This window comes from Megascapheus bottae, chromosome 18, assembly GCF_031878675.1.
Source record: "Megascapheus bottae isolate mThoBot1 chromosome 18, mThoBot2.hap1, whole genome shotgun sequence".
NCBI lineage: Eukaryota > Metazoa > Chordata > Mammalia > Rodentia > Geomyidae > Megascapheus > Megascapheus bottae.
In genome coordinates, this window is record NC_143526.1 from 39,025,591 (window position 1) to 39,146,196 (window position 120,606).

Consider the following 120,606-nt stretch of genomic DNA (forward strand, 5'->3'; position numbering starts at 1 on the left):
CTCATGTACATGTGTGACAGTATCATTGTCACGCAGACAATATAATTGTCTGTTGAAGCTGTCATAAGTGATTTGGAGTTATTATAGTGTTTTCCTTACTTCTGTATGTTTTGACTATTCCCATAATAAAAGATATAGAAGTGATATAACAAAGACCTTACAAAGATCTGTTTCTTTATTTTTCTACAGGTATTTCTAATGCTTAGAGGTTAAAATAATTAGCGAAACTAGTGAAAGCAGAGACAGATATGCTTTAAAGGAGTCTGTTATTTTAGTTTTCCTCCTTTAGACATTTTTTTTTGCCAGTCCTGGGCTTGAGCTCAGGGCCTGAGCACTGTCCTTGGACTTTCTCAAGGCTAGAGCTCTATCACTTGAGCCTCAGCACCACTTCTGGCTTTTTTCTATGTATGTGGTACCGAGGAATTGAACCTGGTCTTCATGCATGCTAGGCAAGCACTTTACCACTAGACCAAACTCCCGGCCCCTCCTTTAGACTTTTAAAGATATTTTTACTGTCTTTAAATAGTTGCACAAAGGAGTTACAATACATCAGTTTATAAGTACAGTGCCTCTTTTTTTTTTTGGCAAGTTGTGGCTTGAACTCAGGGCCTGTCCTTGGGCATTGTCCTTGGGCTTTCTCAAGGCTAGAGCCCTACCACTTGAGCCACAACACCACTTCCAGCTTTTTTTTTTAAAGGTGGTACTGAGGATTCAAACCCGAGTCTTTGTGCATGCTAGGCAAGCACTCTACTAGTAGGCCAAACTCCAAGCCAAGAACAGTGCTTCTTGACTGCTGTCACCACTGTAATCACTCTCCATGTTCACTTTTAATGTCCCCAAGGGATTTTTTTTAATTAAAAGACCTGACTCCATTGAGACCTGTTCCGCACAGTGTGGCAGCCCTTCCTTCTGCCAGTACTAAAGCCAATAGGGCTGAACAGGGCTGTGTTCATGGATCTAGCTACTTTCCCTTAAAATCACGCATGAAGTATGCACCCTGGCTATTTCCATTCCATAGATGGAGACAGAAGGGAGAATTGGTAGCCCTGGCTTTGAACCTGGCAGTCTGGCTTCAGAATGGATGCTTTATAAAAATAAATTATTTATTGTTATTATAAAGGTGATGTACAACAGTGTTGCAGTTACATAAGTCATATAAAGAGCACATTTCTTTTTCTTTTTTCCTTTTCTTTTTTTGTCAGTCCTAGGGCTTAAATTCTGGGTTTGGGCGCTGTGCCTGAGCTCTTTAGCTCAAAGCAAGTGCTCTACCACTTAAGCCACAGCACTACTTCTGGTTTTCTGGTGGTTAATTGGAGATAAGAGACTCATGGATTTTTGTGCCTGGGCTGGCTTTGAACCTCAATCCTCAGTTCTCAGTCTCCTAAGTAGCTAGGATTACAGGCATGAGCCACCAGAACCTGGCTTGATTACTTTTCTTTCTTTCTTTCTTTTCTTTTCTTTTCTGTCTTGGCACTTGAACTCAGGGCATAGGCACTGTCCTTGAGTCAAGGCTGGTGCTCTATCTCTTGAACCACAGCACTACTTTTGGCTTATTCTGTGTATGTGGTACCAAGGAATTGAACCCAGGGCTTTATGCATGCTAGGCAAGCAGTCTACCAGTAGGCCATGCTCCTCGCCCCAAGAGTACATTCCTTTTAGGGTAATGTCACTCTTTCCCTTGTTCTCTTCCAGTTCAGAAACCTTTCTTTGCCAGTCCTGGGCTTGAGCTCAGGGCCTGAGCACTGTCCTTGGACTTTCTCAAGGCTAGAGCTCTACCACTTGAGCCACAGCACCACTTCCGGGTTTTTCTATGTATTTGGTACTGAGGAATCAAACCCAGATCTTCATGCATGCTAGGCAAGCACTCTACCACTAGGCCAAACTTCCAGCCCAGAAACCATGTTTTTAAGCATGGTGCTAATTAGTCTTTCAGGCGTATTTTTCACTCTTCCAATAAGGCCGATTTATGTGAGCCCTGAAAACAGAAGTAGGTAAACAGAAGTTCTGCCAGGGGTATGGGTGTAGTTTGAGGGCTCTGTAATCTCAGTAAATCTGAGAAGAGGGGTTGGAAATTGTGTGGAGGTTGGGGAGGCCTGTAGCCAGCATCTCCATGGCCTTCCTCCTGGCCGTGCCCTCCTCTCCTTCCCCTTTCCCATGCAGCCTGCCTCTGGACCATGCCCTCAACCCAGCTCACCTTCCTGCTTTGGAAGCTGGGCCCCCTCTGACCAGTGGTGCCTGAGAACCTCAGAGACTGCGCCTCACTCTGGGAGAAGGATCAGGAGTCCCTGTCCTGTAGCCCTGGTGTCACTTTAGAGGGTAGGCTTCTCCCAGCTGGGAGTCTTGCATTAGGCCTCCTCTCCTGCTTTTCTCACAGGAACTCTGTGATGGAGGGGCATTCACACCTGACTAGAGGGAATGCATTCTGAATGAAGTCTGAATTTGGAATTCAATTCCAATCTGGAATCTTCCCCTGGGTCCAACTCTCCTGGAATTCACCAGGCCCCACAGTGCTTCCCACAGTAGGTAGGCCTCACACAAGCAGCACCAGCACCAAGGAAGGGGACTAGAGGAAAGGAAACTTCTCCCCACACCCCTGCTTACTGAATCAGGAATGCCAGTTGGCTCCATCACCTGCAGGGTTGAACAAGCCCCTGGCAGGTTCTGAGGCAGGCTACTTGGAGAGCTATCAGAAATCTAGCCTGGGAGTCTAGCTTGCTAAGGGCAGATAGATGGTCCCAGGTGGAGGGGACCAGAGGCTTCTATTACAAAGTAAGGGTGAGGTAGACCTTCCAGAGCCTGCAGGGAAATCTTAGTCTTCACCAGTGCCTGGTAAGGCCGGTGGCCCTTAGAAATGCTGAGTACTGTGAGCTGGGGTGTGGATGTAAAATGGCTTGTGATTTTCCTCCCAAGTGCTAGGTGTGCAGCACACACCTAGACGCTTGGTGGTCTTCTGTTAAAATGGAGTTGGTGACAACAGCTTTGAGAGCCAGGTGATGTAAGTACTCAATGAAACAATTCAGGTCACCTGTCCAGTGCCCAGGAAAGGCCTGGCCCACCACAGAGGCTCTCACACCCTGCCCACAACAGGAATAATCCAGATTACAGATGGGGACACTGAGTTTTAGGAGCTTTTTTTTCCCCCCCAGTGGCATTCTGTGGGCAGAGCTTGACACAGATCTGACATCAGGGGCTTTGTGCACCGGGCACACAGCCCGGCCTTTAGGCTTGTAATCCTGCCTGGGCTGAGCTGGTCCCCTGGCTGACTTGAGGGAACTTTGGGCAGGGGCAGAGCAAAGCCTGGAGCTTCAGCAAACACCTCAATAACATCCGAATGTCTTTCCTCCACATTTGACCATTACATCCGAAAAGAAACCCTGCCTGGACCCCTCACCGCCCCCACCCCCTCTCGCTCACTAGGCCCCCACACGCAGCGCAGCGTCCACTCCAGATCAAGTGTTGCAGGACTTCAAACCCCGCGGGGCTGGCGCAAGTTTTGTTGCTGTAGACCAAACTTACCCCGAGTCTGGCAAAGCAACCCTCTGAACTAGTTCTCTCCCGCAGTGCACACCCTCCTGCTGGACCCTGTCACTGAGCGACGACTCCTCCACCTCAAAACTCCGGGATTATGGGCTGGGCGACGCGGGAGACAAGGGGAGCGGGGAACAATGAGGAAGAGCTGCACATGCGCAGTAGGAGCTGTGAGAGGACAGTCCCCGGTCCTCCCGGGACACTCCATCAAAAGCAAGACTTTTGTCCTTGCTCCCTCCCCTAGAGGGGAGGCTTGCCGCTTTATCTGGCACTTACAATTTGTGCTCCAAAATCATTCCTACTTCTGTTTGGAGCTCTCGTCTCTCACTCACTCCCCAACACATCATTCAACGAGGATTGGAACTCCACCCACAACCAGGGCCCCTTTGGGCGCAAAGCTACTTTGAAAATAGGAATGTGCTCCATGTAAACAAAGCAATGTTTTATTAAAACAAAATTTTGTTGAAAATAAAAGTAAGCAATGTAGCAAAATACTTATAGGAAACTAGAATTAAGCAATATAGTAAAAAAAGGTAAATATATAGTAAGAAAAATTAATACTCACAGCAAACAAGTTTTCTCCCCAAATGCGAATGCTACCTCCACACAAAACTGGATTTTGAAGGCAATTTGCTGAAATCACAGACAAAACGGCAAATACACATAGTCAAAGGAAAACTGATCAAATATAATACGTTCCTTACCTGTCCTCCCAGAGATGACTGCGCTTTTATGGAAAGTGGATACTGAAAGCTTGATGGATTGCTTTGTTCTTTTCATCAAGCATGTCAGTTTCCTTATCCTTTTAAGTCTTTTATTTTGACTTATTTCAACCTATAGCATGCTAATAAAATATCTATAAACTGTTGACTTGGATGCACCAATTGTGCCTCTTTTACCCATGTGTGTTCTCTCCCTCCTTCTTTGCTTCTTCCCTTCCCATTTTTCTCTCCCCCATCTTATTCACCAGGTTCAGACATGAACTAGCATGCTCAGAACACTAGGATACTGTATATCTCCTATGAATAAGGGCTTATACACACACATACATGCATACATACATGCATACATACACACACTACATGTCAAATCTAAGAAACTAAACCAGGAAATGACACTCTCTAATAGCTGGACTGTATTCAGATTTCTTTTTTAATTTTTTTTGCCAGTCCTGGGGCTTAAACTCAGGGCCTGAGCATTGTCCTTGGGCTTTCTCAAGTCTAGGGCTCTACCACTTGAGCCACAGCACCACTTCTGGCTTTTCCTATGTATGTGGTACCAAAGACTAGAACCGGGTCTTTGTGCATGCTAGGCAAGCACTCTACCACTAAGCCAAACTCCTGTCCCCTGTATTCGAATTTCTTGAGAAAAGAATATCCTTTATCATATTTTTACTGATCTAGGATCCAATTCACAATCATTTGCACTATCCAATCCTCATATTTAAATTCCTTTAATCTAATTTCTTAGTCTTTCTCTGTATTTGGTGATATTAGTGATTTGAAGAAGACTGCCGTGCTTTTCCATTCTGTTTAAAAAATTGTCTATAAAGGTGATATACCGAGGGGTTACAATTACATAAGTCAGGTGATGAATACATTTCTTTCTGGACAATGTCACCCCTTCTCTTTGATTTTTCATTCTTTTTGATGTTGTTGTTTTGGTAGGTCATGGGACTTGAACTCTGGGTCTAAGTGTTGGCTCTGAGCTCTTCGGCTCAAGGCACTTCCAGTTTTCTGGTGGTTAACTGGAGATAAGAGTATTACGGATTTTTAGTGCCTGAGCTGGCTTTGAACCACGATCCTCAGATCTCCGCCTCCTGAATAGCTAGGATTACAGGCATGAGCTACCATGCCCAGCTTTGTTTTTTCATTCTTAAAATTTTAAGATTAAACTCTTGACAAGACTCCCACATAAGAGGTACATTACATTTCAGTAAACCCCACCAGGCCACATACACATGATGTCAGTTTATCTCATCTTTGATAATATTAACTTTGATGACATTCAGGTCAATATACGTGTGTGTGTGTATGTGTGTGTGTGTGTATGTGTTTGTATTGGGGCTTGAGCTCAGGGCTTGGCAATTTCACTCAATGGCAGTGTGCTACCCAATTGAATCACAGCTCTACTTCTGGCTTTTTGTGGTTAACTGGAAATAAGAGTCTTATAGACTTTCCTACCTGGCTTCAAACCACGATCCTCAGATCTCAGCCTCCTGAGAAGTTAGGATTATAGTTTTGAGCCACTGGTACCTGGCTTCAATATTCTTTTAAATCAATTGCTTCTCTTCTGCCAATGATAATAGGAAAATACTTTATTAGAATAAGTTCTGTTCATAGCACACTGAGTATCTAGGACTAAGTCAGCAAGAGCTGAAATGGCACAGACATTCTCCTGTGGGAGAAGCAGGAACTGCATGGTATGACAAAGCCCAACCAGGGGCCTGAGTAGGAAAAGGAGAAATCAAAGTCCTCACAAATCATATTTAAAAAACTAGCTACTATGGGTAGGGACCAGAAGCAGAAACCACTGAAGCAATGTCTGGTGACTTGTAGTCTGGAAAATTTAAAACCTTGCTTTCAGAGGAAAAAAAATAAAAAATACATTTGAAAAATAGATTTGCTAAGTACATGAGAGAAATGCTTTACTGACTTCATTTAATTATCTCATACACATTTATAAGAAGATCACACTACCATAAAAATGATCTACAGATATAAAGGGCAAGTAATAAGAGGGAAAATGCAAATGAGGAATAAATATATACAGTTCATAAACTACAAAAAATGTGAGTTCTTAAATGCATTTTTTGGCTTTCACTGCAGGCAAAGATTATAAAGAAAGTTGACACCATGTAGGCCTAAGGTCTGGAGAAATGCTCATTCTCATAAATTACTTTTTAGAATATAGTTATTAAGACAATCTCAAGGCCATTCTGTCCCAAGATTTAAATGGAACATGTACTTTATTTACTGTAGCAACTCCAGTTCTAGGAATATGACCTAAAGAAATAATCATCCGAGGATACATGTAACGGTACAATCTCAATTTATGTTGACATTAATGCACATTAAAACACCTAAATATGAAAAAAATACAACTGATTATAGGAATACACAAAGTGGGATACTGGATAACCACTAAAATTATAATGTAAATTACATAGAATTATAATATCTTGAAATAGGTGGAGTTTACAATGTATTTTAAAATATACTTTGTAGAAGAATATAAACATTGATTTATATTTTGTAAGAATTGCACCCATCTCTTGGTGGAGTTTGAAAACAAATATGGAAGCCGGGGTCAGTGGCTCATGCCTGTAATCCTAGCTACTCAGGAGGCTACCGAGACCCAGCACTCAAGCCCAGAGTTCAAAGCCCCACCATCGACAAAAAAAAAAATCAGATTTAAGAAAAATCTGGAAACCACTTCACGTTCATAGGTAATAGTAGAGCAAGTTATTCAGGGATTTCTGTTGATAAGGGTGGGGTATGAAAAATTCAAAAGCTGCATTATTTAATACTAATCTCCTGGGGAAGGAGACCAAAGTGGAAGGATGCCTACTCAGGAAGCATCCATTTACATTCATCATGGAAAGCATCTATGTTGATCGTCTTAATTCTCTCAGCACTGGCTCCAATGTTGTATTGAATGTTTGTCACTAAATTAATGGAGAAGTGCATTCTGGTGTTTGCTTAAGTGTCTTTATTATGTATCACAGCATCTAATTTCCACTTCAAAGTAATTGGTCTTCATGATTTTTTCGTTTCTTTAAAGCACCATCATGTAAAGACTATTTGGATGACACTGGTGTGATAATGAATTAAGATTTCAAGAGACGTGAAATGTTAAAACAAGTTACAAATCACTCAGAACGTTCTCAAGCATCAGTAATTATGTATTCATTCACAAGGCCTTGACTATTAAAAAGGTATCTCCTGGGTCTATGCTAAAGTGACACAAATGCTGAGAACATACTCAGAGTTCATAAGTAATGCTCTTTGCTAGTTGTAAGTTATGTGATTCTTTACAATGTCTGAAAGTTTCTCAAGGTTGGGACTGTACCAAAATCTGTACCTGACACAAGACATGGTTGCCACCACTGTCATTCTGTGGCATCATTGTCAATTCATAGAGTTGGGATTCCTGTCATGCAAGTGGCACTGCACTAGCTACTTCCCCACCTAACATGTCCCATTTCCCATGTATGAGCAGAAAGTTAGAAAGGCAGAAGAATGCAGGCTGGCCTGATAACAATATTCATTCCCCTACAGAAGACTGAGGGGCAATGGGGAAGGGGGACTCATTACCACTACTTACTGTTTTGTTGATGAAAATGAATTCACTTATTGGATGTATAAACTATGTGCCACATAGAAATGTTCTGTGAGCGAAGGGCATACGTATATACCACAGTGGCGCCACAGATCTCAAAGGAGCTGACACAGCCTGTTCTGAGTATTTCTAGGGTGCCTTTTCCATATTTACACACTTACATACACACACACACACTCCATTACATAGTAACTGCTGTCTACTCAATGCAGCAACCTGCTGTCTAGGTTTGTACCCTAAGTGTCAGCCTAGGTGGGTAGCATTTTATATCACTACAACTAAGTTTGTATGCACGTCCTACGAAGATAAAAATCTCTCAGGGAACCCATAATAGGGGGTCTTCTCATTGGGAAACTTATCTCTATGTACTCTGGGGCTGAGGAAATCACCACAAAAGGGGTCTGGGGTCCACAGGCAAAGCTTACCCTCTGTGGGGAGCGCAAGACAAAACTCTGTCTCCTGATTGTCTCTCCACTCTGCTGCAGCCCATGGTGGTATTTGAGAACCATCAACATGAGCCTTTTCTGAGTCAATACTGAATTATCCACATGGATCCCAGCACTTCCCTTCCTCCAGAGCAGTCGTGCTGTCAAATGGCCACAGATGGTCCCGAGAGGGCTGGGCAGAGAATGGTGCTGGGCTGCTGTGACTGCTGTTCTCCAAAGGCCCCTCTGGAATCCATGCTGAAGCCACAAAATCATATCTGGGATCTGAGAAGGGATCTGTGAATTCCCCCTTATTCCCTTCAGCCACGTTTCTGTTCAAGTAAGTCTGAAATGTTTCATTCATAAGGCTGCCTCTCAGAAAGCTACCCATCTAGGCTTTCATGATCAACTCATCATCCCTGGCAGGCCAGAGATCACACATGCTGTTCTGCCTCTGATCCAGGAATGACACAGGAAAGAAGAGACTTTAGGGGCCTAGGGAAAGCCCTAGCTATCGGGGAACCCGCACTCGGAGGGGTGCAGATCTTAGCGGGTGCAACTCCCAGTGTGTCGGAGGGGTGGAACATTGTTTTAGAGGGGCAGAGAACAGGTATCTGGAAACAGCACAAGGTAGGATCTTCTACCGCATCTCAAGGTTGGTCAGTAAGGCCAGGTCAGTAGAGTGAGTTATGACTCTAATCAGGATACAGAGGAGATGTGTGTGGCTTCTGCCTTGTTCTCGTGGGTCACTCACCTGAGGGATGTCATAAGGACACCCAGTAAACTATGGAGGGGTCACGTGATAAGGAACTGAAGATTCCTGCTGACAGCCATGGGAGCGTGCCACTGTGGAAGTAGATCCTTCGGCTTAGCTAAATTCTCCCAAGTTTTAAACATTTACAATGAAATAATAAGTGTTACTGTTTTAAGCTGCAAACTTTTGGGAGTAATTTTCTGTATAGCAAGAGACTATAAATACATTTCCTTATGCTATAGGTTGAATTACTGAATTCCTAAATAATCTCCAGTATGTCAGAATGTTTTGTCATTTGGAGACATAGTTGTCAGTTAAGACAAGGCCATGCTTGGATAGAGTGGTTCCCTAATCTGGTAAATCCTGATTAAATGGGGAAAAAAGCCAAAAACATGTATAACCAAAACATCATGGAAATATTAGAGGGCTAAGTGGACCTCACATCCATAATCCCAGGTTCTCAGATAGTGCAGACAGCAGGGTCATGGTTTAAGCCTAGCTATCAACTCAACAAACAAGGTAGTCTGGTGGTTCACAGCAGAAATTCCAACTACTATGGAGCTGAGGTCTGAGGCTGGCCCAGGCAAAAGTGTGGGCCCCAGCTAAAAATAAATAGAGCAAAAAGGGCTGAAAAGAGCCAGGCCCAGTGAGTGGCTTACCCCTGTAATCCTAGCTACTCAGAAGGCTGAGATTTGAGGATCTCGGTACAAAGCCAGCCCAGGTACTAAAGACCATGAGCCCCTTATCTCCAATTAACCACTAGAAAACCAGACGTGGTGCTGTGGCTCCAGGGGTAAGGTGGTTGCCTTGAGCTGAGGAGTTCAGGGACAGCACCCAGGCCCAGAGTTCAAGCCCCACAACCGGAAAGAAAAAAAAGGGGCAGAAAGTATGACTCCACAGAATAGGGTGAGTGCCTTCTAGCAAGGGCAAGGCACTGAATTAAAATCCTAGGGCCACCAAGAAAATAAAAGTTAAGTTGCTACAAACCACAGAGCTGCCAGAAGCTTCTAAAAGAGGCCTGTGATGAACCATCTCTAATACCTTTAGAAGAACACAGCCTTGACCTCAAACTTCTAGCCTCCAAATCTGTGAAATAACAGATTTCTATGGTGGTAGATCACATGGTTTGGGTTCATTTGTTATGTCAGCTCTAGGAAACTAATGCTTCTGATATGTCATGTCCTTCTTTTGGCTATTTTAAAGATTTTTTCCCTTTATTAAACTGGATTTTGATTTCTATGTGCCTTAAAGTTTTATTTTGCTGGGTCTGGTGGCTTGTTTGCTTATTTGTTTTTTTTTAATTCTGTTTGGAGTTTACTGAACTTCTTGGATGTGTGCATTTATACTTTTCATCAGATTTGAAAAATGCCTCACAATAGAGCTTTTCCATCTATATAATTTCAATCAAACCAATAGGAAAGAAAATGCAGCAATAGACAAAACTGCAGCTTACCACTTAACTCAAGGCAAGCGAACAAGCAGACAGGACAGCTACAGACAGCGAGTATACAGATTTCCACAAACCCAAGTCTCTGAAGCTACAAATTAGTCCACCAGCTTCATTTACAATAGACAGTAAGTTTTGCAAGACCAAGCAGAATATTTAAATCTCAGTGAAAATTCTGACCAAAGTTGAGACAAAAATTTAAGCTTTTAAAATTCCATCAATTGACAATTTTAAAATGAAATAAAATTCCAATTGCAATAGAAACTAAGTCTCTGAAGTGACTAAGTTTCATAAGAATGGTATACACATAAATACAACACATATTCACATAAGTATATGCTCATATATATTTAATAAACATACATGTACACACATATTATGCACAACAATCCCACTGCAGGACTCAAGTAAGGACTGAATAACTGGGCAGGTATATTAGGCTTCCAGTGGTTTCTCTGAGAGGCTCCTTTTCCACCCCTGAACAATCCAAGTACAGCAGACAGGCTCAGGCTCAAGTACAGCAACAGACCTCAGCTAACTGATCAAGACTGGGCTGAAGGGTAATTAAAGGGACCACCAACCAGGCCAATGAGCTGAGGAAGAGAATGAGGCCAGTCTACCAGCGTAGCCACAAGCAATGCAAGGAAAGCTAAACACAAAGAGGAAAAGACTTGAGCTGAGAAAACCCAGTTATTCTTTCCTGTTTCACCAATGAGATGAAATCACTTCACCTTACCTCTGTCACTCCATAACAGGGTGCAGAGGCAGGAATGGGGTTATCATTTCTCATTCATGAAAGTCAGATTTTAATATATTATTAAGTCCATAAAATGGTTTCTAGTCCTAAATGCCTATATTCAAATAATACTTATTTTTGGTCCGTCATGAGGCTTGAACTTAGGGGCTAGGCACTGTCTCTGAACTCTTTTTGCTCAAGGTGGGGCTCACCACTTTGAGCCGTGGTGCCATTTCCAGTTTTCTGTTGGTTAACTGGAGATCAGAGTCTCATAAATTTTTTGTGCCTAGGCTTTCTTTAAACCTCGATCCTCAGATCTCAGCCTCCTGAGTAGCTACGATTACAGGTGTAAGAGACTAGCACCCAGCTCATATAATACATTTCTTTTCTTTTGTGGGTCATGGAGCTTGAACTCTGGGCCTAGGCACTGTCCCCGAGCTCTTCAGCTCAAGGCTACGGCCCTACCCTGAGCCACAGTGCCATTTCCCATTTTCTAGTGATTAACTGGCAATAAGAGTCACTGTTTTTAGTACTCAAGCTGGCTCTGAACCTGGATCAGATCTCAGCCTCCTGAGTAGCTAGGATTACAGGCATGAGCCACCATGCCTGGCTCATATATTTCTAATTAGCCTTATACAGGCCCTTCCTTTTGCTCAGAGTCTAAATTTCAAAGAATACCTTATACAAACATGCTTATTAGACAATTCAAGAGGTTTCTGAAAGCATACTGATATAATCAGACCACTGAAACAACAGGGATAAGTGGTTACTATGTGGTAAGGTCAGGAAGATAATCATTCTTGTATTCAAACGTTTTGGTGCTCAGATCTGTCATTTCCCTACTGCCAACTGCTTTATTGATGTGCTGGAGCATGGGGACTACGTCCTGGCTGTCCTGCGCCCTCATTACAAGCGTCTTAGGAAGGGGTTTTACTTGCTCAGCTGTATCAAAAGCTCCAGTTTTACATGGATCACAGGCAGGCCTGGGTGGCCAGGGCCAGTCCTCTGCTCACCTTTGTAGACACAGGGATTGGGGACTGTCATGAGACAACGAAGACAGCATAAGAAAGCCAAAACCAAGCTGAGATTTCAATACACTGTGAATTCAGACGCTGTAAATTATTCAGTCTCCATAGGAATAAGAGGCACTGGTTTGGAATGAAGTAGATGAGGTCCTCACACTACCACGTATGGAGAACAAACAACAATTAAACATAAATAACGTGCTTCATATTCAAAGGGGAGGCACACTTGGCATCATGTCTGAAATGGTGTGGAGCAGTTTCATGGTTTATACCAAATGTTCCACCATATTTATTAAACAGACTGTATCTTTTATCTTTTGTGAGCTCCCTGAATTGACAGGAAAAATTCCCAATTCCTTACACAGATATCACTGAAATCTTCTATATACTCTGTCTTAGCATTAGGTGAAAGATTCGTTGCTTTTCTGAACTTACTCTTTGTGGGTTTTCTGATGTAGCAGGAAGTTTGACTTGTGGCGGAATGTTTTCTCACATATGTCACATTCGTAGGGTGTCTCCCCCGTGTGTATTTTCTGATGTTCATTGAGTGTCCAGAGCCGGCGGTAGGTTTTCCCACATTCATTACATTCATAGGGTTTTTCTCCTGTGTGAATTCTCTGATGTACCCTGAAGGCTGACTTATGGCAGAAGGTTTTCCCGCACTCCTTACAATTATACGGCTTCTCTCCAGTGTGAGTCCGCTGATGTTCGCTGAAGGAAAACTTCTGGGAGAAGGTTTTCCCACACTCGTTACACTCATAGGGTCTCTCGCCTGAGTGTGTTCTCTGGTGGTGTGTGAGAGCTGACTTTCTGCAGTAGGCTCTCCCACAGTCACTACACTCATAGGGCTTGTCCCAGATAGTTCTCCGACCTAGTAAGAGGGGAGGGCTTTTGCTGACTTCTTGCTCAGGCTCGGGACAGTCAGGATTCTCCTCTGTGCTCACGCTCTCGCGTTCACTGCAGTCTGACTGCGCAGAGGACGTTCCATCACACTGCTTGAGTGCCTCCTGCTTCTCTCCTGTGTGAGTGCTCTGATGTACAGCCAGGGTTGACTGGTGGTAGAAGAGCTTCCCACACTCGCTACATTCATAAGACTTCTTTCCTCTGTGAACAGCCTGGTGTGCGGTGAGGGCTGACTTGGTACATAAGAACTTGCCACACTGGCTGCATTCATAGGGCTTTTCGCCTGTGTGGCTCCTCTGGTGCACATTGAGGGCTGACTGGCAGAAGAAGGTTTTCTCACACTCGCTGCACTCATAGGGCTTCTCCCCGGTGTGGATTCTCTGGTGTGCCGTCAGAGCTGACTGGCAGAAGAAGGTTCTCCCACATTCTTTACACTCATTTGGCTTCTCTCCCCGGTGAGTTCTCTGATGTACGATGAGGTAGGATTTCTTGCTGAAGGCATCCCCGCACTCCTCACATTCATAAGGCTTCTCCCCTGTGTGAGACCGGAAGTGCTCCGCCAGGGCTGACTTCCGGAAGAATGTCTTTCCACATTCCTCACACTCATAGGATTTCTCCCCTCCGTGAATTTTCTGATGCACGAGGAGGGCAGACTTGTCGATGAAGGCTTTCCCACACTCGCTGCATTCATAGGGCCTCTCTCCAGTATGAATTCGCTGGTGCCTCGTGAGGCTCGTCTTCACACGGAAAGTCTTCCTACAATCACTACAAGCATAGGGCTTCTCCCCTGTATGGATTCTCTGATGGGCAACGAGGGTGGACCGTTTAGAAAATCTTCTCCCGCAGTCCTCACACTCGTTTGACTTCCGTTCAGCACTCCTCTCCTCTTGTGCTGAGAGAGCTGGCTGCTGGGAGGACTGCTCGGGCTTCTTGTGGGTGAGAGGCTGTGTGGAAGCCGCACTGTCTGTGTGCAGCAGAACACTTCCATCTTGACACCCAACCTCCCTCATCTGCGTACTTTTGGACTTTTTCTTTCCTGAATGACTTTTCTCATGATTAGCATGGAGTTGTGGTTTCTTACATCCACTGTGCTCTTTAGGAACTTTTGCATTTTCTTTGCTTTCTTTTTCAATTACTTCTGAATTCATTTCCAAGTGGTTTCCACCTGAATCACATTTATAAAGCATTTCTCTTGAGGAAACAATATCCATGCCCAGAGTAAATGTGTTCCCAAATACATTATTTTGTTCTGTAATCATTGTTTCATTGTTGAATACAATTTGCTTCCAATGTTTGTTTTGGATTTCTGTGTCCTTCTCTAAGGCACCATCATCTTCTAGAAAGGAGCACAATGGACAATAATTTGTGAGGCTTTACACATATGCTATGAAATGAGAGCTCGTTATCAACACCCTGGTGTGTACACTTCAGGCCCAGAGTCCCAGGATTTAAGAAAGAACACAGAAGAGCCCTTGATATTTGACAAACAGCCACAGGAAACAGTACTCAGCGTACACTGGAAGTGTGACTGCCAGGAGAATTTACTGCAATAGGCTAAAGTATGAACTGAAGAGAAAAATCAGATGCAGTAAGATAAGGCAAAACAGGCCTCAGAAAGGTAGTCAGTGTTAACACAAAACACAAGGAAGGAGTAAGAAATTCTGCAGTGAAGGGGGGAACACTGATGTTTGACAGAGCATGGCTGCGATGAAGGAAGAAAAGTAGACAGCCTGGACAGCTACATGGCCCTAACATGAGGGGAAGCTCTTCTTAAGCTCTGTGTTAGGAGATATGTTTGCTCCATGCTAGGCCTAGCCCTTCTGGGGCTGGGAATAGAAAGTAAAATTGAGTTACTTATTAAACCATGGAGAAGAAAAACAAAACAAACAAACAAACAAACAAAAACCCCCAAGGAGGGGTCAGGAGTTTGGCCTAATGGTAGAGTGCTTGCCTAGCATGCATGAAGACCCGGGTTTGATTCCTCAGTACCACATACATAGAAAAAAGCCAGAAGTGGTGTTGTGGTTCAAGTAGTAGAACTCTAGCCTTGAGAAAACCTAAGGACAGTGCTCAGGCCCTGGGCCCAACCCCAGGACTGACAAAAAATAAACAAACAAAAAAAAAAACCCAAGGAACTAGAAGGGTAATGTAAATCAAGCAAGATTATTTTTAAAGCCAGGCACATGCCTAGAGTGTTCCAGTTAGTTTCACAGTGGAGACAAGAAGATCAAAAGTTTGAGGCTAGCATGGGCAAACACTGGGGACCCTATCACAAAAATCAAAACAAAACAAAAAGGCTGGGGCATGGCTCAAGTGGAAGAGCACTCTTCTAGCATGAGGCTCAGTACTCAATCTTCATTAGCCAATAAATTTCAAAATTACCATTTATTTTATTATAATTATTTTTGGTGGCACTAGAGTTTGAACTTGGCAGTGTTATGCTTGGCTATCTAGCACTCTGCCATTTGCTTCATTATTCTATCCCTACTTTTGCGTTTATTTTAGAGATAGAGTCTCATTGACCTTTTTGTCCAAATTGGACTTCAAACCTCAGTTTTCCAGATCTCAGCCTCCATTGTAGCTAGGGATATAAATGTGAGTCGTTGTCACCCAGGAAAACTTCCTTTTTAAGCCAGGTACTGGTGGTGCATGCCTGTAATCCTTGCTTCTCAGGAAGCTGAGATCTGAGGATCTCAGATCTGAGGATTTTGGTTGAAAGCAAGCCCCAGCAGGAATGTCTGTGAGAGTCTAAACTCTAACCAACAACTAGAAAACTGGACGTAGCACTGTGGCTTAATGTGGTAGAATACGAGTCTTGAGCAAAACAGCTCAGGGATAGTACCCAGGCCCTGAGTTCAAGCCCTACAAAATAAACAACCAAAAATAAATAAAACAAAAGCTTACATTCTAAAGACAAACATGTTACATATGTGCACATTTATTTATATTTATATGTACACATACTTATGTATGTGTGTATATATATATTTCCACATATTAGTTTGAATATAATGCATGGCTCATGCCATAATCCTAGATACTAACGCGTGAGATCTGAGAATCTCAGCTTGAAGCCAGCAGAAAGTCTATTAAACTCTTCTCTCCAATTAACCAGCAAAGAGCCTCACTTAAAGTGATCAAGTAGTAGTGCAGCATCCACGAGAGAAAAACTTGAATAAAAGCACCAAGTTCCAGAGTTCAAGTCACAGTACTGTAGGAGGAGGAGGAGGAGGAGGAGGAGGAGATGATGGTGGAGGAAGAAGAGGAAGGAAGAAGAAAGAAGAAAAAATAAGAAGAAAGAAAAAAACAACCACCCCAGGTCCATAACAATTTTAGTGGGGCAAGGCAGACAAGGAAAGACTGTCATAAACATTGTTGTGGCAAAAGAGGGTCCTGGGTTCTGTGGATAGGTCACTTGGTGGCAAAAATCTTTATAGGCTTTAAATGAAGATGTACATTTGGGAAGAATGTTTAGGAATCCGTGGCATGACGGCTCATGACCTGACATCACTTCCAGAGCTCCCTCAAGAGCAGCTGCAAGGGAACTTATTACTTCCTCAGCAACTCGGTTATCACTTACATACCTGTGTGGCTCTGACTTGTGAATTCGTCTCCTATCCACGGTTCTTCCCCTTGCTCCAACTTGAAGATCACATCTGGTTTACTAATCTGTATCCCTGTTAATGGGGAAAGACACAGAACTGGAACAAGCTCTTTGGACTTCAGGAACTCTGAAGGGTGAAGCCAGAACATTTGGTGAAGGGTGGGAAGGGACAGAATATGTGTGCCTGCACATGTGCCCGCATGTGCTCACGTATGTGTACACATGTTTCTGAATCATCCTTCTCCCTTAATGCTCAAGGCTAGGTAACTGGATTCTAAGGACCGACACAGAAGGGACGTGCGCTCTGGGGAGCTTTGTAGACCAGCACACTCACCCACTGCAATGAGGTTGCTGTAATTCTCCAGCATCACTTCCCGATACAGAGTCCGCTGTGCAGGGCCCAGCTGCAGCCACTCCTCATGGGTGAAGTCCACAGTCAGGTCCGAGAAGGAAACTGATTTCTGAAAGAGCACACATAAGGTGATTAGAACTGAGAGACGTCAGCCAGATGCAGTGGCTCACGCCTGTAATCCTAGCTATTCAAAAGACTGAGATCTGAGGATCAAGGTTCAAAGTCATCCAGAACACAAAAGGACATGGGACTCTTATCTCCAATTAACCTCTAGAAAAGGGCAGGGTGGCAGCCTTGGACTGAAGAGCTCAGGGACAGTGCCCAGACCTAGTTCAAGCCTCATGACCCACAAAAAAAAAAAGAACTGAGTGATGTAAAATTTATGGGAACATCAAACGTAAGACCGCGGCCATGTTTAATGATATGATCTAAAATAGTATCATTTGTGGGGGATAGAAAATTAGAAATTTCCTGTCACTTTTTTTTTTCAGTGCTAGGGTTTGAATTCAGAGCCTTTTGCTTGCCAGGCAGGTGCTTTACTTTTTGAGCTATGTCCCACCCCATCCTACGCATTTTGTAAAATTGAATTTTTTAAAAATACTGCATTTACACTATGTCTTAAATACTGACTCTCTTAAAATACTGGTCCTGTTCTTGAGGGGCATCTATTCTCATTGGGTGACATACAGAAACACACACTTCAAAAAAGAGCAATGATGGTCAGACACACAGAAACAGGTGGTCACAAAAGGAGAAAAGTAATTTCATTTTTGCCATTAGATTTCTTGGGAGAGATACTTTTTGACATGAAATACAGTGTGCACTATCAGAATGTGATAAAAGAAAAAATAATCCGGCAACACAGGTGAAAGGGTTAAAAATAACAGCTTTTTCTAAACAGAGGGCATAGAACAGAGGCAGTTTTTTCCCTAAAATCCAATCCTGAGACTTTTTACTCAGGACAATACATCAGTTAAACATTCTTGGCCAGGAGTCTGGCCTAATGGTAGAGTGCTTGCCTAGCATACACAAAGCCCCAGGTTCAATTCCTTGGTACTACATACTCAGAAAAAGCTGGAAGTCCTGCTGTGGCTCAAGTGGCAGAGCTCAAGTGGCCTTAAGCAAAAAGTGTCTAAGGACAGTGACCAGGTCCTGAGTTCAAGCTCCAGGTCTGGCAAGAAAAAAAAAATCTTGCACATGATACTAACACACACATTTACCTAGAAATTATGAAATTTTAACTGCTTTAAGCTATGTTTTAATTCCAGTGAAGTATGATTATTCTCTCATTCTTTTAGCCAAGATAGTAACATAAATGGAAGTCCTAGGGCTCCCTAGAGTATTTGTTTTTAAATTTGGAGATCATTGTTGTGAATAATAGAAATCCATAGATATATATCTATATGTATAACACACTGGAATACTGTGACCAAATGTTGTATTTTAGAAGAAATGTTCCAGAATACAGGAGTTGGCAAACAACAGCCTGTGGACAGAAGCCATCTGCCAAGACCCAGCTCTGGCCATATCATTTGTTTATATATTGCTGGTGACTGATACAATGCTATGATGCATAGATCTGACAGACACCATGTGGCTACAAAAGCTGAAAATATTTCTCATCTAGTCCCCTAAAGAAAATGTTTATTGGCTAGGAGTTTACCCTAGTGGCAGAGTGTTTGCCTAGCATGCATGAAGACCCTGGTTCAATTCCTTGGTGCCACATACATAGAAAAAATCTGGAAGTGGTGCTGAGGCTCAAGTAGTAGAGCTCTGGCCTTGAGAAAGTCCAAGGTCAGTGCTCAGGTCCTGAGCTCAAGCCCAGGAGTGGCAAAAAGAAAGGAAAATGTTTCTTGGGGCTTGGAGTTTGGCCTAGTGGTAGAGTAGGACTGGCAACAACAGCCAAAAAAAAAAAAAAAGGAAAAGGAAAGAAAAGGTTTCTTTCTATCTTATACTCTGAAAAATGGAGAACAGATTAAAAATCAAATGAAGACATCCTGTGAGACAGGACTGGAGTGATTCCAGTGGGAGCAATAAGGTGTGTGTGGGGGGGTAGTTTTGCAATGGCAAGGAACAGGATGAGCAGGCATCTGGCTGGCTGTGCTGTAGATGTTCCATGTGGATTGTTTAGCCTCCGTAGATAGGAATATTGTATGCTGAGGCTGGAAGAACAGAGCAATAACAAAAGAACTGAGCAGAAGACGCTAATGGATGGAATGTTTTAGATGTTGTACTTGAAATGCCTGAAGTGTTATAGGTACAAAATATCCATCTCACAGGTGAATATCTGGTTTTGGAAGACAGAGGAGACAGAGAAGGCACAATGAGGTGACTGGGAGAATAAGAAAAGTCTTTATGAACTGACATGCACTGTTTCCCAGGGTATATATTGCTAAGCAAACTAAAGAATATCTACAGTGCTATTTTTATATACAAAAGGAAGAGCTATAAGGAAGTACAAATGAAGACACTGTATGTGTAAAACAGAAATTCTGAGGGGCTAAGCCAGAAATGAATGCACTTAGCCACTTCTTGGGGAGGGTGGGGAGATAGAAATGGGAAGGGGAAAAGGGAAGAAGAGATGAGGAACAAGTGGCCCTTCTCTAAATATGTCTTTCTATATAGTGTGACTCACAGAACGATAACAACGTCAATTCCCTCCAAAACAAACAACTAAAACCAAACATGGTATGGAAAGATAACTGCAAATAAAATACAAATAGCACCATATATATTATCCTTATTAAAAACAAGTAACAGCCAAGTGTCGGTGGCTTACATTTGTAATCCTAACTACTCAGGAGGCTAGAGATTTGTTCAAAGCTAGCCTGGGCAGGAAAATCTGTGAGACAATTATCCCTGATTAAATACCAAAAAACTGTAAATGGAACTGTGGCTCAAAGTGAGTGCTAGCCTTGAGCACAAAAGCTCAGGAACAGCACCAAATCCTGAATTCAAGCCCCAGGACTGGCAAAAAAAAAAAAAAAAAAAGTGTGGTGGTGGGGAGAAAGACATAACAGGCATAGTGAATGACATAAAGAAAAGAATTACCAAAAGTAACTGTGGAGAAGAGCATTCTGACTCCACTCTGTGATAGCTATAGGTAAAAAAGAACTGTATACAATTAATCTACTTTAAAAGGTTTTGGGAGTGGTGGTGTTTTTTTGGGGGGTAGGGGTTGGTGTTGGTATTTGAACTCAAGAGTCACAGACTTACTAGCGCAGACACTACCATTTAATCCATGCCCTCAGCCCTCTACTTAGGAAACTTGTTTTACACAAGTAGACATAGGTGGGAAAACAAGTAACTTGAATGTAAAGTCAGCTTTCTCTATTGGAGGCAAAGGAATTGTAATAGGGCTGGAATAAACTGTATAGGGTAATGGTCAGTAAACTCTTGAGGTCATGAGAGACAAGGGATTGTATGTTCTGTATGGTTTTTTCAAAGTAGAAAAACAGAGCAGCCTTTCTGCTCTGCCCACACCGATGCATTTCCTGTGCTCTGGTATCTTGTGGTTACAGACACACTATGTATATATTAAGGTCTTGATAATTACAGTATTATAAAAATTAGAAGCAAAGGGCCAATGAGTTAGAGAAATGGAGAGATTTCACAGGTCAGTCCTCTGCTCACAAACAGATCACTGCCCTTGGCAGCAGAACCAGTTGCTGTGTTTCTTTTCTCAGAAATTGAACCATGTGGGCCAGGAGTTTGGCCTAGTGGTAGAGTGCTTGCACGAAGACCCAGGTTTGATTCCTCAGTACCACATACATAGAAAAAAGCTGGAAGTGGTGCTGGGGCTCAAGTGGTAGAGCTCTAGACTTGAGAAAGTCCAAGGACAGTGCTCAGGCCCTGAGTCAAGGCCCAGGACTGGCCAAAAAAAAAAAAAAAAAAAAAAGGAAAGAAATTGAACCATGCCCCATAATAAAGGGAAACCTAATCTATCCTGACCTCAGAGTAGAATTCACAGATTTATACAAAAGAAATGAGGGACAACAGTGGGAGCTGCAATCGCTAATGGAGGCACCAAGAAAAATGAATAATGGGCCTGCCTCATTGGAAGACCCACAGATAGTGCACAGACTCTCCACTGATGAAGAAGTGCCGCTAGGTGCACTGCTCTCAAACACGCGGCCCAGAAGGGACAGGAATGAGGACATGGTCCCTGGCTCTGATCACAAACATGGGGAGGGGAGCGGAGGAGCATGGAAACATGGAGACTTGGCTAAACGTGGGACATGTTTTGGAGACAAAATGCCACTGCCATCTTCACTCTGCAGTGGTGCTCAGCATGGGTGACAACTGCTTCTTGATCTGAGTGAGAATTTGGGGGCTGTCAAAAGTTCTGTGGGATGCGGATGGTATCTGATAGAGGGAAGGACCAAGGGAAGTAGATGAACTACACCACAGTCTCAGAAATATCTCAAGCCTAACATAACTATTTTTTTTGTCAGTCTTGGGGTTGAACTCTGGGCCTGGGCACTGTTCCTGAGCTCTTCAGCTCAAGGCTAGCCACAGTGACACTTCTGGTTTTCTGGTGGTTCACTGGAGATAAAAGAGTCTCACAGTATTTCCTGCCCAGGTTGGCTTCCAACCTGGATCCTCAGATTTCTGCTTCCTGAGTAGACAGGATTACATGTGTGAATCTATAGCACCCAACATTAATGTAACTTTCTTTCATTTCCTTTTTCTTGGTCCTGGGTTCTGTCCCTGAGCCTCTCTAGGCTAGAGAGGCTCTACTCAAGGCTGGAACTCTACCACTTGAGCCACAGCACCACTTCTGGCCTTTTCTATGAGGAATCAAACCCAGGGCTCTAGGCATGCTAGGCAAGCACTCTACCACTAAGCAATATTCACAGCCCATTAATATAACTTTCTAATGTCCTCAATACTCATTCATAGGATGACAAATTTATTTATGAGGATCAGAGCCTAGAGCTTTTTTGTATTTTATACTTGGACGGTCAGCCTGTCTATTTATCACCTATGTCTCTAACATTATAAATTTTCCTGAAATTCAATACTGAGTACATTAAGAAAACTTGGTTTGGCATAGCAGACGTTTTTCACTCTCTTGGAAAGTATCACTGATGGCAACATTACAAAGGTATTTAAGTCATGAAAATACCACACCATTACCAGTGTGAATTTGTAATTGTCAGTCAGTGATTCAACCTTGAGATATAAATACCAGACTAAACTCTCTTTGAGCATATTTGTAGCTATGAGATTCCATATACCTACAATTAGATTTGGGTATGGTGATGCACACCTGTAATTCCAGTTATTGGGGATGCAGAACTAGAAGGATTGTGGTTTGAGGCTGGCGTGGAGTTAGTGTGAAACCCTCTATGGAAGAAAAAAAAAAAAAAAAAAAGGAAAAACCCCAAAATGATTGGAGTTGAGGCTCAAGGAATAAAGGCCCTGAGTACCATCCCCATAAATATATTTTAAGTGTCTTTGCTTCCATTTCTCCTACAGAGATTTAAAAATATATACAAGTAGATGATTTATGACTACCAAAACAAGAAAGAAAGCTGGGTTTTAATTGGGATTACTTGAATAGAGCCCAATGTGGGGCAAAAACGTGGAAGCTCTAAGCCAGGAGAGCAGGAGAGGGAGGCAGGAAGAGGAAAGAATTTCATCCCATGGCCACAGCCTACTATCGGCCCCACAGAGGCAGCAGGGGCCTCAGTGGGGGCTGCCATCAGCATCTGGGAATTCTTCAGGAGCATACAGAGAAGCCATATGGTGGTACATGGAAGAGAACAGGGAGGGCAGTTTTTCTGTGCACCTTCTTCTCAGTTCCCATTTCCCTGAATTCACAGTTCACCCAAAAGTGAGTTGACTTGCATCCACTTCTAGGCAGCAACATTTGCTGCCATCATCTGGTCTCTCAGAAAGCCAGAAATTACACCTCACAAACCACCAAGTGGTCTGTGGGTGGCACTGACTCAAAGAGATGAAAGAGATGGTGAGTATGAACAGCTTCTGTCTTTGCATGAAAGGTGTCACTTGTATGGACAGCTGGGTCCGATGAAGTTGAGAACAGCTCACCACAGATCATATTTGTGCAATGTCTTTCTCTTTCCCTAGTCTGCATCCTCCATGGAGTCATAATGTATTCCTTGTCCAAGATCAATGTACATCTAGCATACTATCTGATCAGTTACACAGATGTTGAAGGAAAGGTCTACAGTGGCAGGAATTAAAAAATAGGAAGCGGTTGTGATATAGTTTTTTGTTTTTTTTTTTTTTCCAGTCCTGGGGCTTGAGCTCAGGGCCTGAGCACTGCCCTTGGGTTTTCTCAAGGCTAGAGCTCTACCACTTGAACCACAGCATCATTTCTGGCTTTTCCCATGTATGTGATACCAAGCAATCGAACCCGGGTCATCATGTATGCTAGGTAAGCACTCTATCACTAGCTCAAATTCCCAGCCCTTGTTTCTTGATTTTTGTTTTGCCAGTAGTGGGGCTTGAACTCAGGGCCTGGGCACTGTCCCTGAGCTTCTTTTGCTCAAAGTTAGTAACCGACAACTTGAGCCATAGAGCCACTTCAGATTTTTCTGTTTATATGGTACTGAGGTATCCAGCCTAGGGCTTCATACATGCTAGGCAAGCAATCTATCACCAAGCCACATTGCCAGCCCAGCATGAATAGCTTTCTAAGTCATCTAAAGGAGGCTTGGCATTTTAGAGGTCTTTTTTTTTTTGGCCAGTCATGGGGCTTGACCTCAGGGCCTTAGCACTATCCTTGGACTTTTCTCAAGGCCAGAGCTCTACCACTTGAGCCACAGCACCACTTCCAGCCTTTTCTATGTATGTGGTACAGAGGAATTGAACCCAGATCTTCATACACGCTAGGCAAGCACTCTACCACTAGGCCAAACTCCCAGCCGGCATTTAGAAGCTTGTGCAGTGAGAGCAACAGTTTCGAGGAGGAAGGAGGCAGGCAACTGAGGGATCTAACTGCGGAGATATACCAAGGTAGGGAAGTGGGAAGGGAAGGGTGAAAATGAAATATCACTTTCTTTCTAGCTCACCAACAGGTAGGACAGTAGTGGCATTTATAAGGAATTAAAGAGGAAACAAGTTAAACAGATTATGAATCTTACTTCTATTTTGGACCTGAGGGACTTCAAGAGGTTTAGAACATTTTTACAGAAGTGGTAAGCAACAATCTCCAGCCGAGGTTCTTAGAAGTAGTGCAAGATTTCAGAGCACAAAATATTGCAAATTAAAACCACAAATGGTATGAAAAAAATCAAACCACAAATGGTATAAAAGAATAGTGGGCTAATTGTGGAATAGCAATGTTTATGGTACAAAGACAAGACAATGTAACAGTGGAAATGATTAGAGCTTATAATCACATGAATGATAGATATTACAGTAATTTCTGAAGGTGCGCTTGGGGGAGGGTGATCGTACTGTAAAAAGCAACAAAGCATGTATGGAAAATATCCAATGGGCTTGAAAATATGTAGGTTGCTGCTTTTACCAGAATGGCTCCATGGAGGCATGGGAGGTAGTTTGATACCACAGACTTAATGAAATGAGTTGAAATAAGTGGAAAAGTTGTACACAATACATTTAAAAGTACGAATGAAAGGCATTGTAAGAGGGCATTATTTGAAGAGCATGCGAACCATTTACTTTGGGTTTTACCATGAAATCATGGAGAACGGCAGAGTGCTATCCACACATATGATTAAACTGTCTAGTCCCTTCTGCTTGCCTGGATGTAGAGTCTCAGGAATTCCTTTCACAGAGGGTTCTGATAAAAGCCTTTGTGCCTTTTATTCAAAAGTTATCAAAGAAAATGTTTATATATAAATGACAGAAAAAATCATACTAATTACCAATGTAAGAAAAGTCTACTTTATTTTGTCTGGATCTTTCTGGAACAACTCAAGTAAGTCTAATGTATGATTTGGTATACTTAGGTTAATCTGGTACTTCTATTTTGTCAGATGTGGAATTTCATATCTGTCTCCTATTTCACCTGACTGTACAAACTATAAGTCTCTTAAAATCCACTGAAAAATGTGGGAAGTAAATCCCTAAACAACTTACCTGGAATTCGTTCATTTTCAGGTGCTCTTGAGAAAGGGCCAAGAGAGGTGAAAGCAGAGCTGAGTAAGGAAGAAGGCGGAATGGAGTCGGGAGAGGTCTGGCTAGTGCAGCAGCTCTTACAAGTACCTAGCAAGACAGACATGCACAGAAATGGCCCTGAGACCAGTATGATCCAGGAATCCACAGGTGGAGGAAATATCCAGTTAAAGTCGTGAAATAATCAGTTTCTCTTGAGTGTAAACAAGTTTTCTGAATTACTGTCAATTTTTATCTCCTTTAGGAAAATAAAACAACCTGAGTCCCATACTAGAACACCAGTCCAATAAAAATGAAGATACAAAGTTAGGAACCGTACTGCAGCATCAAAATTGAAGCTAGGGCCAGCAGTGTGGCCTAGTGGTAGAGTGCTTGCAGGAAGCCCTGGGTTCCATTCCTCAGTACCACATACAGAGAAAAAGCCCGGAATGGCGCTGAGGCTCAAGAGGCAAGAGCGGTAGCCTTGAGCTACCAAGGACAGTGCCCAGGCCCTGAGTTCCAAGGCCCAGGATTGGCAAAAAAAAACAAAACAAAACAACAAAACAAAAAACAAAACTGAAGCTAGGATAAAAATATTTATTGAGAGAGGAAAATGTTGATATCATGTTACTTACCTATTTTCCGATTAATGTGTTTAACCAATGAGATGACGAATTTCCAGAAAGAAAGGATGCAAGTGGTTTAAGATGGTTATCTATTTTGACTGGTGGGTCTCACTGCATTGTTTCACGGAAGGACCGATTCTTACATGTGGTTTTGGACAGAGCCCTCACAACGGGATTGGGGGGAGCAGAATTCAATTCTTGGCCCCGGTACTAGCACACTGCTAAGGAGGTGAAATCGTCACCTCTAAGTCCTAGCTTTAAAATAACGTAACTCTCAGTAGTGTTGAGAACAAGCTCCTTTACCTACGCTGTGTGGGTCTGTGCCGGCGAATAAAACCCAGGGGCGATGGACACGGTCTGAGCAAGGCGGAGCAGCGGAGTGAGGCTGGAGCGACGGCATGTACTTGAGGAGTGAGGCAGAGACCACGCCCGGGGCTGAGCACCGGCTCCCTTCCAAGCTGCGGCTGCGGCCGCCGCCCGCCCCGCCCCCCGCCCCGCCCCGCCCCCCGGCCCGCTCCGCTCCGCGCCCCGCCGGTCCTCGCAGGCCTCGCAGCTCACACCGCTCACGCCCCAGGCTCTGCCCTCCGCCGGCATCCACGGCCGCAGGTGCCCAGGCCCCCCGCGCAGGTCCCGGGGTCCACGCACACAGCCTCCCCGCCCTCTGCCCCGCACCCCGGGCCGGGGGCCGCCGCCGGCCGCTCGCGAGGCCTGCAGGCCCGCAGCCCCGCGCTGCCCTCGCTGCGGCCTCGCCCGGACGGCCGGCCGCGCCGACCCCCGAGGACCCGCAGCCTGCCTCCGGCCCTTCTCTAACGTCGGGGAAAACCGACGCGGCTTCCAGTCAGCACCAGGTCCCGCGACCGGAGAAGGCCGGCTCCAGAAGAGCCCACCGGACGGCCGGAAGCGCGTCTAGGCAAGTCTCCGGAAATGACGTAACTCTCCCCGAGGCGCTCTGTAGAGCGCTGGCTCCGTTCCCGGGACCACACTACCCAGAAGGCGCCGCGGCCGAGCCGGGCCCCCCCCCCCCCCGCAGTCCATGGACAGAAAAGACACGTGACACGTGACGTCACCGACGCTGCGGACGAGGAGGGAAAAATCACTTGGCAGCGGTGTTAAGAAGCAAACACGGGGCTGGGAGTTTGGCCTAGTGGTAGAGTGCTTGCCTAGCATGCACAAAGACCCGGGTTCGATTCCTCGGTACCACATACATAGAAAAAAGCCAGAAGTGGTGCTGAGGCGCAAGTGTAGAGCTCTAGCCTTGAGAAAGTCCAAGGACAGTGCTCAGGCCCTGAGCTCAAGCCCAGGACTGGAAAAAAAAAGAAAACAAGTACGCCCTGCAGGATTTCTCCCACACAGGATGAAAAATAAAGGCTGGCTTCCCCCAAATGGCACAAGATGTGTGTGAAGACGGGGGTACACCACAGCATGCATCTCCAAACTGAAGGAAACAAAGCTTGACCAGTGTAATGCAGGCCTGTAGCACTCGAGGCTGGAGGATTGCTGGGGGTGCGGGTGGCTTCTATTAACCGAGTGTAGCTCGAGGTGCCTAACTTTCTGACCTTTGTGAATCAGTCGACTTCATTTTATAGTTTTAGTATCAACATGTTAATGCTTTTTAACAATACCAGGCATCTTATAGGAATAATGTGTATTCATATATCCATCTGGGAAAACGAGATACTTGAGCAGGAAGGTCTTGGGGTGACCCCAGCCCCAGCCACTACCAGCCTGGCATACAGAAGAGCCCAACTGGAGATCACTTATAAGCCAACCTCCTGAATTGTGAGAGAGTGTAACCATAGATAGTGCCACTTTATGTCACTAAGGTTGGGGTGGCTCATCACTGTTCAACAGAGAACTGATTCAAGCTGGTTCAAATGAGTCGTCAAAGAGAAATGCAGGCCAGAGACTGGCATAGGTGGTGTTTGATATTAGACTGGAATAATGAGATGCATAGGCTGTGTGGGAGAAGAGAATGAACAGAAATAGGAGACAGAAGAAGAGAAGATGAGATACGGTGCGGGAAAGAGAAAGAAAATATGGCAGACAGGCAAGCAAACATCGGATCCTGCAGTTTCCATGGTGGCCACTGGATGGACGCAGTTTGGTGAGTCCTGTGTGGTAATGATCATCAGGGAGGAAGTGTGAACACCCCAGTATGGGATTGACAGAATGTGGTTTTGAATGCGCCTGGGTTATGTACCTGACACTGCCCTGATTACTGAGAGATGAGATCACCCAGGTTGGCTAAGACCAATTAGCCTGTCCGTGGAGGGCAAGGGTCAGCTCCACTTGATCAGCCTCTCTTGCTGTGATATGCCAGCAGAAAAGAATGGATGCTAGAGGGTCAAGGATTCTAGAGAGAGAGTTGCAGATACTGGGGAGGAAGTGAGGAGAATAAATCCACTAGGGAGGCTAATGGCAAGACTCCTGGGTGCATCCTTCCTCTCAAGACTCAGAAAAGGGCCTGAAAGAGGCCAGTGCTCTCTCCCATTACCATGACAACATAATGGAGTCACAGTCAATGGGCTGGGATCAGACAGAGATGAAGGTTCAGAGATATTTCAAGAAATCCTGTCTAGGAACCTCATTATATGGGGGGCCATGGGGATTAACTGCAGCGATAAGAACCTGGGTCTTTGCAACATATACTACCTCTGTGTCTCCAGATGAGAAAACTGAGGCTGGGAGAAGACGACAGACATGTCCCAGATCACAAGCTGGATAATGGCAATGCTATGCCTTCTGACTCCCTAGCCATCTATTTACTGCGTTGGGACCTTGCACTGCCCATGCTACCAGCTGCTCCTTCTTGTCTCTCTTGAGCTTGCACTCTCTCTAGATAGCAAGTCTGCTCCTGAAGCGGCTGGGACCCACAGAATCAAGGCAGCATGAAAGCTGACTCAGTCTCCCAAGCAAGTGCAGTTAAACGTTAACTGCCTCCATCTCTACCTCATCCATCACCTCCATTTCATGCCTGGGTGGTGATTCAGCACTCTACACAGCTGGACAGCTCCCAGCTTGGGACTTCTCAGCTATCTGAAATGGGCAGATTCTGAGCTGTCAAACAAAGAGAGGGATAAATCCCCCATTTGGGGCAGATGATTTGGGGTGGCAGGGATGTCCCTCAGCTAGATAGGACAGGCAGATAGCAGAGATACCATTTGTCTCCCTTGTTCTTTCATCTCATCCTCTCCAACGGGCAGAGAACTCTTGTGCTCAAGTAGCCACACTTTAGGGTGCTGACTGAAGCAACAGGTGTCATTCATTCATCTTGGAAGTGCATATTGCAAAATTGGTCCCACCAGGCTGAAGTGAACAGATCTTGGAGTCACAAAGGGAATACAGTGCCCTTGAGAGATGGCATTGGGTGGACAAGCAGTGTAGGAAACTAGAAAAGTGTGCTAACTCAGGAAATGCCAGCAACACAGCTTTCCATCAGGAATCAGGAGAAGACAAGGACAGATCTGGTCTAGAGCCTCCAGAGGAAGCCCGGCCTGTCTGAGACAGTAGAGACATTGGTACCCAGTTACTGCAGGCAGGGATGCCCAGGCACTCTACACGTCTGAAGACCCACACTCCAGTGGATGCTGCCTCCACCTCATGGGCACCCCAGCTGTGCTAGCAGCTCTGTGACCAACAAGGTCACAAGGTAACAGTTCATAGATAGGACCATGTGGTAGCTCTAGATACCACCAGGACCACTATCCTCAGACCTCAGCCTCTTGAGTAGCTAGGAGTACAGGTGTGAGTCACCAGAGCCCAGCTCCCAAAGCATTTCAAAGTACTGTACCTACCTTTCTGTCAGGTGGCTCCTTTGCCATGGTTGACTTGCCTAGTTCTGTTCTTACCTACCAACCAACCCATGGCACCACACCCTGGACCACTGGGTCAGGTAGAGGTGGGATGCCATGGGAACTCCAAGCCTGAGCCAGACGATCTGCCCATATTTCTCTTTGCCCAGAAATTTTGCTGTCTCCCGTTTTTAACTCTTCATAGAGATTGAAACTGGCAGTTCTCTGGCTTTCCCACACAATCCTGAAATCGTACCATGTCCCGAGTCCTTACTGCTGACAAATGTGGCATGAGGTTGAGAGCTGCAAGACAAGGATTTACCCATATGGCCTTGGGTTGGTACTATCGTCTAAGCTTTTCTTGTCATCCTTTGTCTTTATCCAGTCCACCTTTCCCATGTTTCTTTCTCCTAGGGAGTTGTAAATTCTTAGTCAGGGCCAGTGGCTCATGCTTTAAAATCCTAGCAACTCAAGAGTCTGAGCTCTGCAGATCATGGTTAGAAGCCAGCCTTGGCAAGAGAGTCCACAAGATTCTTGTCACCAGCTAACATAAAAAGCCAGAAGTGGATCTATGACTAAAGTGGTAGAGCAAAAAAGCTAAGGGACAGTGCCCAGGCCCAGAGTTCAAGTCCCAGCACCTGTACACACGCACACATGCACACACACACACACACACACACACAACTATGCATGCCACATTCCTACTAAATCCTTTGATAATAACTTATATCTAAATGAATCCCATCTCTTCACAGAAGCCCTTGATGATACATGAAGTAGGTCTTTCCCTTCCTCCTCTCTCCTTACTCCTGAGGCTCCAGTCGCAGCCCCCATCTTTCTACTTGACTTGCATAGCCTACCTGGTTAACTGGTGTCCTCCCAAATCTCAGAGTGGTCATTATTGGAAATAGGGTGTTACAGATGTACATAATTAGCCAGATGAGGTAGTATTAGATTAGAGTGGTTCTAAAGCCAATAACTTCTGTCTTTGGGAGAAGGAGAGATTTTTAATACAGAGACACAGAAGAACATTCACAGGGAAGAAAGGTGAGATTGGAGGAATCAGCTAAAGGCCAGGAAACACCAAGCAATGCTAGCAATCACCAGAAACCAGGGGAGGACAAAGCCAGATTCTTTTCTAGAACCTACCAAGGAAGCATGGCCTTCAGTTTAGCCTGTTTATCCTCCAGCCAGTAAGAACAGACTTCTGTTGCTTCATTTTTGGGAGCCGAGTGTGGGATCCGGCTGACCCATAAATCTGTATCACTGAGTAAGATAACCACACAAAGAGATGAGATGTCATGGCAACAACTTGTACCGTGATAAATGACGCCATGCCTATAATCTTTGAGCTATGTCAACTGTATTGTGAATTTCCTGGCCTTATTGCTTATTGCTTCTTGCTTGATTGATCTGAGGCTTGATTGTTATTTTGTACAAAAATAACCCCTGGTAGTTTCCTGCTTTAGGAGAGTATATAAGATTGGAACTAGAAATAAACGAGGCTACAGTGTTAGGCTACAGTCTTGGGCTGCAGTCTCGAGCTGTAGACCTCCTGACCCCATCTGTTTCTTGTCTTTTTCTTTTCTCATCCTCACCCCCTAAATCAGGAATCCCGATTTAATTCAGCTTCCATTTAAGACTGGAAGAAAGCTCTTAGAGAACCCAAGGAGCTGTCCAAGTACCCTGGTGCTGAATTTTATGTTGTTTTTTTGTGTTCATGAACTCAAGTAATGCATTTCAGCTCCTTAGATGCACCCCTACTCAGCCTCTTCCTGTATCACTCCTCATTTATCCTTTGCTTGTTGGTCTTTGTCCTCAAAATCCAATTGAAATTATGTTTTCAAACCTGAACTCAGTCACTTTCTATATAACTCCAATTTTTGAACTCAAGTTCTGAGGCCTATTTTTCATCTTTCAGATGGGAATTGAAAAGATGCTGGTTATGGTTTCAATATGAGATGCCCTTTCAAGACTCATGAACTGAAATAGGCTTGCTCCCCAGGGCACAGGTGTTCAGAGGTAGGTACAGGCAAAGCTCCTGACTCATAAGCCCTCATTCACCAAATCCAAATTGTTGTGATGATTAAGCAAGGCAAATTCATGTTTCTCAAAGGCATCCTAATCTATGTTTCCCTTCTTTGATGTCCAAATTTTGGCTTCTCACAGCTTCCTGCCATTAAAACGAATTTGTGGATCTGGAACATGGGAACTATATGTTCCACAGGCCAACAGGAAAGGGAGTGGAGAAACTTTTAAGCGGTGAAGAGAATCCCAGGGAGAGCTAAGGGGAGCATGACTAGGGTGAAGAATCTGTCCGTCTTTGAGAAGAAGCCAGTGTTTTCATCCCCTGGGACTGAACCCGGGAGTAGGAGGTGATGATAAAAACATTCACAGAGCTCAGCTGCCCTGGGAAGAGCCCTGTGTGGGGCACCCTGATGACTGTCTAGTCAGCACAACACCTGCCCCACCCAATCTTCTTTCTTTCTTTCTTTCTTTTCTTTTCTTTTTTTTTTTTGCCAGTCCTGGGGCTTGAACTCAGGGCCTGAGCACCATCCTGGGCTTTCCTCAAGGCCAGCACTCTACCGCTTGAGCCATAGCACCACTTCTGGCTTTTTTCAGTGTATGTGGTACTGAGGAATCAAACCCAGAACATCGTGCATGCTAAGCAAGCACTCTACCACTAGGCCAAACTCCTGGCCCCTAGGCGTCTTTCTTAATGGCTTCCCATTGTGGAGACAGCAAACTCCTGATTCTCACCCTCCCCGCTTCCCTTGCAGCTATGTGTTGGGTATGTGATCCAATACTGGATGATGAAACCTGATGGAAAGTCTTCTGGAAAAACAATGCAATGTTTTGTCTTTATCCCTGGTAAAGAGATAGATAAGGAGAACTTGGATGCCTCCCAGGAGGTGCAGATGGAGGGAAGGGTTGCAGCATGTCTCCATCGAGTTTGAACTCAGGGCCTGGTGCTGTCCCTTCCTTGTTTGTTTGTTTGTTTTTCCGCCTCAAGCTCTGCTGCTTGAGCCACAGCTCCATTTCTGACTTCTTGGTGATGAATCGGAAATAAGAGCCTCCAGCTGGCTTGGAGCCATGATCCTCAGATCTCAGCCTCCCGAGGGGCTGACTCGCTGCTTAGGCTCCAGCTGTGGCAGGTGTGGACACTGAGGCCGCAGGAAGACCCCGGTTACCGCTCAGATCTGTGCCACCCCAGACTCTGGCCCCTGCGCCGCCTCTCCAGGCGCTTCTAGAGCAATCGTGTCCACCCTGGGGGGGGTCTGGGGCCGGGAAGGAGCCCCCAGGGGCAGCGGCCGGCCTCGATGCCGGCTGTGCCTTTGCTGGAGCCGGGCGTGCAGGCGCTGGGCCCGGCGGGCCTCCTGGGCCGAGAAGAAGGAGGCGGCGATGCGGTGCCGCAGGCGCCGCGCGAAGGGGCGCAGCAGCTCCGCGCCCCCCGCCAGCAGCTGCAGGGCGCCGGCCACCAGCGGGCCCGCGGGCCGGGGGTGCTGGGCCGGCAGCAGCCGGCAGTGGCGCGAGGCGAGGCGCAGCTCCCACTGGTAGGAGCCGTGCGCGGAGACCCAGGGGCTCTGGCTCGCAGGCCGGTTGAAGAGGAAGGGGATGAAGCCCAGGACCGTGTATGCCGCCTGCAGAAAGGAGAAAGAAAGGTTGCAGTCAGCAGCCAGCCACAAAGGGACAAAGGCCCATCGTCCCCATCCTCACTGAGAAATAGGCAGAGGCTTAACCCATCACCAAGAGTTTAAGGAGGCCCATATGGGACTGGAGCTGAAACCAGCTCTTGTAAAAGGTGCAAACACCATACTAACGTTTATCATTATTATTGTGACTGCCTTGATGGTACAGAGAAGACCAGTTCATACTCGGGGCATTCACTCCGACAGGGGTTGAGGCCAGGGGAAGCCCCATTTAAAAAGGGGGGGGGGTGGATCCTGACCAGTGCAGTGGCTCATGCCTAGAATCTTTGATACTCAAAACGTGGAGATGGTGGGGACTACATTCCTAGCACAGTGGGAGAATATGGTGGAATAATGAGGAAAGAAATCCCAGAAGAGGATCGGCTAGTGTCATCGCAGCAGCCATGCCAGTCTGGGTGATGTGAGATCCTAACTCAAAAAATAACCAGAGTGGGGCTGGGAGTTTGGCCTAGTGGTAGAGGGCTTGCCTAGCATGCACGAAGACCTGGGTTCATTTCCTTGGTACCACATGCATAGAAAAAACCTGGAAGTGGTGCTGAGGCTCAAGTGGTAGAGCTCTAGCCTTGAGAAAGTCCAAAGACAGGGCTTAGGCCCTGAGCTCAAGCCCAGGACTGGCAAAAAAAAAAAAAAAAAACAGACTGGAGCCAGGAGTTTGGCCTAGTGGTAGAGTGCTTGCCTAGCATGCACAAGGACCTGGGTTTGATTCCGCAGTACCACATACATTAAAAAAAAAAAAAAAAGCCAGAAGTGGTGCTGTGACTCAAGTGGTAGCACTCTAGCTTAGAGAAAGCCCAAGGACAGTGCTCAGGCCCTGAGTTCAAGTCCTAGGACTGGCAAAAAATAACCAGAGCAAAAGGGTATTGGGTTTTGGCTTAAACAATAAAGCACCTGAGCTCAAAGCATTAAAAAAAAAATCACACAGTAAATTCACTGTGACCAACTCAGAGGTTCTCCCCCCAGCTAGGTGGGTCTTAATGTCATGCTCTTTAAGAGTTAGGCTGTGTGGTTGTAGGCTCATTAGATCAAGGAAGAATAGAAGGCAGATTTGGAAGGTCAGAGGGGAAACACAGGACTTCAGTACCTGAAGTGTGCATGACGTACAGCTGGGGACCCTAGAACTGTACTTTTAGGGGCTCCTTAGGATGTTTTCTCTCTATTTAAAACCAGAAATGAGGGGCTAGGAATGTGGCTTAGCGATAGAGTGCTTGCCTAGCATGCAGGAAGCCCTGAGTTTGATTCCTCAGTACCACATACACAGAAAAAGCCAGAAGTGGCACTGTGGCTCAAGTGGTAAAGTGCTAGCCTTGAACAAAAGAAGCACAGTGCCAGTTGCCTAGGGCCCCAAGTTCAAGCCCCAGGGCTGGCAAAATAAAAAAAAAAAAGATCAGAAGTGAGATGTTGTATGAAGCTTCTTGAGCCTCTGTATCTTCCTCTGTAAATGGGGAGGCTAATCATTCTGATCTCCTTGCTTGGAAGTGACAATTCAAATGTAAGACTCAACCTTTTTCACTTCGTACTGTCTTTGGAATCAGGCTGTGTCTTAAAGTCAGCAGGACTTGGAAGTGCTTCCAGCAGTCCTTCCACCAGGACTGCTGCATTGCACGTGCTGTGGGTGCTCTGCTCAGAGCACCATTGCAGCCCAGCTACATGAACTGTAGGTCTGGGAGCAGTCTGCCTTTCCAAACATTGCCATTCAACAATGGCACTGAAATCCAGGGCAGGGCAGCTGGGCCGGACTGTGGCGAGAGTGAGAAAAGGGGTTTGTTGTTTTGTTTTGGTGTCTGTTCTTGGAGCTTAAACGCAGGGCCTGGGTACTATCCTTTACCTCTTTCACTGAAAGCTGTCACTCTACCAGGAGAGCCACAGCTCCACTTCCAGATTTCTGGTAGTTAACTGGAGAGGTAAGCATCACACACTTTCCTGCCTGGGACTGCAACCCTTACATCTCCGCTGAGTAGCGGAGATTACAGCCGTGAGCCATCCACAGCCTGCCGCAGGCAGTCATTGCTGAGGGGTGACCATTAGCCCATAACTTCTTGCCAAATAACTACCTACAAAGGGACTGAGTCACACTGAGTCACTAACCCACGTGCCAAAGGCCAGCCTGCCACATCCCAGAGGGCTCAGTGAGAGGTAGGAGGAACTTCTACTTTGGGAAAGGAAGAAGATCGTGGGGTGTGGTTTCCGCCAACTTATGTTTTCTCCGAGGATCAGGGAGGGCGGGCACCAATCCTTACAAAGCTGAAAACCCGAAGTCGGAAGAAAATTCTGACGAAATGATGGAGAAGCACCAGGTACAGGGAGACTGGTGACAAGGCTCAGACTTGACAACTGGGTCAGAGTCATTCAGAAGCCCCGAGCCTGACCTGGAGCAAGGCGTAGGAAAATCAATGAACTTGCCTGGCTTTCTTGTGGGTGTGCATGAGACATGACCAACTCAATCTATGTGAAATGCCAAGTCAGCTACTTTCCGTGGAGATGGGAAGTGATAAATAAGCATGCACTAAAGATGAATAAGCAGCACTTTCTCTTTTAACAGTCTACGAAATGATAGGGTGACTCCAAGTCATCTTAGGCTTGATGAATCTGAGTCAATCAGGGGACACACAGAGTATCACCTGACACACACTCCTTTCCTGTGACCTATGGGAAACAGTCAAGCATAGTTGTTTTATGATTGGAGAAAAATTTCACAAAAGGATTCCTTTCCCAACTACAATGAACTCTAATTTTCTAGTCTACTTTTTGTGCAGTTTAGAAGAAAGTCCCCTAGATATCAAAAGTACTTTGATAAATACACCATTAATGTCATAGCACAGGATCTGATTATTTGATGTATATTTCGTGCAATAAACTCCTGTGTGAGAACTCACTGAGTAAACTGAAAAATTTCAAAGAAAGACTGAAAAAATATGTGTTTGCCTGAGAGTTAATATATCCTATAGTAAGTGGATGGTAACTAATTAATTAATTTATTTATTTATTGTGGACCATGGGGCTTGAACTCTGGGCTTTATATCCAGCCTGACATATCACATGTGAGCTATTAATAATTATTCCACCACTCATGTGTTGTTAGTGTAATGTGCTGTGAAACCAAGGCATTTTGGAGACATTATTTATAGTTTCATTATTTATAGTCTCTAGAGCCTACCTGGGTAAGGAGGATAATTAATTTCAACAATGAGGAAAATGAGGCTTGGACATTTTACTACTTAAGAAGACCTTGACTTTGACCCTGGGCAAGTGACTTGAAGGTAGAAATGGGCTGGAAAGAGATCTCACTTCACATACGATTGTGTGGCAGTGCGTCCCCCACAACATCTACCAAGCCTGAGGCCATGTGGCTGACCAAAGGGATACCACTGAGGAGCCACAAGTCAAAGGTTAATGCCCCCAACCCCCTCTCTAGGGACTGGCCCAAGGCCCTCCTTCTCCATGGACTTACATCATAGTTGACTGTGAGCGTGACGGGCACAACGGGCAACTTCTCAGCCCAATCCACGGCTGCCTGTGCCAGAAGAAACACCACGTGGTCTGTGGCCACTGCCACAGCTGTGGCCACCATGAGCAAGCCCAGCAGCCCCAGCCTCGGCACACAGCTCAACAGCTCCTCCTGGGACAGCTTTGGCTGGGCCGTCTGCAGTAGCCAGGAGGGTGGATGGGTCAGCAGATGTGTGGCTCTCGCCTGTGCCAGCTGCTGAGCCAGCTGCCGAGTCACATAAATGTTGTCAAACTGCAGGTCTGTCAGGTAGCGATGGAGGTACCAGGCCGACTCCAGCAAGAGATCGAGAATAAACAGGCCCATGGCCAACCACCGGGTCCCCAGAGCTGCTGTCCGGGCCCAGGACTCCAGGTCAGAAAAGTCCTCCAGGACCTGCTGTGTGACGGTGAGCATATGAAGGTAGAAAGCAGAGCCATTGCCCTGGACCTCCAATGTCAGTCCCCGGCTGCCGGCTTCGCCTTGGGGGCCCAGTGTCCTGGATGCGGCGTGCAGCTGCTGCGTGGTGGTGAGCAGACTCTCCAGGGAGCCCTCGGTGACACACCTCAGCACCTGTCCTGCTGCGTGCACATTGGCCAAGACATTTGGCACCACGGCAGCGGCCAGCGTGGTAGCACTGTAGGACAGGAGAAGCCGGCGGCCCTGATCTGTGCCCAGTGTAGGCACACTGAGTGCAAACAGGCAGCGGATGGGGGGCATCAGGCTCAGGCTGAGGAAGAGCAGGAGGCCCCAGACAATCATCACCACAGCTGAGGGTCCCAGAGGGCAGAGCTGAGAGGAGACCAGCCAATGACGTCCCAGAGCCGTGGCAGCGGCAGCCAGGGATCCACACAGGAGGAGCTGGGTAAGCAGCTGGCCACAGCTGGCTGGGATAGGCTGGGAGAAGGCAGCACAGGCAGCTCGCAAAGGGACAAGTGCTTTGCGTATTCCTGAGTGCCAGAATCTCCATCTGCATACGAGGAAAGAGGGGGCCCCTCTGTCAGGAGGGTGAGGTGTCTCCCCACTCCCCCTGCCTTCAGGATTAACTTCCGAGACTGTAAGCAGTGACGCTGCAGAGGGACAGCCAAGGGCAGCAGGATTAGCAAGATGCTGGATTTGGGGGATACCACTTCTAGCACCTTGCCCCTGGGCCTTGAATGCATTTGGGTGTGAAATTAAATGCATCCCTCACTGTATGGTTCATGTTCAGAACAGAGTAGTTACTAAAATAATAGGTACTGACATAGATACTTTAAGAACTAAAAGCCAGTACCTGCCATACTGGGTGCTACGTTCTGTGCTGGATGGAGCAAATGACAAGAACGCTACCCATCCCAGGCTTCTTTTGAGCCAAGCCCTGTGCATGCATTTTCTCATGCCTACAATTTCCTGGGAAATTGCTGTCATTCCCATTTCACAGAGGGAGAAACTGAGGCTCAGAGAGGTGAGGAGTGACTCTAGGTCACACAGCAAAGAATGGTGGAACTTGAGGTTTGGGCAACAGACTACTGTCTTTCTCTGGCCTGTGACCCTCAGTGCCCAAGTCCCAGACCTACCTGCTCCCATTGAGGCGCTGGGGGGCTCCACACAGGCCCCTCATATTCTCTGGAAAAGGGTCTCTGGCAGCCAGGCAGGTGTAATGGAAGCAGGGCAATCGCTGAGCCTGTGGCCCACTGAAGTCCTGTGGCTTCTGCTTTCCCACACTTTGAGCACTCCTGGCTGCCTGGCCCCGCCTGCTTGAGGCCCACCACCAGGGAAGTGGAGAGAACTGCCTCATCACTGCCAGGGCGGTGTGGGAGGAGAGCAAGCCAGCCTCCCGCCTGAGCCTTCTGTGATCTGGACCGCTGCAAGTTGTCCCCAGTAGTGTGAGATTAAGAGCTTCACTCTGCTCACCCTTCCTCTCCCTTCTGTAGTCCTGTACCCGAGGGGAGCACAAACACCCCTGACTTTGGAGACATTGAGATCCCTGCTGAGACAGTGAGTGACTGCCTCATGACCTGCATTGTGGAGGCAAAACGCCCTGTGACGAGCTCAGAATGCATCTGGCACTGCAAACAGTAGGTGCTCAATAAATGTAAAGTTCCCGCCATCACTGCCCTGCATGTCTGCTTCCAGGCTGTTTCAGAGCCCACTTGCACCTGGAATGGAGAAACGTCCCTCAGCACCCATGTGCTCCTCAATGTCCTGGGAGACTCTGACCCCCGGGGGAGCCTCTCTTGGGCCCCCTTATTCTCCACACACAAAAGATGGGCCTCCCTGGGAGCACAGCCAGGGCACTCCATCTGCCCATCCTCACCGGGACATCTGCTTGTGTGGAAGGAGGTCTTCCTGGGCTCACACAGGGGACGCCTGTGGCTAGACCCTCCGAGGGCTTGAGTCCCTGCAGGAAGTCAGGGGCCTGCCCAGCCTCAAGGACCAGGCACACAGAGGCAAAGCCACGAGAGACTCAGGAATAGCACACCCAGTGCAGGTATAGCAGCCCGGGAAGTGTCCGGTCCAGCTCAGACCCTGGGAGATGCAGCTGCTCTGCTGCAAAAGAGGGCAGAGCCACTGGACAGAGACCTAGAACCATACTGTCCAGTCCACAAATGCCAGCAGTCCCCCTTTCACATAAAAACATTCGAGACGTTAAAGCTAGGAATCAAAACAAGAAAGCGGATCCCAACCAGGGGAGATACCAGCTTACAATGTGCAGCTCTGGGCTGGCATTTGCATAGTTCCTCTGGGTCCCAGAGAGCCAGCTGGCTGGGGTTCACATGGGGTGTTCCCAGAGGTCCTGGGAGTACCAAGGCATGCTGGGGTGGGGGTGGGGGTGAGGAGGAGGGAGGACAGGAGCATTGCTGGCTTCTCTCAGTATAGGTGGGTACCATCTCTACCCATTCAGGCTGGCCTGACCTCAAAGCCGACACATCTGGGGGGCTCTGAAGTGCCAGAATTAGAACTTACAGCTCCACAGAGGGAGGGAGGGAGGGAGGGAGGGAGGGGAATTTCAGGGCACAGGACTCAGAGCCATGAGACAGAGAGGAAGTGCGCAGGCTCAGTCAGAAGTCAGGGGCCTCTGAGCACAGGCTCAGGGCTGATGAAGAGTTGTGACTCTTCACCTTGACTGACAAACAAGAGAAGCTGCTGGAAGCTTCCGCATGGCCAGTGCTGCCTGGGAAAGCAGGATAAAGAGAGATGCCAGCAGTGGGAGCTGTGGTTGGTTCATTTGCTAATCATAGCATGGAAAATCCAAATCCACTTTAGTCAAAGAGTTTATCCAACCAAATGCATCCAAAACCTTAGTCTTTCACCATGTGAAAACAGACTGTTGTGTGTCTAGGGGATTTTATGTTCATTTGTTGGTTTTTTTCCCAGCTAACTTTATGAACTCTGGAGGATATTCCTGTCACACTCTCTCAGGGCAGCCACATCTCAGGGGCTCAGCAGTACCCAGAGCAGGTGTCAGATGGGGAGATGCGGATGGCGAGAGCTGTCCCAGGCCATCAGAAGTAGGGACCACAACCTAGCTACTCAGGAGACTGAGTTCCGAGGATCTTGGTTCTAAGCCAACTCAGGCAGAAAAGTCCCCAGGAGACTCTTATCTCTAATTCACAAGTCAAAAGGTGGAGAAGTGGTGCTGTGGCTCAAGTGGTAGAGTGCTTGTTTTGAGCACAAAGAGGCTCGGTGAGAGGGCAGCTCCGATGTTATCTAAACCCGGAGTGCTGGCTTTCTTGCAGCTGGCTCCACCCTGCTCCCTGCCCTTCTCCCTGCACAATGCTTAGAGGTGATCCGGATGGGCCCCATCAAAAACTGGTTGTGTTCCGGCTTCTGTTGGTGTGACAGAGAGATTTTAGGTATCCAGTTGGTTAAACTGCGGAACACAGATTTCTGATCCAACATTCTTCTGGATACTTCTGTGAGGGATGTTTTTGATGAGACCACCATTTAAAGAGAAGAACCTAGAAGAAAGAAAACTGTGCTCCAGAACCAAAGTGGGCCACACCACCAATCTACAGAAGGCCAAGACTGACCATGTCTGTGTCAGGGAGTTCTCTGGAAGCTGGCCGTCAGGGTCCAGCTGCAGGGCCAGCGGGAGGATGGTCAGGTGGGCGCTGGGCCTGTGCTGGGTGTCCACATCAGGAGAGTCCAGACTGCACCAGCCCAGGCTGGGGACAGCCACCTCCCTCCACACCAGGGCTGCTCAGCCCAGCGCTGCCTAGCTTTGCCAGCTTTCTTGATGCCACTGCAAAATCCTCCCCCCCCAGCTTCTCGCCTGTCAGGAGCCCCCAGCCAACGGCCTCAGATCACAGCCTGAGACCTCTGGCCCCCCTGGCCTCTGGGTCAGTCCCCCGAGTCAACCCCAGAGCCCTGACTCAGTTCTGTGATTGAGGCATTTATCTGCCCACCTCCACTGCCACTTTAAGCTGAACAAGCACGCAGGTGGAGACAGTATTCAGTGAGTGCTAAACCAGCACTCATGGAATAACGCATGAAAAAGGCCAGAAGGTCCCAGATCACCATCCAAGGACTGTACCTGGGGTACGGCCCTGCTGCTGGAGTTACAGCAGTGAGCCAGACCAAGTTTATGCTTTTCTCAGTTTACATGGTGGGAGAAACACAAATAAACAGTGAAGTGCGTGATTCAGTGTCCGATGTACTAAGAAGGGAAACTGAGGGCAGAGAGTAGTGGGGGTGACATTTTATCTGGGATGGTTAGGGAAGCCTCTTTCCGGAGGTGACATCTGAGCTGAGACTTGAATAAAGTGATGGTGACACCAAGCCTGGTATTAGGAGCAGGTGTTTAGATGCTAGGAAGAGCACATGCAAAGGCCCTAGGGTGGGAGAGTAGAGAGGTAAAGGCAAGAGCCGCTAGTCCAGGGATTTGGGACTTTGAAATTCTCTTTTTGTTCAGAAAGGCAACAATTCTCCACTGTGGTGTTGATCAATGTTTATTTTACAGCGGTTTTGATCAGAAGTGTTTGAAATCATGACTAGACTCTGCCCAGTCTGTGGCTTTTCTATTTGGGGACATCACCCTGTCCCGCTGCGGGATACCATTGAACGTGGGATTTAATACTGACTGGTGGATTAACGCGGGGCCTAGGCAGAGTTGCACCCCTAGCTCAGGTGTCCTCCTCCCCTCCTGCTCCCCTGCTCTCAGGGACCCCACAGGGTGGGGAGGAGAGACGTGAGGTTCAGCCTTTGGCTCAGCCCTTGGCTGGTGCCAGCCACCCCTCCTAACCGCCTCCCGCCTTCTCCCTCTGGCCTTGGCCACTAAGCACATTCACCCCTGTGTGGAAAGGTGGAGACCAGCTGCGAGGCAAGTGACTCAATGACACATGCCAGAGGGTCCTGGCTGGAGGGGACATGGGTCACCTGCCAGCGGCTGGAACCTAGGCTTAGCCAGATGCCAGGATTATTATGGACATGATTCCAAATTGAATCAGACAGAGGATACTGCAGCCTCTTGGACAGAGCTGTCAACCTTTCCCTGCTGCGTCTGGGAGCCCAGGGAGGCAAGGGGAGGCTCTGCACATCTCCTATTTTGAGGGGACCCACAGGGGCCTCAGCCCAACAGGAGAACAAAAGCCACTTGTGTCCTGAGCAGCTCAACATCTGGTCCTCTGCTATCTAACAGACAAGATGGGCTCTCTGGAGACCTACAGGTGTCAGTGGGTCAGAACAGTGAACTGGCCTCTGGGGACAGTCTCCCATTCCAAATGCAGGTTTGATCCATGTCTGAATTGCGCTCCTACATCCTAACCACAGACCAGCTCGTAGAGGACGGAGCTGGGAGTTAATTCGAACCTCGGGCTGCACAAGAGAGAAAGAGAAGGAGTCTCGTGCAATGAGCCCTTGGGCCTGGTGGATCCCTGGAGCTCTGCCTTGCTTGCTGCACATTCGATTCCAGAAAAGAATTGCTTGATCATCCTGTGTGGTCCTGGCCCAAGGGGGTCCCCCAGGAGGACTCAGAGTGTCCGAACTGTGTCATTGGCTGAGGTGGGAGGCGGTGCCGTGACGTTAGCCTCATGGATGTTGGCCCAGTCCGGGAAGGTGCCCAGCTGGAAGATGCCCTGTGCCCAGGTGTTCATGGCCAGGCTGAGCAGCAGAACACCCATCAGATTCATCAGGAGGCCTGTCCGAACCTGCAACAAGCCAGGGACTGAGGGAGGGGCTGGCACTGGCCTACTATGGAGATGGGGGACAGGAAGGCGCCATTGACAGAGGCACAGCCGAGGAGATGAGGTGGGGCCTTCCTTCATTACCACCTGAGGCTGGACCTCAGCGAGCCAGTGTCCCCACTCACTGTGAGGTTCTGGGTGCCACACAGGGACCCCCACAACACCAGGTGCTGTCACAGGCCACTGAACACCAAAAGCAATCTCAAGAAGCTTCCTGAGAGCCCTGCTCACGAAAGAGGAATCCAAGGCCCAGGGAAGTTGGCTTACCCAGGTCTCTGCACTTGAACTTGATTTGCCCAAAGTCTGGTTTGATCATTCACACCCCTCCCCTGCGCCTGCTGCATGCACGTGCATGCAACCTGCACGTGCTCATGCATCCACCTGTGTGCAAATGCACACACATACACATTCACACACACTGCAGGCCCGGGGAAGGCTGCATTGGTCCGTTGTGAATTTCTTTTTAAATAGTTGGAAAGCATTTGAAGCCCAGAGGCTCAGCACCCCTCCAGACTCCCCACCAGGGAGAATCCAGTCCCACAAGTCTCCTTGTTTGTACTTGTTTTCATGCTGGAACCTAGCCTGGCTACTGCTCTCACCTCACTTTCTCCATTTATCTTAGTAGGGTCTCGGGCCTAGCTAAGCAGGGCAGAAGGAAGAGGGAAGACTCGGTTTGGCAGGGAGATGTGTTTGGGCAGAGGGAACTGTCATTGGCTGAGCTGTGCTAAAACATGTACCAGTCCCTCCTGACACGACCCTTGGCTTCTGTCCTGCCTGCCAGCTGGCCAAGTCCAGGAGCCCAATCCTAAATCCCAGAGTGTCCTTCCAAAGGTTCTGGGCCAGAGGCAGGGGCCAAACAGCCAGGGGGAAGAGAAGTGCCCCGGGGAGGGCTGGGTCCCTGCCCCTAGGCAAGCTCTGGACAGCACTCACCAGGTAGCATGTGAAGCCTGTCTAAGCTTGGGGGCCACTGCAGAGTTGGGGGTCAGGTGGGGACATACCTTCCTGGTGCACCCTCCCCCTGCAGGCCATGGCTAGAAACGCCCCCACTCACCATGTCTTTGACCAGCAGGTGTCCAGAGGCGAAGGCGATGGAGTTGGGGGGCGTGGAGACGGGAAGCATGAAGGCGTAGGAGCAGCCGACCGTGCCCGGAATCATCAGATACAGCGGGTGCACTCGCAGGCGGATGGCCTGGGCCCGGAGACACCAGGGAGGCAGGCAGACAGACAGACGGGCATAGAAAGATCACAGCAAGAGGTATTGGTGGTAGGAAAAGAGTGACAAAGACTTAGAGATGAGCAGAGTGATAGATGACAACAGAGATGCACAAGAAGAGTTCAAGGGACAGACACGGGGCCCAAAGTGCAGAGACACAGGTGGAGATAAGCAGATGAGGGAGGAGATGGGGGGAGACGTTTCCAAGGTCAGTGTGTCCCCAGGGTTTTATCAGGGAGCACATGGGGAGCTTTGCCTAGAACTTTTCTCTTCATGTGAGCAAGGCAGAGAAAGCTGAGACACCCAGAGGACTGGCCTGGCAGGTCCATTCAGGACCCAGGTGACGGCAGCTCTGAGCCAAACCATGTAGGCATCTTTTATTGGGGCCTGGCAGGGTGGCAGTGATGCCAGCAGCTCAGGGTCATCTGCTGTCTAGTATCTCCCTGTGGCCCAGTGTAGGCCAGCTGTAGGCACTGGGCCACTCATTTGTCACCTTCTCTGATGACCTTTTCACCTACAAGTCATGCTGACCACAATTCAGGCAAGTTACTCCCGACAGGGCATTTGAGCCCCTAAGGAATTTCTGCAACCTAAGACATAAGAATGTTTTCTCTTTGTGCAATAAAGCAATCACCAGTGTGAACCAGCATACAAGCTGGTTCTGGGGCTTGAACTTGGGGCCTCATGCCCTTGCTTGGCTTCTTTCACTCAAGGCTGGTCCTCTACCACTTAAGTCAGAGCTCTCCTTCTGGCTTCTTGTTGGTTAATTGGAGATAGGAGTCTCATGGAACCTTCTTTCTGGGCTTTATGGATGGTTTTGAGTCCCACAGTGCCCTGATTCACCTGCTCAGATCTCAGCCTCCCAAGTGCCAGGTGTGAGCTCCCAGTGCCAGCCAGGGCCCTAGAATTTTGTTTTGTTTATTAAACCTACCCTATAGTGAGCCATTGCTCGTTGTTTCCCTGTGGGATGAGATCAGAGCAGTGTTGTTCTCTTCCTTGCTCTCTTTGTCAGGCGTTGGTGCCAGGCTTGGCTGACTTCATGTGGTGATGGCATGGCTGTCCCTGTCTTTCTGTGCTCAAGGATTGCTACCTTGAGCTAGGTGGGCTAGGAATGTGGCTTACTTGTAGAGTGCTTGCCTAGAGTATGTATTAAGCCCTGGGTTCTATTTCTCAGTACCACAAAACAGAAAAAGGTGGAAGTGACGGTGGATTGCTAGCCTTGAGCAAAAGGAAGCTTAGGGACAGTTCCCAGGGCTTGAGTTCAAGCCCCAGGACTGGCAAAAAGAAAAAAAACCAAAGGATTGCTACCTCCCTCCTAGAAAAGGTATATGTGTGTGGGTTCCTGGATAAATCACTAACTCCTGAGCGCATCTATGCTAGTGATCTGTAGAACAGAAATTCTCACCTAGGGGTGATTCACCCCAGGAGGCACTTGGCAACATCTGGGCCATTTGTGATCACCATGATTTAGGGAGAGCCACCGGCCTCGGGGCAGAAGCGAGGGATGCTGCGGGACCCTAAGTGCACGGGACAGGCCCCTCGCACATGGCGCCCATCCCGCAAGCTGGGCGACAGCCTGCCTGGCACCCGACATTCCCCTGTGCAGCTATGTCAACCGAGACTTCCACTTCCCTCCAACATGCACGCCCATCATCTTGGAAAACCCTTGGTAACCCCGAGTCCAAGCTCCCCAGAACCCAGCAAGGGCATCTGTGGCCTTCAAGCAGCATTTACATTGTTTGGGGATTTCTGGAAGGAAAAGCAAGCTAGGCTGGGAGAAGCCGCGCTGTGCTTCTGTCGCATGCATGTCAGAAGGGAGCAAGGGCAGCGAGGCCGAGGAAGCTCTGCATGGGGGGAGATCTTGGCCTTGACCCTGACTGGGCGGAACCCCTCCCCCAGCCCCAGAAGAGCCCTCACCAGCTCTGCCAGGATGGGCAGGAAGATGATGATGGTGGCCGTGTTGCTGGCGAACTCGGTGAAGAAGGAGATGACGATGGTGATGAGCAGGACAGCCAGCACGGGGGGCACGTGCTCCAGCGGGTGCAGCTGCCCTCCGATCCACGACGACAGCCCCGACTCCTGCAGGCGGGGCCACCTTTACTCCCACGCCGCTGCCCTACCCAGGTTGGGAGGTCCAGTAGCACCCTCTCCCCCCACCTCGCTCGAGCCTCGCTCCGTGCTCCCCATCCCAGGTGCGCAGACTCCTGGGCCCCTGGGGTAGATGTGGTTAGAGGTGGAAAGTTCACCTCTACTCAATTCCACAACCAGTGAGTTACAATTCAGTGGGAGAGAGGGGACGGGCCCTTCACGGGAAATCCCTTCATTCTTGTAAGGATCACTACAAAGTAGTAGTATGTGAAATAGTCAGTGTTATTTAATATATTGATGTGTATGAAAAGTTTACCCTTTATCTCATATGTAATATAAAAACAAGTGCCGGCCAGACACGGGTGTGGCTCTCACCTGCAAGCCGAGCTACGCAGCAGGCCTACATACAGAGGATTGTAGTTTGAAAACCAGCCAAGAGAAGAAAAGGTCTATGAGACTCATCTCTAAAATAACCAGCAAAAAAAGCCAGGCTAGAGGCATGGATCAAAGGGTGGAGTATCAGCCATGAGCAAGAAAGAAAAGCAAGTGCAAGGCTCTCGGTACCAACCCCACTGCTGACGAAAACAAAATGAACGAACAAAGAACCAAGCATTTACCAAATGCAACACCGTCGCTGTGATTGTCAGTAATAAAGGTATTTATACTCAATCATGAGAATCCTTGTCATGATTGATAATAGTACGACATACACTATCGTATGAATGGCCATTTTGGTGGTTGCATGCCAGGCACCTGCTTGCATGGCCTGCTACGACTCGCTCTGTCCCCCCAAAGCAAACATGGTCCCCATCACCTGCAAAACCACTGCTGCCATCTGTTGGTCTGGCACTTCTCAAGCAGCCACTGTCCTCCACAGCAGGACAGAGTGGCCCGGCTCCACTCTAGCCAGTGCTGTAGAATCGCTGGGGTGCTCACCCCTCTGGCTTCTCCAGAAATCCGGCTACTTCTCTTCCCAGATTTTGCTACCGAAAGTATTCATCTATCAGCAAACGGTACACAGCCTGGACGCGGTCAAGCGTGGTGCTGCCCTCTGGTGGTGGCACTCAGCAATACTGTGGCAATGAGGCAGCCAAATAGCTTCGCAGAACAATACTAACACTGGTTTAAGAACCAATCTGGGGCAGAAAGGAATTACTCGAATGGTTGTCTACCTTAGTTCTGGGTCAATATAGTGACCCTGATCACAATACCCATCGTTTTACCAACAAAACGTCATAGCTTTTCTTCAAAGCATTGAATTGGCTGCTTATTCACCATTTAAGATTTCATCGTGGATTTTGGACTACACATACAGATGCTGCCTTAATAAAACAATGCAGCTGCCTTATAACCTGGCTGAAAAGTTACTTTCAATGGGTGAATTATAAATGTGTAAAATATTTCATTCCAGAAAAGTCCTTTATTAAGAAGCTTCTTACACAGCTACAGGAAATTCCTGAGAATGTGCCACAGCCCCCTCTCCTGGCCTGGAGAAGTACTGCAAGAAAGAGCCCAGGGCTGCTGGCTTCTCCCATCCCACCCCAGACCACGGCCTTGGCGGCATGAGCCAGGGTAATCCTAGCTACTCAGGAGGCTGAGATCTGAGGATCACAGTTCAAAGCCAGCCTGAGCACGAGATTCCTGAGACTCTTATCTCCAATTAAACAGCAGAAAACTGAAAATGGCGCGATGGCTCAAATGGTAGAGCATTAGTCTTGAGCTGAAGAGCTCAGGGACAGTGCCCAGGCCCAGAAATCAAGCCCCATGACCAACCAGTGAGGGAGGAGAAAGGGAGGAAGAGAGGATGATGAAGGTTTAAAGGTGAGCAGCCTTGAGCTGTTCTAGCTTGGCTAGGAAGCTTCTTGCTGATGTCCCAGTGGCTGTTCAGGGGCTTGGCATGGCTTACTTACTGGAGGAAGCTCTGATATGAGACAGGAAAGCCTCCAGTTGCAGGGGCTTTATTGGGGACACCAAAGGGACTCTATCTGTCCCTTCTCATCCCCTTAGGAATCAGAATCTCCATTTCCTTTTCTCCTTCAGAGATCTCAGGGAGAATATTCAACCAAGAAAGGCAGGTGCAAAGTCCTGGGATTTAGATGAATGCACTTGGCTACAGAGCAGCAAGGGGCCAATGGACTGGAAGAACATAAAGAAGCTGGAAGAGGTCATTATCCATTACAAGGTGGGTTGGAGGGGCTGAGCTGTGTGTAACCTTGTGCCTGGCCCAGCACAGCCTTGGCTCTTGAGCTGCAATGTGCAGATTCATGAGCACATGGCCTTGCAGGAGGGTACCACAGAAAGGACAACGAGGGGCCCAGGTCTAGTGAGCACTAGGATCAGCTTCCAGCCTGTGGGCAGAGCCTCACACCCCAGCCTGGCTGGACTGGACTGTCTATGGCCCCCCTAGGATCCAGCTCAGGGGCCAAGAAGCAGGAGGAGCTGCAAGCACCCTGGTGGCTCTGAGCCTGGGCCTGACTGCCTGGGAATGGGTGGCAGAAAATGAGGCTGAGGCCAGAGGCAGCTGCCAGACAAAGGCCTTACTGACAGGAAGCCCAGCCCAGGGCCAAGCCAAGAGCCAGACTGGGCTCCCAGCATGCACAGCAGTCCCCACAGCCCAGCCTGCAGAAAGCACTGCCTCCATGACCTTCTGCCATCTGACCCCCTAGGACTTGGGGTCCTTGCTTCCTCCAGAGCCCCGCTTCAGGGCCAGGCTAGACTCTGCCTCTGTAGCAGATGACACTGCCCTGAACCAGTTGTTGAGGCCACATACACCTCCCTGTCATCTTAATTCTCCAACAGCCAGTCACAGCAACAACTGTGTTCTGACTTCTACCTATAACTGACTCATTGAATCATCACAACGCAGCTTTTTTATTTCCATTTTATAGATGAGGAAAACAGGGCACAGAGAAGTTTTAGTAACCTGATAAAGACCACACCAAAGTGGACCATCTTTCATCAGGTCCCATTGTATGGCCTCTGTAAGGCCTGGAAAACATGCCACTTCCTCCAGGAAGTCTGCCCTGGTGCAGGAAAAGCTAGACAGATCCAAGGTCCAATCCCAGCTTCACTACCAACAACCTGTGCTACCTATCACGAGTCACGTCATCTCTCTGGGTCTTGTCATTCCTAGGACGGAGACAAAACCAAACACAACCCCTTGGGCTCATTATTCCTTTTGTTTTTTTGAGTTCTGTACCAGTGTAATGGGTTTCTAAATGAATACAAAGAACCTGACTGTGCCACCCACATGCCCGTTAGTGGAGCCTTGGAGTCTTCCTGCCCTGGATCTCAACCACCAAACTCAGACCCCAGGGTGGCCTTGGCTGTGGGCAGATCTGCGCAGGGGCAACCCGAGCGCACAGATGTGCGGTAGATGCTGGCTGTAAGGCCTGGCCGTCTCTGATCAACCAGATCATTCTGAAAGGCCTGCCCGGCTCTCTGCGGTACTTGTGGGGTGTGGTCTGCCTCACAGTGCTCCTGCTCTTCTGCACCCCTCCCGTGGTCCCCAGGCTGTGCTCCTGCTGGCAGTCATCTCGTCCTGTGGATGAGGGTGTGGTCAGGCAGTATCTACGCCCATGGGGTCACTGAGCCAGAACTTGGACCTGCAGCTAACAGATGGGGAAACCTTGAGCCCAGAGAGGCTAAGGAGCCTGCCTATGAGCTCCAGGAAGGAGCCGCAGAGCCTGGGTTCCAGTTCAGGCATGCAGTTGCCACGTCCGGCCCTGCCCAGGGGGCTGCGCTATGCTCTGTCACAGTAACTGAAAACATCTCCACTGGGAATGCTGTGAGGGAGGTGTCTGCCGTTTCCAGCGGCCTGGCGGTGCAGCCCCGGGTCGCTGTGCATGCTGGCCTTGAATCCAGCTCCACCACCCACCTGCTACACGAGCGGAGGCGAGCTCCTGTCCTCATGTTGGTTTTCTCAGCTGTATGGTGTATGGGGACAGCAACAGTTCCTGCCACAGCAGAGCTGGTGAAGGGAGACGGGGCCAGCATCTGCTCAGTGTTTCAGGCAGGGCCTAAGAGCCTTTGAGATTCCGGCTAAAATGCAACGGTACCTTATGCAAATGCACTGGTGTGTTAAGCAAGTGCAATGGGGATTTACGTAGATGCAATGGTGCATTATGCAAATGCAATGGTGCCTTATGTAGACACAGCGGTGCCTTAGGCAAGTGCAGTGAGTGGCATGTTAGGTGCACGTTAGAGCATTGAGGCCCGGTGGCCTTGAGAGTGAGAGACACCTTGCCTGCCCTGGACACCTTGTTTCCCTCATGCTGCCTCCGCCCTGGCCCTGGGCTCGGGGGACCTCTGGAATAACATTAATGACAGCACTAAACAATTTCTGTCACTAGGTTTATCTAATACCCATGGCACAAGATTCAGGAGCACTGACTCTAGAGCCAGACTTAGGGGATTTGGATCCTGCCCCCCACAGCTGTGTGGCCTTGGGCAGTTTACTTTACCTCTCTGTGTCTGGCTTCTTCACCTACAGAGAGGGGATGAGAATGGCGGTGCCTAATTCTCGGGTGTGGTGGGGTTCCTGGCATTACAATGTGGGGAGCATGGTGACCAGTGCCCGGCATGGTGCCAGGGCCAGCTATTCCTCTGGGCTCACAGGCCCTTGATCAGTCACAACAGTGCCAGCCCTGGTGCTCGTGCTGTACCCACTGCCAGCTTCTGAGGGCCTGGATCAGACCTCCTTCGTCCCCGCCTCTGCGGCGTCAGTGCTGAGCACAGGCCGGCCAGCTAGGCACGAGGCTTGTCCCGGTGTGTTCCCGGGAAGCTGGCCCGCAGCCTACACCCAGCTCGTACCTCACAGCCTTTGGCCATGGCAAAGCCTCCTCCCAGCAGCAGGATGATGTTCCAGGGCACCGTCTCCTGGGCCTTCTTCCAGCTCAGCAGGGGCTCCGTCTTGGTGGTGGGAGCTGGGCAGAAAAGAGGGGCCACTGGGTCCAGGGTGGGAGCCTGGCCTGGTCAGGCAGGGGAACTTAGGACCCCAGGGCTGGGGCAGGGCACAGGTGTGGCTTCTCAGTCCAACATCTCAGTCCACAGACTGGCCTTCTGCCCACGTCTGTGGCCTTAGCCCATAGGGTGTGTACCACCCCAGCTGGCAGCCTGTGTTTCTGAGATCCCCACAGGGGACAGAGCCAGGGACAGCATCAGGGGTTCCTGAGGCCACGACCTCCCCCAGGGGAAGACCCACCCACCAGGACAAGACAGAGGGGGACAGCAAAAGGTGAAGGAAGGAGAGAGTGAGCCGGGTATACAGAAGGAAGGCACTGGGCTGGGCTGGGGCAGTGAGGAGCAGGTGCAAGGAAACTGGGTGGCAGACACTGGCAGCCAGTGCCCATGGAAGGGGTCAGACACAGCGAGGCCACGAAAACATGGCAAGGAAGGAGACAGGCAGACCAGCAACTAAAACCAAGAGCTCCAGAGACAAAGCCAAGAAGCCATAGCAACTCTGGAGCTGGCAGAATGGTGGGGGGCAAGAGCAGGGCTCAGCAGGGGATGAGAGAGTCATCAGGACTAGAACAGAGTCAAGGCCTTCTGGGGACCCTCCTCCCCACCTCTGGCACCCTGTCTCTCCCACCCTGGTCCTGGTCCTGGGATCCTACACCCCCTCCTGGCTCCCAGCTCTACTGCAGTGACTTTAGGAACTCCTGCCTTCTCCTGGGTCCTCAAGCCTGGCTTGCTGAATGAATCTTCTATCTTTTTAAATCAATAGAAAATATATAGATTATGACCTCTGTTTCCAGCTCTCTGTCCAGAGCCCCAGATGAAGGCCTGTGTAGCTTCGACCTGGGGCCAGCGCCACCTTCCAGGGAGTCTCTGCTGGGAGCCCGGGGGGGGGGGGCGGGGAGAGGGGGGCCTTTGTCTTTGAAGCCTTGTAAATGCAACATGAGGTTTGTTGCCAGGCCCCTCAGCAGCAGAATTACAGTTCCCACGCCATGCTAGGGGGTCACCAGGGTTTGTGTAAGGGCCACACACTGCAGTCTGTGGGGCTTTGTGGGCTAAGAGGCAAGAACAGAGGCCATTGTCTATGTACTTACATAACTGAAGACGATTCCCACACATTTCTTGGGGAAATGCGTGACTATTCACGGGTGTTGAAACCTGAAGTTCACCTAACAATCACGTGTTGGAAGCTTTTTGCCTTTGGATTTTTTGTTTTGTTTTGTTTTCCAGCTATTTGGAAACGTAAAAATCATTCAGAGCTCCTGGGTTGTATGAAGACAGTTGCTGGATCTAGTCTTGGGACTGCCGCTGCTCACACCTGTCTGAGATTGTCGCCTGAGACAGCCTGAAGTCCCCAGATGCAGTCACCACTCAGACAGCCCAGGGCACGTGCAGGACCAAGAGCCTGGCCACACCAGGCCACTCCAGGCCGCTGACTCCTATGTCCCATGTTTCCCTCCCACTCCCACGCCTGACTGAGACCCCCTGTGGCCAGTGTACCTTTGAAGTCAAACCACCACTTGAAGGAGGGCTTTTGGGATGGGAAGAAGAATAAGATGATGACAATGGTCACGCCGGTGACGGCATCGGAAATGAACCTACAACGACAAAGTCCCACACATTGAGGCCCTGGCTTCTCAGTAGGCCGTGCACCGCCTGGCAGGTTTGCCAAGGAAATTTGTGCCAGTGAATTAGGCCCATTGGGGCACAGTGGGAAACTGGCCCACCGACCACCAGCCTGCGCTGGGCAGGGCAGGCCTGCCACCATGGAGCTCCCTTCCTACGTGTTTTGATGCTGCTGAGTGGAGCAAACTCCTGTTCTCCTAACTTAAGACTCTTGTTAGGTGTCCCAAATGGGTGGGTCCAGCCAATACTGGAGCCTGAGCTGTGGTTTTCTGGCTCCGAGTTCAATGAGGGGCCTGTATCGATTGCTCACAATGCTCCTTTGGCTGCAGGTTTGTAAAGAGGAGCTGGGAAGGCGGGCCAGCCTCACTCTAGTAGGAGAAATGCAAAGCAGAACAGGGCTGTTCCACTCCGCTGCTAACAGGCTGTCAAAGCAGCTTTGGTGAGAGAGACAAGTGTGGCATGGGGGGTCACACAGTGGTACTGGGAGAACGGGGTTCCCATCAGGAGGGCAGCTGGTGCCCCAATTCAAAGTTGTCCTTGTCCATGTGAAGACTCCTTGATTCAATTTCTCTCCTAGGAACAATCCTTGGGAAAGAATCAGACAGTCCCATAGATTCTGTGTAGGGAGGTTTTCATCCACAGAGAGAGAGAGAGAGAGAGAGAGAGAGAGAGAGAGAGAGAGAGAGAGAGAGAGAGAGAGAGAGAGAGAGAGAGAGAGAGAGAGTGTGTGTGTGTGTGTGTGTGTGTGTGTGTGTGTCCTAGTCCTGGGGCTTGAACTCAGGGCTTGAGCGTTGTCCTTGAACTTTTTTGGTTGATGTTGTTCAAGGCTAGGGCTCTACCACTTGAGCTACACCTCTGCTTCTGGCTTTTTTGGTAGTTTATTCGAGATTCTTGTCTAACATTACTAATAATATGGCTATTCTTATTTCACCAGCTTTCCTGGGGGGCACTGAATTATGTCCTTAGATCTCAGCCTCCTGAACAGCTAGGATCACAGGTTTGAGCCAGTGGCACCCAGCTCCTTTCCTTTTTTGATATGTCAACTTGATTTCATTTAGCTAGGTATGGTGATATATACCCCGGATCTCAACTTAACCAGAGGCAGAGGTAGAAAGATTACAAACTGAGGCTTGCCCAGGACAAAACAACAATAACGACAACCTACCTAAAGACAATAGAGCAAACTTAAAGGGCTGAGGTCATGGCTCAAGTGGTAAAGCACCTGCCTAGGAATCAGGAGGCGCTGAGTTCAAATCCCAGTACTTTAGCCCCTTTCAAAAAATGCCCATCTTGGAATGATTCTATATTTTAACCATGCTCTGGTCAGGATTATGTGTCCATAGAAGCTTATGGTACATGTGAGATGGGTTTGTTTGTTGCCTGCAGTTACACTTCTGCTGAGGTACGAGTTCCTAACAGAAATGTACTCACACTAATTATATTATTGGTAATCTGCTTTTAATTTTTCTTTTTTTTTAACCAGTCCTGGGGTGTGAACTCAGGGCCTGAGTGCTGTGCTTGGGCTTTCTCAAGGCTAGAGCTCTACTACATGAGTCACAGCCCCATTTCCAGCTTTTTCTAGGTATGTGGTACTAAGGAATCAAAGCCTGGTCTTTGTGCATGCTAGGCAAGCCCTCTACCACCAGGCCAAACTCCCGGCCCAGGCTTTTAATCTGGGGGAGGGGGGCACCTGGAGGAGCGGGCCTGATATGCACACAGCGTGTGTGTGCCTGGGGTACGGGAAGTACAATATAACCGTGGAACAACGTGCTATTTCCCACTTCACTTCTTTTGTTTTCCACTGCTGAGGTTTGAACTGAGAATCTCCCTCTCTCTGGTTCTCTCTCACTCGCTCACCTGTACTTGTTCTCAGCGGTGTTTTACCATTTGATCCATACCTCCAGCCCAGCTGTTTCTTGATGACTTTGGAGACTGGGTCTCACACATGTTTCTGCCTGGGTTAGCTTTAAGTGCGGCCCTTCAGATCTTAGCTTCCGGAGTAGCTAGGGTGAAAGTTATGCACCACCAGCACCTGACACCTGATTTCTCCTGCAAGCGCTTGATAGAGCCTATGCAATAAGAGCAATCACCAGTGAGGAATCAACTCATTCCTCACAGGACCATGCCGCAAATAAAAATCTTGCCTTTAAAGAGTAATTTGTATTTCACTGTTATTACTTAAGTATTAATCCCCTTTCACTGATGAGGAAACGGAGGCCCAGAGAAGTGAACTGACCTAGAGCCATCTATGGCTGCTCCCAGGTCTCAGAAGACCAAAGACCTTCTGGGATGGCCCCTCCCCACCCTTCCACCCCCCTGTCCTTCCTGGCATCTGACTTCCTTCTGTCCTTCAGACTTGCTCAGTCTCTTCTTGTCTCAGGCTATAGTGGATATTCTCAGAGTGACTCCACTTAGTGCCTTTACCTCTGCCTTTCCTCTCCTGATTTATGCTTCTTTCCAGAACCTCCCCAAGTCAGCATCCTGCTTCATTACTTTGTACTGTAACCCGCTCGATCCTTCTTCACAGCACACAGTGTAACGTTCCTGCTTCTGTGTATGTCCCGGTCAGTCACAGACCTCCAGAAGGAAGGAAGGCAGGGGAGGAGGGTGGGGTGAGGAAGAGACTGAAGGAAAAGGCTGTGCTCATGGTTGGGCAACTGATACAGGACAGAGCTAGAGCCAGACCTAGTTCTAGGTGATTCCCAAGGCAGAGCTCCTACCACTGAGCAAACCTCAGCTGGCAATGGTGCCAGAATGACATGGTGATATGGTAACGCGATGACACGGGTGAAAACCCAGTTAGGGCCCCCGGCTGTGCCTCCCTCCAGCTCCACCGCCATCCTAGACCCCTTCCTGTGTGGCTCTATCCCAGAAATCCCCAGAATCTCACCCGGGGGTGAAGAAGCTGGCCCAGCCAGGGATGAACTTCGGGTCTCGGGAGAAGAGGAGGACAGCGAATGCACAGAACAGGATGAACACGGCCTGCTCTGCAAACCTGCAGCAAGAGAAGGCGGTATGACAGCCATGGCCTCAGCAGGTGCCACTGCAGCACTGCCCAGCCCAGCCGCTGGTCACTCACCCTCAGAGTCACAGGAGGAGGGACAGATAGACATGGAGAGAGGTGTGCACAGAGGTAGAAAGACAGAATCCCTCACTGTACTCCTTCACAGACTGGGGAGGGAGCAGGACCCAGAGAAAGCACCTGACCCAAAGCCACACCAGGAGTGTTGGCAGATCCACCATGAGAGGCTGGCCTAAGCCTAGCCATCTCACTCAGTGGGGGGTGCCCATTAATCAAGGCCCTGGGTGGCAGAGATGGTGCCAGCAGGATTCTGGAAAAGGTGCCCACCCAGAGCTTTATGGCCCTCCTAGCACCTGGACTGGGCTGCTACCACCCTCCCCTGCAGGCTCTGGGTCCGAATGCTTCCCCAGGACTCAGCCAGGACTAGACAGAAGTGGCTTCCTGACAGTGGAAGGCCTTCTCTCCCCACCCGAGACTTCCACGTACTTGGTAGGCCCCAAGTTCTGGAATTCTTCCTGAATCAAAGCGCGGGCCTTATTTTCCGCATCAGCTCGTAGCTCTGATTTCTTCTTCCTCCAGCCCCTGAAACAAAAAGAAAGTGCTTAGGAATGGTGACTGTGGGTGGCAGGTGTGGTGACCTTCTTGCCCACTGTCCACCCACCCCCACTAGCCACACCACTGTGGCCACTTGGTCTCCTTGCTCCTGTCTTCCATTCCTAAAACTGTGGTCCCCCTCTAGAGTCTAGCTGACCTTTAAAAAGTGAACTGTAAGTCATATGACACCCAGGCTTCATGCTGGATGGAACAGTCCAGACATAAGCGGACAAAACCAGTGGAGCAAAATGGAAAGCCTAGAAACTCAACTGCCTCACAAATGGGGAGCTGAGTTTATGGAAAAGATGGCCTCTCAGATTGGTGTAGCTAGAGGGGCTACTCAGTAAATGTTATTGGACACACATCATTGGAGGGGAGTGAGAAGGTCCAGGGGTAACCCCATTCTTCAGTGGTCCACTTTGACAAAAGATCATACAATGGGTCTTCTCTCCACATGGAGTTAGGCAAAAGGAGGAGTTTGGGCCCCTCTCCCCCCATTCTACTATGGACAGAACTTAAAATGAGTTGAAGATCTGAACATAAGAACTAAAAGCCATAGAGACATCAGAAGAAAGTAGAGGGCAGATGATTGTCACTGAAATCCTCTCTACATCACCCCGACAAGAACATTTTTAAAAATAAAAAAAGAAGAAAATAGAGGGGCAAATTGTCATGGTCTCAGGCAGCAGTCTCTTAGAAAGGACAGCAAAACACATAAACAACCAAACACAGAGGCACAGAATTTCCTGAAAACTGAAGTTGCATGTGCCAATTAATGGTGATATCAAAAATATAAAAATTCTGGGCCGAGTTTAGCCTAGTGGTAGAGTGTTTGCCTAGCATGCATGAAGACCCGGGTTCGATTCCTCGGTACCACATTCATAGCAAAAAGCCAGAAATAAAGAGGTAGAGCTCTAGCCTTGAGAAAGTCCAAGGACAGTGCCCAGGCCCTGAGCTCAAGCCCAGGACTGGCAAACAAAAAAAAAATAAAAAAATAAATAAAAATAAAAATAAAAATTCTACAAGGAAACACAGGACTATTTGTATAATTGTAATTGGAAATCTTTTCTAAATTAATTGAAATTTCTGAAGCCATATGAAAAAAATAGTGGTAAAATCATATACAAAAAAGTTCTAAAAAGAATTCTGCATAGGAAAAAGCACCATAAATCCAGTCAGAAGACGAATCATGAAAATACTGACATTGCATTTTGAAGAATAAGCAACATTTTCTAATATAAAGAATAGCAATACTGGGTTGGGAATATGGCTTAGAAGGAGAATGCTTGCCTAACATGCATGAAGCCCTGGGTTGGATTCCTCAGTAGCACAGAAACAGAAAAAGCCAGAGGAGGCGCTGTGGCTCAAGTGGTAAGTGCTAGCTTTGAGCAAAAGAAGCTCAGGGACAGTGCATAGACCCTGAGTTCAAGCCCCAGGACTAGCAAAAAAAAAAAAAAAAAAAAAAAATAGCAATGCTTACTCATGTTCTTCATCTACCAGATCAGACTTCCTTAATATTTCCCTCACCGGCAGGAAGCCAAGGCAGGCGGTGGTCCAGGGTGGCTGGAAAGCTCAGGGCTGTTTCCCCCCAGCTTCCCCAGGACGGCGATATGAGGTACCTGAAGCTTATCCCCACATACAGGAAGGAGATCCAGAGCCAGCCCACCAGCAGAAACAGCAACATGAGCGGGAAGGCGAAAATGAACCAGGAGCCGAAGTTGACCACATCGCACTGAGGAAAGAAGCTGCAGAAAAGCCGGGGTGAGGAGAGCCTGCCAGCCCCGCAGCCCTACCCACAGAGCCAGAGCGGTGTGGGAGGGTCCTGGCATCTCAGGAACCACTGTTCCTCTGCTCCACGCAGAGGGTGCACTGCCTCTTCTTCGGAATGCTATGCTATGACACCTGCAGTGCTGTGTCACCCGGGTAAGTGAAAGTCTGGTGAACCAATAGCAGGACTCAGCTGTCATCAACTCCTGCGATGGCTGTGCAAGAGGGCGCCCAGCCAAGGCAGGTCTGGGCTTTGTTTGGAATGACATGATGTTTACATGCTGGTAAATGTTCTTTGGGAATGTTTTCAGCCAAACAAAACACCCAATATGCTCCAACTCCACCTCTTCCCGTATCCTCACAGCCTGGGCAGAGGCTGGAGCTGGGGGTGATGTCCCTCAGCTCTTTCTGCTAGTGTTTAAGCTTCTGGCTGTCGGTAGACAGACATCCTCAAACCTGAGAAGGCCTAGGGCAGACACAACCCAGGCTGCAGATGCCTGACGCTTTTTCACCCCAACAATGTTTCCTGGAGGGGAATTTGGTAAAATGCACAGATGCTTAAAAATATGTACACCCCTTCATGTAGGAACTCTGCTGCTAAAATGCATCTTTTTAAAATCCAGAAGATATGTGTAGCTAGCAAAGAAAGACAAATGTTAAAAGATGACATAACAAAAGTAGATGGAACCTTAAAGAATAAAAACAAAAAAAAGAGTAGAAACAAACCCACGTCAGACATTTCTAAATGAAGAAACAAACAAAAAATACGGAGTTAATAGACTGTAATAAGCAAAATAGTAATAAATGATGATATAGAGGTTTTCTAAAATGAATGTCTTTCTGTAATTAGATAAAGAAAAAATTTTAATTTTAGTAGATATGTGGCCAATCATACAATTGAAAATAGCAAAATAATAATAAACTGAAAATAATCATAAACTGGGCATGGTGGCACTCAGAAGGCTGGGGGAGGAGGATCCAGAATTTGAGGTTAGCCTGGACTTCACAGTGAAAGACTTTGTCATAAAGAGAAAAGAATCAAAATGTCCTAGATGACTATAAATGCAATACTTACCTCAAATAGGATAACTCATATCCATTAAAAATGTATGTTTCCTGTAAAATTTTAATGATTAAAATCAGCCTTTAAAACTGTAGCAATAGTATGTTGTCAATAATATTAAATGTGCACATGTATAATTAAATATGTGGTGATATTAAACTGATGTCAGTCAGTGTGAAGTCTTTCATAATGTGCCTGTGTCATTTTATAATCAGATGGAACAGATCAAATGGACCTCCGGGGCAGCACATCTGTCTCCAGGTCCCACAGCCCCTAGCATAGCATAGCATTCTCGTAAAGCCCCTCTTTCCATCCCAAATGCCTAAGGCTGTGCCACCAAAGGCTGCAGCCAACCTGCAAGACAACTTCTAAGCTTTGCTGAGCACCAATGGCTTACATCTGTAATCCTGGCTGCTCAGGAAGCTGAAATCTAAGGCAGGCCACTCAAAAGCCAGCCTGAGCAGGAAAATCCATGTAACTCTTCTCTCCAAGTAACCATCAAAAAAGCCAGACGCAGAATTGTGGCTCAACTGTCAAAGTGCTAGCTTTAAGCACAAAAGGTCAGGGATAGCACCCGGTCCTGAGTTCAAGCCCCAGGACTGGCACAGAAATAAATCAACAACAACAACAACAAAAAGCAAAAATCCTAAGCTTGTGTTGCCACTTTTCTCCTCACTTTTTTCAAACTCAAGGCAAGTCCTGTTCCCATAGGTCAGGCCGTGTGAAACGACCACAGAGGTGGCCCCCAACCCCAAATGCAGTCCCCGCCCCTGCACCCCACAGCCCTTGGCTTTCTGTCTGGATCAGGGGCTGGGTTCCTACAGGCTCCAACACCTGTGCTCAGCCACCCTGCTGGCCAGACACTGGGGAAGCAAGGGCTGAACTCAGCTCCCCCCCCCCCCCGCCCCCGCACTGGAAGAAAGCCATTTTGGCTTCTGGATGTTCAACTGCTGACCAAAACCATGAGGTTCAGCCAGGCCCTCTTCAAAGGATAGAGATCAAAAGACACCGAGGTTGTTGCAAAACTAGGTGCTCTGGCAGCATTTGGAATTGGGCCCTCCTCACAGCCTCAACGAAAATCTAGCTGAGCCCCCCACACCCCTGTAATTCTAACAGATGCCCTTGTTTTTACCACCAAATCCTAAAAGGAGTTTAGAATTCTAGAATGTAATGGTAATTCATCAGACCAAACACTGGTGGGGGTATGAAAATAAAAAATACTGGGAAATCACCATTCTTTTCCTTTGGAGACAGGGTGTTATTGCGTAAGCTATGCAGGCCTTGAATTCATGATCCTCCTGCCTCAGTCTGCTGAGTGCTGGGTTGATAGGCATGTGCCACTATGCTTGGGGAGGGGAAGGAACTCCTGATTCTAGCACAGGGAAAGAACCACAGCTACGTCCCCGCCATCAGACTTGTAGGTCCGACTCTGTTTGAACACCAAGTAAAAAGATTAGCCATACTGAATACAAGTGCAATTTACCAAATGCTTGTATTTGCGTTTATGCCAATTTAATGAACACATGCTGCATCTCCACTGACACAGCTGTGGATGGGGGATCAGAAACCTGGGGGGCTTCTCAGAATCCTGGAATCTGAAGATCATAGTCATAGAACCTTGGAAAACTGGCTCTTTCTTCTTCTTTGATTTCTTAGAAACTAGAGGCCAGGGCTGGGAATGTGATTTAGTGGTAGAGCGCTCACCTAGCATACATGAAGCACTGGGTTGGCTCCCTCAATGCCACATACACAGAAAAAACCAGAAGTGGCACTGTGGCGCAAGTGGTAAAGTGCTAGCCTTGAGCAAGAGAAGCTCAGGAACAGCGCGCAGGCCCTGAGTTCAAAGCCCCAGGACTGGCAAAGAAAGGAAGAAAGGAAGAAAAAAAGAAAGAAAGAAAGAAAGAAAGAAAGAAAGGAAGGAAGAAAAGAAAGAAGGGGAAGAGAGGGGAGGGGAGGGAGAGAGGGGAGAGAAGAGGAGAGGAGAAGAGAGGAGAGGGGAGGGAAGAGGAGAGGAGAAGAGAAGAGAAGAGGGGAGGGGAGGGGAGTGGAGAGGAGGGGAGGGGAGGAGAGGGGAGGACAGGAGAGGAGAGGAGAGGGGAGGGGAGGGGAGAGGAGAGGAGAGGAGAGGAGAGGGAAGGGGAGGGGAGGGGAGAGGAGAGGAGAGAGGAGAGGAGAGGAGAGAGGAGAGGAGAGGGGAGGGGAGGGGAGGGGAGAGGAGAGGAGAGGAGAGGGGAGGAGAAGAGAAGTTAGAGGCCAGGATGGGAGAACCAGGTGGTGAGTAGAGAACACACTGCTTTCTTGGCCCACTCAGCAGGCTTTGCTTTCCACTGCATCAGGCCCTCCTCGGCGCTGCCTCTCCATGCTTTCCCATCTTACCTGAGGAAAAGCTGGAGTTCTCAAGACAGTGCTACGTTTGTAACTTTCCTCTTCTCAACTCCCCTCTAAATAGGCATGCTAGCCTCCCTTGCCTTATTTCCTTCCTCCCTCCTTCCCTCCCTCCCTCCTTTCCTTCCTTCCTTCCTTCCTTCCTTCCTTCCTTCCTTCCCTCCTTCCCTCCCTCCCTCCTTTCCTTCCTTCCTTCCTCCCTCCTTCCCTCCCTCCCTCCTTTCCTTCCTTCCTTCCTTCCCTCCCTCCCTCCTCCCTTCCCTCCCTTCCTTTCTTCCCCCTTCTCTCTGTCTCTTTCTCCCTTCCTTCTTCCTTTCCTCTCTACCTTCTTTCTTTACTTCGTAGACAACATCTTGCTCTGTTGCCCTGGTTGGTCTCTAACTCACTCGGTGGACACTGTCCACTGTCAGTCCACTCTCCTCACTGGTACCCTCTTAGCTATCAGGGTTCTTTTGTTCACTGTCCCACAAGGGCGGCAGAAAGTTACTCCTGTGGGTGGGTGTCCCACATTCCCCAGGTGGGAAATGAATGAGGGGGGAGGAGGAAGAGAAGGAGGGGGAGGGGAGGGGGAGGAGAAGAAGGGGAGGAGGAGCCCACCTGGGGGGGGGGCTGAGCCACAAGCACTCCTGTGTTTACCTCTTGAGCTGGCCCAGAAGGATGAGGTTGGGGGCTGTGCCCGTGAGAGTGGCGGTGCCCCCGATGCTGGCTGAGTAGGGGATGGAGATGAGGAAGCCTTTCCAGACGTTTTTGTGGTACTCCTTCTCCTCCTCCTCCATGGAGTCAGCAGGCAGATCCAGCTGGACCTCAGACTCTTCAGCATGACCCCTGCGTTCAAGGACACCAAGGGAAGCTGTTCAGAGTCCCTGGCCTATGGCAGGCCTCTCTGCTCGCTGCTCAGGGGCTGCCAACCCAAGGGGGCCCTTTCTGAAGCCAAAAGGGCCCATGCAGGGAAAGCCTTCCCTCAGATGTCTATGTTAGAAGTTTTCCTCAGGAGTGGATGGGGTAGGGTGCTCACCATGGCATGAAATGTCATTTGAATGAAAACAATAAAATGTCCCTGCAAACACAGCCCTCACTTCCGCTGGACACTGACACCATGGCTGTTAGCATGGCAACGTGGACCCGTGTTTCCTGCACAAGCAATACCCCTTGGATGTGGACTTTAAAAAGTATGGATATTTTCCTGGGCGCAGGTTCACGCCTGCAATCCTAGCTACTTAGGAGTCTGAGATCTGAGGATCCTGGTTTGAAGCCAGCCTGGGCAGGAAAGTCTATGAGACGCTCATCTCTAATTAACCAGTCAAAAGACAGAAGTAGAGGTATAACTCACATGATAGAGTGTCAGTCTTGAGGGAAAAAGCCAAGGGAGAGTGTGAGACCCTGAGTTCAAGCCCCGATACTGGTACACAAATGAGACAGAGAAAGAGAGAAGAGAGAGAGAGAAAGAAAAAAAAAAAGGAAAAATTCACGTGTCATGAATACATAAATATTTTTAAAGTCTAGAAGACAACTAAACTAAACCAAGTCTATAACTGAGCTCAGCCCCCTGAGGGGGTCCAGGCAAACCCGGCTGACCCCACGCCCGCTCCCTAGCCCTCTCCTCTCATCACCCACCTGCCACACCGGCCCCTCTGCTCCTGCATTCACTTCCAGATGCCAGAACACAAGCTCCTTGAGGCTGGGGCCTGATCAAGCCAGCTAGAACTGGAGGCAAGCATCTCCACCCACTGGTGGGCGCCCACTCCAGCTCCAGCAACCCCACTATTCCCAGCTGCGTCATCCAGTCAAATCCTGAGTATGGCTTAGGAACAAGTGTTCCCATCTGTGCATATCCTGGAAGCAGGACCTCAGTGACTCTCAGGCTTCAGAGGTGGGCCCCTGTGTCACATCCCTGTCCTCCTGGCAGAGGAACGTGGGCTCTGCGAGGTTTGGGATGTGCCCACGTCATAACCAGGAGGCAGTAGGGCCACAGTGCAAGTCAGATGGGGTGACTGAATCCTATGACCCTCTCCGTGACTGTACCCCATGCCGTGGGGAGGACCCACAGGCTGCGTGTGACACCCCCGTGCAGATGTCACAGCATGACGTCATGGGAGGGGACTTACTGGACCCCAGGACAGTGCTGGCCTTGAGCCTCTTTTTCCCCCCCACTTTGGTGACTCTCAGGAGACCTGTGCCTTGATCCCTGCCTTCAAGAGAAAAGCACCTTGGCCCCTAGAGACCCTCAGAGAGAAATGTGCAGCTGTCCATTCTGCTATGGCCTCTTTCCATCCTCAGCCATCCCACCTTCTCCCTCCTTCCCTCCCTCCCTTCCCCCAGCCTATCCAGCTTACACCATCCTAGTCTATTCTGCTTTTTTTTTTTTTTTTGCCAGTCCTGGAGCTTGAACTCAGGTCCTGGACACTGTCCTTGGGCTTTTTCAAGGCCAACACCCCACCACTTGAGCCACAGCACCACTTCTAACGTTTTCTGTGTTTGTGGTCCTGAGGAAACGAATCCCGGGCTTTGTGCATGCTAGGCAAGCACGCTACCACTAGGCCACGCTCCTGGCCTTCCATTCTGCTTTTTAAGTGCCAGACTAACCTCGCCTGGCAATCTCTATCCTCCTCCCTTTGCCTCCCAAGATGACAGGTGTATGCAACGAGGCCTGGCGAGCTGCTGCCTTTTTAAAGGAGACCATTGATGGCTATGCCTGAGCCATGGGGGCCACAGAAGGAATGTGGACCTTGGGCCATCTGAGCGGGGCTGGCTATAACACCCAAGCCTCCTTGAATCAGGCCCTGGCTCCCCTGGGAATTTCACTGGGCACTTACCCTTCCGTGCTGGCAAGAAACTGCATTTCTGTGGGCACTGTGTGGAGCCCGTTTCTTCGCACAGCAGCTAGGAGGAGAGAGGGTATTAATGCAGTGGAGCAAGGGGAGGGGACAGGGAAAGCTTGTCCCCTTCCTCCTCCCTCCACCCCGTTTTCCTAGGTGCACACATATTCCAGGCAGGCTATAAGTGCAGACTGCCTGACTCCAGCAGGGCAATGTATCTAAGTCCAGCTGTAAACATTCCATGTGAGCCCAACAGAGAAGCCCCCACCTCCCTTGACCTCCGGGCTTTTGCATTCACCTCTGCCTCCTTGCTCAGATCCCATAAAACCCAGCTCCGGTCCTAGCTCAGACACACAGTCTCCAAGCCCATGGGAAGGCTGTGTCCCTCGATGCTGCACTATCTCAATAAACAGTCCTTGCCTGTGGAAGAACGAGTCCAGCTTGTTTCCTTCCTTTCTCCTCCATTTTCCTAACAGAAGAGTTCCCCTTCTCCTGCAGGTATGGGCCAAGGATGTCGTATCGTTCATTTAATCGAGAAATAAAATAGAGTAGGGAGGAGGCAAGGAAACAGGAAAGGGGATGAGAGGAGAGGGAGGAGAGAGAGGAGGAGGGAGGGAAAGACAGGGACCAGTGAGCTTTTTATGATATCATGATTTGGCTCAGCCATTATAACTCAGGGTACCTCAGTTTGGACATTAGAATTTGAATTTTTCTTTTGTTGGTTGTAGGACTTGAACTCAGGACCTTGGCACTGTCCCTGACAGCTTTGTACTCAAGGCCAGAGCTCTACCACTTTGAGCCAAGCACCACTTCAGTTTTCTGGTGGTTTATTGGAGATGAGAGTCTCATAGACTTTTGTGCCCAGGCTGGCTTTGAACCGAGATCCTCAGAACTCAGCCACCTGAGAAGCTAGAATTGCAGGTGTGAGCCACTGGCACCTGGCTAAGGTCCTATCTCTTAAATAGGCCGGAGGCATGACTACCTAGAAAGTGCAAAGCTCTGAATACAAACTCTATTATGCCCTAGAGAAGAAGAAAGAGACAAAGACAGAGAGGAAAGAGAGAGACAGATGAGACAGAGGGAGAGGGGAAGGATGGAAGGAAGGATGGAAGGACGGCAGGAAGGAAGGAAGGAAGGAAGGAAGGAAGGAAGGAAGGAAGGAAGGAAGGAAGGAGAAGCCAAGAATGAGCCAGGATTCTGTGAATATGGTTACTGTGGGCAAGAAAGACAAGGCCTCACCCAGCACTGGGAACTATTCCGACCTTCCTGCCAGGCCATGTTCTGCTCTGCCTGAGGCTGGCTCCGTTGGCCATGGCAGAGATATGAAGATAAAAGTCAAGTCTACACACACTGGGCCTGGGTCAGGCAAAGGACTTTGGGGCCCAGGAGTGGGAACACGTGTCCACTAGCAGCACACGAGGCCCCAGCCCGAGGCATGGAGGCAGGAAGCTGTTAATAGCATACCAATGGTGGGAGCAAAGTCACTCCCCAGGGGATGGTCTGACAGGAAGGACTCTGACCCAGTGACCCCGTGGCCCTCTCATCTCTGGCTCACTTTGGACCTTCTGCTGGGCTGGGACCACAGTGGTTCTAGTCCTTTAGGCACAACCTAGTGGGTGAGCTCTTAAGTGGGCACAGCAGAGTTGCCTGGGAGTCCAGAGGTCTGTTAGTGGCTGTGGAGTGGGCCTCAGTCGGGATTTGAGCAGTTCTATAGGTGATCAACTTGTGTTGTCTGGAGCCAGGGCAACTCCTCTGAAGTCCAGACAGGGAGCTGAAGCCTCCAGTGGCTACGCAGGCCCTGGATGGTCTGCTTTGTCCCCCAGTTTGTCCTGTGCACAGAACCTGGCTGCTCTCCACCTGCCCCGGAGAAACTGTGAAAGCCAGCAACAGTCGTGCATGTAGGGTTGACGGGAGCTAATTTTGAGGTGGGAGGTGAGTACGCTGTTTCTTTAGGCAGAATAGTACAAATGCAGAAATACTTTTTATCAGCATTAGGTTTCTAAGGACAACAAAAATAAAGCCAATAAAAAGATGCAATTGAAAAAAGCAAAGAAAAGGAAAGGAAAATCTCTTAAGGCAAATGCTCTTAACCCTTTCCCCTGGAGCTGCCCTGGGGTTCCTGGACCTCTGTGGCTTAGGAAAGCCCATAGCAACAGCTGAAAGAACAAAGTCTCCAGTCAGCCTTCCTGGCCATGGAAGTCATGCTGGGCTGGAGCTCCGAGCTGATACAATGTCTTCTTCAGAGAATCTCAACCTTTGCGTTTGCACTTGGATGAGGTGGGCATCATCTTACAGCAGCCTTGCAGAGCGAGGCAGGGATATTACCTTCCCTAGCCACCTGGAGAACCTGAGGCCCAGGGAGGCAGACATGGAGCTGGGTGCCGGTGGTCTACGCCTGTAATCCCAGCTACTCAGAAGGCTGAGACCTGAGGGTCAAGGTTTTAAACCAGACCAGGAAGACACATCCCCAAGACTCTGATCTCCAGCTAACCAGCAAAATGCTGGAAGTATGGGCATGGCTCAAATGATAGAGCATCAGTCTGAAGTGGAAAAGGCCAAACAAGTACTCAAGGCCTCCCCCACCCAAATAAGAGGAAGCAGTGGGCTAGTGGCAGAGTCCCACTGGTAGCCGGGACAGTTAATCCTTCAACTTATGGCTCTTTCCTGTCTCCAAGGCACCCATCTGACTCTCAGCAAGTCTGCTGATAAGAGTCCAACCTCCCAGCATGATTGAGAAGCTCCACAGCACACACATGGCCCTTCTGGAAGAGTTCTGAGGTCAAACTACCCCAGGGGGAGGTCAAAGGTCAAAGGTGCCTGCAGGAGGGGTCATGTGTGCTCATTTGTTTGCAGCCTGGGAGGTAAGAATGATCATCCCTGAAGGATATAGGAGAAAACTGAGGTTTGTTCACTGTCTTCTAGCACCATGTCTGCTGAACACCCGGTCTGTGCTGAGTGTGTTACAGGTGGATAAGACTGTCTCCGTGGCCATCATTTGTAGAGATGGGAAGGATTCATGGAGCCTTCCCGGGGCTTGGTGCCTACCACATAGATCTGTGGTGCAGATCACGCAGGAGGGAGCACACACCCCCCTCTCAGCTCTGAAAAGCCTAACAGTAGTTCTCACCCAATGGCCACCTACAGTCACTTGCCCTGCACTGGCTTTCCATCCCATGTGTCACTCGATCAACACAACAGTCAACACAACACAGGAGGTTTTGGTCTCAGCCTTTGGGTGAGAAGTCTCCCGAGTGTCCTGGCATAGTGCAGGAAGAGTGGAAGAGGAAAGCAATGCCTCACCCAGCCAAAGATTGCTTTGAGAACAGTGACATCTTGGGCCTGCTCACAGGCATGCACGGTGACTTTCTTTGGTTAGAAGAGGCAAATTGCATAGCTTGAGAAGTCAGGTGGGCCCCTCACTGGTAGAGAGATACAGGTCCTATCCCTGCTTTTAGCATCCTTATCCCAGGGACTCTCGTAGCTGTGGTGAGGACAGCGCCCTCGGAAGGTGAAGCCGATAATGAACGTATATAGGAAAAAATGGAAGAAGCGTCACAGAGCTGGGTAAGGGGATGGGGACTGTCCATGATAAGCAGCTCTGGGGTTTTGTTCAGTGAGGTCCTCCCTGCCCCAGTTCCGCTCCCTTCTGAGCCAGTCCACGTGGCCTAGCACTCATAAGCACAGGTTGTGAATTCAGACAAATTCTGCCATCATTCCATGTAGCTCTGGGCAAATGATTTTGCCTCTCTGAGCCTGTCCCTTCATCGGGAAAAGGACATTGTCTGCTGCCTGGTACAATGAAGAAGTTTAAACAAGCTAATTGATGTGAAAAAACTGAGCCATATGTCACACACAGTAGGTCTTCAGAAAATGACCCTCATATTAGCATCAATGTGTGACCACTAAAGGCGAACTTAAAACCCCAGGGAGACTCTGTGCCCCGCTTCTGTTCCACCAACTTGAACCTCCACATCCTACATCTTGTCTCATTCCAGGTCACCTACCCGAGCAAAGCACAGGCCCTGGGTGAAAAGTACATCTCTCTGCCCCAGAGTGAGCCTTGCCCTACGCCTCAGAGGCTGATCATTAACCAGCCCTCACTCTGATCCTGTGGCCTGCAAGTCAGGTGTCTGCCCCAGCCTTCCAGTCTCTCCTGCCTCCCTACACTCTGTAGTGCAGGGAAATGCGTCAGGGCTGTGGGTTACAACCACGCTGTGTGTCACATGGGCAGGAGACAGTGCTGAGCAGGTGCCCCAGAGTGGCCCTCAAAGCCGGAGGTGTTTACTTTGCTTATTTGTTAGAAAATCATCTACTAGCTACTACTATACAGTATGTCTTCCCTTCCACATGGAACAAGACGGGCCTCGTGGAGGCCCTGGCTCCGCTTCTGTACGAACAGCAGGATTCTGCATGTAGATGGTAAAACCGTTTAAAACCAAAGCAGAGGACCTCTTAAATCATTCTCGGTGGTACAGCTGGTGTCATGGCTCTGGAGCCAAATGATTGAGTTGGGCTCGATCATTTGCTGTGCGATCTGGGGACATAACTGGGATCTCCCTGCTGTCCTTCCCACAGTAGCCACTAGATTGTGTGTGTCTCATTTTCCATTTCTCATGCAACAATCCAAGTTGTTGCTCATACAGAGTGGGCACCATGACCTCTAGCACCACCACGATGGGCAGGATGGTTTGTTATGACGACCACGGCTTCAGGAGATCTGCTTGGACACGCTGGCTTGCTAATTCTGGTATCTTGTAAAAACAGTATGGCATCCTGTGTTAGCGCTGCCACCCTTTATTAGCTGTGGAGTTCACATCCCCTTCTCACACCCGGATGAGTGCAGCTAGCATCAAGTATTGCCATGTCATCTCTGCAGGCCTAATGGAGAGTGCTTGGGCGTCCATGAGTTAGACTGCAGGATGAGTGAACATTCACCTCACCTGCATAACCTCTCAGGGTACCCTTAGGAAAGGCTGGCCTGGCTCATGCCCTCCCCGGCAGTGCTCCAGCATTCCTATGCCTACATCCCCTAGTCTGCTGCCTCAGTTGCTGTGTTTGTACCAGTCTTGTTGGCGGAAAACTCATACTTTCCAGGGCATTCCGGTTGTGAATAGTGACACAGCATCTGCTCAAATGGTCGCAAGCAAGTTTAATGATCACACCTCTTTCATTGAGGGATAAAAGAGCGACATAGGTGCTGTCTGGCTCAATAAATGCCAAACCTTCCATGTCAAGGGGCTATAGACTGTCTTTCCTAATTCCCAGTGACAACTACTGGGTACAGTGCAGGTTCCTACCCCTCCGCAAGGGTGGAGCGGGCCCCAGGGCTTTCCCCCAGCTCACCTGCATTCTCCTCTCCCTGCCGGCCCGGGTCCTTCTGCAGCTCCTTCTGGCCAAAGAGACTCTTGAGGATGGCGCTGGCAATGGGCAGCATCATGGCGGTGGAGGCGGTGTTGCTCAGCCACATGGACAGGAAGGCGGTGGTGACCATCATTCCCAGGATGAGCCTGCAGACCCAGGAGGGTCAAGGTGAGGTCGGGAGGTCCTGGAGCCTCTGCTCCCAGCTTCCCATTCCCACCCATTTGACAGACTGAAAGTCGGGGTCCAGAGAAGGCTAGACCCCGGCAGAGCAGGGATCGGCAATCCGGGGGGTTTTAGGTCTAAGGAATCCTTGGCTCAATGGGTCTCCGTGGACTGATCCCGGGTGCCTGTGGGAAGAGCGTTCTGAAGGCTTTCCAAGCCTGAAGCCATCTCTGCCTCGTCTCCACACCCCTGACGGCACCTGTTTCAGAAACAAGTGGCTGGAGGACATCAAGACTCCTGCCATCTTGCCTGATGGCCTCCCTAGCCTTCTTCCTGTTCCCCTCCCACTCCACTTTGGCTCAGACTTCTGGATTTCCCACCAGAGACCAATATACCTAGACTCTTCCAGCCTTCATTTGCTCCATTCCCACCAACAAAATTTAGATTTCAGGGGCCTGGAACATAGCCTAGTGGTCGAGTGTTCACCTAGCATGCGTGAAGCCCTGGGTTTGATTCCTTGGTACCACATACACAGAAAAAGCCAGAAGTGGTGCTGTGGCTCAAGTGGCAGAGCATTAGCTTTGAGCAAAAAGTGTTTCAGGACAGTGTCCAAGCCCTGAGTTCAAGCCCCAGGACTGGCAAAAACAACAACAACAACAACAAAATTAGATTTCATTGTTTTTTTCTTCTTCTTCATATTGATTTTCTAATCGGCTGCCCTATCACATATGAAGAACTGCAGGTGTGGTTGGGCTGTCTCTGACATTCGAACTGCCACAAAGTCACGGGTCTTCCCAAGCCCACCTGCTGTTACTCAGGGGTGCGTTAAAGAAAGCTGTCTGAATTTTAATTATGGTCTAACATCTAAGTGTATCTAGAGATTGTATCTAGAGATTCCCTTCTTGAATACGTATTTGTTAAATACGTCATTTGAAATGGGAGGTAAAAATCAAGGTCAATAAATTCTTTAATTAAAAAAAAAGAAAGTTGTCTGCATAACTTCATTCTGAGAATGAAAGTCCAGGCCTGGGGGACAGCCACTGCCCCAAGACCTCAGGATAGCAGTCCCAACCCGTGGGGCCGGCCCAGCACGCCAGCTCTCTCCCCCAGGGGCTCTCATGGAGGATAATTGACGTCCCGAGGGGCTGTCACTGTCTGTGGCACCCAGGCATCCACTAACCTGGTTGGCTGGACTCCCACGAGTATGAGGACCTTAAGGGCAATTCTCCGGTGCAGGTTCCACTCCTCGATGGCGCTGGCCATGACCAGACCACTGAGGAAGAGGAAGTTGGTATCCAGGAAGTACTGCGAGCAGACTTGGTTGGAGGGCAGGATGCCCAGAAAGGGGAACAGGACGATGGGGAGCAGCGCCGTCACAGCCAGCGGCAGGGCCTCTGTGCACCAGTACACTGCCATGACCAGAACCACGAACAGGCAGCGGCCCTCCTGCAGACAACACGAGGATGCTGGCGTCAGAGTCTCAGAGAAGCAGTGGGAGAAATACTCCCATGGCTTAGATGTGTCTTCTGCCATACAGGCAAAAGTAAAAAGAATAGATTTGATCAGGGATCCCAGAAATGTCTAGTAGATCCGTGAGGAGGTGAGGGAGAGAACGAAGTCAATTCAGAATATGTTTAGGCCATCCCTGACTCATTGGCTTCCACCACTCCGGGGAGAGGACATGGCTCCCAGAGGGACCAGGGCTAAGACAGGAAACGGAGTCAGTGGGTAGTCTAAAGGCAGATACGTCAGCATCTCCTTGTTTGTGGGCTGCCTGTGTTTCTCTCTCCTCCATTCATGTATTCAAACCTAAGCGCGGTGGCAGTTGTAAGAGGCGGGACTTGAGGCCCAGAGGGTTTGGTTATCATCCATGAGATCAGCACCCTTATCAAAGAGACCCAGCCGCAGCGTGCCTTGAGTCAGAGCCAGCCTCTCACTAGGCACCAACCCCTCCAGAGCCTCCATCTTGAGCAATTAAGTGGCGTTTTGGAAGTTTGTGGTCCAACCACTTCCTGTTCTGTGGCATCTTGTCATCACAGCTCACGTGGACTAAGACTGTCCTGCAGCTCCCTTTGGCCCCAACCACCCGGTTCACACCTGAGATTCCTTCAGCTTCCTCTGGCATTAGACACAAGCTTGGCCAAGGAAACTCATATTCCAGGGAACTCACTGGCTGAGGACTGGTTCCTAGCCATGACATTTGGTTGTTTTTCTACGAGGGGAGCTGAGACATGTTAAATGCCATCTTCCCGAGGTCCCTACAAATGTAAGATCCTGTTAACAATCCCTTCACTCACATACCTGTGTCACAGCTCCCCTGAAGCTTCCCTGAAGTCCCTCGGGAGAACCCATAAAGACAGAAGCTCCTCGGAGATGCCAGCATTTTCCCAGGCTGAGCCTGGAGAACTGTTTGGCACCAGGAAGGAGAGGGGGATGGTTCTTGCTGCCTGACTCCCATACAAGTCTCTTGAGGACAGGTTTATTTCATTTTTTTGTATCCTTTGGGCCTAGTGCAGTGGCTGGTATTGTAAAGAGTTGGTATCAGCCAGTGGAGAAGAGATGGATGATGAATGGTGGATGGATGGATGGATGGATGGATGATGGATGGATAGAAAGAAGGATGGATGGATGGACAGAAGGATGGATGAATGGATGGATGGATGAAGGAATGAATGAATGGATATATTATGACCCGTATCCTTTCCTCAGCTACATGCTGCAGCTTCTGGATGTAAGGAGAGTAGATGTCACTTGCCCTCAGCGCACTGTCTGTGTGAGACAGGGCTGAAGGCACACCTGCCCACGGAAGGGCAGGCACGTCCAGTAGCTGATATGGCTCTAAATCCCCCTGGATTAAGTAACTTAGTTTAGGGGCCAAAGAGAGACAACCACAAGGAGAGATCTGGGGAAAATCTACTTGAACCACACTTCAAAGAATGAAAGCTTGTGCCGACTCCTAGGTCAGGCTCGCTAGTGTCCTGCAGTCCTGGCACTAGAAACAAGGTTGGAAGCAGTAAAGGAACTTTGCACACTCGCCCATTTTACTGGGCAGGAATTGGGGTGTGGAGGACATACAGTGGGTGGGAGACTCATGAATGGACTCAAATTAAAAATGTCAGGAGATAATATAGCTTCCCGCTAGTAACATTCTCAGGCTGGATCTTAGGAAGACAGCCAAGTAAAATGAGACCTGTATCCCAGCACTCGAGAAGCTGAGCAGGAGGATTGAGAGTGGCAGGCTAACTTGGTGACATAGCGAGATCTGTGTCGAAAAAAATCAAGAATGAAAAAAGAACCCGACTATAACTTGTGGACTCAAAGGGAAAATCAAGAGAGCCTAAACAGCTTTATGCCCATAACCGACAACATTCCAGGAAACAGAGTACCTGCTTGAAAACAAGTAAGTACTCAGCTATCAGGAAAAGATGCCCTTGAATATTTCCGCTTCTGTTAAAGAAACAGAATCAATCATTCAAAATCTCCTCACAAAGGAACTCCAGCTCTGCTGGCTTCACCTGAGGACGGAGGAGGAGATGTGGGAAGAGCAGGCTTCCTTCTGACGTGAGTAGGAAAGCAGAGGATTTTGGTCACCCCCTGGGGCCGCCCAGTCTCATTTCTGAAAGGAGACCTCATTTCAGTACAGAAGAAACTGCAGATTTTCACGATTTTTTCAAGTGCTTGAGGAAGCCATAGGACTGCAGGAATAAGAAAGGCACTCCCCCCTCTGGAAACGTATCATGGCAATAGTTGGGAAGAAAAAGGAAAAGCGCTGTTTCTAAACTTAGTCTCGTTGGGCTACAATCTATAAATGATAGAATAGCTCCATTGTAAAGGCCCAGTTCAAGGAGTTCTGACAGACTCACTGCCTGTATCCCAACCAAGACAGATGGGCATTTCCCTCATCCCAAGTATCTCCTATGTTCTCTCAGTCCAAACCCCACTCCTTACAAGGCACCCCCTTACACACACACACACACACACACACACACACACACTGTGCCTTCCATTACTGTCTTTGGACTCTGCATCAGTGGAACACACAAGCTGGACGTTCAGTATGGTGGTCTTCCTCGGGTGTTCGTGGCATGCATTACCTATCCTTTTATTGCTGAGTATGTTCCAGGCTGTAGCTACTTGATAACTGGACACTTGGATGCTTTCTAGTCTGGAGCTATGGTGGGTGAAACCTGTCTGTATGAGCTGCTGTAGTACTTATGCTTTCGGGGGGCCCCTCTGCTCAGTGCATTCATCTATGCACTACATACACGGGACAAGGCACCTCCTTATGCTCTGCTCCTAAGGGTAGCCTTTCAAAGGGCCTGAGTATAAGCCTGCATTCTCCTCCTCTCCTCTTCCCTCCTCCTCTCTCTCATTTCTGCCTTCCAGATCCCTCCACCTCTCTCTTTTCTGGTCAGGATGCAACCTGCCTCAGCCCTCTGTGGGCTGTGGTGGGCTGAGGCAATGGCAGGAACCGAATGTGAACCCTTGGCACACCCCAGGCTTTGGCAGCAAGCGGGTTAAGAGTGCGTTTCATTACCTTGCAGCTCAGGGGTTGGACCAGCGCCAGATGACCCCAAATAGCTCTCTGGCCCAGCCAAGCTTTCCGTCGGCAAATGGATTCAGATTTGCCAGTGTGATGCCAGGCATCTGGGTGGCCCTTCACCTGCTCTCTGTTCTGCTGAGCCTGGATGGTGGGGCCGAGTTCCAAAGAACAGAGGTCTTCCAGGAGGTTTAAGTGGGGGTGAGGGGTGGCAGAGCGGAGGGCTGGCTCCACAGTGCCATGCCAGGGATCTGCTTGCTGAATTAAGAAGAGACTCACATCAGGCACTGTATTCAAGGTCCACTGCTGGGAAGACAACGTGAGTGAAAGAAGCACTGGTGGGAGAGAAGTCCACCATTCCCCCACGTCTGCTCTGACCTTCAGCAGTGCCGGCCTGCACATCCCAGCAGCACTGGGGGTCGGTGTCTGGGTCCAGTAGGGAAGGCTGGGGACAGATGTGAAGGGAGGGTGTCCCTCCCTCGGGGACAAGGGGCTGCTCAGCTCCTCTGTACACCACCACTGAGAGTGTGAGCCCCTCCCTGCTCCATCTGGATTTTCCAAGAGGAAAACCCTTTCTGTGCAATCTCATCATTTAACCACTGTGTCATGAAAAGGACAAATAAAAACAATCACATTTGCAAGTGGCATCCATCTCATAGTCATTAGCTATGACCTCTCACCAAGAGGTGTGCCCTCTCGACGACATGCTTTTAGCTGGTGGGGAGATGATACTTTGGGTAAGTAAGGCCTGCTTTCTGTAAACGCGTGTTGACAGTACCCCTGGTACCCTGGGTTAAAAGGCTTTGCTCCCTTAAAAAAATTCCCATTTTGTAGGTGTGAAGACTGAGGCCTGGAGGGGTGGAGTGGAGTCTTCAGGACCATGGAGAGTTCAGGGGATGCCATGCCATTCCCCCCCACACGCACCCAGCTCCCAGTCCTGGCAAGGTGGAGGAGAGCACAGGTGGAATCCATGTTTTTACTCCACCCCACAGCACGACCCTTCCGCCTCTGCCTCTGGGCCTCTTCCTCGGTGACCTCTCCTGAGGTGTAGGCTTCGAGTTTGCAAAACCGGGCTAAGGTATGTGGTGTCATGTGGTCCTCAGCACTGGTCTTTGAATTTTAACTTCTGGAGTTCAGAGGTTGAAGGAGGCATCTGACCTCACAGATGGGCTTTCTGGGTTCCTTGGGGTAAGCAGATCGCTCTGGCCTTTGTTCTGTCCCCGGGCTCTGCTCTGTCTCACAGAGGGGTCCAGGGCTCCAGGCAAATCTTTCCCCGCTTCCTTTTCTTGCAGATTCCCTCTATCAGCTGAAGTCAGATGACTCAGCCCAACCCTCCAGAGGAGCAAGAGCCCAAGACTAGGCTCAAAGATAGCTCGGCCTAAGAAACCAGGTACTATATGCAAATCTGCCTTGGATGACCCCAGTGGCAGAGGAGGCCAGAGTGGGGAAGAGCTTGGTGTGGATGTGGCAGTGGCGGATGTGGACAGCAATCAATTGTCCTAGAGGAAAAGAATAGCCAGGGAAGCTCTGGAGCCGGACCCTCCAAATACAGTGACTATTTACACGTAAATTAATTAAAATCAACTGAAATTTATAATTCCTGCTTCTGCATCTTACTGGCTACATAGGACTGGTTTCTACCATTTGGGGAAGAGCAGGTATAGAATATTTCTACCACCACAGACAGTTCTGCTTGGGAAGGAAGCCTGAGCACAGCAGGTTTGCTGTGTTCCTGAGACAAGATACAGAGCCCACATCTGAGTTTGTTCCTCTGTAAATGGGGGTTCATCACCTTGGGGTACCTACATCCCAGAGGGTCCCACTTGGACATTTGTGAAAGCATTTTGAAAGTATACTGGGTGGGGAGAATTGTCTTAGGGTTGAAATTATGAATATTTTCAAATTCATTCATTGTTTCCGAACTTCTATAGCAAATATAGGTAATTGTAGAAAGAATAATTCTTGGCACACAAAGTTAATAACACTGGTAAAACTCTTAAGAGTTTCTTTTAGAGAGTAAATTATTTAATTATTATACTTGGAAATTGGACTTCCCTGGAACATTCTTGAAGTTTATTTTCCCTGGTTATCTGAGATGTTTGATGTAACCTTCAAGGTTTATTAGCGTGGCTCTGACACATCTCAATGTTGATGAATTTGGAAGTTTTCTTCCTGAGAGACAATCTTCTCTTTCAGTGTGTGTGTGTGTGTGTGTGCGCACGTGTGTGTGTGTGTGTGTGCACGTGTGTGTGCATGCGTGCCAATACTAGGGCTTAAACTCAGGACATGGGTGTTTTCTGCTTTAGGCTGGTACTTTACTAATTGAGCCTCATCTCTATATCAGATTCTTTTTTTTTTTTTTTTTGGCCTGAGGCTTGAACTCAGGGCCTGAGCACTGTCCTTGGGCTGCCACTTGAGCCACAGCTCCACTCCTGGCTTTTTCTATGTATGTGGTACCAAGGAATTGAACCTGGGTCTTCATATATGCCAGGCAAACACTCTACCACTAGCCCAAACTCCTGACCCGTCTAAATCAGATTTTTCCTGGTTAATTGGAGATAAAGAGTCTCATGGACTTTCCTGCCCATGCTGTCTTGGAGTCCTTGGAGTGGTTTTCTTCTGTTAAAGATTCTAGTATTGTTTCCTGTCTTGTTTCATTTTGTTCTTTAAGAGCACCAAGATGCATGCAGATGTTGGACGTCTGCTGTCTTCCATATTAATCCTTCTCCTTCTTCTCCCCTTCCTCTTCTCCACGCAGTTTTGCTGGAGCATCTGTAGCTTGCACACCAGGCCCCCGGGTATGATTTGGCCATGTCCCCATTTCACTGCTTCTGACACAGCTTTTGTAACAGGACAGCTTTGGTTTTTTTCCTTCCTAAGCTTTGTGTTCTATCGCCTCTGCTTCTTAATGCACCGTCTTTGAACCCTTTTGTTTCTTATTTAGAGATTTGTTTCAGGAGGGCCAGCATTTCCCCTTTTCTATATCTTACAGACAATTTCTTTCTTTCTTTTTTTTTTTTGTGGATCATGAGGCTTGAACTCAGCCTGGGCGCTGTCCCTGAGCTCTTCAGCTCAAGGCTACCACCCTACCCTTGAGCCAAGCCCCACTTCCCATTTTCTAGAGGTTAATTGGAGCTAAGAGTCTCAGGTCCTTTTGTGCCCAGGCTGGCTTTGAACCTTGATCCTCAGATCTCAGCCTCCTGAGTAGCTAGGATGACAGGCGTGAGCCACCGCGCCTGGCTTTACAGACAAGTTTCGATTTAACAATGTCTCCCACATTAGAAAGCAGCTTTCCCAGTGTGTGTTCTTTGCTTTCTTCCTGTTCCTCACCCTTCCTCCTCCTGTAGCTCACACATGGGCTGCTTTCTGCAGTATTGTGTCCATTCCTTGAAGACCAGTTCTTGGCTGGAGGAAAGGGTGGGGCTGGAGCCAGAGCCACTGAGGTCAGATTCTCACTGTATCGTTCTTGGGGACTTTTGCATTACCATGGCCCCAGACCGCTTCCCTTGAGACAGGATGGAGCCTAACCTAGACCCAAGAAGGTCTGCATCGTGTCTTTACTATTCACGCCTAGAACCACGGCAGCCCCAGTCCTCATCACTGCCCTGCAAGCATTTCCTTCCCACTCACTTCTCCAGCATTCTGCTTCCTGCCAGGGGCTTTGAGCCTCCTCAGACAGTTGGCTTGGACCCTGAACCGTCCCATCCACCTCAGGCATCCGCCAGCTCCTTACGATGGTGCCAGAGGTGTCTGGGCTTTTCCCTCACAGCACCAAACATAGCCTTTCAGGGCTCCATTCTCACTGGTGAGAAAGGTAAGGAGCTAGAACCCGCCCTGTTCTACCACTGAAGCCTGACCCCACCCCGGGAAGGCTGTCATTTCACATCACAAGTCTTTCCCTTTCTCCTGTCTGTGTCACGGCGGAAAGTGAGGGTTGTGGGATCAGGCAAGGGGGATCAGACACCCACGTCCTTCACAGCCTGGCTCTTGAACCTGGACTGTTAGCCACCCACCTTCTGCCCCAGCTCCTCCTCAGCCACAGACTCGTAAGAGCAACGCCTGTCGTGGAGAGAGTCATTTAACATAGGATAAGCAGGCACCAGAGAGTGCAACCCGGGAGCTCTGACTAAAGGAACAGGTGTGAAGGGCACGAGGATGAGGGCATGCACCAATGAGACTTATCACCCACATGGCACATGGAAATCTAAACTTTAACTATCTTGTGTCCTTCGGTCTCCGAATGTAAAGGCCAGGATGTGCCTGGGACCCTTTGATCCTGGGCCCCCAGCAGGAGGACTTTGTCCCAGGGGACACAGCCAGTCGTGTCAATGTCAACAGTGTGGATGTTGGGACATGTGGGTATAGTGATCCGAGTACAGTGGAGGACAGGGTTGCCCAGAGAAGGAAAGTGGCTCACCTGAGGTTGCACAGCAAGTTGGAAGCGACGACCCAAGCTAAGAGCCTGTGCTGTCTCATTTCTCTGAGGGACCAGGGCCCCTGGAGCACTATCTGTAGCGAGGTTGGGAGCAGATTGGCACCAGGGGAGGCAAGGACTGCCCCTGGCGGGTGGCTCTGCCTCCATCCGCTCTGTGGTGCCAGGGTGGGTGTGGGGACTGGGCACAGCCCCTGACCCAGCTGTACTTATGCCAACCTACTCCAGACAGCCTCTCCAAGGCCTACCACAGGAAGCTTCTAATCCTTCCCTTAAAAACCCCAGCACCTCAGGCTCAGCCAGTACACCACCTCGAGGATTAAAGTCTGCAGATGGAACACTCTGGAAAGTGTGGTGTCAGGTGGTTAATTTTTGAGCTGGGGAGTGACTTCCAGGCAACCCCAGGCAGCTTTCTCCTGCCGCCCCAAACCGGCTGCTCTGCTAGAGAAGAGAAAAGAGGAGAGAGAAGCCACCCCTTCTCCAGGGCCCAAGTGCAGAAGCTCTTGGGACGCTGTGACCCCCTCCCCTGCCAGCTCCCCAGGCTGCAGCAGGCTTTGTCCGGGCACTGGCCACTGACCAGGCTCTTGGCAGGAGCTAGAAGCCCTGTGCCAGGCAGAGAGCTGGCAGCCAGCCCTTCAGCGAGAAGGATGGGACCAGCTGCCCATTACAACGCCTCAGGAGGAAGCTGTCTCCCCAGAAGTCGGTGGCCTCATAGCCGCCCATGAGGCCCTAGGCCTGGCACTCAGCAAGGCAGCCTGAACCTCACTGTGTCTTCTTCTGGCCCAGGCCCAGGCCCAGCCCCCTCAGGCCCTCTCCCACCGGAGGGTGAGCAGGGCTGAGGTTAGCCTCCCATTCACTGGCGGGAAAGACTCTGCTGACCCAAGAAACCACTTTGGGCACCCAAGGGAACTGGTCAAGGCAGGCCACAGCCTGATTCTCATGGGCCCTAGGTTTCAGTTGGCAGCTAGGGGTCCTGGTGTCTGTGTCCGTTTGGACTTGAGGAGGGGGGAAGAGAGGCGGCCCCAGGAGACCTCTGTGCTCAGCCACCCTCCCCTTGCCCCACGGAATGCAAGGTTAGACTCCTGAACTCATTAGCAGATGTACTGACAAGGGCTTGGGCCCTTTGGGTAATAGGGCTCCCGGGGCCTGGGCAATCACTCAGGAGCTGTGGGCGGAGGGAAGGGCCCCGGCGCCCCTGCAGCCTCACTTGGCGGCAGGAGAGAGCACGCTCTGGAAAAGCAGCTGATTCACTGTGCAACCTTGAGCAGCTCCTCTCCCGTTCCTCATCTTCATCCCCTCAGCACTGCCAACCTCCCACACCTGGAGATCTGGCCACGCAGGAGGCCTTCCTCAGGCTAGAGTGGGTTCTGCCCAAAGGTATTGGGTGAGCTGAGCTTCTAGACTCTTTGGTTCCATGACCAGGGGATCAGGGGGTCATTCTCCTAGGAAGCAATGCTGTCTGTTCCGTAACCACCCACCACATTCCTACCTCAGGACCTTTGCACCTGCCATCCTCTCTGCCTAGAATGCTCTCCCTCTATAGATGCTCTGGCCTCGTTTTCCTTCACCTTCTTCAGATCTTTGTCCAACTCTCGCCTCCTTCAGGCTTCTCCTGTCCAAGGAGAACATCCAGGCTCCAAGCTTCCAGGCTCTACTCTTGACTCGTCGTCCTTTCTTTCTTTCTTTTTTTTCCTTTTTCTTTTTTGGTTGGTCATGGGACTTGAACTCTAGGCCTGGATCCTGTTCCTGAGCTCTTCAGCTCAAGGCTACCGCTCTACTCCTTGAGCCACAGTGCCACTTCCCAGTTTTCTGGGAGTTAATTGGAGATAAGAGTCTCACAGGCTTTCGTGCCCAGGCTGGCTTTGAGCTGCGATCCTCAGCTCTCAGCCTCTTGGGTAGCTAGGATTCCAGGTGTGAGGCACCAGTGCCCGGCTTCACCATCCTTTCTCTGCTTAGTCCTCCACAGCACGTGGTGTGGCTTGGCACACTGCAGGTCACATCTGGCCGTCTGCTCATGCACTCTCCCCATCAGGACATGGTTGTGTGCCAGACGAGGACAAGGCAGGATGGGGCCTAGCTAGTGCCATCCTCACCCCGGCCCCACCCCATCACTTCCCAGCCCTGGGGACTCACACCACACCCTGTGCTTCAGCTCCTTCTCGTGCACGTGTGGTGTGTGGACACGTCCCCAATGGGTTGGGATGGGCCAGCACTTGAACCTGAGTGCTTATAAGCCCCTGCCCTTAGGAAGGCTGGAGGAGGGGAGACACTAGCTTGGTTTTTGGGGTCTCCTGGGTTCAGCCCAGGTTCCTGCAGCCTCCTCACGGCCAGCAATGTCCCTTGGGGGTGGTACCATAGTTGACAAGTCTCTCAGGCCAGCAAGCAGGTGGGTCAGGTCTTCACAGGAGAGCCGAGCAAAGGGACAGAGAAGGGACCCTGCCAGGCAGGCTGCAAGGCATGCTGGTCCATGGCTTTACCCAGTGGGGACCAGTGTTCCTTGTCTAGTGAAATTCAGGCAAGTGGAGCAGTCAGGGTGCCTGGCTCCATCTTGCTGTGTGTACATCAGACCCGTTCCTGCTTTCCTGCACAGCATGCTGCTGTGCCCTCCTTTCATACAAGGAAGGTGAGGAGAACAGCCCAGAGGAGGCAGGGCCTTGTGCAGCTCCTTCCCAGGCCCCTGACGCCTCGGGGCTGCAGAGTCGTCTGGGCACTTGTGTGCAGCTCACTCTGGGCCCAGCTAGAGTGCTGGCATTGAGTCTTTGGGTCTGGGGTGTCCAATCCTGCAACCCAGTGCAAAGGGCAGAGTCCTGCAGAGCTGGGTCAGGAAACACAATCTCGCTCCCCGCTGGTCACCGGCTGTTTACACACCTGGCTGGAGTGGGGAAGTGGAAAGTTGGCCTGGCCTCAGAGGACCCCATCTGAGGCTGGGGGTCTGTGTGCCCACCTGGCAGAGAGAGCTCCTGGGGACCTCAGCTGGGAAAGTCCGTACATGCACCTCCAGGCCTCAGTCTTCCCCAGGGATCGGGATGCAGTTGGGGGTTTTTAGCAAGCACATGTGTTCTGAAATCAAAACCTCCCTTCAATTCCAAGTTCGATCATTCACTCACATCCATTTTGGCTGTGGTAAACATCATGAAGATCATAAAGCAGATGAGGAAAGCAAGTCTTGCAAAGGAGTCATCAATCCAAGGGGACAACTAGGAGGAGGTGACACTGGAGCTAAGACTTCAAAGACTAATGTGACAGGCCAGGGGGTCAGCAAGTGCGAAGGCCCTGAAGGAGGAGCAATCTGGGCAGGTCTGAAGAGGCAAAAGAACCATGAAGCTGGAGCGTAAGGAGAAGAGTGGACAGCAGAACCACTGCACTGATCCTGCTTTGTAGCTTCTGTACCTGACGCCCTGGAGGGGGCCTGTCTCCCAGGGGTCTCCAGATCCTACAGATAATCGCATGCAAGCCAGGAAGCAACCCTTTCATAGACAAACCAACCAAACTACCCTCCACACCCCTACCACCTATTACACAAGACTCCTCACTACAGGCCACCTTCTATCAGCCCCAGTCACCGCCCGTGGGGACCAGCCACCCGCAGCCTTTCGCCTTACAGCTTGCTGACTGGCTCTGCTCCATCTGCAGGGAGGCAGGCAGGAGAACCCCAGGAAGAAAGCAAAGGCAGAGAAGAGAATGGGAACAGAAGGCTTTTTTTTTTTCTCATTTCCCTCTTGGATGGGCCTAACCCACCTTGGGCTAAAGGGAGACCTTTGAGGTTCAAACTAACGTGAATAAAACGAGGCTTGCAGACATCTGGAGAATGTGCTTCAGACAGAAGGGTACAGGTGCAAAGGGCCTGGGGTGAGAGCCAGCTTAAAGGAACCACCAGGAGGCCAGAGTGGTAGGAACCGAGGGGGGCTGGAGATGGGGTCAGCAAAGCAGCCTGCACAGCCCAGACCCTTGCTGAGGGTCTGCAGTACTCTGACTAGAAATTCATAGACTTGGAGGTGGAGCTGTGGCTCCAGTGTCGAGTGCAAGCCTTGAGAGTGTGAGGACCTGAGTTCAAGCACTGGCACCTAAACAAAGGGGAAAGAAGAACGTGAACTTGACCTCTGCCCTCTCAGCTCTCATGCAGAAGTCTGGCATCTGAGTTGAAATGAAATGTCACAAGAATAAGCTGTCATGGAGTAGATTGCTGCCACGGGCTTGGTGGGGGGGGAGCGGGGTGCCTCAATGCATAAGGGGAAGTGGGGGGGCTGGCATCCACCGCTGCTCAACCCACACCACAAGACTCAGACACCTCGGCTCCTCCTGGGCCAGCCAGACGGATGGCCACCTTCTGATGTGTGACATGGGCCACGCAGTGGTGGCGCTGGTGGCAACTGGAAGCCCTGGAGCCGGGCCCTTGCCAGGTACCTCCAGTGCGAAGCCCATCTCAAGCCTGTCTTATCCCCAGGTGCCATGAGGCAACGCTGTGATGGGGCCCATTCTCCAGATGAGAAAGTGAAGGCTCAGAACTGACTGTCTCGACTCAACCCTTCCCACGGGGCTACCACCATCTCCACTCCCAAATCAGCGCCAAACACTCCTCCATGAAAAATCAGTCAGCAGAGCTTAGATTGCCAAGGAACCCAAGCTTTCTTTTTCTTTTTGGTAGTTCTGGGGTTTGAGCTCTGAACTTATTAGGCTGGCGTTCTCCCACTGAGCCACATCTCCAGCCCTCCTTTTTGCTGGTTACTTTAAGGACAGAGTCCGCATTCGTCCCTCGTGGACTGGGATACGCCTGCTCCAGGCTTCTTCTCGTTGCCAGGATCACAGACACACATCACTACATGCAGGACAGAGTTCCTAAAGCTTTTCTTCTTGCCAACCTCTGCTTTCCATGCAGCCTGGAACTTCTCTCTCCATGCTGGCCTCAAACTACAATCCTCGGGATGTCAGACTCGCAGGCAGTTAGGATTACAGGCAATTGTCACTGCACCTGGCTAGAAACAACTTTGGTCCTTTGCACATAGAAACATCCTGCCAGAAAAGATTGTGAACAGTTCTACTTTTCTTAGAGGAAGAGCGATTCAGAGAGGTAAAGACAGGCTTCCTGAATCACACAGCAGAGCAGGGCCCAGAACAGAGATGAATCTCTATCTGAAGGAGGCCACAGCCAGGAGCTATGGTAGCAAGCCAGGCCACCCCTGAACAATGAGCCATTGGTGCCTCAGAATTCAGGGCAGGAGGAGGTACTTACCCAAGCCCCGCCCAGAAGGGCCAATGTGGACTCTGCCACGCTCATTTCCCAGTGCTACTGTGGTAAGTGGGATTGCTTAAAACCACACGGGAGCATTCACAACACAGGGACGGGGGCCGGAGGTCAGACGTTCTTTTGTTTGGTTTTATTGAGACAGTCTTGTTCTGTAGCCCAGGTTGGCCTTGAACTCTTGATCTCCCTGCCTCTGTCTCCCAAGTGCTGGAGCACACATTACCATGCCCTGCCTGCAATCCTTTCCAGCGGGTCGCAATCAAGGTGCTGGCTGCGCTGGATCCTCCCAGAGGCTCGAGAGAGGCCCCCTCCTGGTCCGCACTAGCCAGCCTCACAGCCCAGGGCACCCAGCTGTGAATCAGGTGGCCGGCATTCAGGGACTGCCTGCCCTACCATCACCATTTGTCATGGGGCCCCCCCTCACTTTACAGAGGGGGGAAAGCAGGCAGCCAGGACTGACAACCAGTCTCGCACATGCCCAGCCAAGGACGAGGCCAGGCTGTGGTGGAAAGGCCTTTCCCACCTCTACCCAGGACAAGTCCTGCTCCCTCCTGCCTTCCCTTCTGAACCAGGGCTTGGAGGTTCAAGCTCGTCCTTCTTGTCTTCCTTATCCGTTGTGAGTTTTTGTCTATTACTCACGATTCTGGTTCTTCAAACACAATACCCCCCACAAAGAAAATCCCTTTAAAGTCTGTGCGTTTAAGGATTTTTTTTTGAGGGAGTGGGGCATGCATGTAAAACACCTTGAATAACAGTAATGGAATTCAGTAAATAATACTGAGTTAGGGGCTCTCGCCTGCTGGTGTGGGTGAAATTTGAATGATCAGATCTGGTTGGATCTCCATTTTGGAGCTCAGGGACAGATTTCCTGTCTTGGGGTTCTCTGGAATTCTCTAGGGTTCCAAGAGACCACATAGGCAAGGGCTGGCCAGAGCCCTAGCAGGTCAACCCATGAAGCTGGACTCCAAGTACATCACCCCCTCCACCAGAGCTGTGAGGTCTGGGGCCATCATGGAGCCTTGATCAGAGACAACATCCTTAGTTCCAGATCACTGCCCACATAACAGGTGCCAGGCCTTGCCAGCTTCTTCCCTGATCTGAGCTGTGATTCCTAGGAATCCCCCAGGGAGATCAGCCACCCAGGACAGTGAATGACGCAAAGAGCTTGGAAGGTACAGGCTGTGGGTTCTGGTCTGGGACCCGCTGTGTGACCTTGGGCAAGTCACCTACTGAACTGCCATGTCCTCACTTGTCCAGTAAGGATACAAAGAGCAGCCACTTGGTTTCTGTGGACATCATAAGAGAGCAGGGCTGGAGAAGCCTGGTTCCAGCCTGGTGCCAGGCACTGAGGAAGACCCTTCCTATGAAGGGACCCAACGCAGGGTGGCACACTCTTGCTGTGCTCCTTGGGGCTCCTCTGGTGCTACTGAAGTTTTAGTTTTACACCCTTCCCAGACCCTTGAGAATTTTGTCTTTGCGAACTTGAATTCTCTCCCTTCAAGAGCCATAGGGAAGGAGCTGCTTCCCGCCAAAGGACATGTGGATCTGCTCCTGGGCTCCAAGTCTCACCAGATGGTGGAGCAGAGAGCAGAGGCAGAGGCAGGATGGGTAGAGCCTCTGTGTGACCCCTCTCCTACCCCAGAGCTCTACCACCTAGGGCCACGGCACCGTCTATCCTCCACCAGGCAGCTTGCCCCAGCTTCACCGTCTCTCCAGCAGTCCCTCACACTTGGCCCTCAGAAACAGGGCATTTATTGCCCTATTTTAAAGACAAGGAAGGAAGACTTGGAGAAGTCAGCAAATCCATCTGGGATAGGCTAAGGTGACCTGATCCATATTCTATCATTTATTCGTTCCTGGTCATGATGGGAGTCTGATGGCTTGCATGAATCAATACTAATGAAGCAGCTCCCCAAAGCATGGTGGGGAATGGAGAGAAGGAAAGAAGAAATAATGAACTTGGGGCTGGAGGCATGGATCAGAGCACCAGTCATTGAGCAAAAGCATCAGGTACCAAGTGTGTGTGCTGCTCTTAGACCAGAACAACACAAAAGAAAAAGAGAAGCTGCTCATGTGTTAGGAGGGCCCCTTCCTCCACACAGCAACCCTTGGTCTCAGCTGCTCCGCACACCACTAAGTGACACCCTCTCTTTACTTTTATGGCTAATGCTTCACTAGTACCAAGGGCAGTAGAGGAACTTCCTGGACTAGGAGACTTGGTCTCACGAGTCTCCCCACGTGCAAGGGGGTCAGGGCAGAGGTGAGAGACCCCCCTGAGGTCGACAGGCAGCCATCATCATCATCACCATCATCATGACTCTTGAATGGACCTAGAGGCCAACGGCTAGCTCTGGGGAAGTCTGCAGACAGGAGGCCCACCCCACACTTCAAGTCCTCTGCGCCTCGCTTTTCACCTCTGAAAAATGGGGTGCCTTGTAGAGGGGATCCACCCAAGACGAAGACTCCCTGGGGTGGGGGCTCACCAGATCCTGGCCGCCCCCTCGGGTCTGCGAGGTCCCGCAGGTGAGCCCGGCCCTGCCGGCCTGGCGGCCTCTGCCTCATCGCAGTCACCACGCCGTGGGCTGACACTGTCCGCCCCGACTTTTAGGCAGTTACAAGCCCCCGTCCCCGAGGCCAGGGGAAACTGGTTACGTGGAGGCGCGGGCGCCCGGCTCAGGGCTGCGGACGTGGGAGGGGCGGGAGGCGGGCGGCGGCGGGAGAGGGCGGGGGACCGCGCGGCCGTTACCTTGGGTGGCAGCGCGAAGACCAGGGGCAGCAGCACGAGCGGCACCAGCACCAGCAGCAGCAGCTGCCGCGCGCTCCAGGCCTTCTGGGCCAGCGCCACCAGCGCCGCCATCCTCCGCGATCGCCGCCGGCGCACAGGCGGCCGACTGCCCGGCGGGGACCCGCGCGCACTTAAAGGGCCGAGGGGGCGGGGAGGGAGGGGCTGCGCACGGGCCGCCCCGGCCTCCCCCTCGGACCGGGTGCAGAGGACAGCCGGGAGAGCTGCACCGGGAGCTCCACCCGGCCGCTCCGCGCTCCCCCGCGGTGGGGACCCCCGCTCTGCCTCGTGCTGACTTGGGGCGAGGGAAGCAGGGGGCTCGTCCTGAGAACGGTTGAGAGGTTGGAAAGAATCTGGGCGCGAGGCGTGCGGAGCTCGGAGCTCGGGGCGCCCAGCGCGGGTCCTGGCGGGGGAGCGGGGCGGGCGGGGGCACCAGGGCCTGCGGTGCCCGGCCCGCCCCTGCCCGGCTCCTGGACACCGGCGCAAAGCCACCGCCACCACCGCCGGCGGGCGAGCTGCCGCCTAACCCGGTGCCCCACCCCGCGCTCCCCCGCCGTCCTCGCCCTCCTCTTCCCATCCCCAGCCAGGCTGGTTAGCCTGTCTCCAGGCAGCGTGGCCCCCCGTGAACTCCCCGGCCCTTTTCCGTTTTCTGATGGGTGGACCTGGCTGCTGGTTGCCGGGTCCGGGCTCGGCGGCCTGTAAGCCGCGCACGCGCCCTTCGGTTCACCTCTGGTCAGCACCCGAGAAGACGCCTGGTGTCAGGGGCCCTCAGAAAACCACGCCCGATCCACACATCACACCGTTACGCTTTCTGCTTCAGGTGTCAACCACGATTGGAAAACTCAAGACACCAACTTGTCTGCTCCTGATACGGCTGCACGAACACGTTTAACATCGGCAGAGAAAATCCTTTTTTTGCTGTCTCTGCGTCTACATTGATGTTCCTTGTAAACAACATATTGATGAACTTTGTATTGATGAACTTTTGAGAATTTATTGCATTTACATTTAATGTAATTGCTTCATGTCTCATATTACGTTTTCTTCCTTCCTTCCCTTTCCCTTTCTTGCTCATTCTTCCTTATTTTATTTTGGAGTGGGGGGGGTTGGTCATGGGGCTTGAACTCTGGGCCTGGGCAGTGTCCATCCGCTCTTCAGCTCAAGGCTAGCGCTCTACCACTTGAGCCACAGCACCATTTCTGGTTTTCTGATGGTGAACTGAGGATAAGAGTCTCATGAACTTTCCTGCCTGGGCTGGCTTTGAACTGTGATCCTCAGATCTCAGCCTCTTGATAGCTGGGGTGTAGACGTGCACCGTCACCACCGGGTCCAAGGTCATTTCTCTGGGGTGCTAGCCGTCCTTTTTGGTTGTGTTGTGGGTTTCTTCAGGTTTGTTTTTGTGTTGTGAGACAGGGCCTCCCTCTGTTGGCCATGCTGACCAGGAAGCTTCCATCTTCCTGCCTCCGAAGGCCTCCAGAGCGTGTGGGTTACAGCCCTGCACCACCATACTGATTGCTAGCATTTCTTATGTTTTCTTTTATCTTTAATGCTACCTTCATTGAAAGTAGAAGGTGTAGGCACATTTGTACCACTGGACCCTGGAGGTAATATGTTTGCCAGGGCTGTCTGATCTCGGTCCACAGCTTGTCAGCAGTTTGAGTGTGCCAAGCTCTGGTGTTTGCTGAGGTTCTGGGATCTCTGCGTTGGTATCTTCCACTGATTTGGAACCGTTCCCAGTCACTCCCTCTCAAAACACTTCTTTTACCCCAATACCTTTCTCCTTTCTTTCAACTTCGATTCCTCTGGTATTAGAGCATTTGGTATCACCTCACAAATTTCAGGTTCTTTCTTCCATACGTTCCCTTCTTTCTTCCAAGTGTTTTAGTGTAGGCATTTTCCATTTCCTGACTTGGGCTTTGCTGGTCTTTTGCCTTGCTGTGCCTACATCTAAGTTGTTACTTGTGGTACCATCTTTCCAATAATAGTATTTTCAGTCAGCTTTTTCTGTAGTTTCCAAGTCTCTGCTGAAATGCTCCACTTATTTATGTGGGTTTCTTTTTGTTGGTGTTTTTTTAAAGATAATTTCATCTTTGTGTAGGATGATTTTTTCTTTTAAGTTTCTACATGAGAATTCTAATATGTGGACCAACTCCAGGTCTACTTATATTGATTCCTTTGCCTTTTGACAGGTGCAGTTTCTTACCTTTTGTGTGTTCCCTGATCCTTGAATTCAGAGATGATGGCAGAGCATGGACTTCATGAGTCCTCTCTGTAGGTGACCTGAGTCAGCTTTGGCCACATTCCAAGGGCAAGAGCAAACTTTCCCTCCGGCAAGACAGGGGATTGAATCATGGTGAGGTTAGATGTATGCCTCAGTTTGTCTCCATTTTTCTCTTCTGTAGGGCCAGTTAGCAAGCTTTTCAGTCTTTAGGAAGTTAGCTTTCTATAAAACTTGCTCCCTGTTTCCTACAGCTGGGAAGACTTTTCCAGCCTTGTGCTCATCTCTCTAGCCTGCACACTCTGAAGGCCTGCAGTGCCGTGTGTGGGTGGCTCTCCCTTAGCCATCTTGCATCTCTCTAGTCTTTGATAGCCAAAGTCTGGAGCACCTCAGGGAAGGGCCGCTCTCATTCTGTGACATCACTCCCAATGCCTCATAGTGGAAAAATACCTTGTGTTCATTTGTTGTTGTTGTTTGCCAGTCCTGGGCTTGAGCTCAGGGTCTGAGCACTGTCCTTGGACTTTCTTAAGGCTAGAGCTCTACCACTCGAGCCTCAGCACCACTTCTGGCTTTTTTCCATGTATGTGGTACGGAGGAATCGAACCCGGGTCTTTGTGCATGCTAGGTAAGTCCTCTACCACTACGCCAACCTTGCCCACTTCTGAGAGTGCCTCGCTCCCAAATTGGTCCCTTTTCCTGGGTAGAGGAGATGTGAGAGGGGTCTTGCTTGCTTTCCATTCAGAATACATCTTTTCCATATGTCATCTCTGCCCATGGTAAACTCCCTGGCATGAAGTAGACAGAGGACCCAGCTCTAGGTCCTTCTTTATTCTTATTCATCCAGCAAGTGGTACAGCTAGGGACAATGGGGTGGCCTTTTCTAATTGCCAGAGTGGATGCCTCTTCTCCTCTGGACAGGTGCACTGGGACTTGAAACCTCTGACACCTCTAGCAAAATCATCTTGGTACTTTCTGCTAGAATGTACTTTGGTTCCATTTGTTTGTGTCCTTGACTCTCTGTTAATAAAACAAAACCAAAACCAAAACCTGATTTATAGTTTGTGAATCTTCTTTTGAAGGGTGCTGCTAGAGTAGGGGCAATAGCATCTTATCACTTTCATGTCATCAAAAAGAGTAACACAAGTGTGTCTAGAAAGGCTACCACAGTTAAAGTGTATCAAACAGCAGATGCAGCTGGTCAGTTCCTGCATTCCATTTAGGGAAAAATTCAAGTCTTTCCAGACTAAATTCTTCCCAGAAACTAAGAGGAAATCCGTGCTGTAAGAAGGATCTTGGTGCACCACCTAGGCTGACTTAACTTGGACGGCCTGCCCAGACCCAGCCTCTGCTCAGAGCCTTAGACAGGCCTGTCTGTGCTGCAGCCCCTTCCCTCTGGAGCTGGGTAGGATTCCCATGTGCCTGGGGGGCTATTTCTTAATGCTGTCTCTAAGGATTCAACCTCTGAAAAGTTCTAATGAATATAATAAGAAATCAGCCTTTCATAACTGATTGGACACAAGGATTCCTGAGCTGTCTCACCCATGTACTTGTGTGTATTTAATTCTTGAACTATCCAAAAGAATCAGCTTAATCCACCTGCAGTCCCAGTGCTTGGGAGGCTGAGGAAGGAAGACTGCGAAACAGAGACCAGCCAGGGGCTGGGAGTGTGGCCTAATGGTTAAGAGTGCTCGCCTAGCATGCATGAAGTCCGGGGCTCAATTCCGCATACATAGAAAAAGCCAGAAGTGGTGCTGTGGCTCAAGTGGTAGAGCTCTAGCCTTGAGAAAGTCCAAGGACAGTGCTCAGGCCCTGAGTTCAAGCCCCAGGAGTAGCAAAAAAATAAAAAAATAATCTTCACAAAATTTTGTAATCCCAGTTTATCTCAAGGCAAGGAATTTCATCAAGCTTGTAAGTAAAATAATAAAGAGATGTTAGCACCCAGCAGTACTGATTCATGACAGCCAGTGCTCCCGAGTGCTAGCCTGGCCAGGTCTCACCCTAGAGTACAAAGAGCATCCTTGTCCAAGGATGCACAGCTGGTGAGAGGAGTCAATTCTCAGGGCCCAGCCCGAGTCCACATAGCCAACCACTACTCAGAAACCACTGGAAGAATTGAGCACCTCTGTCTCCACGGTTCAGACCTGCAGACTCAACCACAGTGAGAAAATGCTTTTGAGAACTGCCTCTGTGCTGAGCTGTATTACCAGCCCCTGGATGAGGCAGCATAATAACTAGTGATATTTATATTAGTATTATATTTATATTAGCATTATAAATAATCCTTCCGCAATCACTTCCTGTCTCCTTTCACCCTCTTCAGCCCATGACAACAACAAGTCTATTTTCTGTCTCTATAGCTTGGCCTATCCTGAACAACGTATACAGAGGAGAATCCTAATGTGTGGACCTTTGGCATCTTGCTTCTCTCATTTAGTACACAGTGTGAGGATTCACCCACATCTCCGCACACATTGCCCCATCACTCCTTCTCATGGCTGAATAATATTCATTATGGTTCATTATTCCTTCTCACTGCTGAATATAAATATTCATTATGGTTCATCACTCCTTCTCACGGCTGAATAATATTCATTATGGTTCATCATATGATACCACACATTACCATTCACTCTGCAGTGGTCAGCCATTGCATTGTTGGCACTTGCCTCTGTAGGCAGGTTTGGTATGGACATCCGTGTGGTCCCCTTTCTCTTAGGGCCCTGTAGGAGCCATAGTTCTTGATCCTAGGATCACTCTATGCCCAGCCCTTTCAGAATCACTGACTGTTTTCCAAGGGGTCCACGTGTGGTGTGGGAGGGTCCCGCTGGTTCCACGTGCCTGCCAGCCCTTATTACTGGCTGCCTTTCTAACGGAAGCAAAAAAAACAACTGTGGCCATATCCAGTGTCATACTATGAAAGGCTCAGGCTACGCTAAGAGATGATGAAAGCCTCTAGAGATGGCCCTGGTAGATGTGAAGTCATTCAGAATGCTCCAGACCCCACTGAGCCCTCAGCTAGATGCAGCCAGCTGAGCAGCCTTGGCTGCTCGTGGAACAGAACCACCCCCAAGGGGCCCACTCCACGGAGAACTGTGTGAAGAACAACACGGCTGCTGTTTCTGGTGCAAAGTGGTTTGTTGGCAGAACTGGGACCTAGAATGTGGGGTGACTGAGAATGGAAGGTGCCAGCTCAAGCGGGAAAAACAGAAGTGGGAGCTGGGAGAATGGCAAGTACACACACCAGACAGTGGTCATGCTGAGCCTGCCATGTTTGTGTTTTCAGTTACTTAAAACTGAGGGGTCTCTTTTCCTCCCTGGTTGTCTGAAGGTCTGTCACCATCATGAATGACACAGTAACTATCCGGACCAGGAAGTTCATGACCAACTGACTACTTCAGAGGAAGCAGATGATTATGATATCCTTCACCCTGGAAAGGCAACAGTACCTAAGACAGAAATTCGGGGAAAACTTGCCAAAATGTATTTGGATTCAGAACCTATTTTGGGGGTGGCAGGACAAGTGGCTTTGGCATGATTTATGATTCCTTGGATTATGCAAAGAAAAATGAACCCAAACACAGACTTGCAAGACATGGCCTGTATGAAAAGAAAAAGACCTCCAGGAAATGGTGAAAGGAACGCAAAGAGAGAATGAAGAAAGTCAGGGGTACTGCCAAGGCCAATGGTGGAGCTGGCAAAAAGCCAAAGGAATGACGATCTCGCAATGACTTGACCTGCAGTAATGGCAGGTTTTCCACCGAGGGATTACTAAATTGTAAAAACAAAACCTGAGGGGTCAACAAACAAAAAGCCATTTGTTATAAGTACTTTTTGCATTTATACATTTAGCACAGGGCTAGTTACCTACCAATCAATCAATCAGTCCTCACCACCCCCACCATCAAATGCCATTGATGATTGGAAAATAGAAAGCATAAATGGATGGGTTCGTTGTAGTCATCAGGTCAATTATTCAGGGCTTGCCATAGACTGGCAACTTGTGGAGACCTGGGTTCCACCCAGCTCTTGACCCCCATGTCCACCTCCCTCCTCAGCTGTGGATATCAAGCTGTTTGCCCCCTGCCGCCTGCTGCTGGAACACACCAAGCTCTTTGCTTTACTGCTCTGTCTGGATCTCTGTGGGAAGGCTCTCAGTGCCCCATTCTTCCTCCTCCCTCAGGTCTCCACTCGAATGAGAGCCCCTCCCCAGACGGCCCCTAGTCTAAGGAAACACAGCCTTCCTCAACTCCACTGCACTCACCCTGTACATGGTACCCAACATTTCCTTCAAAGCGTGACTTGCCATTTGAAACTAACCCCCATCAGGTCAAACTCCACGAGCTCGCAAAGTCCCCCTCTCCCTGACCACTTTCCCAGTGCCTACAACAGTGCCTGGAGAGGACAGACAGGCATGGAGGGGTCCAACTGGCCTTAGGTTGCACTCAGTGACCACAAACTCCAGTATACTCATGTGCTTGTTCACCATGGAGGACTCTAAGCTGCTGCTGAGCATCGGGCATCATTCTGGGAATGGAGACAGAGGTGGTCAGGCTGGGCAGAGCCTTATCACAGCTCTCCTGTCACTCTACCATGAGCTAGGTACAGGCAACTCCTGTAAATCTAGACTCTGGACCGTGACAGGAAGAAAACTGGGAGGGTGGCGCAGGGACAGGAACTGCAGCAAGCGCACAGCTTTCAGTTCCCTCTCAGAAGGCGCTCCTGATCCCCTCCCGCCTCAGGAGGGGCGTCTCCAAAAGATAACGCTGTCAGCATCTTTCAGCAGGACATTTTACTGGGGCCTCTGCTCATCCAAGAGCAATATTGGCTTTGAGCTGGGTCCCAGTGGAGAGCCTCGGGCGAGGTGGGGGGCAAGTCATACCCTCGGGGCCTCCTAGAGGGAAAGGCTAAGCAGCTTGGCCTTGTAGGCCTTTCCTTGTTAAGGGAAAGGCCTGGAGCTGTGACAACTCTGGGTTCTGGGCAGTCCTCTACCCTCCTGTACCCTGGGCAGAAGGGGATGGTTCACAAACATGAGGCAGCTTTGATCGACATTGCACTCCCAGGGTTCTGTTTTTTGTTCCAAACCACAGGCCAGGATCACTCTCTGCCTTGCCTCCAGCCTGGAAGACGGTGGGTGGTAGGTAGTGTTGCTGTGTGTATGTATGCACATGTGCACGAGTGTGTTTGGGGCAGGTGGAATGTGTTGGTGAGTGTGTGCGTGTGCATGTGCAGGGGTATGTTTGGGGTAGCGGGAGGGATTCCCGATCTCCAACAAGCAGCAAAGACAGGAACCACTGCTGAAACAGGCTAGAGCAGCAGAGCTACCAGGCTCATTGCCCAGGGCCCAAGTTCTACAGGAGGACAGTCAGCAAGCTTGGAGCAGGTGAGCTGAGGGATGTTGGGAAAGCGTTGAAGGAAACAAGGGAGGCGGGCCTGTGAGGGCTGTGGAAGTGTTCCAGGTGAAGGAAACAGGACACTCAAGATCCTGAAATGGTGTGTCGGAAGAAGAAAAAGGAGCCAAGGAGGCTGATCACAGGGAGAGGCCAGGGAAGATGCAGAAGGGTGAGAAAAGACCAGTGCTGGATGGCACATGTTCTTCCAGTAGCTCTGAAGGAGGTGGGGACTACTGGAGAGCCCTGAACTGAGGAAAGACAGGTACCAAGATTCTCCAGGCTGCTGAGGGCACAAGAGGGGGGCTCAAGAAGGGAGCAGCTGAGACTGGCCAGGCACACATGAAATGACTAGGAGGGGTACCTAGCGCTAAGTTCTGTTCATGCATTCAGAAGCTTCAGAAAAGCGAAGTTCAAGCAAGTGCACACACAGTGGGACAAAATTTTACAAACTAATCCACACAACCAGCACAGAACGTGCATGTCCCCAAGGCAACCACTCTCCTCACTTCTGCCAGGTTGGCTGGGCTGGGGTTAGAAATAGAGACACAGGAGCCCTGGTCCAAGGTCAACCCATCCTTCCCTAAGGTGGGAAGCAGGGACCAAAGATGGAACCATGGGGTTGTTCTGAAATATCTTCAGGAGCAGCAACCACATGAAAAGCTTCACTCCATCTGACACCTGTGGCTCACAAGTCATCATAGCTACTCAGGAGCCTGAGATCTGATCATGACTTAAAGCCAGCCCCAGCAGGGAAACTCTGAGACTCATCTCCAGTTAACTACCAGAAAACCAGAAATAGAAGTGGTGCTGTGGTTCAAAGTGGTAGAGTTCTAGCGTTGAGCCAAGACGTGAGGAACAGATCCCAGGTCCAAGTTCAAGACCCACAACTGACAAAAAAAAAAAAAAAAACAAAAAGAAAAAGCTTCAATTCACAGATGGAAACTGAAGCCTGGGAAACCTGGCCTTCTCCTCACGCACAGGGGTAGCTGAAGACAGACTGCCCAGGCCTTGAACTGGATGGCCCTTGCTAAAGCCCTGTACCCTCTGGAAATCTAGAGTCATGTTATCAGCCACTGTCCAAATTCAGATCTAAACACAGAGACCCAACCCATGCATCCAGAAGTCTCATCAAGAGGCAGCAGGTGCGGTGAACAGCATTGTTTGGGTTTTCCAAATTTAAAGATGCCTATTTGTGTATGACGGCAAGGAAAGTAGGTCTAAGGGCTGATGTGACCCACAGCTACCTGTCCAGTTGTCAGCTAAAGTGCTGGGGCGAGAATAAAGAAGCAAGCTCAGGGAGGACAGGAGGGGAAACAGGGAGTTGGGAAGAAGAGAAGTGAGGAAAATAGGAGGAAGAATGGACGGAGGAAGCGGGGGAGGGAATGGAAGGAAGCTCTCTGAACCTCTCCGCTGTTTGTAGGAAACAGCAGTAACTTGTGACCTCTGGTGGCAAATGAGAGCCAGTTACCAGAAAGGAAAAGACTCTTAGTTCCCTTAAGGGTGGTCAGGGAACACAGGCTTCCCTCCCAGAACTGGCAATCAGCTGCCATGCAGGGTACTTGCCTAGGAGGCAGGTCTAAGGGAGCATGCCACACCCTTCAGCCTAGTTGCTGTTTCTATAACTAGTTCTACAGAAATAAGAATCAAGGTTAGGGCTACTTTTGTGGTTTTATCATGACATCTTCACCCAACCCTCCATGCCCCAATCAGGTGCCAGTGTACGCAGGGCCAGCTCACAGCATACCCACTGCTCCAGGCCTTAAAAATATTTCTCAGCCAGGTGGTGGTGGCTTTCGCCTGTAATCCTAGCTACTCAGGAGGCTGAGATATGAGGATAGTGGTTCAAAGTCAGACCGAGCAGAAGTCCAAGAGACTCTTATCTCTAACTGACCACCAGAACACTGGAAGAGTCACTGTGGCTCAGCACGGTAGAGCACTGGCTTTGAGGTGAAGAGCTCAAGGACGCTACCTAGGCCCCTTGACCAACAAAAACAACACTTCTCATGGCCCCCTAGACAGGCCACAGAGCACTCTCATGTTCCAGGAAATACTGGCCCGGGTCCCTTTTACTGTTGGATGTGTCTCAGTGTCACATCTTACTCCTGGGCTCTGCCACACAGTGACTTTGGGCAAGACAATTTCTGTGCCTTAGCTGTTTCCTCCATTAGATGGGTTCATGCATGCACACAACACGGTAGCCACTCAGTAGTTGCTAAAAAAAAAATCTTGAGTTTGAATCCCGCCTATGGAGGCCGGGGACACAGCTGTTCACATCACTGTTTCAGAACATGACCCTCACCTGGAGGGATTCCGAGGCTTCACAGGAAGCTCGGAGTCTTCACTGTGGACTGTGGGATATGCATGCGTATAGCCTCACCTGCCCTTTGAGAGACCCTGAGGTACAGAAGGAATCCGCTGACCTCCAGGAGGAGAGGACCTTAGCCATACACCTCTTTGAGGGCAGTGTTTAAAGTTAGATACTGGTACTTTACACCTGCTTTTTAAATCAGACTTTACCAAATACACTCTGCTAATGAAAACAAACTATGTCCAAGTGAGACTGTTCTTGCCTCACTATGTGGTTCAAGGGTACCATCATGTGTATGAGGTACACAAGCGATACTGTGGGAAAAAGAAAGCCATTCTAGACGGGTTTTCAATGGCCAGTCCTGTCTGCTTGTCACAGCAAGCTGCTGCAAATGATGCCCGCCCACAAGGCTTAGCAAGCACAATCAAGAGCATGTCTGACATCCTGGTGCCTTTATTCACACCTCTCTCCCTGAAGCATTTCCTCACTGACTGAGGAGCCAGGCAGTGCATGGAGGGGCTCACATAATCCTCTATCCCACCATGGACCGCTTCCTTCCTCTCAGGCGCACTTCATCTAATTTCTTCAGCACAGGTCTGGACTTTTTGGACGAGGTAGAGTAGCTCTTCAGAAAAGCCTGGAACACAGGCTCGGTGTTGGGGTGGGTGCTGAGGAAGGCTTTCTCGAGGACGTAGAGGTCTACTCCCTTATCCTCAGGAAGGCCTGAGATGAAGCTCAGTCCAAAGTCAATGAGCACCAAGTCCAGCTGCTCCAGGGGCGGCTTCAGGAGCATGTTGGAGGTGGTGAGATCCCCATGGACAAGGTCCTCATCGTGCATTCGAGCCAAAACTTGCCCTATTCGCCTGGCTAGGGCGAACAGGCTTTGGGGAGTTTTTTCAGTCTCCATAGTGGATTGAATATAATCGCGAACAGTCACTGAGCCTTCGATCTCCTCCATATATAAGCAATTAGAAGCATAGTCCACAAAAAAGACAACCGGGGCAGATATCCCTGCAAGCAACACATGAGCAGTTAGTAGCTTCAACTGTTCTTCTTATGCGTAGGCCTAATTTTCAAAGACTTTGCTAGTTTTTCCATCTACATCTAATTATTTCAGAAGATCTAGGAAAACAGCACAACTTCTCTGTAAAGTTTCCTTTGCATAAGCCCTGCTTAACCATGCCTAACACTACCCACAACAAAGTTTAGAGGTGCCAAAGCTTCCTCCTCTCCCAAACCATTGCCAACGCCACACTCTCCAAGGCCATATTTACTCCCTGAAAAACAAACAGAAACAGAGTAAGAAAGGTGGCAATGGGGCGGGGAGTTTGGCCTAGTGGTAGAGTGCTTGCCTAGCATGCCAAAAACTGGGGTTCAAGTCCTTGGTACCATATACATAAAAAAAGCTGGAAGTGGTGCTGTGACTCAAGTGATAAGAGTGGGAGCCTTGAAAAGGCGCAAGGACAGTGCTCAGGCCCTGAGTTTAAGCCCCAGGACTGGCATAAATAAATACTTTTTTTTAAAGGAAGGTAAGGCCCAATCAGAGCAGCCTCCACCCTGGCAAGGTCCTAAATAGGAGGCTAAGCAGTGTGTGGAGTCGAGATTCTGCTTTGTATCAGAAAATGACAGGCTCAAATCCCATGTACCTTTCCTGAAAAGTCCCTTAACATCTCCAGGATTCCATTTATAACATAGTCAGTAACTCCACTGTCAACCATGTGTGAAACAATGGCTAAAAACTGGAGACAGACATGTGAATGGGGACAGGGCAGTACATAAGCCACCATTCATGTTTAAGTGATTTTTTTCATAGTGGAAGGAAAACAATATGAACACACAAAGAACTCCATCACATCTTTACTGAATCCCTGCCAGGGTAGCAGTGTCGCTGACTGCAGGTAATCTAGCACCTCACAGTGTCATGACATACAAAAGGTGCATTAAAAACAGGCAAGAGGGGCCGGGAGTTTGGCCTAGTGGGAGAGTGCTTGCCTAGCATGCATGAAGACTGGGTTCAATTCCTCGGTACCACATACATAGAATTGGTGCTGAGGCCCTGAGCTCAAACCTGACTGGCCAAAAAAAAAAAAAAAAAAAAAAAAGCAAGCAGGCAAGATGCCAGGTGGGGTGGCTCATGCCTATAATCCTAGCTACTCAGGAGGCTGAGTTCTGAGGATCAAGGTTCAAAGCCAGCCTGGGCACAAAAGGACCTGAGATTCTTTATAGAAAATGGGAAGTGGGGGTGGCCCAAAGATAGGGTGGTAGCCTTGAGCTGAAGAGCTCAGGGACAGCACCCAAGTAGAATTCAAGCCCCAGGAGCCACAAAAAAAAAAAAAAAGCAGGCAAACATCTATACTTCTGAGTCACTGGGATGGGTCCCTTACCAAGCTTCAGTTTCTCATAGATACAGGTGTACAATGGTGCTTTTAGTGGTATTTTTGTTTAATCGAGTGGTGATATTGGGCCTTCAACTCAGGGCCTGGACTGTGTCCATTAGTCTTTTTGCTCAAGATCAGGCTCTATCACTTGAAATCCACCTCCACTTCTGGATTTTTTGGTGGTTAATGGGAGATTTAAGAGTCTTAGGAAATTCCCTGCTCAAGCTGGGATCTGCAGATCTCAGCCTCCTGGGTAGGTAGGATTACAGGCATGAGCATGGCGCTCAGCCGATGAAATGTTAATGTAAAAAAAAAAAAAGGTAATGATTCAACAAAAATTTCCACATTTATTGAGTGCTAGGTGTGGGACCCACCTAGGACATGGAAACTGAGGCCGGGGCGGTTAGAAACCACGTGCTCAAAGGCACCATATAAAAGGGGGTGGGGGGAGGCGGGGAATGGCGCTGTGGCTCAAGTGGGAGAGCACTAGCCCTGAGCGGAAGAGCTCAGCGCCCAGGCCCAGGGTTCAAACCCCACGACCGACCAACAGGACAAAACAGGGAAGGCGCATTGCAACGCGCGCAGCCTGACTCCCCTAGCCATCACTACAGCAGTCACCTACGGAATAGGCCAGAGGCGAAATGACACATTCCGCTAAGACAGAGAGGCGGCGCAGGGATGTGGAGCGATGGGGCCCGGACCAAGCCGGGCGCCGACGCGCAGGGCGCAGGAATGGAGAGGAGAGTGGGGAGGAGCAGGCGCCCCCCACGGCCCGGCCCCTCTGACCCCCGGCCCCGCCCCTACGAGCCCGGCCCCGCCCCCGGCCCCTCTGACCCCCCCGGCCCCGCCCCTCCGCTCCCCGGCCCCGCCCCTCCGACCCCGGCCCCGCCCCCCCGCTCCCCGGCCCCCGGCCCGGCCCCCTCACCCGCGCGGCGGCAGCGCAGCAGCGCGCGGGCCTCCTGCACCGTCCTCCGCCGGCTGAGCCGCGCCTCCAGCGCTGGGTGCCGGTAGCCCTTGGGAAAGCGGTGCTTCACCACGGCCGCGCGGCCCTGGAAGCGGCCGCGGAACACGCGAGCCTCGGCGCCCTGCTTCACCAGCTCCAGGCCGCTCAGGAAGCGGCTGCTCCGCTCCCGGGCCGCCGCCAGCGCCACGGCCTCCAGCGAGGGGTCGGCGGCGGCCTCAGCCATGCCTGGACGACGACGGCCGCGCGGGTTCCGGCCGGCGCCGGAAGTGCGCGCACCGCTCCCGCCCCCAACACGTTCCCCCTTCCCCGGAAACGCCGGCCCAGGACGAGTGGTTCCGCCGCCCTTCGGCCCTCGGCACCCCGGCTTCCTCCGGAAGCGCTCGGAGGCGCTCCGTGCGGCCCTCTGCCTGGCGCTGCCCGGGCTGCCGAGGAAGCCGGGCCGTGAGGGGCTGGCGTGGGGATGCATCTGCAAGCCGGGAGGAAGGGGGCCGACGAAGGAGGCCCGGCCGGGGCCAGGGCCGGGGGGCGAAGCCGCCAGCTTCACTTCTCTGAATCCTGGCTTCTGCACCAGCAGTGTGCACGGAGGTTCCGCTTGCTTGTCAGAGCTAAAGGAGAGGAGGCTGAGGAGCGTGGTGCAGCCCAGGGACGGCAGAGGGTCGGCAGGAGCCCAGCCTCAACAAGGGAACCAGGGGTAGCAGGTCAGGCCTCCCCTCCCAGCAGTGTGGGACCTGTAGGTCCGAGGTAACCACCAAGGGCTCTCCACAAACAAAAGTGGGAGACTCCCCTGACGACACCTGCGGTCCAGAGGGCCGAGATCCCAGCTCAAGTGGCCGAACACCCATCTAGCCAGCGCAAGACCGAGTTCATACTCAAGTTCCACCAAAAATCAAATTTAAGACAAGAATTAAACGATACTGCTCTCCCCGCCCCTCAGCACTTCAGACTTCAGCACAAGTATTGAAGAAAGACCCTGTGGTTCAAGTTGCTATGACGACAGTGTCCTTGGCCCCATGGCATTTGGAGGGGTCCATCCACACACACGGTGGGCCTCTTGGCAAGCATTCCTCCCCCTCCCCTGTTGGCTGAGTATGCTTTCTAGCTAAGCCAACTGCACACTTGCCCAGACCAATTCTATTTATAGCACCTAGCTTCTTGGGGCTTCATTGTTAATGTGTGTGTGTGTGTGTCTGTGTGTCCTCACAGAGCTGTCGCCATGGTTACCAGATCTAGCCAAACAGGGCTTGAGAAGTCTACTGTATGGACATCTACTAGAGCCACGTGTGTGTGTGTGTGTGTGTGTGTGTGCGCTGTGGTCACTGTGGTTCTAGTTTCTTCACATTCAGTTCAGACCTTTGAATGGTTCCTTCCTCTGCTTCAGATAAAGACTGGGTCCTTCATTCAGCCCGTGGTGGCCTGCAGGGATCCCCTGCCTTTCTTTTCGACCCTCTCCTACCAGACTTACCTTTCTCTGCTCTTCAGACACCTCCATCTACTCTCAGATTCCTGCTGTGTTCCTTCTTGCCACAAGGTCTTTGCACCCTACTTTTTCCTCTGACAGAAGTGCTCTTCTTTCTCTTTGTTGTCTAGATCTGTGTGGGTACTGGCTGTTCTCAGCTCAGTGAGAAGTCAGGCCTGCCCTCTGAGGAAAGGCAGTGTTTACACGCACCAGATCCCTTCAAATCTAGCATTAGCACAAGTTACTTCAATTAATGCCTACCTCACTCTTGTGATTGGTCAGCTGAGAATGGGGGAGGGGGACTTGTCTGTTTTCCCACCATCACACTGCACCTGAGAGAAAAGGTATAGCGTGTGCAGGATAAAGGAAACAAATCAGGATTCAAAAAAAAAAAAAAGATGCAGGAGTGGAGTTGACAGTTTTGATTGCCTGAATACAGGAAAGACAGTTAAAGGTAGAGCTGGAGACCAATCATGGTTCAAAGCCAGCCTAGGCAGAAAAGTCCATGAGAGTTTTCTCCACTTAACCAGGAAAAAGCCAGAAGTAGAAGTGTGGCTCAGGGAATACAGCATCAGCCTTGAGGGGAAAAAAAGCCAAACGGGCGTGAGAGACCCTAAGTTCAAGACTGGCACAAGAAGGAGGAGGAGGAAGAACAAGAGGAGGAGGTGAGAAACAGGTAGGTAGGTGAACCCAGGTGCACGCAATAGAAAACACATTTGGGTCCCAGCAATGGCTAAGGAGTGGTGGGGTAGGGACAGCCCCGGACAGCCAGAGAGCTGGGTCCCATGCTGGCCTGCTGCAGTTGGTCCTGCCTGAGGACGGGAGGGATGCAGTGGAGAATGCTCCTGCCTCCAGCCCAGCCCAGCCCAGGTTGCGGGAGCTGGGCCTGTGCTGGGGGCCAGCAGCGCCGCCTACTGGACATACCTTTCCACTGCTTAAACACACAGAAGCTGGACCCTGGGGACTCACACCTGAATCTCTGACTCCACCCTCTTCTCTGATGCTTTGTCCCCAAGCAGGCTTGCCTCCACAGAAAGGTGGAGTTGCAGCTTCCAGCAGCTGATTTACAGATAAAGGAGGGAGTCTGCCAATTGCAGACAGGAACAAGTGTGCCAGACTCTGGAAAAAGGGAATGACGGCTACATGCTACTGAGGGTTTTGTGGGATTCCCCTGGTGATGCCCATGCATTCTGTAGCAATTTTGTGATGATACTGAACTATGACAGAGTCTCCGGAACAATGGCAGCTTGCTTGCCCGGCCTTCTCTTTCCAGTGGCTGGGTCAGGCTTCCAGGTTCTGCAACTTCTGGGCACCATGCAGGACCCACAAGAACCTTTGCTGAGGTTGCTGTGTTCCTGTTACCTCATTTGAGACAGGTCCTGGTCACTTCCCAGCTGTACTGAGTTTGTGAGATGATTTTTTTCCCCATCCTTTAAAAAAAATGGACTGGGGCTGGGAGTTTGGCCTAGTGGTAGTGCGCTTGCCTAGCATGCACGAAGACCCGGGTTTGATTCCTCCATACCACATACATAGGAAAAAAAAAGCTGGAAGTGGTGCAGTGGCTATAGTGGTACAGCACTAACCTTAAGAAAGCCTAAGGACAGTGCTCAGGCCCTGAGTTCAAGCCCCAGGACTGGCAAAAAATAAAAATGTACTGGGCTGGGAGTTTGGCCTAGTGGTAGAGTGCTTGCCTAGCATGCACGAAGACCCAGGTTTGATTCCTCAATCCCACATACATAGAAAAAGAGCCAGAAGTGGTGCTGTGGCTCAAGTGGTAGAGCTCTGACTTTGAGAAAGCCCAAGGACAGTGCTATTCCCTGAGCTGAAGCCCAGGACTGGCAAAAAAAAAAATGTACTGTAATCCCAGCTACTTGAGAAGCAGAAACAGGTGGATTTTGGCCCAAGGCCTGCTGGGGCAAAAGTATGAGCCCTTCTCTGAGAAATAACTCGAAGCCAAAAGGGCTGTGGAGGCGGCTTCAGTGACAGCATACTTGTCTAACGAGTCTGAGTTCAATTTCCAGTACTGCCAGAACAAACAAATACACTCATTTTCCTTTATTAAAAACAAAACAAAACAAAAACGCAGGGCTGGGAATGTAACTTAATGGTAGAGTGCTTGCCAAGCATGCATGAAGCCCTGGCTTGGATTCTTCAGTATCACTTAAAAAGCTGGAAGTGATGCTGTGGCTCAAGTGATGAGAGTGTCAGCTTTGAGTAAAAGAAGCTCAGGGACAATGCCCAGGCCTTGAGTTTCAAGCCCCAGGACTGGCAAAAAAAAAAAAATCCAGGAAGACTCATTTACACAATAGAAGATCTGTTCGTGCTGTTTTTGTATTTCTTACCCATTGGCCCACAGCAAGCTGAGTTCCACTCAGCTCAACTGTTCCCCTCAGTGCAGGCCAGCAGTTGTTAAACCTTTACTGCGAAGGTCCAGATAGCAAACACATCAGGCTCTGCCAGCCATGCCATCCTGACTTGCGATTCCTTGTCACTGCTGTAGAGTGGAAGCAATGCGGACCCTCCCTGAGTGAACACCCAGGCTGGGTTCCAATAAAACTTTATGAACAAAACAGGCAGCTTCCCCTCCTTGACTGACTCCTGCTCTGCAAGGACGGCCTCCTTTTGGCCACAACTCTCACCACTCCACACTGCATTCTGTCAGTTCAGCTCTTTCATTTATATCACTGGTGTAGGCCCCTGATGTGTTTGAATTACTAATAAGCTGTCTGGGGGCCTTTTTTTTTTTTTGCTCTGCTCAGATAGAAATCAAATGTGGGCAAGGAGGCGCTCTTCTAGTATTGGCAGACCTGGGCCTCTGAGGGCCACAGGCTGAGCTTAGAGACTCGAATCTGCATGGCTTTGGGCCTTAACACGTGGAGCCCCTGTCTGTGGGCTCTACGGAAAGACACAGCTCCAACTGCTGAGGCTGGAGGCCAAGGGCTCTGGGCTTCCACAGCCAGTGTCCTGGTGCTCAGGGGCTAGTGTGAGCCTCGGCTCAGCAGGAGGAGTGAGTGTAAGCTGCCAGCTCTTTAGGGCGTGGGTCACGGTTGTTAGGGCTTGGATGTTGGCAGTCTTGGTCCTCTGGCAGCTTCCTGGGACTTTGCTTCATCCTTGGCTCCTGGTAGCCTCCTCTACTCTTCTACTGTCCACCCTCCACCTCTATCCATGCTCTCTGGAACTTAGGCTATCTCTGGAATTGACCAGCATGCCCAGCTCTATTTATGATGAAAACCACAAGCAGACAAGAAAAGACCACTCAGAAGAAACATTTTTTTTGCGAGGGGGAGGGGCGTGCTGGTCTTGGCCTTGAACTCAGAGCCTGGGTGCTGTCCCTGAGCTCTTTTGCTCAAGGCTAGCACTCCGTCACCGGAGCCACAGCTTCAGTTTCAGCTTTTTGGTAGTTAATTGGAGGTAAGTCCCACAGAAGTTGGGAAGGAGTGGTTCACGCCGGCACCCTTGCTACGTAGGAGGCTGAGCTCTGAGGATCATTGTTCAAAGCCAGAGAATCTCGTCTCTATTGACTCCTTTAAAAAGACCAGAAGTGGAGCTGTGTCCGAAGTCGTAGAGCACTCGCTTTGAGCAAAAGCCCTGGTACAGTACCCAGGTCTTGAGTTTAAGCCCCTGGACAGGCAAAAAAATAAGATAAAAAGTCACAAATTCTCCTACTTCAGCTAGCTTTAAATCACAATCCTTGGATTTCAGCTCCTGGAGTAGCTAGGATTGATTACAGGTGTGAACCAGTAGAACCCTGCACTACGTGTGTGTGTGTGTGTTTAAGAAAACAGGGACAGAATCTGTATTGGCTGTTAATTGCTGTGTAACAAATTATCCCTGGCGCTTTAATGGCTTCGAGCAACAAGCACTCAGATACCTCCTGAGTCTGGGTCTGGGAATTTAGCAGAGTTTAGCCCTAAGCAAGAGCTTAGTGTCATCCCAGGCTCTGGCCCCCCTTAGCTGGGACAACTTGTGAGTCTGGCAGGGTGGGGCTGGCCAAGCTGGCTGGCAGGGTTTAGCTCCTCATAGGCTATTGATTGAAGAGCTAGTGCCTGCAGGTGTTGGCTTAGTCAATAAATTCTAGTCTTGTGGAGCAGGTGCCATGAGCTGAGTGAATAAACAATGAGTAGGAGGCCAGGAGGCCCTAAGTGAGGCCCGACCCAGCCCTGACTGTGGCACCTGTCACTCAGGCTGTGTGAGGAAGTGGGTCCCTAGCTCCGTCCACCTCCCAGAGGAGCAGCCAGCCCTGGGAAACCAAAGGACCAGGTCAGCCAGAACATTCCCTGGCTCTATTGAGAGTGGCCAAGAAGAGGGCTTCTGTATTCTCTGAAGGACAGAGATGGCAGCGGGGGCAGTAACTCCTCTGACTGAGTGACCTGGGCGGAACCCATCACACAGCCTCTCTGCCCGCTCCCAGGCAGAGCGGGAGCTCCACTTCTGTTGTCCTCTGACCCCACAAGCTCCTTAGCTCTTCCTGCTGCCTGGACCATCGAGGCAGCGTCGTCCAGGCAGCCTCTGGGCCTGCCTCACCCATCTTGGGAGCACGTTTCCTGCCAGCCTTTACCATTAGCAGGCTTTTTTTTTTTTTTTTTTTTTTCCTTTTGGGGGAACAGGTAGTGGGGAGAGAAGGGTTACTAGGATTTGAACTCAGATTCTTGCACTGGCTCAGTTCGCTCACTCAGCTTTCTTGTACTGTACCACTTGAGCCACACACTTTTTTTTTTTGCTAGTTAATTGGAGTCTCGATGCTGTTTTTTGGTTTGTTTTTGGGTCCAGGCTGACCTCAAGCTTCGATCCTTCAGATCTCAGCCTCCTGAGTCGCTCGAGTGAATACTGATGGGAGGTTTTTCTGGCTTCCTCCATGATTTCTTTTTTTTCTTTTTTTGCAGCTGGAATGCAAGCTCTCAAGAACAAGAAACTCTGCCTACCCCATGGTGAGGCTAGGGTGAGTGTGCACGGGGTGTGTGTGTGTGTGTGTGCAGCACACTGGGTGGGGTCCTGTGACAGGGGAGCCCGGACGTGCGATGTGAGGGGCCAGGCGAAGGGGAGCCAGGCCCCTGGGTGGAGGCCCCGAGCTGGGCAGGCAGCGGCGGTGGGGCGGTCCCAGCTCTCTGAGTCCCGCCTCCGCCTCCAGCCAGGGCCAGCGACGTGGCAACGCCCAGGCAGACTGAGGCTGGGCTGGCTGAGAAGTTCATCCCCAGACCCCTCGCCATGGGTAAGTCCCTAGCATGGCAGAGCCCTGAGGCCTGGCCTGGCCACCCCCTGGGTCACCTGCAACTCTGTCTTCCTCGGGGCTGGGGCTGCCCCCTCCCTCCTCCTCTCGCTGGGACAAGGGGGTGGAGCACTTTCCCAGGGTCTCAGGCCCGGGAAAGGAGGAAGTAGAGGCCCAGAGAGGCCACCGAGGACCCAGCCCCCAGGGACCAGGCCTGGTGGACAGCTGGGCACTTGTCAGGGAAGACTGGGATGGCCAGCTTGTTCTGTAGTGAACATTCCCAAAGTAGGTGCTCACTAAAACAAACATCCCTGGAGAAAGGAGGATGGGAAGGAGAAGCTGTGCACCGGGGCTAGAAGCGGCCCTTGCAGGTTCCCCAGAGGGGCTGTTAGGCAGGCCAGGAAGACGTGGTGAACAGGAAGCCTTGGAGCTGAGATCTGAGGGAAAAGATCTCAGGGGCAGGAAAGAGCTCGTGAGGTTCAGGCCAGAGCTGTTGGAGCCCAGTGCACAGGAGAGGGTGGGAAAAGAGGGCCGACTGCATGAGTTCAAATCCCTGCTCTGTGACCTAGACACTGTTTCAAATGTCTTCTCAGTGCTTCTGTCTGTAAAATGGTCCTGTTTGGGCTGTAGAGTCAGCATGAGGATGAGAGGGGTTCCCCAACAGAGGATGGGGGGCCCCGGCAAAAGGTGTACCTACCCAGATGAACTGGGACCCAGGAGGAATTGTCTGTTTGGGGGAAGCAGAGGACCAGGAGGTGGAGGCGAGGAGGCTGGCAGCACTGGGGACGGGGCCCTGGAGAAGCGAGATCCTTGAGCAGCTTACAGGTGGGCCTGGCCTCCCCGCCCTGCCCATGCCACCCTGAGACCCTGTCACTGGCATCCTGGGAGTTTCCCCTCCTCTACATCTCTTCCCTCAAACCCCAGCTCTCTTGTACCCCCCTGTGTGACCGCTGCTCTTACACACGGAGGTCAGGGACTATTCAGTCCCCAGTCTGCTCTTCCTTTCTATGCAGACGTGATTGCAGCAGTGAGCAGGATCAAAACCCACACCTGTTATTATTCCTCATCTGCTTTTAGCAAATGAGTGGCCAAGGCCTTCAATTCTTGATCCTCCCTCCTCTGCCCCGAGTGCTGGGATTACAGGTGTGAGCAACCACATCCAGCAGGCGGTCACTGGTGTTTGACTTTTCATTTTATTATTCTCTTCTCACTGCCATGATGTGTCTGCCGCATTTCTCCGCAGGGTGGTGGGCAGGGATCTTGAGCCTTCCTCCAGGCTGAGGGAGCCAGGCATGAGTTCCTTCCCCTTTCACCTCAACAGGAGCCCAGGGACTGGCAGGTGACTCTGTGTTTTCCCCTCTGTGGCTGTTAGTCAGACTTTGCACCAGGACAGGGTATTTGACCAGAGCTACTAACAGGGAGGAATTATTTATTTTGGCTCCCAGTCAGACGTTGCATCCTTCCTCCTCCCGCTCTGTTGGTTCTGGGCCTGGGGCCTTTACTGCATGGAGGACAGGAAGATGGCTGAGCACTGTTTTTGGGCTTTCTCAAGGCTAGAGCTCTACTACTTGAGCCTCAGCACCACTTCCAGCTTTTTTCTGTGTACTGGGGAATCCATCCTGGGTCTTTATGCATGCTAGGCAAGCACTCTACCGCTAGACTTTAAACTCCGGGCCCATCCCACACTCTTAAGTTTCAAGTACTTCCCAATATAGTGCCACCCACTGCTGTCAAGAACCCTGATTCCCTGAACCCGAACCGCTGCACCTCTGTTCCTGCCTCAGGCAGGATGCTTTAAGACTCTCCTGTCACACAAACTGCAGTCAGCGCATCGTGCATCTCCACAGACTTCACAGCTCCAACCCTGTGCAAAAGCCGAAATTCAAACTTCCCAGAAACTCCGGGCCTATTGACAAGAGCCCCCCCAAAGTGAAAGAACAGTGGCAGGCTGCTGGTGGCTTCTGTCATCCCAGCCACTCAGGAGGCTGAGATCTGAGGATCATGGTGTGAAGAGCCAGCCCAGGCAAGAAAGTCCATGAGACGCTGATCTCCAGTAAATCACCAGAAAGCCGGAAGTAAGCTGGGCGCAGTGGCTCACGCCTGTAATCCCAGCTGCTCAGGAGGCTGAGATCTGAGGGTCAAGGTTCAAAGCCAGCCCAGGCACAAAAGGACCTGAGACATCTCCAATTAATCTCTAGGAAACACGAAGTGGGGCTTGGCTCAAGGATAGGGCAGTAGCCTCGAGCTGAAGAGCTCAGGGACAGCACCTAGGCCCAGAGTTCAAGCCCCATGACCCCCCCCCACACACACACACACAAAAAGCCAGAAGTCGAGTGTGGCTGAAGTGGTTTTCTAAACAAAAAGAAGGAGGAGGAGGAGGAAGAGGAAGAAGAAGAAGCCACTGCCAAGCAAGAGTTCAAGGCTTGGAGTTTAAGCCCTAGGAATGGCACTATACAATCCAATGGTATCAGCATACAACAGCCTGGAATAAATATCCTTATACCAAAAAGGAACAATAAAAGAAGAAAGAGGATGGAGCAGCCCAAAGCAAGACTGCAGCCCAGCAGGGCTAGCCACAATCCTACGGTGCCGTGTCCAGCATACTGGATGTGAGCTCGAGGGGCTGAGGCCCTACTGGATGTGGTCACATGGTCTTTCTCAGCCTGCTGGCCCCTTCTTTGGCAGGTGGTCCATGTTGCTGGCGCTTCTAACTTCCTGGGGCCTCTGCTGCAACCCAGGCTTCACCCTGTGGGTGCCTGCATGGATTCTGGCCCTGATCTCCCAGGCCTGCCTTTGAAATCTCACTAGATGCCTCTGTGATGTTGCTCTTAACTGCTTCAGGCTTGCAAAACTGGCATCATGCAAGCATTACCCAAAATATCTTCCTGTGGCTTCCCCTTGGGCCATAACTGCAATGGCCTCTGAGTACCTGGGCAGCTGAGAATGATGAGACAAACCCTGGGTCACCCTGACCTGTGGCCTCAAGGGAAAGTCTGTTAAATGAGTTTTGTGCATTCAAACCCTAGAATCTGTGATGGATTTACTAATTCCTGCGATGCTCTCAAGGCTCCATTCCTCTTGTCCCAATGCAAAGAGGCCTGGATTCTTTTTAATGGTCTTAATCCCTTAGGAATTCAGGTCTATCTTAGCTCTGGCTTCACTGGGGCTTTTCTGACCAAACTGCATACTTTTCAAAGCAACAAGTTTTTACTGTAACCCTGGTTCCATGTAACCAGCAATAAGCATGTGGCAGCTGGAAAGCCAGGCTCCCTGTAATTTCCTCTGTCAATTCATTAGCCTGTCTACCTTTAAACTCGGCCTCCTACAAAGTCTCAGGGCACAGATAAAGTGTAGGTGAGTCTTTTGCATGACCATAACACAATCAACCTCCAGCTCCATTCCCAGGACAGGGTTTCGCTGTGAGCCGTCATGTGCCAGGACTCCCACATTTCTGTTGGTGGTTTTTGGTCTTGGGAGTTCTTGTCAGAATTGCCATCTTCCTGATGGACAAAAAGCAGTGTGTGTGTTGTGTAGGGGGTTGGATAGCCAGGGGTCAGTCAACTGTTGTCTTCAAATGCCTGTACTTTGCCATCTGCTTCCTCCAGCTGAGTACCACCCCCTAAATTTTACTGAATCTTCCCAAATCGTGCCAGTGGCTGGGCCCCAAGCTCTCGACATGAGCCTTTGGGGATGGGGTTGGGGGCAACCCATATCTAAATCATAACCATTTCTGTGTGTCCAGAGGCAGTGAGGACAGCAGGCCCACTCCACATGAAAGGCAGAGGTATCTCCTCAGTGTGAGTTCATGGCCCTACTTCCTCAGGCGGTTGAGAGCTGAGGATCGTGGTTCAAAACCAGCCTAGGCAGGGAAGTCCTTGAAACTCTTGTCTCCAATGAACCACCGGAAAAAAAACAACTCAGAAGTGGACCTGTGGCTCCAGTAGTGGAGTGCTAGCTTTAAGCTAAAAAGCTCAGGGACAGCACCTAGGTCCTGAGTTCAAGTCCCAGGAGTGGCACAAAAATTTCTTCAAAATGAAGTCACCGGAATGATTTCATGGCCAACGAATATGGTGCCCACCGGGCCTAGAGGGCTGACTGACTTTATAAGTAGATGAAGCTAGAACTTCAGTCTCTCCATCCCTTTCACGGTCTCGGCAGCGCTCAAGGTCCCTGTGGGGCCAAGCCTGCCCCAGGCCCCAGCACAGCTGCACACATTTGTGTCACGGCAGAACACTTGGTAATGTTCTTTGTGGTGCTGGAAGAAGCGCTTGGATCAGGGAAAATGGCTCAAGCACCAAAAACCTTAATGGATTCACTAAAACAGAAGTGGGGAGGAAAAAAGTTCTCTCTCTCCCTCTCCCTCTCCCTCTCCTTCTCTTCTTCTTCCTCTACCTCTCCTTCTCTTCCTCTTCCTCTCCTTCTCTTCCTCTTCCTCTCCTTCTCTTCCTCTTCCTCTCCCTCTCCCTCTCCCCCTCTCCCTCTCCTTCTCTCCCCCACCTTTCTTATTTACTTATTTTGGTGCCAGTACTGGGACTTGAACTTGGGGCCTCGGGCTCTCAGCTTTTATGCTCAAGGGTGGCACTTTACCACTTGAACCACAACTCTGCTTCGGGCTTTTCAGTGATTCGGTGGAGAGAAGGGTCTCATGGGCTCCCTTGCCCAGAGTGGCTGCGGTGATGATCCTCAGATCTCAGCCTCTGGAGTAGCTAGGGGGACAGGCGTGAGCTGCTGATGTGGCATGCTTTTTCCCATGGATCTTGAGAACAACTAGCTCGTGGCTTCCTCACAAGGCTGGCCAGGAGACCGGGCACTGGCTGGAGAGGTGGTGGGGTGCAGGAACCCCTGAGACCATCCTGAGCTGAACCCCTGTCCCGTTTGTTTTGCAGGCCGCCCTGCGCGGGTCGTGACGCTGTGCGTGTGCGTGTCTCTGCTGGGTGGCCTGACGTTCGGGTACGAGCTGACGGTCATCTCGGGCGCCCTGCTGCCCCTCACGCTGGAGTGGGGGCTGAGCTGCTGGGGACGGGAAGTGGTGGTGGGCAGCCTGCTCCTGGGGGCCCTGCTGGCCTCCCTGGTGGGGGGCTTCCTCATCGACGGCTGCGGCAGGAAGCGAGCCATTCTCGGGAGCAACCTGGTACTGCTGGCGGGCAGCCTGGGCCTGGGCCTGGCCCGCTCCCTGGCCTGGCTGATCCTGGGCCGACTGGCAGTTGGCTTCGCCATCTCCGTGTCCTCCATGGCCTGCTGCATCTATGTGTCGGAGCTGGTGGGGCCGCGGCAGCGGGGAGTGCTGGTGGCCCTGTATGAAGCTGGCGTCACCGTGGGCATCCTGCTGTCCTATGCCATCGGCTATGCCCTGGCGGGAGCCGCTGGGGGCTGGAGAGCCATGTTTGGCTGGGCCCTGGCGCCCGCTGGCCTGCAGTCCGTCAGCCTCCTCTTCCTCCCTGCGGGCACTGAGGACTCGGCTGGCCTCGGGGACCTCGTCCCGCTCCAGGACGCTGAGCGACCACGGCAGCCACGGTATTCCTTCATGGATCTCTTCAGGGCCAGGGGTAACATGCGGGGCCGGATGGCGCTGGGCCTGGGGCTCGTGCTCTTCCAGCAGCTCACCGGCCAGCCCAACGTGCTGAGCTACGCCGCCACCGTCTTCCGAGCCGTCGGCTTCCACGGCGGAGCCTCGGCGGTGCTGGCCTCCGTGGGGCTTGGTGTGGCCAAGGTGGCCGCCACTGTGGCCGCCATGGGCCTGGTGGAGCGTGCGGGCCGCAGGGCGCTGCTGCTCGCTGGGAGCGCCCTCATGGCCGTGTCGGTCAGTGGCATAGGCCTGGTCAGCTTCGCGGTGCCCATGGGACTGGGCCCCCGCTGCCAGGCTGTGCCAGCTGCCACTCAGCACAACGCCCTCCCTGGAGGCACCTCCCTCCCTCCCAAACCACGAGCCAGCAGGGACCCATGGCAGCCGATCTTGTCACCCGAGGAGACGACCATGCCCCACCCAGGAGCCAGAGGGGTCACGGCCTCTCCAGGGCCAGTCCTGGGTGCCACCTCCCCGGAGCCCTCAAGTCCTGCTTCAGAGAACCACCTGCTACGATGGGCCGCCCTGGTCTGCATGCTGGCCTTTGTGAGCGCCTTCTCCTTGGGGTTTGGGCCAGGTAAAGGGGGGTTTCCAGCAGGGAAATCTGGAACCTTCTCCTCCACTTTGTGCACAGGCTGGGGCCACAGTGGTGGACGGGCACTGGGGGTGGTCCTGGGCTTTGAACTCACAGCCTTGTGCTTGCCAGGCAGGCACTTTCCAACTCTTTTGCTTTGGTTATTCTTCAGATAGGGTTGTTCCCCCCCACTTTTTTTGCCCAGGATGATCTGGACCACAATTTCTCTATTTACACTCCAGGAATAGCTGGGGTAAGAGGTGTGTGCCATCATTCCCAGCTCTACTGGTGACAATGAGGTCTAGATAACTTTTGTTAGGGCTACCCTTGAACCGTGCTCCTTCTGACTTATGCTTTTGGAGTAGCCGGGATACAGGTGTAAGCTACCATACCTGGTCTATATATTTTTTTATTTTTATGTATTTATTTTTTTGCCAGTCCTGGCGCTTAAGCACTGTCCCTGGATTTTCTCAAGGCTAGAGCTCTACCACTTGAGCCACAGCACCACTTCTGTCTTTTTCCTATGTATGTGGTACCGAGAAATCGAACCTGGGTCTTCATGCATGCTAGGCAAGCACTTTTATCACTAGGCCAAACTTCCAGCCCTATATGTATTTTTTTTTTTTTTTTGCTAGTTCTGGGCTTGGGTTCAGGGCCTGAGCACTGTCCCTGGATTTTCTCAAGGCTAGGGCTGTATCACTTGAGCCGCAGCACCACTTCTGGCTTTTTTCTATGTATGTGGTACTGAGGAATTGAACCTGGGTCTTCGTGCATGCTAGGCAAGCACTCTACCACTAGGCCAAACTCCCAGCCCCTATATGTATTTTTTAAAAAAAGGGTTTTGCCCCAAACTTTTTAAGTGCCAGGCTTCCTGACGCAACCATGGGTTTACGTGAAAGGAACTTGATGAATGGAGTAGAAATCAAACACCTCACGTAGTCCAGGTCTATCCTGGTGTCAGTACTTAACACCAGGAAAACCAGACATTCTTGCAGCTAGAAGAGTTTGGTGTCAGGAACCTGACAGCTGCTGGCGGCTGGGGCAGGGTAGGGAAGGGAGCCTGCCTGGCCAGGAGGTGCCTGGAAGCAGCCTCAGCCCAGGAGCCCTCCCCACCCCCCATTCCAGTGACCTGGCTGCTCCTCAGCGAGATCTACCCCGCAGAGGTCCGAGGAAGGGCCTTCGCCTTCTGTAACAGCCTCAACTGGGCCACCAACCTCGTGGTCAGCCTCTCCTTCCTGCACCTGCTGGGTGAGTTCCCAGCCCCTCCCAGGGTCCAGCCCTGCCTCCATCCAGACACGGCCACCACTCCGGGCTCCCTCTGGTCCTAAGAGACAGGAAATCCATTCAGCCCAACTTGCAGGCAGAAGGCGATGCTTTGTCGCAAATCACCGGAGATGGGTGGCTTCAGGCAGATTCCATCCTGGGGCCCCAACACAAGTGTCAGCCATCTTGCATGTCCCTCCCACTCCACCACCCTTCATCTCTGGGCAGACCTGCCCCACTGGGCGCACAGCTGCTGGTTGGCTTCCCCCCCCCTTTCCTAATCCTTCCCCCTCTCCCCCCCCCCCCCGCCTGCTACAGGGCCAAGAAGCTGCTTGGGGATGCGACCCTGGCCGGTAGAGGAGAGAAAGCCATCCAGACTTAACTTTCCCCCTCCACAGAGCCCCTTCCTCCCCAGCCTCCTCCCGACCTCCTCGCTTGGGCCTCCCCACACCCCAGGGCTGAGCCGAGGCCTGTGTCTTCTTGGGGTGCTGCTCACACCCGGGCTAGGCCAGCTGCAGTTCAGTGTTGGGGTCTCTGCAACCTCAGCCTTAGCTCCGGGCCGGGCTGTGCGGGCTGCGGGCTGTAGCTGCCTGGCCTCTGGCGGAGGCTTTGACTCCGTGCTCCACCAGGCCACACCGGGCGAGCCGGCTCCCGGCCCACACTGGCCTCTTCTGCTCCCCAGGTGCCATCGGCCTGTCCTGGACCTTCCTGCTCTACGGGCTGACGGCTGCGCTGGGCCTGGCCTTCATCTACTTCTTCGTGCCTGAAACAAAAGGCCAATCCCTGGCAGAGATAGAGCAGCAGTTCCAGAGCCTTCGGTAGGAAGTGGCTCTGGACCCGCCACCCCCCGGCCAGCCAGCGTCCTTCCTCAAGCTCTCCCCCTGGAGGGGCCTCTCATTGTCTCTGAGGCTGGGCTCTGTCACCAGGCAGTGACACAGCGCAGGGCGCCAAATAATGGAGTTCCATGTGCATGCACGAGTGCACTGTGGGGGGAGTGCACTGAAGGTGGCAGGAGGCAGATGTGTATGTTGAGGCAGGAGTGAGGGAAAGATGAGAATGGGAGTGGGGCTGGGCCCTCCCTGGGGAAGCCCCAGGCCCCCTCCCCCTCCCTCTGATCCCTCTCCTTCTCCCGGGCAGGTTCCCCCTGGGCTCTGGCCGTGGGCAGAGCTCTGCCAGCATCCGGTACTGCCGTGTTGAGGCTTCCTGAGTGACTCGGCCCTCCCCGGAAGGTTCTGGATCGCTGGTGTCAGCGCCCATCTCCCACTTCCTGCTTATGGACAAGTTGCAGGTGGTCATTTTTTTCTGGGGTGAGAAAAATGAAAGTTGGGGAACCCTGAGTACCTCTCCCCATGCCTCAGTTTCCCCCAGAGTCCCTACAGCATGTCTTCACCGTACCATGGATTGTCTCCACCGACCTCTAGAGCACTGGTCCTGCTAGGAACCTGTTCCTGGAGTCACCCCTAACTTTGTACCCTCTAGTTCTACCACAGAGCTGGGAAGGGAGGTGCAGGGCTGGTAGGCTTCCTGGAGGAGGAGGCAGGGCAGCTGGCGGGGCACCGACCAGAAGTCCACACGGGCAGCCGGCTGGGGCTCTACCCCAGCTACACTGCAAGCAACTCTGCCTGGCCCTGCCTCCGCATCCTTACCTACAGAATGAGGGGTGCTGGTGAGACACTGGGCAGGAGCCGATTCCAACGCCGTGGAGGGCAGTGCGCTGTTGAAGGAGAGCATCCAGGGCTGAGGGTGGCAATGCCCACCTGTAATGCCAGTTACTCAGGGGCAGGGGTGGAGCCATCACAGAACAGAGAAAGGGAGGGAGAGCTCATCTCAGGCTGTCCGTGGTGGTCATACTGGAATCTCAGCTGCACAGGAGACAGAGGCAGGATTTGAGGCCAGCCCCGGCAGAAACACAAGACACCTTGGGGCAGGGATGAGGGGAAGAAGGAGCAAAAAGGTCTGGGGGTGTGGCGCAAGTGGTAGAGTGCTTGAACAACAAAAGCAAAATAGGCTGGGCGCAGTGGCTCCCGCCTGTAATCCTCGCTACTCAGGAGGCTGAGATCTGAGGATCGCAGTTCAAAGCCAGCCCAGACACTGAAGTCCGTGAGACTCTTATCTCCAGTTAACCACCAGAAAACTGGAAGTGGCGCTGTGGCTCCAGGGGTAGGGCCGTAGCTGAAGAGCTCAGGGACAGCACCCAGGCCCAGAGTTCAAGTCCCACGACCCACAAAAAAGATTTACTGAACCTTTCTCCCCAGAAACAGGATTCCCACTCCCGCTCTGGTCCCTTCCCTCACCTCTCCAGCTCCTGCTGTGACCACGGCAGACTCCACTTTCCATACTTACTCATTTTCCTTCCCAGCTCAAATGCTTCCTGGTCTGTGACACAGGGGGGGTGGAATGTTGGTGTGGGCACCAGAGCCGCCCCCGGTGCCGGGGCACTGGGCCTCCCACGCAGGGCGTCGGACACGCTCCCCACGAGGTGGTGGAGTGGAGACACGGGCTGTGTGCTTTCCATCGGTCCTCGCCGGAGAGCAGGCTCCCACGCGGGTGGTCAGAGCAGGATGAAACCCCGAAATGCAGTTAAACAGCACGGCCCAGTTCTTGAAAGTGGACTTGCTTGATGTGATGAGCTGGGGCACCACACAGTAGATGAAACTTCAGGACATTGTATACGTCGCTTTAATTCCGTGTGTGTGTGTCTGTGTCTGTGTCTCTGTCTGTGTGTGTGTGTGTGTCTGTGTCTGTGTCTCTATGTGTGTCTGTGTGTGTGTGTCTGTGTGTGTGTCTGTGTGTATGTCTGTGTGTGTGTCTGTGTGTGTGTCTGTGTGTCTGTGTGTGTCTCTGTGTCTGTGTGTGTGTGTGTCTGTGTCTCTGTGTGTGTGTCTGTGTGTGTGTGTGTGCGTGTGTGTGTGATATTTTAATGGTATGAAAGCTCTGGCTAATTCATAACTGCACTGTGCAATCTGGCCACCAGGTGGCAGAGTTGCAGCAATGCCATTTGCTGGCCACTGTGGACTCCAGGCCTCCCAAATTCTCACTGCAGTCTTCAGTGACCAGCAGGCAGGCAGAGAACAGCTCAAGACCGGGTCCCCAGGAAGGGATGGGAAAGGACACTAAACCCACCCTCCCTTGAGATCTCTCTGTACTATCGTATGTTCCTGTGAATTCTCTGACATTCTTGGAAATTCTCTTATTTCTGTAATCATGGGACGAGCTCAGTAAAACAAAATCTTTACATGCCGTCTTATTTTTTACTTTAGGAAACACTGAACTTCAATGCTCAAACATGACGATAAGAACCGCCGACGTGCTACTGAGTACAATTAACTGTATTTTGATGTGTTCGTTTTATGCCTTTATCTGTGATGAGAAATCAAGAAGCTAATTAAACACAAAGGCCGGGCTGGTGACTCAACTCCTGTCATCCTAGCTACTCTGAAGATCCTAGATTGAAGCCAGCCCAGGAGGGAAAGTTGGCGAGATTCTTATCTCCAGTTAACAAGCAAAAAGCTAGAAGTGGAGCTGTGGTTCAGGTGGTGGAGCACACAACCAGCCTTGGACAAAAAGGTCAAGTGAGAGCACGAGGGCCTGAGTATCTTCTACACACACACACACACACACACACACACACACACACACACACACACACACACACACACACACGAGATAAATAGGAATGTGCTCAGCCCATGACATATTGTGTAGTTTTCCCCTTTTAACTTACCAGATGTTGTGTCTACACTTTTTCCTACCACCTGGCTCTCACATTCTGAGTGTGTAGAAAATTGAACACACGTGAAGTAGAACTACTTTTCCTGGAGATGATGGATCTGGCCAGTGGAAGCAGGGCGTTTTCATTTCATTTCTGTCTGTTTCTGGTTCTCTGGGGTGCCGTTTCTCCTGGATCTGGCACTGTCAAGTGGCTCAGTCCTTCCAGGTTTGGGGTCTGATGCCATCCTACATCTGTGGTGTGGTAGCCGGGCTCTATGGTTACTGAGCTACAGCCTGAATGGCCCTCTGGGAACCTCTGTCATGGGTTGTCATGCCTGACAGGAGGATTTGGCGCTGGGCCCAGGGATCATGGCCTTCTGCAGAGATGTCTCTGCCCCAGTGAAGTTCTCACACTGACCTCGGAGGCCGAGACCAGGCAGGGCAGGACTGGGCTTCACCAGTGCCCCACCACAAGCAGAAACAAAACCTTCTCTCATACCGGTCGTTCTGCCTCCATTGGGAGCTCACTTTGAGGAGACAGTTTCAATCTGCTATGACTCTTACCCACCTCCCAGATCCTCTAACCACCCAGGTCGCCCCTCCATAAGCAGGCGAGAAGCCTGACTCTGGACACCTGTGGCTCACACCTGTAACCTTAGCTATGCAGCAGGCTAAGATCTGAGGATCATGGTTCAAAGCCAGCCCTCTCTTCTAATCTCTGGGCTCCTGACCTCTGGCATGGGACCTTTTCTTCCCAGAGGGAAGAGGGAAGAATCCCTCTAGTGGGACTACGTTCGTCTAGTGAGATCCCCGAATTGGCCACCACTCCTTGGCCTCCATGCAGTAAATCCACTCCACGGGCCCTGGTCAGGATGCAAAGCTGTTTTCCTAGCTGGCCTTGTTTTCTGGGTGGTGCTGCCCCCCACCCCAGGGCTTTGTTACTAGCATCTTTTCACCACCTTTCCCTGTCTGCAACGGAGCTGGCTGTACGCACCATTGTCTTTCTCGGTTGGTTTGAGATGCTCCCTTTGCCCTGCCTGTTACCAGAGGCCTGAGCCTGTTTCGCACGAGGCATGGGGTGAGGGAGGCCCTGGGGTGGAGGCTGGCCAGGGGCAGGGTGACCTTCGTGCGGGCAGCCAACCCCTGGGAGGGCTGAGTGGACTCATGAAGGGGCCGAAAGGGGATGCCTAGGAGATGGGTGTTTACTGGGGGAGGAAGTGCGGGAGATCGTGGGTGCAGTTTTGGGGGATTTTCCACAGAGCATTTGAGGACGACAGGCTTGTAATGATTTCTAGAAGAGCAGGGATGGGTGCTGTAATCCCTAGTCATCTGCTTCTTGGACTAGGGGATTCTGATGAGGAGACCCCCACCCAGCGTCCCCCACTGCCCCTACTTACACCCTACCCCTCATTCCTGGAGGGCCCCCTAAGAGCCTGGCAGATGCATTGCAGTTTCAAGACATGAACAGCAGAGGGCGCAAGAGCCCCTTTATCAGTCCATGGAGACTGCGTGTGTGCACGTGTGCATCTGTGTGTGTGTTCCTGCGTCTGTGTGTTTGTGTGCTAGTACTGGGGCTTGAACGTAGGGCCTGAGATTACAGGAGTGAGCCACAGCACCCACTGAAAACATCAAGCAGGGGATGCAAAAATGCAGGCAGGGCTGGACGCAGTGGCTCACGCCTGTAATCCTAGCTACTCAGGAGGCTGAGATCTGAGGATCAAGGTTCAAAGCCAGCCCGGGTACTAAAGACCATGAGACACATATCTCCAATTAACCACCAGAAAACCAGAAGTGGGGCTGTGGCTCCAGGGTAGGGAGGTAGCTTTGAGCTGAAGCACTCAGGGACAGTGCCCAGGCAGAGTTGAAGCCCTTTAACTGAAAAAAATAAAATAAAATGTACCTAGGATGGTGGCTGTCTTCTTGCCTTGCCCTGGACAAAGCCATTTCTGGATAGCCTGGGCTCCCGGGGCTCACACCATGAACATTCTCACTGTCTGCTGCCTGTCCGCTCCCCTGGCACACACCAAGACTGAGACCAGGGCAAGGGAAATCGTGGTGGGCTGGGGTGGGGATTGGTAGGCAGAGGCTGGGCATGTGTGGTTCAAAGCCAGCCAGGAAGAGTTAGTAAGACTTTATCTTAAAACCACACTACAAGCAGAAGGACCAGGGCAGGGCGGTGTTGGGGGCCGAGGAACCCCATGTCTGATCACTTTCTGCTGAGACAAGGCAAGGCGCAAGGGGCAGGGGACAAGACTTGATTACCACTGGTTACAGATGTGTTACTGTTGATCACTCTCTGCTGGGACCTAGAGTGAGGGGATATTAGCTGGAGGGACTTCCTCAGGAGAAGAGAGAGTTTCCCGCCTTGATGAAGCTGCATGGCGTCTCTGTTCGTGCTCCGGGGAAGGAGGGCTGAGTGCGGGAGGACAGTGGGTCGCTCCTCTTGTGGCTCGTCCTGGTCGGGATGTGTTTTTTCCCATCCCTCCTACTAGTCGAGAGGGACCGGGGACGAAGGACCCCAACTACTGGTGCCCAACGTGGGGCACAA

At 50.4% G+C, this 120,606-nt stretch overlaps 5 protein-coding genes, 1 long non-coding RNA gene and 1 pseudogene across 10 annotated transcripts; 3 read left to right on the forward strand and 4 right to left on the reverse strand.

Annotated features, from left to right (window-relative positions):
• Positions 1-11,916: 11,916 nt before the first annotated feature.
• Znf334 (zinc finger protein 334) lies at positions 11,917-26,281 on the reverse strand. Its single transcript, XM_090352464.1, has 5 exons — positions 26,136-26,281; positions 25,192-25,317; positions 17,098-17,224; positions 16,744-16,836; positions 11,917-14,495 (listed from the first exon to the last, which is right to left on the reverse strand). Exons 2-5 carry the CDS (start codon positions 25,204-25,206, stop codon positions 12,688-12,690), a joined length of 2,043 nt encoding a protein of 680 aa, XP_090208590.1. The 5' UTR covers positions 25,207-25,317; positions 26,136-26,281; the 3' UTR covers positions 11,917-12,687.
• Positions 26,282-32,620: 6,339 nt separating this feature from the next.
• Ocstamp (osteoclast stimulatory transmembrane protein) lies at positions 32,621-38,414 on the reverse strand. Its single transcript, XM_090352728.1, has 3 exons — positions 38,371-38,414; positions 36,782-37,784; positions 32,621-33,264 (listed from the first exon to the last, which is right to left on the reverse strand). Exons 1-3 carry the CDS (start codon positions 38,412-38,414, stop codon positions 32,818-32,820), a joined length of 1,494 nt encoding a protein of 497 aa, XP_090208854.1. The 3' UTR covers positions 32,621-32,817.
• Positions 38,415-39,801: 1,387 nt separating this feature from the next.
• Positions 39,802-87,111, reverse strand: Slc13a3 (solute carrier family 13 member 3). 5 transcript variants are annotated; one of them, XM_090352467.1, is made up of 13 exons: positions 86,992-87,111; positions 71,212-71,477; positions 69,852-70,015; positions 64,506-64,572; positions 62,329-62,517; positions 58,097-58,222; positions 56,370-56,465; positions 55,752-55,856; positions 52,736-52,833; positions 51,092-51,204; positions 46,109-46,270; positions 44,030-44,167; positions 39,802-40,755 (listed from the first exon to the last, which is right to left on the reverse strand). In XM_090352467.1, the coding sequence occupies exons 1-13, from the start codon at positions 87,100-87,102 to the stop codon at positions 40,663-40,665; spliced, it is 1,728 nt and encodes a 575-aa protein (XP_090208593.1). In that variant the 5' UTR covers positions 87,103-87,111; the 3' UTR covers positions 39,802-40,662. The 5 variants fall into 5 exon arrangements, with proteins under 5 accessions (XP_090208593.1, XP_090208592.1, XP_090208595.1 ...); XM_090352466.1 differs by lacking the exon at positions 39,802-40,755 and adding an exon at positions 41,730-42,942; XM_090352469.1 differs by lacking the exons at positions 39,802-40,755; positions 86,992-87,111 and adding exons at positions 41,730-42,942; positions 86,729-86,747.
• Positions 87,112-92,586: 5,475 nt separating this feature from the next.
• On the forward strand, positions 92,587-92,959 carry LOC150050567 (small ribosomal subunit protein eS24 pseudogene; annotated as a pseudogene).
• Positions 92,960-97,385: 4,426 nt separating this feature from the next.
• On the reverse strand, positions 97,386-100,534 carry Tp53rk (TP53 regulating kinase). Its single transcript, XM_090352872.1, has 2 exons — positions 100,247-100,534; positions 97,386-97,954 (listed from the first exon to the last, which is right to left on the reverse strand). The coding sequence occupies exons 1-2, from the start codon at positions 100,506-100,508 to the stop codon at positions 97,476-97,478; spliced, it is 741 nt and encodes a 246-aa protein (XP_090208998.1). The 5' UTR covers positions 100,509-100,534; the 3' UTR covers positions 97,386-97,475.
• A 312-nt stretch (positions 100,535-100,846) lies between these two features.
• LOC150050569 (uncharacterized) lies at positions 100,847-107,724 on the forward strand. Its single transcript, XR_016538730.1, has 5 exons — positions 100,847-101,327; positions 102,272-102,417; positions 106,625-106,680; positions 106,870-106,950; positions 107,692-107,724. It is a non-coding gene; the product is annotated as an uncharacterized LOC150050569 (long non-coding RNA).
• Positions 107,725-111,592: 3,868 nt separating this feature from the next.
• Positions 111,593-117,058, forward strand: Slc2a10 (solute carrier family 2 member 10). The gene is made up of 5 exons (XM_090352729.1): positions 111,593-111,620; positions 111,834-113,087; positions 114,210-114,332; positions 115,030-115,165; positions 115,485-117,058. The coding sequence occupies exons 1-5, from the start codon at positions 111,593-111,595 to the stop codon at positions 115,552-115,554; spliced, it is 1,611 nt and encodes a 536-aa protein (XP_090208855.1). The 3' UTR covers positions 115,555-117,058.
• The last annotated feature ends 3,548 nt before the right edge of the window (positions 117,059-120,606 follow it).

Bases quoted from the DNA above. Each gene is read 5' to 3' on its own strand.
- Slc13a3 (XM_090352466.1), bottom strand. From the start codon at position 87,102: ATGGCGGCGCTGGTGGCGCTGGCCCAGAAGGCCTGGAGCGCGCGGCAG. The intron at 70,016-71,211 runs GTTAGTGGATGC...CTGGGTCTGCAG, and splicing joins GTGGGAGTCCAGCCAACCAG to GCTCATCCTGGGAATGATGG. The intron at 44,168-46,108 runs GTGAGGGCTCTT...CTCCGGGCCCAG, and splicing joins TGCCCATCCTGGCAGAGCTG to GCCATCCGCCTGCGAGTGCA.
- Ocstamp (XM_090352728.1), bottom strand. From the start codon at position 38,414: ATGAGGGGCCTGTGTGGAGCCCCCCAGCGCCTCAATGGGAGCAG. The intron at 37,785-38,370 runs GTAGGTCTGGGA...CCTCGTATGCAG, and splicing joins CAGCGCCTCAATGGGAGCAG to ATGGAGATTCTGGCACTCAG. The intron at 33,265-36,781 runs GTAAGTCCATGG...TCCTTTCTGCAG, and splicing joins CGCTCACAGTCAACTATGAT to GCGGCATACACGGTCCTGGG.
- Slc2a10 (XM_090352729.1), top strand. From the start codon at position 111,593: ATGGGCTCCCTTGCCCAGAGTGGCTGCG. The intron at 113,088-114,209 runs GTAAAGGGGGGT...CCCCCATTCCAG, and splicing joins CTCCTTGGGGTTTGGGCCAG to TGACCTGGCTGCTCCTCAGC. The intron at 114,333-115,029 runs GTGAGTTCCCAG...TCTGCTCCCCAG, and splicing joins CTCCTTCCTGCACCTGCTGG to GTGCCATCGGCCTGTCCTGG.
- Znf334 (XM_090352464.1), bottom strand. The intron at 16,837-17,097 runs GTGAGTGTGCTG...CCCCATTAACAG, and splicing joins CAGCAACCTCATTGCAGTGG to GGATACAGATTAGTAAACCA. The intron at 14,496-16,743 runs GTATGTAAGTGA...GCTCCTTTCTAG, and splicing joins CACAAGTCAGAGCCACACAG to AAGATGATGGTGCCTTAGAG.
- Tp53rk (XM_090352872.1), bottom strand. From the start codon at position 100,508: ATGGCTGAGGCCGCCGCCGACCCCTCGCTGGAGGCCGTGGCGCTGGCG. The intron at 97,955-100,246 runs GTGAGGGGGCCG...TGTTGCTTGCAG, and splicing joins GCTGCGCTGCCGCCGCGCGG to GGATATCTGCCCCGGTTGTC.